This window comes from Tauraco erythrolophus, chromosome 3 (genome assembly GCF_009769465.1).
Source record: "Tauraco erythrolophus isolate bTauEry1 chromosome 3, bTauEry1.pri, whole genome shotgun sequence".
NCBI lineage: Eukaryota > Metazoa > Chordata > Aves > Musophagiformes > Musophagidae > Tauraco > Tauraco erythrolophus.
Genome location: NC_141467.1, coordinates 1327717 through 1470786, shown reverse-complemented (window position 1 = coordinate 1470786; position 143070 = coordinate 1327717). Strand labels below are relative to the sequence as shown.

Below are 143070 nucleotides of genomic sequence, written 5' to 3'. Positions count from 1 at the left end.
AACTCCTTTTTCCTTTTTGTCATTTCAGAAGTAGACCTTAGCCTGCCCAAGAAAGATTTTGCAGCAGATCAGAAGCTCAGTGAAACTAACTCTAAGACAGATGTGTCAGCAGCAATTTAATTCAAGTTAATTAGGAAATCGGAAAACAAAACGGTCTCAGCTGATCTAGTTAAACTTGTGTATTAAGCTTTTGAGAGCAAATGAATCTAGGAGAGGATAATATTCCAACTTTGTTACTGAGAAACAAGTGGCTTTTAGATAATGTGCAGCCAACTAATGAATAGTTGTGCTTATCAGAGAATTTAATTTGGCTCTAGTGATATCGTTCCAACTAAATAGATAATTTGCTTTACATATGAGCTTGATATTGCAAAACACCATAGCTACTACTGCACAAATGTGTTACCAGGAAACACAGGGTTTGTAATTACCCATCTTAATTATGCCTCTACAATCAAAATGAATGCATAACTTAGAAGAATGAATTAAAACCCTGCAGTTTATCTCTTTGCTTATTAATAATACAATGTAAGCACCTTTTAAACATCTTTATGTTCTATCTTTAATATATCTCTTTATATAATGTTATCTTAACATTAACCTAAATCTTAACAGCATCTAGAAACAGGAGGACTAACTGCCTCCTCCTCCCTTAGTCATGGCAGAGGACAGTTTTGCTATTGTCTTGTGTGCCATCAGACCTCACACGGAACAAGATCAGCTATATGAAGATGCTAAAAAAGGAGCTCCAAAACAGTTAATTCACTCAGCAAGAGACGATTTCTCTCCCTGCTCAACCATCTTACACTACCTCAGCATGTCCTGCAGATTCCAGGGGAGGAAAGCTTTCTGCCCTAATGTCAAGCATGAAGTGCTGCAGGTCTGGTTTGCCCTTATCAGGAAAGCTAAGATGCAGATGGGCCAAGGCTGAAATTTTCCATGTCACCTCAAGGCTTTGGAGACACAGGTGCCATTTATTTTAACCAACTCTCCAAGCCCCTTAAGACAAGGATCTTAAGTCTTAAGGATCTTAGGCCAAGGATCTTCGTACTTGTTAAATAAGATCATTTACATCAAAGAGAAGTATCTCAGCACAGTGTTAGTTTTCTTCCTGAATGCTATTACACCTGAATACACTTTGTTTTCAACATGTGTTCTTTAGCTTTTTCAATTCAAGTCTCACTCACAGCAGAATGAAAGATGTATTCACCCAAGAGACAAGCTCAGCAGCCAATAAACCATTCCACGCAGACAATTCTCACAGAAAATATCAAATATTGAGTTCCTAATGCTTCTCTTGTACCCCTTCCAATGTGACCATCCCTATCACCAAATGCAACACATTTCCACTGGCTTCATGGCTGAAAAACATGTAATAGAGTGCTGTTACTAACAAAAGAAAATAAATAACACTCCTCAGTTTCTAGAGTCAGAATTAGGCCTGAAGGGAAAGATCATCTGTGGTCATTTCACCTCTGAGTTCTCTGCCATAGTTTGTCTGCTCTGCCTGATGGAGTTTTATGTTATGCTAGGTTTTAACTGGCAGTGCTTACCTCTAGTAATGTGAGCCTTTCAGCTTATTTTTTATTGTTTCTGAATTCTTCTTGGGGATGTGGGATACAGAATCCTTTCACTTACATTTTAAATTCTGTATTTCCTCTGTCTACTGTCACTCCTAATTCTTCTGTATCAGTGGCCATAGGGTATACATCTCAATGGCAGAGCTGCACCTCAAACTTCTCCAGATTGGACTGGTTGTACATATACATTTCTCACTTCCAATGCACGTTATTTCAGAGCGCTCGGTGGTTTTGAACCAGGCCAATGCAAGATGGAGAAGTTCATTACTGATCTAATGTTGAGCTGGTGAAGTGGAAAGTGTATTGATAAAAAAGATGCTCTTGGCACAAACTCTACAGAGCGGGCTTCCTTGAATGGCTTAGCACCACAGCAGCAGGACGCACTGAAGTGGGAGGAAATTAGTGGCAAAAAATCTATGAACACCTCCTCCATACTCTGAAAACACCAGTTCAAGTTCACTTGTGGGACATACTAAAGTCTTCCGTGTTATCCTGAGAAACAAACTTTGGGAGTTATGACTCAGACTCCTGGTATATGCTGGAAATTCTTCAATTTAAAGCTAACTTCATAATTGAAGTGTTTTAATAAAGAGAATTGAAACCACAGGAAACGTTACATTGCTGTTGAACAACAGAACTTCACTATGGGTTTTGTGCTGGTGCCTTTTCTAACCAAGAAGATGTACCACAGGTCAGAAAACTGTAAGAGCAGATTTGTTGCAGAACTACTAGTTTGTAGTGTCAAGTGAAAACTGGAGCAAAGATTTTACCAAAAGGCTGATTGAAAAAAAAATAAATACAAAAAAAAAACATGGCAGAAGCAAGTCCCTTTATTTTATAATACTGGTAAATGTAAGTTATTAACCTTGAATTCTATTTATAAATGGTAAAAGAAAAAATATTTACCTAACATATCTAGTTGAAAAATTCTTTTAAGTAGGAGTACTCTGTGGGGATGTTAAGAGGAACTTAATAATTAGGTGATCTCATTAATGCCACACAAAGGTTTGCAAACAAAATCTTTTTATACCACAGTTGAAAGCATCAGCAGATTGCCTCTTGAGACAGCAAAGAACATTGCTGCTTGTCTTCAGAAAGCATAAGCAGCTTCAGTACCTTTTTAAAGCATTCACTAAATGCAACAAGGAGAGCATGACACCTTATTTGGCAGAACAGCTCTAGAGAAGGAGGCCAACTTTCCGGTGTTCTTTGGAATTGTGCCATTTAAACTCATCCTCAGAGGACAGACATATCACCAATAGGGTTAATCACCACTTTTTTTTCCCCCCCCTGATTTAGCAAAATGCCTTGAATGAGCAGAACCATCGAGAATACCATGTTTGTTTGCTATAGCCATTTTCTACAATGCCCATGTGCAGTATGATAGTCAACTGGCCAGAAGCTCAGATACAAGTAGGTACTCTGTCCTATTTAAAGTCAGCTTTTGCAGATTTGCCAGCAAAAGTTCTGCCATCAGATCCACATAAAAACAGTAGTTAGGGCAGAAAACTATCACCAATATCATGCAGCTTTCAATTTCAAGAAGCCTTCTGGTGATCCCCTTGAGCCACTACCCTCTTGCCCACCCTTCAGCTGATTTCTCAACAGGAGTGATTTGTTCAAGTCTTCACACAAATTATTCAAACCATTGAGAAACGGAGGCAATTTCACTGATCACGATAGGAACCTAAAAAGCCTAATTAAATCACGTGTCAACAAGTATGGATTAAGAAAGTTAAATTAGATCAGCCTGATGTGATAAAGACTATATCTGGAGAGCGATTTACTGCCTCTCCATGAAAGCATAAGGTTTTGTAAAGCAGCTTCTCAAATGCAGGAGAGAATAGTCATATGGGGTCTAAATATTTTGTAAGTTACCTATTTAAGGCTTACACCAGGAATCTGGACTACACCGACACAAACAGCTTAAGTCACCTGTTTCTTTCAGAAGTCTCTGCACAACAGCAGAAAAAAAAAGTCTGCCAGTACTCACAACTCCCACTGAACTGGAGGTGACATTAAAGAGTGTCACAAATCACCATTCACCTCATGTCTTAAAACCCAAACTTCAGTTCATAGAAAGAAGACATTAGAAGCAGCAGGGATGGGGAGTCCAAAAAAAAAAAAACCAACAACCACCCAAACCAAAAAAAAAACACCCTACAAAAAACCAACTTCAACCCCTACAAGATCAATCAAGATCAATAATAAACAAAGGGGCAGTAGTTGAAAGAATCAGATACTTGTTTGTGCTATTAGCTCACTGTTCAAGTTCCTTTCTGAGTTGATATGAAGCTTGAAACATTTAGGCACCTAAAAATCCCATCTTTGATTTGCACACTCATAAAAGTTCAAAGGAAGTGGTGCTCCTAAACAGTCATTATAGCCTCCGGATCTCAAAACTGCCACGCCTGGAAGTCCTGTCTGTCCCCAGTTGTGTTAGTTGCCAAAAAGTAATTTCCAGCAGAAATTTCAAATTACTCAAGAAAACAGTCAGATCCTTTCCTTGAAAATTCCTCTGTTCCAAAGGCAAAATAAAAGGTTGGGGTTAAGTGACTACAGCAGCTCTGTATCACATGAGGACTTTCTCCACATAGTAGAAGGAAAAAAAAAACCACTTCAACTATCCAGGTATATGAGTTATAAAGATTTGTGCTCTACTTTTGAGAGCAGAGGGAAAAACTTCATGCAGTTAATACATTCAGTCTGCATACACAAATTGGTGAAAGCAAATTGGGTAACAGTATATACAAAAAGCACCAGCATTTAATTAGTTTTAAATAAGCTCATTCATGTGCAAAAGCAAGCATGGCAGGTACAAATCAAGCACGTTGCATACATTATTTTTTTTTTTTTTTTAAATCATCTGTATATGGAGTCACATGCACATATACGGACAACATCAGAAGCAGAAAATCCAGCCATAAAAAGGCATATCTCTGAGGAGAAGATTAATTAGACATGTGGGAGTGATAAATAGTAGATCACACATGATTACTAGATGAAGGAAAAAGAGGACTAAAGCCTTCAACTGGAAAAAGACCAGATGGAAGTGAAGACAATTTAAATACTAAAAGAATGAGGAGCAACTACACAGCCATAACCTGTGGCTAAGGAAGGGGAGAAAAAAAAAACACCCACAAAACCCTAGAGGAGTACTTCAGGTACCATTATGGGAAGAAATCAGAACAATTTCTTTATGCCAGAGTTCTCCAAGACAAAACATATCAGCTAAGCTCTCTAAAAGAGGAGCATGCACTGTTAAAGAATGCAATGCAAGTGAACGTTGACATGAGAAGGTGTAGCAAGTTTTGATTTTGTTACAGAATAAGAAAAAGAAAAAGGATAATGGGAAAAAATATATCTAGGAAGAGAATAAAATGAAAGAAAACAGATAGTGAAGAAAAATGACAATATAGCCAATGACATATTAAGTAAAGGAGGAATAAGGAATTATTAATGTGATTAGCTGTAATGCCAAGTCCTAAGATATCTTCAGAGATAAGGCAGGTGATTAAAAGAAGCAGCAACTTAGGGAATCTATAGTACTTGGATAGGTCTATTTGTATATTTACCTGAGCTAAGCAGACAAAGGTGCACTTTCTGCTTTTTGTTGTTTGTTTTGATTTAAATCAGCATCAGATCACAGTTAGTCGCAGAAGATGCTTCTACAGGAAACCTTGCAGAAAAGTCTTCTCCAGTCATGCAAGTTATTGTTCATAAATACACCTTTCCCAGGTCAAGTCCACTCAGATCAAATTAATATTCTGGGTTTTTTGGTGTTTGGTAGTATTTTGTTTGGTTGGTTGTTTTGTTTTTGTGGTTTTTGGTTTGGGTTTGTTTGTTGTTTTTTTTTTTTTTTTAGAGTGGTTCCCCCCCTTCCTCCTCCTATTTTCCTTCCAGAAGCTGCTTCAATTGCCATGGTCTATTGAATGAGAAGGTCGGCAACAGCAATTTACCACAATTCAAGCAATTATTTCTTAATGTGCCTCAAGGAGCTGCTAATATTGATGACGTGTATTCCTGCTCTAAAATAGCAGCACAACTCCTGTGCAAGTTCTCCGCATGCAGCACACTTCTCTCCTTTCCACAACACTCCTTTCCCACTCCTGCTACCACATATTTTCCTGAACCTAACTCCAGGCAGATTTCCTTCAAGTTTCCTTCTGCACTTTAGTTCAGTTATCAAAAAAAAAAAAAAAAAAAAAATCAAATCCTCTGTAGGCTCTGTGCTACACCTAAAGCAAATGCTGCTGCTGGCATTTGACCTTGCAAACCTGGTTAAGTGCCATATAATACCTGTTTCCCCATAACAAACTAACCTTGTGACAGACACAGCTGTGGTTTATAAAAAACAAAGGCGGCTAGAATTGTTCTTTAAGTAAAAAATTTGCACCTCGCTCTTTGTGGCTTTTCTTAACCTCAGTACAAAGTTCATGACTCCGTTTTTCTTCACCTTATCACCTTCCAGTACGAATAGACACATCTATGCTTACTGAAGAAGTGAGAAATTGTGATCTTGCTTTTGGTTCTTAGATTGAGTTCATCTGAGTTCAGCTTTTACTCCACACAGAACAGTCAAATATTCAATATTTTCCACCCTGACAGTGAACTGACAACTAACCTACATCTCCACCCGTGGGTGAAAGTTTTAAAGATGTTTTTATTCTCCATTGTGGGACCTTAAAATGATTAAAGAAGGTATAAAATGTTGTGTGCTACATCCTGTGGACATGCTGTCCATACTTTTGAATACATGAAAAACGGAAAATCTCAGTCTGAAACTGGAAGGTGTGCACTGGTAATGGACACGATGGAATTTAAAAAGACTGATGGAGAGAGTGGAGCAACAATACAAATCCAGAAAACAAAGGGAAGGTGAAAAGAGTCCTAATTTGTGACAGTTATTGTTATAGTGTTCCATTGAATAGTAGGATACAAAGCCATGAAAGGATCTAAAACGATGGAAGGTGAAAAAGGACAGGAATTTCACTTGTAACTTGGGACTTTCTTTCAGTTTCATTGGAGCAAAAGAGAGATGAGCTTCTCAAATCAGAGAAGCAGTAGAACTCCAGGACAAACCAACTCCAGATTTTTTTAAAAAAAAGTTTATCAGTACCCCAATACAACTAAGATATTCTAATATTTTTAACAAGAAATAATTTAATAGGAGATGGGACCAACTGGCTATTTTCATCACTCTGGGATTATAAGAAACTTTATTGATTATAAAAATACCATTTCAGGAAGTAGAGAGAATTGGCTGAAAAAGCTGTCACTATCGCAGCATCCAGGATGCAGATCAGTTACATCTCTGAGAAACCAAGGGAACATTTGAATCTGCTACATTGGAGATCCCCTGTGTTAAATATCTCAAGGAAATTGTGCCTTTGATAAACAGTCATTGCAAGAAGGTCCTTTTCTCCACCTCTCTGCTAAAACACTTTTACATTGCTCTCTGCAGAACAATCTGCTTTATCTCAAGCTTTGCCATGCTTGTTTTGTAGTAGCTGAACTAAAAACAAAACCACCAAACAGTACTGCAGTGAAACAGAACTCAGGTTGACTGTCAATCGTTTTTAAGAGATAGCTACATGTAAATAATTTCACTATTTACAGTAATTTATTATTTATTATGGTGCTGTACAGTCACTTGATCCACACGGAATACAATATAGAAGTGAGAATAGTAATAATTAGTATTTAATGGTAATTTTCATTATTTCAATATACTTTCAATGGTGTTTTGTAAAGTAGATTTTTCCACCGTGGTAAAACAATTTCTGTGGAAGCGTATGTGTACGCAGAACAGTTAGAGGCAACGAAGGATTTGCTGTCTGCACACAGTGTAACATATTTGGTTAAAACTTTGAAGTACCATTACGGTAAGCAAAACGTGTTAGGATGCAGAGATTAAAATGCATTTTCAATTGATTCACATTTCCAATTAAATTTATGGGCAGCAAAGACATAATGATATTACCCACAAAATTGCACCAGATATGATAATAGCACCCGACCGCATCTGTGCTGTAAAAAGTACAACAATAGTGCACTATCACCCGTTCTAATTACCTCCTATCCTTTAGAGAGTGGCAGGTGGCCAATGAAATGTGGATATAAAACCAGAAAATAATCAGATGAAGGGAGATGAAGCTGTTATTGGCTTTTAGTTATGTAAATGAAGAATTTCACTCAACAAGTTATTTAGTCATCCTGATGAGTGGAAACAGTCATTTGGAAGACTAATTATACAGCACTTACTATGATTAGAACACCCAGTTGTACTTTATACTCTTTGTGACAGACACATCTTGAATTACATTAAGCAAGTGGTGAGAACGAATTTTATTTATTCCTTTTACAGGAAATCTCCAAAGAAAACCTAATACAGACGAAAGCAATTGGCACAGGGGTGAACCTGCAGGAAATGCTCTCTCCTCTAAATTGGTTCTCTTTTGCTCTGCCTTTCAGACCTGTTTTGAGTCAATATCTCACACAGAGATGTACTCAACTACTAGAAACAGTCTTTCAGAGGAAGCACAAACGGAGGTCCTGATCACTTGTGGTCTCTTGAGATGGCACGGTACGTTTGAAAGGATAGCAGTGTTTGCACATATCCTATCAGGATTCCTTAGCTGCTAGGCTAAGCAAACAGCAGCCCTATTTCCTCCACAAATGTTTGACCAAAGCGTAAAATAAACTGACTTGTACTGTGCTGTGACCATATAGCATTTACTTCATACAGTCATGGTTATTTCCTACCACAAACACCCACCAAAAGGGCGATTTCCACTTGGGTTTTGCCAAAGGGGGAAAGCCTCCATTATGCTAATTTCTAAAAGGCTATTTTACTTAACTACCTGAGTCACTCGAACAAGAATAATAGCATTTCATTACTTAATAGATTGCTATGTCATGAACTCTGACTTATACAGGTGTGTAATCTGCAAGTGATCCATACAAGAATAATTTCCTAAGATATTTTGCATGACAAAACCCCCAAAGTATTATGCTAGCTCATATTCATTCCAAAGTGGAAGGAATTAAACTTCTGACATAACTGCCTCTAACACTGAGCAGTGTGGGAGATGGGAGATAGGTGACTGCAGATAAGGCAAACAAGGGAACACGCAGAGGGTTTTGTTCCTCAAGGACGTAACAGAGTCTATTAAAGTTCACTGTGCAAGTTTCCATTGATTTTGCAAACAGAGTGCTAAAATACTGTCGGTTATACCATTTAAAAAAAAATAACTAAAACAATTTATTGCTATTCATTGCCTTGGCTACTGCAAGTACAACTATCCCCCCCCCCCCCCCCCCCCCCCCCCCCACCCCCAGTCCAACTGACAAACACAAACCTCAAAATGGAAACATTACGTTTCATCTTTAGAGTTCTATACCATCATATTATGTGTTTGTGCAATAAATACAATGATATTTTTTGATATAGAGAGAGCACAAGACAGAGTGAGCAGACACGTGAGCATGCTTCCCAGCCAACCCTCACTTATATATTGAGCAGGATGTAGCACGGTATGGAATATCCCACTGGCTAACTTGGGTCAGTTGCTCTGGCTATGTTCCCTCCCAGTTTCTTTTGCATCTGCACACCAGCAAGGCATGGGAAGCTGAAGAGTCCTTCATTTCTTTGCAACAATTCAAACCATCAGTGTATTATCAACATTCTTCTCATACCAAATCACATACTAAATCCAAAACACAGCACTGTTCTAGCCACTAAGAAGAAAATTAACTCTATCTCAGCCAAAACCAGGGCAAGAACGGAGAAAACCTGCTTCAGAGCCACAACACTGTTGATGTTCCCCTCATTGAGGAAACACTCCAACCTTCTCGCTCTGAGTTGGGACTACGCTGGACACAGGGTGCTACAGAGGCAGTGGGGTGGCCTTAATCCTGTGGCTGCAGAAACTGTTACAGGATGAATCTATGCCTGATATCCAACGCCTCCTTTTCTCCAAAGCAAAAACCAAAGAGCACAACCCTCTGTGAGTCCTTGTTGCTGAGGTGATGTTCATCAGACACAGGTTTTGGGCCCAGAAGATGAGCCTTGAGTGGAGATTTGGGGCCTTGAGACGTGAGATATCCCAAAATTTTGCACCCACGGTTGGTTATGACAGGCCCCTGACTTTGCCATCCTCTTATGAAAATTCAGGAGCCCCCTGCATTTAGGAGAAGGGCTGTTGTCCTGTGCAGCCCCATGTCTCATGACTGCTACCACTCAGGCCACCTCTTGGCCACAGTCTGCCTTGCATCCCACTACCCTGTCACCATTACTGCTTGAGGGCCAGTGATGTGATCTGCAATCCTGGTTTATGGAGCATGATGACCGCACCCTCAGCCCATTAGCCACAGCATTCAGAAAAGGGAGAAGGGATGCATGAAAGAATTGAGATAGAAAAGCCTAAGAGAGCTCTACTACCATAGCAAGGCTGCATGTGCAGCTAGCATGGTAGCAGGGACCAAGTTAGAGTACAGAGTGGAAACTGAGTGGGTAATTTTTGACTCAGTTAGTCGCCATGCAGAAGACCACTGTCAGAGTCCCAGTGGAATAGCTTTAGAAAGTATAACAGCCCTTGCAGGCAGCAGACCAGCATATGTATCATCTCTCCTCTAAGTCCAGTGCCCTAATGCCACAAGAAGCCTTACACACATCCTTCCTTTCCCCCATGAGAACATTTAAAGAAAAACATTGCACCTACCAGGATGGCAGTGTAGAACATTTTCACAGGAAGCTCCCAGTGTTGGTTGGGAAACAGAACAGAGCAGAGGATTGTCTCTGGATGTATCTGCATAGGGGTCTTTTGCCACGTCCCAGCATGGAGACCTTAGAAAGACATCAGCACATGAAGGCTCCTCTAAACTGTCCGATAGAGTGGCCCTAGGATCCAGGATGTCCAAGCATTTGATGGGCTCGGTGGTACATTTCCATCTAAAGACCTATTGTAGGTCTCCGTAACAGGACACACCTACTGGGTCTCGTACAAAGAACAAGCTGTCACAGGTCTCCAGAAGCACAATCTTCACCTCGTTGAGCTCCTAAGCCCAGAAACACAATCTTCATCTCCTTGAATTCCTAGCATTGTTCTTCAGTCTTCTTGCACCCAGTGGCAGCCACAAGATCAACAGCCTTCCAAGTTCCCCACCAAGTCCTCTGCCGCTGGAGAAGCTTTTTGTTCAAAATCCTTTTGCAAGTATCAGCAGGAGATAGGGCTGAAGACAGGACTACAACAAAAATCCAAGGTCCATCCAGGAAGCAAAGAGAGACACACCTATGCTGTAGCTCAGAACAGAGCTACTGGCCCCTGGCTGAGCTGAAATAGGGGTCCTAGGCTCAGGTGCAGAGGTGAGTGGAGGTCCCAGGTGAGGACACTCAGGGCCAATTAGTACCCTCAGGGCCCTGACAAACAGAGGCTTAGCTTCAAAACCATATTTTTGCTTTTAAAAAACCTACTAATATAAATACAGTGACTGGATATCAGGAAAGAGAGCTAAGTATAACGGAAGGGTAAACCAGTGCAGCCACAGTCTGCCTTGCATCACTTGCAAAACTTCTAGCCTTAATCTATCACTTCAATGTGGAACTGACCAAAAAAAAAAAAAAAAAAAAAAAAAGAGATGTGAATAACTCACAAATCCTCTACAGATCATGTAATTTAACAATAATCCCATCAGACGCAACAAGCACGACGCTTATCTATTGAATTCCCATTCTGTCTCCAAGCAGTAACTTTAGGGGGAACAGGCTACAACTGAATCTCAGAGATTTTCCAGCTCAACAGCACAACACGTTCATTGAAATTGCATCCCCGAACTTACACGTTGTTCCTCACAGCAGCAACCAGGCCACCTGCTTGCTAAGACTCCTTCTTTGTCTCCTTAAACGACAGCAGAAAACAGTTCTGAAGCTGCCTAAAAAAAATCATGCCCTTTTCAAATCAAATACACAAAGGACACAAACAAACTGACATATTATTTTTGCTATTCGTTTCTTCCTTGGCAATTTAATTTTTTTTATGTAACAAAGAAGAAAACTGGAAGCCAATGTAAGTAACTAATTGATTTTTCAAATCAGAAGTAATTCTTTAAATTATTAGAACTGAGTCAAGCTAAAAGCTTTTGTTTCTGAACTCCCAAAATCTGTGGGAAAGGCTACATTCAGACCCTATATTTGGAGGAGGTCTCTAGGTCTTTGGTAGGACAGAGAAAACAATCTAATATTATCACATCTAAACATAGTTATGTTTAGATTTAAATCAAGACTAAAATGTTGCAGTCCAGCTTATAGTCTGTGATCACTCAGGAAGATTTGACTGGGATCTACAAAATCTGAGAGATGCCTTTGAGAGCCACAGGATAACATATTGCTTCTCTGAAGTATCACCTATTTGAAACACTATTCCTGCTCAGGTTAGTAAAATGGGGGTTTTGCTGACACCAAAAGGGAGAAATAGGAAAGGTCCCATGTGTCCCTGTGCAAGCAGAGCACAGCAAAATGATTTGTGACCTGCTCCTTATTTATATATTTGAATCTGTGTGCACAGTTTTTATGTGATTGGTAGGGAAGAAAAGGGAAGAAAAAAGAAAGAATAAGCGTTCAGTAGGTCAACTATTGATGTAAGAGTCTGAGCAAGCAACTGCCAAATTCACTATGGTAATTTATCTGCATGGGTCAATGGCTATTGACTGCCTGAAAATAAAGGTCGATCACAGTGATAGATTTCAATGCCATAGCTATGAACATATATTAATAAACGTAGCACAGAAGTGATTTTTGACTCTGTTGGAAACGACAGCTAATCAATATCCTTGTGTCCTTGCCCAGGCTGAACTTTGTACTTGGATTATGCTAATTAAAGACTAAATAAAGTGCTGATGTTTTCATATAATTAAGAGACGGAGGAAAATAATAAGTGGTAAGTGGCTTTTGTTGGTTATTTCATGATGAAACGAGCAAACAAAACACCTAAGCCATTTGAGAAAAGCAACATTTGGTTTTTACAAGCATCCTCTCCTGCCCCAGATATATTATTTCTACTGTATGTTTGCCACAAGAACAAATTCAGAACTTCACGCTGCAAACAAACACGGACAAGTGGTTTGGACAACTTTTTGTACAAGAGCCCAGAAGGTCTGGGCTGTTGTTTTTCCCAGAGAGGTGGTCAAGCCATAAAGGGCTACTTTTCCCTGGTGTTTCGTCCACACTGAGCATCGTTTTCTCAGCTGTTTGAAGCTCCCCTTGGGATAGAAGTAAAAGCCAGATTCCTGGCAGCCCAACACTATCTGAACGCTGCAACTCCCCTTCCCTGTGTTTGCATCCCCTCCCTCCCTGCCTGACACTTGGAAAAAATAATAATAAAATAAAAAATAAAAATAGCCACTTGATTTGGTAGGAGTAAGATGCAGATGGAGCTGCTCCCCTCTCCCCGCGTGCTCTTGAAAATGCCAGGAGGCTGGGAATAGGACCATGAACCTGAGGCAGGGCCCAGCAGCCTGTCCTTAAACAACCATAAACTGTGCTGGATGCACCCTGAGATGCCAGCTGCAGAGGAGTGAGGCTAAATATGCACCTCATCATGTGCAACCTGTCCTGTGCAACGATTGAGCTTCAATCCCTCGGCGCAACGACTGGCACGACAAGAATTCTGTTACGCTGCTCGACTGCTCGGGCTGGTCCTCGCATGAAATGCTACACTATTCAGGTATTTCATGAAATACCTGGCATTAATATTACAGCCACACCATGAAGGCAATCGTTGAGTGAAATGACTCAAATTTTCATTCGTTTGGAGAATAGATGCGTTGTAAAAATAAGGGTTCATTTTCTGAAATCATACGTAGAGCTCTATGGGTCCGAGGGTGAGTATAAAAGACTGCACAGCGCTATAAATACGCACAGCAGAAATAGTTTTACTTCTCTTTTTGAGTTAGCAATCCCAAATAATCAGGAACTAGGTATTTTAGATATTATCTACCTATTATTTTCCGTATTTTTCTGTTATAATAAAAACATTTACCAATTCTCAAACTGCTTAGGTGCTTAGGTTTATATCAGATCAGTAACATAGTTCTTTTCTTTTCTAAATATTTAAAATTACCTTGCATGCAGAATTAGTTTGATTATCTATAAATATCTAAACTGCAGATCCTTAGGTGATCACAGATGACCCTGGTTTTCCAAGTTTTACACTGGCATTATGTCCCCCTAGGTTTTATCTACTTATTCTTTCCCTGTAGGAAAGTTGGCATCTTTTTCTGAGACACAGAACAATACCTATAATAAAGAAAATAGATGTGTAAAAAGTACTGTCAGAGACATGTAAATAATAGTGACTGTGAAACAAATCCAAACCAAACCTGTTAACTATTTCTCTTTCATTCTTTTCTGCTCCTCACATCTCTCTATTTTAACGTCTTTAACTTCTTTTTTTTCCCCCCTATGAACTGAACTGCAGCACCAAGTTAATTGGCCTCCTAGTGACCCTATCAGTAAATGAGTTTTAATTTAGTCTTAATGACTTTCTTAATGATTTATTCAGGACACCTCTTTCCTTCCAAAATGGATTGAATTTTACTAAATCATAAACCTGGATACTGTCACTTAAGTTGAACGTAATAGGTCAAAATGCTTTTCTGCTTTAATTTGTCTGTGTTAAATTTAACTGAATTTGACCTTTAAGCTCAGTTTAAAAGTAAAAATTCAGATTTTCTAAACATTTTTTGATTTTATTGGAACTAGAGATAAAATTTCAACTGAGTTTATTAATAGTTTACTTTGTTTCTGAAAGGAGCATAGTTGTTCAAAATCTTTTCCCTGCACAAGCAGTAATTTTAATCCTTACCACTCTGTAACTATTTCCCCTAAAGCAGGAAGATGACTGAGGTTTTGCATACAGCTACATTGCATATGAGCCATAAAACCTTAGATTCTTTGCATTAAACTGAAAGGTTAGATCTCAATCTGTGCTTAGAGACTTAAAGAAATTCTCAACTATTTCTCTTTACAGTTACCTGGATTAAAAATTCAAAGTTTATTTAGGTGCTCTTTAATATTTGTTGTTTCTTACTCCTGTCAAGTGCCTGTACATATTTCGAGGTACATATTAAAGCCTGAGTACAACATAGCATTATCTATACATATGCAAAGTACCTCGTACTTCATCATTTCCATATTTCCAGCAAGTAGACTGGCAGCATTCACAATAGCTAAAGTGTAGAAGTGTAATCGATTTCTCAGTTCTCTGACCAGTTTTCCCACCCACTTACTCCAGAAAAGGAGACTTCTTATCAGCTAAACCACTTGCCTCTCCCACCTTCCCATCCATCTGCTGAATGGGAAGAGAGTTCTGATCAACAGAACCATTTAATTTCACTGTAAATAAAGATTTTTAGGTATCTTAATCATCTTTTCCTCTCCGTTCCCTCCTCTGCCTCTTCACATACATTTCCCAAATTTCCTTTTGAAGTGTCAAACTAAAAGTTGAGACGTTTCAAGTATTTTCCTCTTTAAATAGCCCAAACTACCTTTGAGCTGTAACACCAATCTATGGGTGGCATGGGCTTCCTAGCAATCCCTGTAAGTTGGTACATATATTTTGTTTAAATAAATATAACTACAGCCTTGAATGTTGCCCAGTCATTACACAGTATAAAATCAGATTAAAGGAAAATTCTACTGACTTATCCTTGTGGCATGCTTTCTACCAGATAGTACTTAAGTGTCCCAGTGGTATTAAGAAGATCAGCTGCAGTGTAAAGACTGTCTATTGATCTGCCAGTCACTTAGATCAGGCACCTGACTGCAGAGCACTCTGGAGCCCTCCTGGCCCACATACCTGGCCCTTTTTCCTGGGAGAGAGGCATTTTGGATATCACTCAGCTCTCATGCAGCTATGGGATCAGATGTCAGCTGGGGCACAGAGCCAGGGTCTCACGTACCTCAGTCCATAAGAAAGTTGCCTTTGTGTGCTCTTTGTAAATCAAATATTAAAAGTTGCAGAGATTTATGCAAAGTGTTAATCCAAAAGTACTTTCCTCTTTAAAATGACTTGACATTTTTAAAGGCTGATTAAGTAGAATTATATCCTAGATTATTTTACTCTTCTCAATATCTGGAGCCCAGCTTTCTCTTCAGATGTACATGGTTCCTTAACTGATTATATGACTTGAAATGTGAATATAGGCAGGGTGTTTCTACCTGCATCTCCTTCGTAGTGACTCCAAACCAAACAATTATATTAACTCTCATAGCTAAATTCACCACGACAGTAATGCAAGATGTTTCAAGTGGTATATGCAGACTGTCTGGAGACTGCAATTATATATTTACTATTTCTTTATCATTAAAACCTTCCAACTGTTTCATGCTGAGTACTTTTTTTTTTCACAAGGCACAATGGAGCTCCACTGCCACTGGTTTTGTTAGGTAGGCTGAGCATGAATTCATGCTGGAAGTTATTCAAGTTAACATCCCTCAACACTGCAGTTTTCATAATCTCTTAATTAATTTCCACAATAACAGGTGGATTAAAATATACTGGGAGTTGTTACAAACTACCCCTTGAAATTTCCCTCAAGATGAAGTGGCATACATTGAGAGCTGTAATTTCAGTGCAGAGATGCTGTCTCAGACATCAGGGGGAAAACAGTGATGCTTGTAGCACAGTCCTAGCAGCATTTTGCTGCAAGGGAGCTTCAGGATTGAGATGGGGGTTGAATGGGTTGTTTTGATGGTGGAAACCTGCTTTATGCTTGTCAGACAGAGCTCTTCACCCTGCTCTAATTGAATTTTTGCATTGTTTCCTTTTAATTTCTTTTCAGACTTTCTGAGTGGTCTTGCCAAGGCAATTCCCACAGCCTGGGACATGAGCTCAGCCTCTCCCAGGGGTCCAGTTCCTCAGGCTGGGCAGCCAGAAGCATATCACTTCCCACGTGTCTTTGGCCAGAGGAGACAGCTTGCATCATGTTTCAAGCTAACTTTTTTTTTTTTTCCCCCTTAATGCCATCTTCCTAACTATGTTATGTTTACTGATTTAATTTTGTGCTCACCAGAGTATATATGAGTGCTGAAATTAATGATTTAATGCCATCCAGGTATTAATTCATCCAACTGGTGTGTTACTTTAATGTCTCCTAAATTGTTAGAAGCATTAACACCAGTATTGGTGTTTAGCTTCCCCCACAGACGAGGAAGGAACAGGGCAGCCACCTCCTGAGTCACTGTATATAAGTTAAAGGGAAAAAAATGTATTTCAAGGCTTTAGAATGAGACAGTTTTGTTTTAGCAAAGACTGTGTTGTTCTTCCCCAGAACAGCAGCCATGGCAGGCTGTCCAGTGCAGAAAGTCACAAGGTTGTTTCCTCATTCCCCTCTTCGAAGGCAAACCTGCCCCGTGAGAGTTCAAGGAGCAAGATTTTTATTGAGCCTTAGATTGGGCAAGATAGGGAAGTGCCTCAGTCTCCTCCTTTAATCCTGGATACCTCCACTGGGCACAGCAAGACCATATTACCTCCAAAGACGTTCTCTGAGAAGATAAAATATGAATCTAAAGAGAGGATATAACAATCAGCTGGATATTCTTAACTCCATGCGAGAAGTTCACAGTGACTTTTCCTAGAAATTGTTTGCTTGATCCCTTCTGGCAGCAACTCAACTGCCCCATGTTTGTTAAATCACAACGGTTGTTAAAATGCACTTCTCTTGCCAGCTGCTGGCTGTATCTGAGGCCAGGAACTTCCACATTTATCGAGTTCTGATGTGTCTCTACAAAGCAGACACATGCTGTAGGTGGAAAGATTATCACCCATCAGCCTGCAACCAACCAAACCAAACCTGGCATGTTAGTCCAGGTGGGTTGTGATTCTTTCTTGGTACAAAGGTGTTCAGCAGAGTAGGGTACTCTGAGGGTGCCACACGTTCCCACCCAGAGAGGTGCCAGAAGGCACCTTTTTAAGGCTCTATTGGCATCAAAAATACAGGGGAATCTTAAACTGACTCATGGTGTTAATTAAGTAGAGCTGGTCAGATATTTGCTGCCAAAACATTGTTAATAGAGTTGACAGAATTGGTGATGGGAAAAGGTGACTTTTAATGAGCCTCTAGATTATAGAGGGATTAAAAAAACAAAAACAAAAACAAAAAAACAGCTAATATCTCCGAGTATCTCAGTTTCAAAAGGAAATATTTCATTTTTCTGTGACTTCTTGTCTAGACATTTCAGCACATTAATACTGGAAGAAAAATGCAATGGAAAAATATTTCAAAATCAGAACATTTTGATTGATTCAACTTTTTTTTTATTATTATTATTAGCAGTTTAAAAACATTTTCAACTTCTTAAAAGACCCTTCTGGAAGGAAAAAAGCTCCTTAGCCACCAGCAAGCTACATTATAAGGCACATGAATATTTCATGTGAAATAAAACCACATGAAGGATGCCAAAAATCTGGGAAGAACAAAGATTCTCCTTAGCCTCTCTGTTGTGTCACAGTATTGTTTTGATGGTGGAGGTTTTTTGAACTCTGCCTTTTTGTACTCATATTTGCTCAAGTGTTTGATCTTTCTTCTTTCCCCTCTTTCACCACCCCTGTTCTCTTCAGCCTTTTCCCACTAGCATTGCCACTGTATGAACAAGGTTGACCCTCTCAAGGGCTCATGTGGCAGTGAGCTCAGTAGGATAGATGGAAATGTGGCCTCACCTTCCTGATGGAGGGCCAAGTGGCAGGAACAAGGAGGCAGGAGCATTAAAACATCTTTTGAAGGAGACATGGGGCGGTAGACAACGGAGCAAAGCTGGTACAAAACCCCTACCAGGTCCAGATTCTGCTCTTAGTGACTTCAAAGGTGTAGAGAAGAACTCAACAGCAAGGCCACGCTGTTGAATTCTCATAAGCATACCAGAGGTCAAGGAGATCTTTCTGGACAAGATACCAATCGATGCTTATTTCCTTAAGATAAGGAAAACAGAGAGAAGAGGAAATGAGGGAAAAGCATGGGGCATTTCCCATGCCAAGTACAGATGCAGAAAGTTTCAGTCATTTTTTACCAGCACTTCATAGAGCACAAGACAATGTCATAAATTTCACCACCTGTTCTCAAACTGTCCTCATAGGTACATTGGTGGAAACAATAGGTACATCACCCGTGTGAACCTCATGAAGTTCAACAAGGCCAAGTGCAAGGTCCTGCACATGGGTCAGGGCAATCCCGAGCACAAGCACAGGCTGAGCAGAGAATGGATTGAGAGCAGCCCTGAGGAAAAGGATTTGGGAGTGCTGGTGGATGAGAAGCTCACCATGAGCCGGCACCGTGCTCTGGCAGCCCAGAAAGCCAACCGTGTCCTGGGCTGCATCCAGAGCAGCGTGGCCAGCAGGTTGAGGGAGGGGATTCTGCCCCTCTGCGCTGCTCTGGTGAGACCCCACCTGGAATACTGCGTTCAGCTCTGGAGTCCCCAGCACAAGAAGGACATGGAGCTGCAGGAGCAGGTCCAGAGGAGGCCACAACAATGATCCAAGGGCTGGAGCACCTCTACTATGAAGACAGGCTGAGAGAGAGTTGGGGCTGTTCAGCCTGGAGAAGCCTCTGGAGAGACCTTCCAGCACCTTCCAGTACCCAAAGGGACTACAAGAAAGCTGGAGGAGGACTTTTGACAAGGGCATGTAGTGACAGGACAAGGGGCAATGGCTTTAAACTGAAAGAGGGTAAATTTATATTAGATCTAAGGAAGAAATTCTTCACTGTTAGGGTGGTAAGGTACTGCAACAGGTTGCCCAGAGAAGTTGTGGATATCTCGTCCCTGGAATTGTTCCAGGCCAGGTTGGATGAGGCTTTGAGCAAACTGATGTTGTGGAAGATGTTCCTGCCTATGGCAGGGAGGTTGGAACTAGATGATCTTTAAGATCCATCACCAACCCAAAATGCTCTGTGTTTCTATGAAACCAGGCCTGTGGTCTGAGATCATAAAGTCCAAAACAAAATCTTAGGAGCTCCAGTTTTACTTCTTGATGACTTTCACTTTCTCTTTCTGTTCATCAATCCTTCTTTTCCTGCTGCTGAAAAAGACACAGAAAAGAAATTTATATCTTCTCAAGCCTTAAGGTCTTCACCACTGAGGGATGGTTGGAGACAGACCCACCAAACACCCTTAGCATGCAGGATTGGCAACGTGCAACTCTTGCTTCATGTACATCATCACATCATGTACGTTCCTGTACAGCACCAGTACACAACGACACTGCAAAGGAGGGAATCAACACCAGCTCCTGTTGATGTGAGGTCTCCTGAGACTACGTTCAATGCACTCGTGTCTCCCCTACATCCCAGCTCTTGGAGGATTAGATGTAAACTTTCTCTTCCTCTGCTACAAGCTTACAGAAGTTGTTCCTTTTCTCCCTGCTTTCCCAGGTTGCTTGCAGACATCCTTCACAGAGCAAAGTGCAAGAAAACAGCTAAGGTTTAAAAACTTCAACAAGGAGAAAGGAAAATTTGGTGCCATACAGAAAGTAATGCTCACATTTCACTTTTGAACCCCAATTTTCCCCAAGAAAGCCAGCATGGCGTTATGTACCTGCGGGGAGAAGCTGGAGGGTCCAGGACGCACAGAGAGGAGGGTATGCAAAGGCAGCGCCCCAGCACGCTTCCCACAACCCCATAGTTAGTCAGCGGGACGTTTCCAGCTTTAAAATTGCTGGGTTTTCGTCCACCTGCAGCCGGATGAAGTTGGTTGTTCTCGTGATGTTGCTGTGCCACCGTGTGGGAGCCTGCGGGACGTGCAGGAGCGCCCTGAAACCAGCAGCCAGCACCCTGCTCCATAAAAAAAAGGGCCAGGATTGCCATTCTCTACTAGCCTGTAGGGAACCACCTCTCCTGACACACGCTCGAAGAAGCCTAATCTCTTCAGTTTTGTTTGCCGATGGATTAGAGTAAAAAAAAAAAAAAATGCACTGTCAAACTCCCAAAACTCCTGAATTCGAGGATGCACAAAGTTTGTGGCAGCTGCAATCTGAAGGTGTGTGTTTGTCACAGGCACTCACATCTTCTTCAAACACAGTTGATAACAGCAGCGAGGAGAGTGTTTTTCCAATGAAATACACATAATTTTAAATGGTGAAGGAGGAACTATCAGCAGACACTGCACAAATGCATTCATTGAAAGCTGCTGGGAAACTGTGTTTTGATGCAGAAAGTTGTAGGCGATCCTAGGACCATGAGCATACATTTTTAAACCATTCAAGGGCTAGATGTGGTAAGAGTTACAGAAATAAAATGCAGACACTAGGAAAAACAGATTATTTTGTACGGACTGAAATATTCATGCAAAAAAAGAAAAGAGCATCTTGGCACCAAGTATGCTGCGAACCCTTAAGCAATGCTAACACATAATATAAAAAGAGAGAGTTTCTCACGCATACCATTCCAAAAATACTTCATTGTCATGTGTGTGTTTAAGCTATCAGCAAGGTTTCTGCACCTATCACATACTCAGTAGTGGAGCTCGTTGGAAAACAAGTGGGTGTAGAGGGGTGAGGTGGGTGTGTTAGTATTAACATCCTTTGCTTCTGCTCCTTTCTCTTTTTTCTTCTCTAGCTTATTCAAAATGCAGATCGTTTTTATGTCTTAGAACAAAGCAAACAAGATCTGAAGCCCTTCATAAAGCTTGATGTCATTACCTAAAATATAGGGGAAAAACAAACACTTGTGTTAAATACTGCTCCTAATTCTTCATATTCATATATGTATATATGCACATATAAAAATATGTACATATATAAATGAAAATATACTTATATATACTGCTCCTTACACTCCTGAGAAAGGGAAACTATATTCTAAGATCTTTTTAGCTCTCTATGGAAATAACTGTCTTTGTAATATTTACTAATAGGACTGCAGTGGCTTCCTAGGAAGGCCAAGGGTTAAAGACTATTGATGGTGTTGTCTGATGTAGATGAAGTCTTCAATTCCCAACCTGGTCCTGCAGAAGATGAGGGAGGGTGGAATGAGGGACAGAGTTACTGTCCTGAAGTTTTCCAGCAAAACATTTTGACACAGTTGTATCCAGACCTAGGGCGAATGAGGTCCTGGGAAGTTTAATCTGATTATCATTGAAATAATGGTCTTACTCTCCCTGGATGAGTCGTGTATATTTTACAGAAGTTGAGAGGTGCACGAATCTCTCTACTTTGTAGCCGTCATTATGTCTTACTTAACTTGGATGACATTTAAATAACACTGTTAACCTTCTTCTAAGTCTGACTTCTTGTGCAATAGCCCATCTTTATCTGGCTAACCTTTATGTCCTGACTCGGCTTTTTCTGTGTAGCATTTGAGGATATCTGATTAGGTGCATGCAGACATAAAGACCATAATTAAAGATGAATCTAGAAAACTGACATGAAACTTTGCTCTTTTTCCCACTCCATAGGGAAAAAAAAGTCAGCTGTGAGGGTTAATGGCCTAACTGAACTCTTGAAAGACTGGGATCCTCCTGTACATCCTCCAGTATGAACTCAGGTAGTCCAAGTCAGTGAGTGCCATGGGAAGTTGCCACAGTTCCTGCAGCAACTCTATATTATCAAACCCTAGAGGCATAAGGAGCTCTGGTGCCTGGCACACACACACTGAGCTAGAGGCCAGGAGGATCCAGGTTTTACTCCTTGATCAGTCAAAGACTGATGCAGGTTTTGCATCCAACTCTTTTTACTGCCTATTTGGTCTGTAAGCCACACTGGGCAAACACAACCCCCCAGCCTGGGTTTGCACCAAGCTGGGTAAGTGAAGTCAGGCTCAGTGTGGTGCCTCAAAGCACTCAGAAGTGAGTTGTCTACAGCATGACAGACATCCATCACCTCTTTTGTCCCTGCTGTCTACAACAGAGGCCAAAAGGGACCTTAGATCCATAGGAACGTTTGCTGCTGTGGCCCAAGCTCCAGCTCCATGCAAAGTGTCGCTGCTGCTTTGTCCCTGCTGAGATTAGGGCTGGGTCTGCCCATGATATTCAGCATACAAGCCTCTGCCTCTTGGCCACACATCTTCCAGCCCCTGCTCTGTCATGCTGGCACTAGTAGGAGCTGCGAGTGCTCAGTCTCAGCTTGCATCGCTAAAACAAAAGCAAAAAAAGCCAGAGATCGTCTCTGTGTTAGGCATGCTGCTCCCCACATCCAAGGGCAGAGCATGAGCACCACACTGGGCATATCCCCAACCCCCTTCAGACCCCAAACACACCCTGTGGCCCCCCCAGCCAGTTTCTACTGGAGCATTGTGAGGAGATGGACGAGCGGGCAACGTCTTGGCAAACTCGGAAACATGCGGCATGTCTCAGCATCTGCTGGTGGTTAGCCTCAGTTTTATTCCACCACATTTTTCTGGGCATGGGCACTGATGGTTCTTCGATTCCCTTGTGCACCAGTGGGACTGGGGACACAGAACAGGGAAGGATTCCTCATCCCTTCTGCGTTGTCCCGCAAAGCAGATGAAGACACGATGCAACATAGCACATGTGATCTCTCAAACATGAGGTTTCTGGAAGAAATGAGGGCTGTCACAAACACCGTTTTAATGCCTTGGAGGAGGCAGGACTCTGGCAGAAGTAGCAGTTGCTAAATAAGGGCAGTAAAATGACATCTGCACATACAGAAATAGACTTGGGAGCTCAGAGCACTGCGTCTTTTCAAGATAATTCTAGCGAGAACAAAATAAAGTGGAAGAGGTTTAATGCTAGGGAATCCAATCACATTGCTTTTCTATTATTATTTAAACAACACATCTACTAAAAGAGGCTCGATAAAAGTTAAACAAGCTCACTAACAACTTAATTTTCATTCGGTAATCCAAAGTCTTTCTGAAAATGTATGAGAAACAAGAGAAAAGCTCTCTGCCTCCACTAATGTTTTGAGTCAGAGTTATAACTTTCTTCCAGAATTGTCTTGTTTCAACCTCCAAGAGCAGTATTGTAACATCTTAGACTGCTGTGTAGAGTGGTCTAATGACTGTCATGGTTAGATCAACAGTGTGAAAGCACTCAACTCTGCTGCTGATGAATAGCCAGCAAAATTAAACCACTCTCTGGAAATTGTTCCTTAAATACTTCTGCCATACCAGTGAGAATTGTATTCCTAGACTAAAGTTCCAAGTAATGCTCACCATCTATTTCTTCAAGGCTGTTTTTCGCTTTTTCTTATTTTTTGCGTGTGCTTTTTTTTGACTAGTGACAATAGGTGGAATTTTCAGAATTACTTCAGCAACTAGGATTCCTACACTTCATTGCCAGAAAAGCCCCCAAGCTTCCAACACCTCCAAAAGTGGAAGTACCCAAAGCTATCCCTTACTTTTGAAATCTGAGCTGAACTCTAGTTTTATGACCACTTTTGGTGTTTGAGCACAAAACTGTCTCTATTCATCTCAGTCATGGCATACACTCTGTAATTAGCTTAAACCCATTTTTTTTTTTTTAGATCGAAATGTGTATTTCAAGTCAGATATTCAGAATTTTATTGCTGGAATAATTTAACTGAGGAGAAAAATCTTACTGTTAATTTACGATATTACTGAAAATGCAGGCTTTGAGGAAAAAAAAAAAAGCAACAAACATTCTGGATTTAATGCGCTGAATTACCGAAAAGCTGAATTAGCTTGCTGAAAAGTAGCATTGTAACATTTTATATGAATGGCCAAAAAGAAGAATTATGTCAAGACTCCTAGTGGGTAGACAAAACCTTTTTAACAGCAAGTACAATTCCTTTGAAGAAGCCCTTCCTTAGCCCTACCCTGCTGAGACTGATGAGCCCAGTTACAGGCAGAGAGAAGGAGGAATCCACTTTTTGTTTTACAATTGGCATTTAGGAGCAAATGAAAACTAGTTGGATGCTAATTCAAGTAATAACATAATAGTTTGCCAGCTTTTCTCACATCTTAATGATACACAGTAATAAAATCCACTATGATGGTGACAGAGTTCATTGGGAAGTGTTCTGAATGGCTAATTTTGCCTTGTGTGTTCCAGGGTACTAAACACCCGTGACTAAAATTGTTCGGAAGAGTCTCAGACTGAGAGTATGGGTAAGGCTTAACAGCATTAAAAAGCTTTTCAAGGACAGAATACAAATGAGCACTGAAATCAGAAAGAAAAGAATCAGTTAAAAAAAAAAAAAGGAAAGGAAAGGTGGCTAGAAGCAGGAAAAATCCTCTGATTATTTCAATCCGCTGCAAATCGGGAAAGTGAAAGCTAGCAGTCAGCCTGATGTGCAGTGCCCAGCCAAAGGGCAAAAACATTGACTAACAAAACAGGTTTTAAATAAGAAATGTATTTTTTTTAAAACCAGAAATCAAGCATCTAGAAGACATTTCTAGGATTTACAAATATTCTTAGCATGTTTTCTTTCCACATACTTTTTTTTTTTTTGTTATAAATAAGCAAACTCATATACATTTCAGATCTCCCTTCATACCAGCACTGTTGGCCAGCAGTTCAGAGATCTTTGCAGATTACATGGAAGCAAATGCTGAGCACACCCATGTCCATGGCCTCTGGACAAGACAGCTGTGTAACTATCAAAATAATGTCTCTGCTTAAAGTCTGCTTTCTTCTCATCCATGGCCCGACTTACCTGTATTGCTTTGGTTTTGCATCCCCATTTCTCATGTCACTTTTTACTGTAGTTGTTTCAACTGCTAGCTGCTCTGGCCAATTGCTTCTTCAATTCCTGTTGGTTTTACTGGATGCTGCTATGACCAAGAGAAAAAATAGTCATTAGCAACGCCTCCCTGAAGGAGACGTCCCTCCAAGGAAGTCCAGTTGCTTTCTGCCTTGGTGCTAGCTCTTTATCTGGCTAAATGTAAGTGTTTTGCAGATCTGAGTTGGTCAGTTGTTCTAATGAGCTAGATTTCCTCTCAGAAATTTTAACAGTCAGCAAAATTTCTCGGGTTTGGAGAAAGACCTGTGCTATGCAGAGCTATCCCAGGAGTGGTAAGAGCCCAACACTTACAGCACATAAGCAAGAGCATGGATACACTGGAGCAACAGGTGAGGTTCAAGCCCCCTAAAGCTACTGCTCCAAGAGTTGTCTCCCCTATCCTGATCATGCAGCTCCATCATCGGCTACTGGGTTTTGAGGTGGCTCCCACTACATCTCATGTGTTGCTGTGCTTTGCACAGTAAAACATCCTTCAATATGGCAACCTCCTCCTGGACCATGAGGGTGCCTGACAGGGGATCCCCTTGTCAAAGCTGTAAGTGAAATGAGAAGATCTTTCTTCACTGAGGCACCTTACTGGGCAGCCTGGCTCAGCCTCCCCTGAGGGCAAAGAGAGGGGTGCTGGGGTTTGACTGAAACACCAACTCATGCCTTAGATGGGAAAGAAAGAACAGAAACTGGAGGCAGAGCGAGGTGGAAACAGTGGTGCTGAGGGGCAGATGCAAAGCGCTGAAAGAGAAGGGAAGCTGGTAGCATCCTGTCAAAGATGAAGCTGGGTCAAGACAAAAGTGACATTTAAAGCCCCTACAATTCTCTATGCAAGCTGTATTTAAAATTGCCTGTAAAGTGTCTCTCTTTCCCTTTTACTGTTCACTACTGCAGTTTGAACAACTTCAGTGTGAGAAAGAGGCATAGCCTGGCAAGCTTCAGAGCAGGACCAGAACCATCCACATCAGCACAGAATCATAGGATGGTTTGGGTTGGAAAGGACCTTGAAGATCATCTAGTGCCAACCCCCCTGCCATTGTCAGGGACACCCTCCACTACACCAGGTTGCCCAAAGCCTCATCCAACCTGGCCTTGAACACTTCCAGGGATGGGGCATCCACAGCTTCTCTGCACAACATGTTCCAGTGCCTCAGCACCCTCAATGTAAAAAAATTTCTGCCTTAGATCTCATAGAAATCTCCCCTCTTTCAGTTTAAAGCCATTGCCCCTTGTTCTACCCCTACATGCCCTTGCAAAAAGTCCTTCCACAGCTTTCAAGGTCCCTCTCGAGTTTGTGACATCCTTAAAAAGGCAGGTGGACGCTGACATTGAAAGCAAGATACTAAACAAGGTTTTCACTGGTACCTAAGGATGACAGATGAGAGTCTGCTAGAAAGACTTTGCTTAATATTACATCTTGATACAACTTTCACAAATCATTACACGTATTTTCAAAAGAGTCAGCAGTTTTAAGAGAACCCCCCTGATCTTTCATCACTGTCACTAACTCACATCGTACAAACAGTATTTTCCTTTGCATTCTAAATGCATGTGATAACCAGCAAGTGGTCCTGTAGAAATTGAAATGACTCCTTGAAAGACTCTTCCTCTCTTCAACAACAAATGTCATTTTGCTGGGAAATCTATCCCAGCTAAGAAAATCATGGACTTAACAGTGCATAAAAAAAACCCTTTACTTGGAAACCAGTTTAAAAATTATTTACTGTTTGCAGGCCTGTAAAAGATGTGATAAGTTTTTTTTCCAGGCCCTGGGTGATCCGTCTCCTTGATCTTTCAGGCATCTCTTATTAAGAATCTAAATTAAATTAGTTGTTAAAACACAAGGGTTGTTTTCTGTGCCTATTTCAGTAAACAGAATTTGCTCTCTGGCAGTTAAAACACAATTAGCTAGGTTAGTTAAAAGAAGGTAGGGGTAGTACCAGGAGTTGTACCAATGACAGGAAGAAGATCAGGAAAAAAAAAAGAAGCACCTAAGGGGTGAGAACCATTTCATGCTGGTATCATGTCCCAAAGGATGTTGTTGAAACTGTACTGATGGAATAAATTAAAATGAGCCTGGAAAGCTTATTTGAAGAGTATAGTTACAAGAGTGCTTAGGGGATGAAGTAGGTCATTCCAGGTCACAATTCTGTTAGCATTAATTTATGTCATTTGCTTCTACTGGTTTTTGCTTAGAACAAATTTTGTAATTTAAACTAACAGTGTTTGCATGCTGCATATCATGCATGTACCACTACTTGAGAAGATGGTGAGTAACAGTCCAAAAAGAAACAATGACAGCCCTAGTAATTTTAATATTTACAAGGAGACTTGATGAAGAAATCCAACAGCCATATCATTCTACAGTAAGAAGAGCTGTACTCCAGTATCTTCCTGCCAAATGTCATGGGAAGTGACAATGTTTTGCCCCCGTTCAGTGGGGCAATATTGGAAATACATGGACTGCCTTACAGGGCTGCTGCTACCTTCTCAGATGAGCCTGCAGTGGTGAAATGTGAACTTGAGGAGAAATATTTAGATATATATTGCAAGAGAATGGACTATTAAATTTAGCAACACTTTCCTTGTTGTTATTTCCCTATCTGCATCTACTACTGCTCGTCGTCATAATGCATTTTGCCCACTTGAAAATAGAGAGGAAAAACAGAAAGCACCCCATCCTCCCCTAAAAACATCCAATATTTTGCTTTCAGTCTTGGATCAGTAAACTCAAACTATTTCAATGTTTTCTGTTAAGTCATATGTCCAAGATTTCTAACAATTCTCAGGCCTTCACTGGTTTGCCTCCAGGTTGCCCACATCCTTCTTGAAAGGAAATATCCAAAAGTGGACATGAAACTCAACATGAAACTCTGAGGTATTTCTAATACTACATAAAGAGAAAGGCAATTTCTCTAATCCCTGTGCAGTGAGTCCCTCCCTGCCCCTTAGCTGATTTAAACTGACATGCCTTTGCTCATGATTCATCTACGTAGTAGATGCACTCTGTGATTCATCTACATAGTAGATTGAGCAGGGACCAACTGGAAAAAAAGGCATCATTTCCATAATCATGGAGGGAAGTCTTAAGCCTTCACCTTCTAACACTGGAACATAGACATACAAGACAAGTTACAAGACTCTGCCAGTACTACAGACATAAATTGCAGATGAGAGCAAAAGGCAGACTGAGTATATCACAAAACATAACAGAACTGAGGTGAAGGATTCAACCTAAGAGATGCAACAACATTTCCAACAAAGATGTGATGCAGCGCAGCAGAAAGCAACCAAGAGGGCTCTAAAACAGACGGGCAAACACAGCTTCAAAACTTCAGCTTGACTACGAGGAAGAAAGCTGCAATTCAAGGTCTCTCAAGCTATGGCTTTCTATTCTATTCATCTTGCTGATGAAAGAGGGAATGCTATTTTTACAGCACTCAGTCCCTGCTACTGGACCAAACAATCAAACAAGCAAGTAAATATTAACCCCAAAGAGAAGGTAGGATTCACATGAATTAAAGTTTGTTTTCATGATTTGGAGGGTGTCTGAAAATACCCCTGAGCTGAGGAAACATCATACAAGGAATTTCAGGCTTTGTGAAGTAGTGAAAAAAAATTCATTTATAAGCTGAGTGCTGTGAAAACCTCTGGACGACTTCTAGTGTGTACTAATGGTGACAGGTTATTTCCAGCCTTAGAATGATTAATACCATATTCAGTTAATACGAAGTAGGTAACTTCTGCTGCATTTGGGTACGTGGTAAGTTAAGAGATTAATTACTGCAAATCTTTGCGAAGTCTTTCAATGTCTTCAAGGAGGAAATCAACATCTGGTTGCCTGGTAGCTGGGTTAGAGAAAATAATTCTGAAAACAATTGGCTTTCTCACCTTTTAACTGATAGCTAACCACTGTCATTCTTCTTTTATCATCTATACTTTAATCTTGGGAGCAATCTGCATATAAAATGGGAATCAAAGTGGTCAATAGCCTTTCTGAAAACAGAAGAAGAAAAAAAAAAAGAGCAAAGCTTCTTTCTCCCTCTGCTCTAACCTGGCTTTGCAATATAAGATGGCATGCTGTTCAACCTAGATCAAACTGTCTCACAGAGGTGTGTCACACTGAAGAAAGAATTTGTCAGGAGGAGAAAAACAATACATTATTTTGACTGCATAGTTTCAAGTGTCATATGGCCTTTACTGAAGCCAGAAAGAATACTACTGTCTGAAGAAATGGTGGGGGAGGCAGTAAATTCAAAACAAGGGAAGACAGTAAGCCCCTGGATGTGAAATCAGTTGATAAAGGATTAATGCAAGTGTTTCATTCTGAGGATGATCTGATGAGTATTTCATGTGACTAATGCTTTCCGTAGTTATACGTGAATATTACAGCACTACGACTAGTCAGATCACTGTTTCTTTCCTTATCAAACAGTTCCAAACTCCAAGAAGTTTTCATAATGGCTAAAAAAACACAGGAGGCACTACAGACATAGGGATGCTATCCTACCCCACTGCAGTAAGGGATCACCTACTCCAGTACAACGCTTCCTCTCCCACTTGTCTGCCTGGTCTTGCAGTCCTCTGCTGATGCCATGAATGCAAAAGCTCTGTACTCTGTTGGCAGGAGCCTCAAAGCCTAGTGTTCCTTGTTGAATATCAACACATTTAGAGAAATGGTCATAGCAATAATAGACATTCACTGTATATTCATATATTTATTTTTAGTATTATTATCATTAAATTGTTTCTATTTCAACCCATGAATCTCCTTCCTTTTTCCCCTTTAATTCTCTTCCTCACTCCCAGGGGGTGGGGGAGGTTGAGTGAGTGGCTGTGTGGAGTTTAGTTACTCACCAGGCTAAACCATAACAGAAAGTAATAGAAGATTTTGCAAGTCCACGAGTTCAAAAATGTATTGGAAAATGCATTATGCTTTCCTCCTATCTCTAGCAGAACTTATCTCTGTAATTAATAATTAAGAACATTATTCTTTACTATCCCATCTCTACCCATTTCTTAAATTCTTATTCCATTTCAAGGTGAACTGGAAAAAAGAGTGCACTTTCAAAAAAAAGAAAAAACCCAAAAATATAATCACACTTTATCTGCAGGACTGCTTCTATTTGTATGTAAAATAATCTTATACATCCTTCACACAACATAACCCAAGTATTGTCCATCAGAAAACTTCCATTACTCTTAATCAGAAGATATCCAAAGAGATCATGAGTTCTTAAGTGCTTTTGCAAATGTAGATCCTATTCCTGCTGTGGCAGTAATGTAGTGGAAGAATGTTTTCTGAGCTTTCCTGGCTCTCCTCCCAAACACATGTGCAGGTGTTTCAGCAATATGAAAAACAATTGAGCAATAAAAGTTAAAAAACCCCATTTCAGAACAACATGAAATGAAATATTTAAGCATTGAGTACCACAATAATTTTAAGTTACTTTTTAAAACAGCATAGCTGGGAGCCTACACAGAGTCAACATAGTTCATTTAAAAATATATCAAAGCGAAGCATTTCCAATTTTCCTCCATTTGGAGAAAACTGGCTGAAACAGCAGGCCAGAATTTGACATAAATTAACAGACAGTTCTCATTCTCTTCAAAAACAGATTTTTCAGCTGTTTTATTATTTCCTGGGGGGAGGTGGGGGAGTATATCCTGCTCTGTCTTTTACAATCACTATCCATGACAATTTTATGAGTTAATGCTGCCAGATTTCAGATAGCATTGTTGGATTTAACTCCATATTAACAAAAAAAAAAAAAAAAGAAGGAAAACAACAACCTCTCCTTTGATTTTCCACATTTCAGCCTCCAGATCAGCTGGAATCATCTTCCCAGTGTCAAATATTGAAAGAAAAAAAAACACAAACCACAAGGAGAATAATGTCTTTTATTCTTCTGATTAGTCTTTAAATATACAGGAAATCAGGTATCAGATTCTACTTCTAAGACTATTCATAGCATTTGATGTTTGTTATTATTTACCATGCTATTATCTGCAAATTTTAGAGCCATAATGTCATGTCATCATCAAAACTGTGGATAAAATAAAAAAAGTACTAGAGGAAGAAGTGATTCCCACGTTCATAAAAACGTACCAAAGACCACCATCTCCTGGAGGCAAATGAGAAATGAGATTGGGGAATGCATCTGGGAGAGTTCAATATTTCTTACTCCCTTTTTTCCTCAGGCATAACAGCCACTTTTTACTTAAACTGAACAGAAAAAGACCTAAATAGAGATCTGCAAAAAGCAGCTTGTAAAACTGAACCTTGTTTTTATCAACAGTGAATTTTGTTCAAGACAGTCAGAGTTCATTTTATAAAATGAGATTCCTGCTGGGAAAGAGAAGTAAAAGGCACTGTGCATCAGAGGAAGTTAAGCACAGCAAAACATTCTTCATAGGCATGGAATGTCTTATCTTTTATCACACTTGACTGAAATTACCTTATCTGTCCCAATTCCAAGAGCCACTGCTGCTTTTTTACACAAATAATGGCTCTTAAATATAAAGAACAAAAAGTTTCAGGGAGCTTTAAAACATGTTAGTGTGTACATGAAATATAAATGGTGTATATACAGATATATGTATATTTACACGTGGTATATGTTCCTCTAAATGCTCTATGTCCTAAAGAAATACATTGTGTGACTCAGTTACATTAAAATGTCAGCATTAAAGAGGAGCCCTGTTAAATCTCACCAGCTTCAGTTGGTTTGTGCCTTCAGCAGGAGCAGCAGCACATCCTTCAGAAGCAGCTGTCTGTCCTCTGTAATGCATTCCATCGTGCTACCATGCCATACAGGAAGCAAACAGCTTTTCCCCATTTCAGAATGCGTTCTGATAGCAAGGTCACGTGTGTGTATTTATAGATATTTAATCATAGATAATTAACTTCAGCATGGTACTCAGCAATTCACTAAACAATTTCACTCAGTAACAAGAGAGAAGCAATTTTGGAATGTTGCTTGCAATTTATGACGGCATTATTATTGAGTAAGACTATCATATAACCATGCAATATCATTAACCATTTAAATTATAGTAGCAACACAACATTTCTATGATGAATACTTACTGCGTGGCGTCATGAATACGTACTAAGTGGTTGGTTACTTGAGCATTGGTTAGTGCAGCCAATCCTAAAGCTGTAGGTGAAAGCACTGAGGTATAGAACTGCTTAGAATTTCTCAAATCAAACATTAGAGTGTTTGCATAATATAAAGGAATAAACTTATCTGAACTATTCTCCATCACTTTTGTTTGGGTGATAATATTCTCGACTTTAAAGGGGAAAACTGAAACCATGAAAAACTTTGCTAACGGTTTTATGGGAGGGATGGGGAGCACTGCCCTCGGAATGACATCCCCAAGCCACAGCTGAGGCAGCAGCATCAGAGTGACACCCACCATCTCCCCACACTAGGGCTACGAGGTCACACCATCCCTCTCCAAACACCTGCAGGGAGGCAGCCAGTCCCCAGAGAGGGCTGTCACGGTCCATTTGGATCTCTCAGATTTACAGATTTAAACTTTTTTACAGTTTACAGTTTTACTTATTTACAGTTACTCCGATTTAAACTTTATTTCATGAACTAATTAAGTAATACTTAAAGGGGACCTACAGGAAAGCTGGAGAGGGACTTTTTACCAGGGCGTGTAGTGATAGGACAAGGGGCAATGGCTTTAAACTGGAAGAGGGGAGATTTAGATTGGATATAAGGAAGAAATTTTTCACTCTGAGGGTGGTGAGGCACTGGAACAGGTTGCCCAGAGAAGCTGTGGTTGCCCCATCCCTGGAAGTGTTCAAGGCCAGGTTGGATGGGGCTTTGGGCAACCTGGTGTAGTGGAGGGTGTCCCTGCCCATGGCAGGGGGGTTGGAACTAGATGATCCTTGAGGTCCCTTCCAGCCCAAACCATTCTGTGATTCTATGAATGCAACAAACAGGAGCTCAATCTGCTTTTGCCCAGACTAATCTATCACGTGAATTCACTTATTCACCATTCAGGTACTACGGTTTCCTAACTTCTAACCCATAACTCAATTCGTGCACCTATGAGAGAATGAAAAAAAAAAAGTTATCTAACTGACAGTGAGAGTGCTCATCCTTCCTCCTCCTTCACAGTGTGGCCATACCCTGGATGACACTGGGAAGCACGAAAGCCTCAGCAATCCAGCTGCTGTGGGATCCCCTTCAAAAGCTCTCTGGGTAAGCTGATGTTTCCTACCTTCCAGCTTGGAGGCTCGGTCTGTACCATTTCCATAAGTTAGCAGATCCTGACAAAACTGCCAGACAAAGAGCTGTGTTAGCCAGCACCTGAGCAGGAGCTGAGCGAACAGTCACCAGCGTGCAACCACAGCACCGAGTGGCACATCCATCCCACCAGCATTGCCACTGCAGTGTCCCAGGAGGCTCCCCGGGGCAGGAGAAGGCAGCACAGCCTGGCAGCCAGCTGGCCAGGAGGCACTCTGGTCCTACCAGGCAGGTTCTCACTCTGGGAGAAGTGGTGCTTGGTTTTGCTGATGCTGTTGAGACCCTGCTGTTAGCATTTACACACCCGGAGGGTGCTGCTTGCTGTCTTTGGCAAGTCATAGAATCATAGAATGGTTAGGGCTGGAAGGGACCTTCAAAGGTCATCTAGTCCAACCCCCCTGCAAGGAACAGGGATATCTCCAACTAGATCAGGTTGCTCAGGGCCTCGTCCAACCTGGCCTTAAACGTCTCCAGGGATGGAGCATCCTCCACCTCTCTGGTGAAGGTCAGGCCCAAACAGCTCTTTACAAGCCCATGCATCTTGGCACACAATCCACCCTGCTTCCTTGGCTGGGGGTCAAACCCCAGAAAGCTTCTCAGTGCCCATCACAGCTCTTTAGAAGTTGCTTGCAGCAGCGAGACACAACGAGCAGCCAGTGGCTCAGCCAATGTGGCTGTGGGGCACAGCAACATCACCCAGATGTCCTCTGGGTGCATTGCCAACACTTTGTGCCACTCAGCTACGAGAGGGAGCAGCCTGGACACGAGCTCACACACCTTTGCACAGGTGAGCTGCGATGTCCATACTCCTCTGTAACAAAGGTTTGAGTGTTTCTCTTGCTAAACGATCAGAACAAAGTCTTTTCTTTTAAATAAAGATTTTTTTTAAAGTTCAGGATCAAAATAACCTAGATTTTCCCTGAAAAGCAGCTTTCTATGGGAAAAGCCATGCCACTCTACTGTGGATGAAACAGACTGTATGGACTAAGACTCAGGGATCTCTTGGGCCAGCCAGCATTGTAGCAGTACTTAAGAGCCTCCAAAAAATTCCCAAATTAAAGCACAAGGTTTGTTTAACCGGAGTCCTAGCTACCTCCCTATCAGCAATTACACTGCTCTCTGCAGTTTCCCTTACATTATCAAATCATGGACTGACAAAGGTACTGTTGGGATCTAGATGTAGCTTGAGTGACAGGGGCACCAGGAGAGGCTGCTTTAAAACAACATTCACTGGAGCAGGTCTTCCTGATCTACCCCATTCTAGGACTGGGTTTATTTTCCAAACACAAGCTGATGAAGTGGAACTGAAACCTCCTATTCTGCATTAACCAGTCTGCAAGTTGGCAACACTCCCTTTCCCATGGTTTTAATGCAGTAAGAAAGAGGTCTTCCATCCATGCAAAAATACATGAAGTGAATGTCTTCAGATACTTATTCAATTATTTATTTCATCTTCATTTTATCTGTTAGCATCAACTGCCACCTACACACAAATGTGCCCACAGATGCATTTTTTTTTTTGCACGATTTAGCAGTTTTCCTCCCAGAGTTGGCTTGGAAGGAAACTGTTTAAGAAAGTTCAAAAATATGACTGTAGAAAAAAGGAAACCTACATGCTCCCTGTTGCATGTGCAGTGAAAAAGTATGCTGTCCAGCAGAAATTGTCCACGCATTTTCACACCCATGCATTCTACACACGCATGTTTTGTAGATTTTTCTTTTTTGAATTTCCTCCCTCTGCTAGCTCCACCTAATTTCTACTAATTTAAGCAGGAAATAGGTATAAAAACCGTAAGATGAAATGTTTGCCTTTAATGACTGTCTAAAATTAAAACCGTTAAAATTTACTAAATATTAAATACTGGCCTTTTCTTTCATTAACTTTGCTCTCAGTTATTTCTTCTAATATAAATTTTATATTACAGTAAAGCCAAGTCTTTCCAAATGTCCATTTATTTTTTAGTTAATGTTTCCTTGAAAAAGGCACATGAAAAGCCAACTACTCTTCATCAAGAAATACTGCATTGAAATTATGAATATCAATTTTAAATTTAAACATGGCTAACATGAATGTAAAACAACTGTGGAAAAGGATCTAGAGGTATTGTTAAGCATCAGACTTTTGATGCCCAGATTATAAAATGCTTGACTTCTAGATTAGCAAATAAAAATTTATAGGGTAAATGATTATATAGATTACCAGCAGCTGAAATTGCATGTCATGGAGAGTGCAACTAGCTCTCTCGGAATTTGCAATATAATTTTGGATCTTACTGTTTCTGTTGGAATGTGACAAAACTTCAAAGACCAGATCCCTCCAAAACATTTATTCCACTTTCTTCTATAAAGTTATTTTACTGCATTTGCATTTTTTCTCTCTCACTGCCAGTACATTTACCATCCTAGAGATGTGACAGGACAGTCAGGAGCCCCCCTGGTCCTACACTGGTGTGGTGGGTGCTACGCAGCCCGTTCAAAATGCCAAGCAGAAAGATGCCTTGAATTCTCCTGAGCACAAGAATTCTGCCAAGTTGCGAGGCTGGCCTCTCTAACACAGATAAAGAACACAGAAAACAGGCACAAAAGAAGCATATACTATCCTCCCAACACTTTTTTAGAGCTGGGATGAAACCTCTCCTTCGTTCACCTCCCACATACGGCCCGTTCTCCACAGCGTAGGAGCTCCCGCGATGTTTATGACCGGGATAACGCGGCGGTGGTGTACCTGCATGTGTGGAAAAATAAATGCAAAATAACAGCAAGAAACTTTCTCCCCTCTGAATTAATTTGTGTAAAAGGAGCTTGGAGAGTTAAGAGGGAAGCACTTAGCTCAAAACACTCATCAGATTAGACAGCATTCTTGAGGCACAAGCAAACATCCCATTTAATATGTTGGAGGGAAGCTGGGAGAAGGACAGAAAAGTTTTTGAAGTGCTTGCTAACTTTCAATTTCCTCAAAAAATACAAGACAAGGACTGCAATAAAGCCTGTCACGACAATTCTGGAAGTTGTAAAAGCCACGTTTAGCTTTTAAACAACTCCTTTGAGCACTCCATGTTGTCAGCAAGGATAATTGAAAGACAAAGCTTTTACAGTTTCTGAAATACTTGTCCCTGTTCCCTCTTTACACAGATCAAGGACAGCAAGAGGGTAATTACTCACTGCTTGGAAATATACAGCCCACAAAAAGCTTGAAGATGAGTAGACATACCCTTTTTCTGTCCTTACCCTCCTACTAAATGTACTAGAACTAGTGTACTGAAGAGGGCTTTGAAAGACATTAGCTTTTCACCTTTGTCAAACATTTATTTTGCAAAAGTTATTTTTTTTCCCTTGATCCTCCTTTTTAGATTAACTACCTGCCATGCTCGGTAAGAATTTAGATTAACAACCTGCCCTGCTTGACCACAGGAGGGTTATTCTTGCTTAGGTACCTTCTCTGGCTCTGCAAAAGTTATTGTAATGGCATTTACATGGTCTTTTCACCAGACACCAAGGAGTGGACTCCTTCATGCCTGCAGTGGTTCATGTTTCTGCCTCACCAGATCTTCCACCCTCCCTCCCTCCCTCAGACAAGGTCAAGTAGTGCCCCCACCACAAACTGGCTGCTTTGCCTCATAACCCCATCCCCATGCATCTCCAGCTGGGAAGTCTGGTCTCACCTACCCTGCAACACCCACAGCATCTGTCTGCTTCTCTTGTTACACCACTGCCCCAGCACCCTCTGTAAAAGGCCATGCCAGATGCTGGGAACAAATCAGATGAGCTGGAGGGTATGGTGGCAGTATGTGGTGGGCTGACCTTGGCTGGATGAGAGGCTCCCACCAAGCCAAACCACTGGTGTGTTACCAGCACCTTGCCAGCTACCAGTAGAAAGCACTGTAAGGGCTGCTATGGGGAAAATTAACTCCATCTCAGCCAGATCCAACACACAGTGGTGAGAAACTGATAAGATAAAGTGTACTGGAATTAACCCATGGAGTTAAACAATTTAAAAATTAAGTAAGGGGAGAAGAGAGGAAAAAGCTTCTCAAAATACGGATGTGTTGCAGCAATTCAACCTTTTGCTCTTGCTTTCCCTATGACCCAGGTGATCAGAGCTTCTAAATTCTTTACTTCCTCACTTAAAAGTATTTGGGTTATCCCAGCATTTTCTAGTACTTCAACCTAAAATCTGTCCACATTTTTTTTCCCCCTAAAAAATTTCAACCCTACAGCCATCCAAATGTGCAGATCACTTTTCATTGGCTGGATTGTAACTTTCTGTTGTGCAGTTACTCAATATAATGCTTCCCCTCTTCAAAGTAACACTAGTGAACGAGTACTAAGTATGTATTTGGGAGCACACCTAGAGAGGATAAATCAATATGGTTTTCTGGGTCTATCCCAAACACAACCTGATTTAACTTTTCTTATATACCACTTCAGAGACCCCTTTCCTTGTAGATCTGTACCAACAAACAGTTCCCAGAGGCTTCTCTCCAAGAAAAAGAAAAAAAAAATCAAAACAAACCCTAATAACAACATCAGAAAAACACAGATAGGCAGAAAACAGCCTTAGAGGCAGAATCTTTTCTACTGAAATTTAAAACACCATGGAGTAGTTATCCCAACTCTGAGATGGAAAACGATACAGCACCACCTTGTGAGCTTCCCCTTAAAACACTCGAACAGAATGTAGAGATACAGCTGAAAGCAAACTGACCAGACTTAGAGCATGGCTAGGAAAATGAACAAGGGGTCTGAAAGCTTGGATTCAAAATGCATAGGGTGTACAAAATCAGCTTAAAAAAAATAAATCAGATGACATTCAAAAAGAATGCAGGAATTAACAACGACCAGAAAAATCCCCTCTATGTATATTGAGTAGGCAAACAAATACTGCGAGTGTTACCCAAGTCCTCCACCATATGGCCTGCCAACAGTTCCTCTAAATAATAGCTGCATCTTCAAAACTGCTGTATTTCTGACCTCGCTGGGAATGGAGCAACCCTGCAGCAGTGGAGACATGGACATTATTGATGTCCAGCTCTGAATGAAGTGGCAAAACCTTTCTGACAGCTTCTGCTACTTCAGTCCAAAAAAAAAAAATCCCAGAAACATCCCTTTTGGAGACTGACAAACAAATAAAGTGTAAAATCACTGTATTCCTCACACATACACAGAGAGCCATCATCAAAACACAGTTTAAATAGAGAATTTTTGTACGTTGAAATAATTAAATTGGGATAAGCCCTGACGTGCCTGCAAATACACAAGTTCCTTAAAACGATGCAGTTTACACTCTTCTCTTTCAATCAAGTTACGCCAACACAAGCCCATATAACAGTGAAATATCAAGGCTGGAAAGTAGAACTTTAAGCCCAGTACCTTATTTAGTTATGTCCACAAAGATGAAAATACAGGTAACTCATTTCCGTAGAGCTGGATCACTTCATAAAACTGGTGGTCCCAGAATACTGCTTTACAGAAGACCCTTCAACAAAAATCTCCACTTGTGGTAAGGGTATCGTTGGAGAAGAAAACACTGGCAACAGCTACAACTGCTCTTCTGCCTAACCAAAGTCAGTGGGTCAAAAAAATTAGTTGAAAACTTCCATGCCTTCTCTGCCTTTTTTATGGCCATGAGGTTTTCTCTTTACCCTCCCCATGAAAAACACAAAGTGAAACACTAACTTTACTAAGAGGGAGTAACAATGAAGTTTGTTTCCTCATTTTCTCTTAATGGTAAATTTTGCAGGTTCTTATTCAGAGCAGCTTACAGTAAAGTCAAAATAAAGTGTCCTCTGGTTTGAAAAAAAAAAAAATCAAAAAAACTTGTAATAAGTAATTTATTTAAACATGAAGATTTAAATTTTATAATCAAATCAAACTGAGACAGCAAGCATGCCTTTGCTCCTCTCTCAGAAAACAAGTTTGCTATTTTTCCTCCTTTCTCACTATACTTTCTTTCATTGTTTCAATTTGATTTTGCACTGTTACTTAAAAAAAAAATAATTACAAACTATATGCCAGAGAAGGTTTTAGCAGTGTTTTGTACAAGGGTAAAGCACTTTAAAATTTTTTATTTCTGTAGAAACACTATGTCTCATAGTCTAGAACTACATTTGCCTTTTGCCCATGTGCCCCCCGTGTCCGAATTTCACAAACTACTGCACACAGTTAATTTCTCAAGTAATTGTCCTCCAGCATCCTGCTTTCATTTCAGCAAAACCCACCCTTGTATCTCCTTAGACCCCTTGTCCAAGTGCCCATCCCACTTCCCACCTTCTGTAAACTACTGACTTTTCCACCAAACGTTATACCAAATCCTTTACTGAAGCCAGCATGAATTATATTGCCTCAATTCCTTTGCCTGGATTATTATTTTTCCGAAACAAAGGAGGATAACAGGCTCCCAGTGGCAAACTGATTCTCCTTTTCATTCTATTCTCTCTTTAATTACTCTTACGTTTAAAATTTGCTCTTAATAGTTACCTGACATCAGTGCGGGATGCACTTAGGTGCGCTTAAAATCATGGGATGCAGAGGGTGCTGTTGCACTGAGCATCTAACTGATCTTCGCTCAGCTCTGAAAATCAGGCATTGTATCTTTTTACAGGGTTCCATAAACGGAACACAGAATATTTACTGTAATTTGCTAAAAAACCAAATACTATTAAAAAAATTGTAAGTCATTCTCAGTCTTGTAAAAGTGAAGATGAGCCTATGGCAGCTTCATGGTCTTAATAGCAATCCAGTTTCTCTTTTATAAGCCCACAAGTGAAATAATCTTGATATCAGATTTAAGTTTGATAACTGCTTGATATCAGCTTTAAGTTTTAAGCATCATAGGAATTATAAGATCAACTCTTGTTCTAACAGTCTAGCATGGAGACTTTGTTGGTCTCATTTTTATTTTTTTTAACCAGGAAGCATAAAGAACAAAGTTTGGCATTTTCCATTTCTCTTGCAGTAGTCAATATTATTAACACTGCTCTCAAGGGAGGGAAAGGCAGCAGGGAAAAGCAATCAGGTTCATAGATGGATGGCAAAGGGAAGAAACACTGAAAATATTCTCTAATATGTATTTTGCCCCAATGTTCAAGAGAGTCTAATTTTAGCTTGAGCCTTTGCATAAGCAAGTTACCACTTACATGCTGTTTTGCTCAGCTTTCTGATAGACTTCATCTGTACCAGTATCCCAGTGAAGAGGTGCAAAGGGAGCAAACTGATTTCTGTAGAGGCATTCCTCTATTCCTACTTGTTGTGGGTGAAAGATGGCTTAAAAAGCAGAAGAAATACGTTCTCTAAGTCCAAGCACCTGTGCAATTTTCAGAAGCCTCAGCTCTTAGAAGCTTTTTTCTGGGCAAGGAGGAGAAGGGGGAAGAATAGGTTCCTCTTTCTTCTCCCCCTCCCTGCCCAAATAGTATGGTTGTGAAGAAGCATTTGAAATACATAGCTGATATATCTTAAAGGCTAAAACTAGGTAGTGAGTCAAAAACTCCTTTCAAAATATTCCCTTCCCTCCTCCCCCTCCTAATTACTCTTGGCTTGGCTTTAAGACAAGTCAGTTAGGAACTGACTCTCTGGAATGCTCTCTGAACATTAGACTGACCAGACTGAAAATCCAACCCTCATGCTATTAATTCATTTACTTTTTTTAAGATCAAAAGATTCTGTCGCATATACAAGCTTTTTAAAAAAAAAAAAATAAAAAGGTATTCACATCCCCTGAGTGATAAAAAGTTATGCTGCCTTTATCTGCCATTTTACAGATTTTATCTTATTCTATTTTGATATTAAAGACTTGAAGACTCATACATGAGCTCAAAAGAGAAAAGTAAAGACTCTTACTATAGTGCACACAGCTCTTCTGTTAGGAGCCCCTAGTGCAGCAATAAGAGTGGAGAACATTCTGGCTAGATGAATTATCACACAAGTGTGTCATGTTTTGTTGCTTCCTTGGTAGAAATTTTTGCCATGAAGACATGATAGCATTTTGGGTTGTTGGTTGATTGCTTTGGGGTTTTTTTAAGAAATGATAGATAAACACTAGATGAAAAAGAGAACAAAAACATTTCTTAAGTGGCAGTTTTGTATTTTCTTCTGTACTGGTGTAAATATAAAGGAATAAAAAGTCATAGTTTTCTGAGAAAAAGCTGAGGTTTCTGATGTTTCCTAAAATCCTATATCAGTTTACTTCCCTGCTTCCAATTTTCCTCAAGGCTATGGGACATCATCTCCTTTCTTCTACAGAGAATCAAAGCTGTATTGACACATTGAAGCTTGCTCTTTATAACTTCTGGTCAGCTAGTCTTAGCAGCACTAGATCACCCGTTTTTGATGACCCATCAGATGCAGCTGCCTTCAATTTGCAAGAGCAGATCTACTGAGAAGAAAGAGAGAGCCACAAGAAGCATAAGGAGCCTCATGGTGCAATCAGTCTGTCTCCCCACATTTGGATCAGGGCAGCACCTAATGCTGGTTTTTCAGTCTAGCACTGAAATAGGGATGCATGGCATGGTCTCAACTACCACCCAGCACCCCTCTTGCCATGGCCCAACAATTTATAAACAGATTAAATCTGTTAAATGTGTAAATAGGCTGTCATTGTCACGCACCTGCAGAGCCAGCTGTGATCACCTGAGCTGCTGGGAGTTCTGCAGGCTACCTGCCTTGCATCCCATTCCCAGGTCGTGCTTGCTTCTGCCAGCAAGATTCAGAGCAAACAACCAACTAAACCCCACAAAGATTTTTGAGGAGAGCACAGGCAACGTTCACTAGATCACATATTCTTTGGTGGCTTTAGATACCTCAGTATCTGACTTCTTGTTGTAAAAGTCCCTGACTGTGATTTCCTTTCTATTTGACTTAAAGCAGCTTTGTCTGTGCCCTAAATCAGTGCTGGTGACTTTTCCTGCAATAAGCTTGATGAGATATAATCGTCATTTATTCCAAAGCGTTCTCCTTTCCTTGCAATTACTTTCCAGGGTTCTCTCAGTGAGTATCTGCCATTTGCGTTCTTTTCTTTGCCCAGCATGAATGGAACAGGTTGCCCAGAGAGGTGGAGGATGCTCCATCCCTGGAGACGTTCAAGGCCAGGTTGGATGAGGCCCTGAGCAACCTGATCTAGTTGGAGATATCCCTGTTCCTTGCAGGGGGGTTGGACTAGATGACCTTTGAAGGTCCCTTCCAGCCCTAACCATTCTATGATTCTATGATTCTATGCCTCGTACTGCCCTTACACTTCCCATTCGGATGCTCCTCCTCGCTGGCCCCACGAGCCACAGGCAGTTTCGTGCACATCAACCTCCCTGCAATAAGCTCAGTCCCTTCTGCTTTGTCCCTGCCATACTCCCCCGTGCAGCGAGGAAGGCAGACCCGTAGAAAAGATGAAGCACGAGAATTTAAGGTGAAGAAAGAAAGAATCTGCCTCCCGCAACGAGTCTTAGATCCCCCCTGCTCCATGCCAGTTCCTTTTGCAAGGATGCTGTGTTGTTCCGAGGTAAAAGTACCCCGTAAAAACTAACTTAAACGTCTTTTCTTAACGGGACTTCACTGACTTGCTTCCCATGGCAGCTCTCCAAGCGCAGCTGAAACCAGTTGCAGTTTTCTGCTGCAACTGCAGAGAGCAGACGAGACCAGACAGACCAGAGGATCTTCAGATTTCTTCTTTCAGACTGTCTTCCCCCATTTCTCAGCCAAAAGTCTTGATCCAAGCATGTTACTCAAAACAGCAACAGATAGCACTTTCTGTTATGAAAGTACTTTACATAATTTGGCTACTCTTAGTCCTTCAAAAACTTGTTTCTTGAACGACATGGGAGAATAAATAGTTTATTTCAAAGCCAAATCAAGGCTTTGAATTGACTAATGACTAATTAGACTAAAATGACTAATTTCAAGCTAGTGCCTCCAGGTATTAAATATTTCCTGTGTCATGTAGGTAGGTTAGATTATCCAATTACCCATAAACATTGCTTTGGTCTCCATGGTTACTCAGGTGACTCTGGCACTTTTCTTCCACACCACTGGTTGCCAGGGATACAAGTTGGTATAAAATACAGCAGCTACAAGCCAAGATTGCAAGGGTACAATCCTTCTGCATGCTGCAGTTACATGGAATTAATCCTGCTTGACACAGCATTTGAATCCTGAAGGCACTATCAATGGAGTTCTTTGAGGTAACCAAGTCAATAATTTTGTTGTACAAAGAGAGGAACCTCACCAGAGCTATCAAATGTAAAATGTCTATGTCACAACTACATCCCCTGAAATAAGGCACTGGAGATGGAAATATCCTTATCCTAACTATATTATTCTCAAATAGAATTCCAACTCAGACCAATGGAAACTGAATCAGAGCAGAATGCTTTCTATATTTAAGGCAAATATTACCTTAGGAACAGGGAAAACCCCTGTGCTGTAGGAGAGCTACTTGTTAAAAAGGATCACAAATATTTGCAAAAGTCTGCTGCACTGTGTAAACTGAGGAAGTGAGACAAAACTGCCTATAAACACAAAAAGGCACAGAATAGGAAGTGCACTTACCTAGATTAACATTTTTCTGCTGACAAAATTGCAAAAAGGTTTATGCAGACATTCATGTATCTACGTATCTGAACCGTGGGGAGAATACAGAGCTGAAACAATTGAACTGTGCTCAGAAACTGAACTCTTCAAGATGTACATCAGATTGCACGTGAAAAATAGATGCTGTTTGTAATTTTGCAGTTCATACATATATTAAAAAATAAAATCCTGTATTTTTATTAGAACACAGTTTTCTGAGCTTTTCATTTTTTTCAAATTGAAAAAATAGAATACCTACACTTCTCAGACATGTGACTCCATAAAAACAAACAACTTGTTGAAAATTAATCACTTACTATGTAAAAACTCAAAAATTGTTTGTGTGCTACAGCACATTATATCATCCTAGTAGCTATAATATTTACTCCTAAAAAGACAAAGCAAAATATAATTTTAAAAAACCTTCTGAATATTGTTGTTGTCTGAAATAACAGAGCACATTTCTCGGCTGTAATATGACTCTGAATAAATAGTATCTTTCCTCCCATGAAAGAGAAAGTTTTCTTTTTTTAATGGATGTGCATTTTCTGCCTTACATTCTAGAAATTCTGAGTATCAAGTATCTAAAATAAAATCTTGAATTGGTTTTGTTCTTTCTTGTGATTTTTTCAAACTGTTCTTGTCAACGGACATCTCTTTATTTCCTTTTATAAACTGCAATATTTAAAACAAATTATACAGAGACTTTTTTTTTAATTCAAACTGGAAACTTATAGTCATTTCTTCATATTATTAACAACATATTATTGACAGTAACTTTTTTAAGCTTTAGAGCTCTGTATCTTCCTGCAGATGGATGGTATGGAGACTAAGAGCTAACACAGGTTGAAAAGGAACTTGGGTACCTAGGGACTGGAAATACACAGGTACAGAAATACCCCAATCAGCTCACAAACGCTGAGCCAAATATAGCTAGATGCTGGGCAGATGTTGGTGAGGCACTGGCACAGGTTGCCCAGAGAAGCTGTGGCTGCCCCATCCCTGGAAGTGTTCAAGGCCAGGTTGGATGGGGCTTTGGGCAACCTGGTGTAGTGGAGGGTGTCCCTGCCCATGGCAGGGGGGTTGGAACTAGATGATCTTTGAGGTCCCTTCCAACCCAAACCATTCTGTGATTCTGTGATTCTATGTCATGTGTATTTTTCGCTAACCATTTACTTTTGGCAATGATACAGGACAGGGTACTGCCCTAGATGAACCTTTGGTTCAACTCCGCTTATGTAAGAAATATTTGACACGTAATTTCAACAAGCAGCTCTCCAACATAAAAGAGAGTAAGGAGTGTTACATGAAAGACTCTGCTCAGGGCAAAGTTCCACTATGAGATACAAAACCACTCGAAACTCAGCCTGGCTAATGGCAAACAGCTTGGATTTTCTGCTCCAAGCCCTCCATCACTCCCTATAACTATAAGCAATACAGTGATATGGTTATAAAAATGGACCACGATGACACCGTTTCTCTTCTGAAACAGAAACAGATCAAGCTTTTTACCTATTTAAGATGGGAGATGGGTATTTTCAGAAAAGCTCAATATAATATAACAAAGGTTAAGTGTTGGTAACCAAAGTAGCATATCTCCCAGACCTCTTCCTTTTCAAATGTCACATGGAAAACTTCAGAGCAGCTGGTTTAGCACACCAGGTGAGAGGGGCAAGGACAGCAGGGTGCCTGGGAGGCCAGCCCCCTGGGATGGGAGGAACTTCTCTGCATGCCGAAGTGTCCTGGTTTTGGCTGGGACAGAGTTAGCTCTTCTTTTTAGCAGCTAGAAGAGCTCCATGTTTTGATTTTACTCCGAGGCTCACTCTGAGAAGAATGCTGATAGCAAGTTGATGTTTGTGGTTGGAAGTGAAACTCCAAGGACTTTTCAGTGTGCCGGAGTGCAGAGGCACGGTGGGATAAGGGGGGAGCATAGCTGGGACAAGGGGGCCATGATTTCCATTGTGATTTGTGGTGGAACTTAAGATTGAGGCCAAACTGGCCAATTAGTATTCCATATCATGCAGCGTCATGCCCAGTATAAAAGTGAGGGTCAGCCGGACAGAAGGGCTTTTGCGCTTTGGCTCTTTCACCGCTTTTGCTCTATTGCCTTTTTTTTCCTCTCTCCCCCAGTACTCCCACTCTCAGAGTACTCTCTCTCTGCCCCTCTCTATTTCGGGGCCTTGTGTCCATCCGGGATTGCAGCTTCGGGACGAGACGGGCTTCGCATATGAGGGGGTGGTGAGCATCTACCCTGTGTATTAAATCATCTGTATTTAATTGTTCTCATCTCAACCCACAGGTGTCCTGTTTATCCTTTAATTCTCTCCCTCATCCCTGGGGCTGGGGGAGGGTGAGTGGGCGACTGTGTAGGGTTTGGTTGCCGGAGCTGCCTAACCCACGACACAAAGTCATGCCATGCCTCAGGCCAGGGCTTCCCCATCACTGCACCGCTGCTCAGAAAGACCGTTTGGCAGTGATGCGGGGTGCGTATCAAAGGCAGACACCAAAACGCCTCCGGATGTCTGGCGGCGAGTTGGTTGTCCTGGGTGACGGCATCTTCTCAAGGCTTTTGCCCGATCAGCGATGGGAAGGGAGCTGGAGGTCACCGGATCAACATTCACCCAGAAGAAGGCGGCGGCCTTTTGAAGTTTTAATGCTTTTCAGCTGGCGTTACAGCAGGCGGAGCCTATCCCTGAGTCCCTGGGAAGGCAAACCCCACCTCTATGCCATCCTGCGGAAGGTTACGCGGCTCTGCCGCAGCGGCACCGCGCCGCGCCGGGGGGCGGCGGCGGGCGGGGCGGAAACGGGACTGGAACCGGAGCCGCCCGCCGCCTCCCACCGCCGCCTCCCACCTGGGAATTACCACCGCCCCGTGCACCGTAACGCCGCTCCGAGCTGCCAGCGCGTTTCCTGCCCGCTTCGCCCGGCGTCTCTCCCGCGCCTCGCTGCCGGTAAGGAGCCCCCGCGCTCCTCTCGGGATGGAGTCGGGCCATCCCCGCGCCGCTTCCCACCGCTCCCCTTCCTCCCGCGGGGTCGCTGCCGCTGCCCGTCGGTGCGGCTCCCACCCGCCGCGGCGGGGAGGCCGGCGGGGCCGTGTCGGGCCGCGGCAGGAAGCGGCCTGGGGCTCTCGCCCGCCCGGTCCCTCCGCCGCCGCGGTCCGGGCGCGGCCCCGCAGGCGGGGAAGCGCAGCGCGGAGCCGCGCCGCAGGCGAGCGCGTTCCCGGTGCGGAGGGCCCCGGGAAAGGAGTGCTCGGCACCGTTGGGAGCGTCGTGGCGAGATGCTGGTGGGACTGGGACAGCGGTGACCCCCCCCCCTCCCTGCGGGGAGTTCCCCCTCCTTCCCCCGTCGGTGTGCGGGAAGACGTGGGGTGTGCGGGAGAAGCAGCGGCGAGCTGCCTTAGGGGAACGTGTGCGTGTTTGGATATTTAATGTGCAGACAGACTTACTGTATACATATGTAAAATATGTATTTTTATGCATTTTTACATTTGAAGGATCAAATAGTTGCTTTTTTTCCTAAGTGTGCATGTGCGTTTAGCAATATCTGATATATATCTGATCAGATATGTGTCTGAGCTCATATATAGCTTTATAATATCAATAAAATATCTTAATATCTGATCAGATGTATATCTGAGCTCATATATAGCTTAATAATATCAATAAAATATCTCAGTATCTGATCAGATGTATATCTGAGCTCATATATAGCTTTATAATATCATTAAAATATCTCAATATCTGATCAGATGTATATCTGAGCTCATATATAGCTTTATAATTAAAATATCTCAATATCTGAGCATGTATATAGCCTTATCTCGTTGCCTGTGTGCGTGTGTACATATATGTATGTGTATGTTTGGATATTTATATATCCAAAGAATGTAAGAATATTACTCTTGCCAAGCTGCTGTCCAGTCTTCTGTCAAAGTGTGTGTTTGCTACAGCCCGAACATGTATTTGTGTGTGGCTGGTGAGCATAGTGTTGATTCAAAGAAAGTGAACAGCCAACGAGACTATTCAGCAGGTATTCTTTATTGCAGCACTGGGGATTGTTCCTCCATGAGTGCTCCGCCAGAGTCGCAAAATCGTAGAGGTTATATGTTGCACAATTATACGTATTCATGAAATTTTTGAGAACTGACTTACTTAACCATGAGATTTCCTGGACATCATTAATATGTATAAATGTCCATTTTGCATGCGCAGTTGTCTGCCTTGGTGGTCTTTCATAGTCTTCCTCAGTTGTCTGTTCGTTGACCGTTTTTCTTCCTTCTGTGCAGTGAGAAGTTTTCTACATACTTTGGACGGCAAGTTTGAAAGAATGCTTGTTAGCAGCTTCGTTATCTACACTTCCTTGATTATCTTCCTTTAACATAACCAGTGTTGCCTCAGTAGTCGGAACTATGTGCAAAAGGGTTAAAAGACTGTCACCTGCCAAGAGATTGAAAAATAACGTGGTCTGGAGTTAGTCAGCTAAGGGTATTTACAACGTCATTTGTGTCCTTAGGTAGGTATTACCTTCTTCCATTCCTTACTAAAGCAAAGCACAGTCTTTATCAGGAAAGCAGATTCTCCCTATTTTGACATCTTGCAAATACGTGGTTTTACAAGAGGCCCAGCATTAAGCAAGCTCAGCAGTTTAGCATACATACTGTTTTAGTAGTTTACATGAAAGGCATGCTAACACTTTGTTTCAGTGTTAAGGTTTATGATTTGAAATGCTTTGCCAGATTGCATTCTGGGCAGTAGAGCAGAGCTTAATTAGAAGCAAATACTGTGTGTGATTTTTAGAACACTGCAGTTTTGGGTGCTTATCTATGTTTCGATTGCTTTACAAAACCAGAAGACAGTTCATCATTCTCCAACCCTCTTCTGAAGCTTATCACAGATAACCTATGAACTAATCAGATAGTTGAGGCAACAAAGTAAAGCACAAACTGTTTTGCACTCTGTTGCTCCCTGTCTGTGTGGTAGGAGCTCTCTCATACTGATTGCATGCCAAGATAGTGGCGTTGATATAGTTTCTGTTTAAAGTCAGAGCAAATTCAGGGTCTGGGTAAGTGCAGACACAGAGTATTTGTGGATTTTGAGGTACAGGAGTGCAAGCATGCAGATCTTTCTGGGCATTTCTGCATCTCCAGAGGACAAGATTTCCAGGTAGGTAATTTGTTCTGTATCTTCAGCTTGCCTGATGTACTATGTCATCCATCGCAAAGTCAGAAAGTAATAATGAAGCCTGTATTTAACCTGTCTATTGACTTTTACTGTGACATTCTAATTAATGCTTGCATCTGACCTTTTTTTTCCTGTGTCTGTTGCAGTGCTTCATGGCCACAGCAGGGTATTAGAGGAAACAGACATTAAGATATGTAATTTCTGCACAGCTGGTTGGAAAAGCTGTTGTCACTGCCTTCCTGGTGCAGCATGGCGTTTGGACTGGGTGCTCTCTGCCTGTTGCTATGGGCAGTCACAGGTAGGAGTTTACTTCTTGTGTACCTGAGTCGCAGAACAAGTGAAGCCAGTGCTCCTGGAGCGTGTGTGTGTGCAGGTGGGAATGAGATATGAATAAGGCACGAGCTGGGAAATCTTGTCACTCCTCAGTGCAAATAGTTGGTGTAAGGTGCAGCTTCACAGCTGGCAGTGCATCCAAGGGAGGCAGGCAGTGGTGAGCAGCTGTTTGGAGCCAGGTTCAATGGGGCTCTCGCCCAGATCCCTGGGGATCTCGCAGCTTGAAGCTTTTTGTTGAGGAGAACATAGAGCTGAGGGCTTTTTTTGCTGTAGTAAACGATAAGTATGTCTTTTGCAAGTAAATAAAATGCTCTCCTGTGAGGTACTGAGTACCTACTACAACATCCATGCCAGTATCTTCAGAAAAAAACACAGCAGCTTCAATAGAAGACAATAACGTGCAATAAATACTGAATTTTGGCTGTAGAGAATGTCACATTTTTATGCTTTCTATAATGCTGTTAACTGTTAGCAAGCTAGAATATCCTCCATGTGCATATAGAAAGTCTTGTTCTTTAGTTGCAGTTTTTCTACTGTCTCTTTGTCTGGGAACAAGACCATTACACTCAGACTGCTGGCTGTATTCCAAACCTCTCCCTGTATCTCAGGTACCAGCACACAGTGTTTAAGGGCTAGTACATTGTAGTATCACTTACTTTAGTATTTATTTATTTCTGTCTCAATAATTTGCAGTATTTTGCATCCAACTAATATTAACTGTACCTCAACTGGAAGGTACTTGATGATTTCCAGGAAACATTTGCTGAAATACATCAGTAGATGCTCACCTTTAAGTCAAAAAGCCTTCTTTTTCGTGCAAGCTTTGAGGTGAATTGGCTCAGGCTCAGAAGTTTGCTAGATGTTAATTTTGCCATTTTTTTCTGCACAGAAGCTTGTGCTTTCAAAGGCTACTTGTTGTTTAAAAAAAAGCTTTCTTACCACTTCTTTTAACTTAAGATAACAAGAAGGCTGACTTAATATAAGAAAGGCTTGACATTGCATTGTTGAGAGAATAGAGAAATGGTCTCATTAGTGGATATCTTTGGAAGAATATTGAAGAATATGCTCTGCTTTGTCAAAAGGCTACTGTCTCCTGTTTAGATTCCATTTATGGTTTTTATTTTGTGCGTGGTGGCTTTTGGCTACTAGTGTTTGACTGCTTTTCATGAATGTGGTGGGTTGATATTGTCTGGCTGGCAGGTGCCCAGCAAGTCGCTCCATCACTTCCCCTTCTTGACAAGACAGGGGAGAAAAATGTGATTAAAAGCTCACGGATCAAGACGGGGAGATGGCATACCAATTACAGTCAAGAGCAAACCAGACTTGATATAGGGAAGTTAATTTAATTTATTGTCAATTCATCAGAGTAGGATAATTAGAAGTAAGAACAAATCTAAAAACACCTTTCCCCCACTTCTCTCCAGGCTCAACTTCACTCCTGACTCCTTCCACCCAGCTACTCAGGGGGATGGGGAATGAAGGTTGCTATCAGTTCATAATGCTTCATCTCTACTGCCCCTTCCTCAGGCTCTTCCCCTGCTCCAGCGTGGGTCCCTCCCACAGGATGCAGTCTTTCACTAACTTGTCCAGTGTGAGCCCTTCCCATGGACTGAAGTTCTTCATGAACTGCTGTAGCATGGGTCCTTTCCCTAGGGGTGCAGTCCTTCAGGAATAGACTGCTTCAGTGTGGATCCTTCAGAGTCACAGGTCCTTCCAGAGAACATGTTTCTGTGTGGGCTCCTCTCCTCAGGGCTGTGGTTCCTACTGGGAGGCTGCTCCAATGCGGGTTCTCTGTGGGGTCACAGCTTCCTTCAGGGCTCATCCACCTGCTCTGGTGTGGGGCCTTTCATGGGTTGCAGGGTGGATTTCTGCTCCACTGTGGACCTCCATGGACTGCAGGAGGACAACCTGCTTTGTTATGGTCTTCACCGCAGGCTGCAGGGGAATCTCTGCTTCAATGCCTGGAGCACCTCTTCCCCTTTGTTTACTGATCTTGGTGTATGCAGGGTTGTTTCTCTCACATATTCTGACTCCTCTCTCCTGGCTGCTGCTATTCTGCAGTGTTTTTTACCCCTTCTTAAATGTATTATCACAGAGGTTCTACCAGCTGTGGGTTCCTCTTGGAACTGGCTCTGTCTGACATGGGGGCAGCTTCTTACAGGAAGCCACCCCTGCAGTCTGTTTCCCCCTCACCCCCTGACTACCAAAACCTTGCTGCACAAACCAAATGCAATGAAAAACAAAGCTTGAACAGTAGGCAGATCACCTAAAGGATACAGATTATCTACCACTGACTAATGTTTGTGCCTCTCAGGAGGCTTGAACTGGATATGGCAATAGATGGTGTGCCATGTATACCACGTACCATGTCTTTGTCACTCAGCATCTCATGCAATCCGGATGATGGACTTCCCAAACCTGTGGATGCAGCTCCTAATTTCTCCACATAGATATTCCTTATAACACCAGTCTCATTTCACTGGCTTATATCCATTCGTTGATGAAAGCGGCGTATATTTTTATGCGAACTCATCCAAAATTATTTTTTTTTCCTATGAGAGAGAGAAGACATTGCTTTCCACCACAGGAACAACAGTTTGCTTTGCAACTAGGAATCCAACACCTTGGAATCAATTCAGTCTAGCGCTCATCTTGAGCAGGTGTATTCTAATCTGCTATTGAAATGCAATATATAATAGCATTATATTCTGCAAATATAATATCATTCTCCTGGCTGACTCTGTTTTCTTGTATTACGTGTTCGTATTGGCTTGCCTTGTTCTGAGGTTAACCACTCCAAAAATGCAAAGATGAGTTGGTTGGTAATTGCAGTCACAGGTGTTGTGCATGCACCTTGATTCCATTTTTCCTGTCTGTCAGCTTGACAGATTGGAGCTGGAATCCGTTAGGCAAGCTGCCTTTTTCTCCACCTGTTGTGAATGATGATGTTTCTGCTGCCAGAACTCAACAGACAGCTTTGTTCATGGTGTCCAAGACAGGCAGAGTCAACGTTGTCTTCCAGTACTGTGTTAGCTCCAGAGTGGTGATATCTTGTTTTCGTTGGTTGAGTTAGCAAGTCTGATCGAAAATCATTTTAAGAAAAATGTCCTGGTCTTACTTATCTGATCATGCTTCAAAAAACAGTTTTTTTCAAGTTGCATTTGAGAGAGAGGAATTCTGAAGAGCAGTTATAACCAGGAAAAAAAAAAACACCTAGAAAAGATGTTAAAAATTGACTGAGATATATACTATGTTGATTCATGCTTGATTTAAACACTTCACACTCAGTCTGTGGTGTGCTATGAAAATAATTCTGATGTCATACTAAAAGACTACAGTTTCCCTGCAAAGAGAGGAAAGATGCTCCTGGAGTAAGCTCTGGGGGTTTCACGTGAACTAATGGCTAAAGCAGCAAAAGTTTGAGAATTTGATCCAGCTTTTATATTAAGCCCAGTTAGTTAATTACATTAGTGTGAGGGACTCTTCCTGAAGTTCAAGTGAGATGGCAAATGTTTCTCCTATGTAGATTTTTGCTGCCTTCTCCCTCAAATGAAACAGTGACATGTTACAACGTCTTATTTGAGCTTTGTTTTAAAACAAGTTTTGCACACTGTGCTGGTAGCGGAGGTACCTCAACAATTTTTTTTCATGTTCCCTGTTTTGGTTTTTAAATATTGGCAACTCACTTTAATCTCTTTATGTATTTGTAGCAAGGGAGTAGGAGATACTTTGCGAAAAATATTGAGATCCTCCAAAGTACAAATACTGCTGCAAAGGAACATGCTGGAAAAAAAGTGATGATGACATTAGTGAAAGGAAATCAGTTTGTTTACACAGAGGACCACTCGTCTTTATCTTGCCTCCTGTGATAAGCCAGTTTTGGTCACAGTAAACTATATTATGACTTGGTTGTAGTGTTGTGCCTTATGTTGGTGGTGTTGTTTCAGGTTCCAGTGGTGAGCCGTGCCGGGAAGGAGCCACGTACTCGGGTGCAGTAATATCTCCCAACTTAGAAACTACGAAAATTACACGAGTTCCTCATGCTCTGTCAGTGCCTGACTGCATCGCAGCATGCTGTGACCTCTCTGGTTGTGACTTGGCCTGGGTGTTTGAACAACGCTGTTACATCGTGAACTGCCAACACATAGAGAATTGTGAACCTAAAAAAATTGAAACTGTGAGGTCCTATCTTACTTTTGTGCTGAGGCCTTCCCAGAGGCCAGCCTTGTTGCTAGGATTTGGACAAGTGATCCCAAGCATGGTGGGACTCCAGAATGAGCCGTCTGAGGAAGCAAGTAGTCTGAAGAAGCTGTCTCTGCTTGGAAAAGAACCCAGCCTTGAGGAGATACCGGAATATATTGATGATTATAAAGAGTTGGAGCAGGACCCCTTTCAGGTGAGCATCAAACACGAGCAGAAGGAGAGCACGGATTATACTGACTGGGGCCTGATGGTGGCAGGTGAAGATGGCTTCAACTCTTCAGTGGGTGATGGTGGAAATAACCAGGAAAACTTTGGTGAAAAGAAAGGGGAGGCTGAGAAGGTGGAAAGCCTTCTGAATAAAAACAACTCTGAATTGAGCTTTGTCATTGAAGACTCCATCGAGAGGTTGTCATCCCTCCCGGAGGTTACACCGTTCCCTGGGAAGACATCTGAAAGCAAAGCAGCTACTCAACCTCTTGCACAACCTGATGTTGCTTTCCAAGAAGAGGTATGTATGCCCCTCAGGAAGCAGGCAGAGTCTGGTGAGTCCACTTTGCAATTGTTTTGGTTTTTAAGTCAAATTAGGCTGCTGCTTTGTGATGTAACCCTAACACTCAAATGACTTGCAGTCCAATTACTGTGTAGAAAAGGCTGAAGGGGAGAGGATTGTCTTCACAGGCAGAAGAATCACTAACAGACTCTTCTGTTCGATAAGGAGCTCAGCTGATAAAATTTACAGTGATGTTCTGTCATGCACTAGAGTTGCAGTTAGTTCTAACGAAGGGCAGTAGCTGGGCTGTTCTTACAAAGTTAAAATTAAGGAAACCCAACCACCACTCTACCAAGCTCATCTCCCATTTTTCCTTTCTTCTGGTAGGGGAAGCTAACAAGCATCTTTTAGTTACTGCCTGTGCTGCATGCTGGAAATGGAAAGAACCTATGTATAACTGTGCATCATCATGCTTTTGCACTTTGGGCGTGCAGTAAGACTTGAAGCTTGTGTTTTGCTGGCAGATGGAAGCCACAGTAGCACTGTGCCAAGCTTTAGCCGATTGTCAGGGTCTCTGGCAACCGAACTGCCGATGCCCTTCGTCTTAGAGAAGTTGTACATCCTTGAGTTCACCTAAAGTGTGTGGCAAACAGCTGAGTGAATTTGTTCCCCGTCTTGCAGTGATCGTGTGAATGCAGCTTTATGAAGTTTGAGATGTCACATCCTGCAGTGGCAACTATCTATGGCCAAGCCTACTTTGTAAACCTCTACTCTGATTTTGCCACCTCAGCTGGAATAGAAAGATTTAGCTTTCTCTTTGTTCACTGCCTGTGTAGATGGGAGCTGATTTTTCTCACTGGAACATGGAGAAGGTGTTCCAGTGTGGTGTTTACGTTGTGCTAGTGCAGCTGTTGAAATTCCTGTGGAAAGGCTGAGGAATTAGCTTGCTTCTTTCAGTGCAGAAGGGATGAAGCTCCAAAGCTGGGTCAGTCTTTAGGCCCAGCTAGTAGTGATGTTGAGGAGCTGATAAGACAACTGTAGTGAGAAAGTGATGTCAGTGCTCCTTTAGCAGAGCTGTAGAGGGTTGATGGGACAGCACTGAAGGCTGTTCATGAAGTGTATTGTGACATGACTCTAAAGGCGCTCTCTTAATGTAGAGAAAGGTTAAAAATCTGGAGAAAGTTTTGAGAAACTACCAAAGCCTCCTTTTGTCACAGCTGAAGTTTGGACAGAGGTGCATGATGACCTTTTTCTGCTAAAACAGTACATAGACAAAGAGTATCTTTCAAACAATCTTAGCATGTCTTGCTGGCAAGTAACAAATCATCTACATATTTTACAGGTGTAGAACCTCTAGGTAATGTTTTTCAAGTAATCTTTGAGCAAATGAGAGAATATTGTCGGAGACCTATTGAACTCCGGGGGCAAGCAGGTCCACATTAGTTGTTGGCCTTCCCACATAAGTGCAAACAGGTGCTGGCTATCTTCTGCCATAGGAATCCCACAATTTGACCCTTATGGTTCAGTTTATTAGTCTGAAACCCCTATATACCCCGAGATCCATCTGAGTCTCCTTTGTCTGGTTGTTGCTGTTTGGTGATGTTCATCTGATATTTCCCAGACTGGGTCTCACTCTTTCCTAGTGTCCTTGCTCCCCACAGTAATTTGAACAGTCATTTCAATTACCTTAAAATAGTTGCCTACATCAGAGGTGGTTTGGTCCACAAACGCTCTTGCCATACCACTGCTGCTGCTTCTCCCACCTCAGGGGAAGTTCTTCCAATCAGAATATCATCTATATATTGGTACAGCTTCACATCTTGGGGAAGGACTCTCTGTAAAAGTTCAAGTGTCTTCAGAGCCATAAATTTACCTTGTGTCATCGTTGTCATCTTGAAGCACAGCACTTGCTTGTTCACGCTGGTAATCTTAACTCTTTGCTGTCCAGATCGCATGCCCCACTTCTCAGCATCTTGTTACTGTTGAAATTTGTGCTTCCATGTGGATTAAAAACTTCACCAATTGTCCTTGAGGATCAACTGGAATTAAATGTATGTGCCATTATCACTTATCCACTAACAAGCCTCTGTTTTCTGGATAGGCAGGTCCAATTGCATTCTGGAGACTACTTGGTTTTTGCCTTCATGTGCTGCAATTTCTCCCTAACGGAGAGGAAGGGGTTTGTCTCCCTTTCTGGGGACTGGTGCCGGAGGAGTTAAAATACACACCTTCCTTTCACTGTTATCTTATTTCTGGAATGCTTCAATCAGACTCAAAATAAGCCTGTAAGCTGACCTTGAATCCAACCTCTGGGAATGCCTGGGGCCGATGCATTCCTCCAGAATTGCCAGTTGCCATGAGCCTGCTTTTCTGGGAAGTTGGGACTGGGATTCACTCCATGCCTGTGTAAATAATTGGTGATACTGAGTGTCATCCTGCCAATTTGTCAGTTTGTCCTGGATGTGCTTTCCTCGCACGAGAGAAGTGGCAATATATATTATTTATATAAGAGAATGAGTTAACAGGATTCCATGGCAGGCTACACCTGATTATTTACTGCATAGAAAAGGACAGGATCAGAAAAAACTGTCTGAGAGACCCTCCCGTTGGGTCACGAGGTTCAGACTGGACCCCCTTGCTTTCTAAAGTCCTGCTCAGAGAGGAGTCTAGGTGCAGCTGGATCCAGTCCTAGTCCCAGGCTTGGTCAGTGGTGTGTGTCTGAAGGATTATATGTGTGCAATCAATTCTTTATATTACTCAGCTAAGATCTCAAAGTTTCAGTGCTCTTATTCCCTGTTCACTTACTGAGTATCTGGCTTGGATTATACCCAGTGCACATGTTAGAAAATCTCTCAGTATTTTCTCTTGACCTCAGCAATACAGAGGGAGGAGTATAGGGAGGTGCAGAGACCGACTCTCTTAAATTACAACTGCTGCAGCTAAAGTCCCTCCTCGAGGTTTCCGTACTCCTCTTTGACCATCCTCTTTCTGGGGGTTATGTGCCATATTATCCCAAACATACCAATAATCCATTTTCTCTGGAAATCTTATATTCTAGGTGGTGATGTGAAAAGTTCAGTTGCCCTTTGTCAGAAGTCCCTTGCAGTGACCAACACCTGGAGGGTTTGTCTCCTTTTGTCAGAAACGGCCAGTCTTCCTGACATAATGTAACTGCACACTTTTTAGATAATTCTGCTGCACCATAAATTTTTTTATTAATTTTGTCATACCTTGGTCAAGGGTATCCCCTTTTCTGTGCCAAGTTTATCTTCCAACATCATTAGTGGTAAGGAAATAAAAAGACATGAACAAGTTCTGATCTGAGCAGAGGTAGTAAGAGGCAATGATTGTATTGTGTTTGTGTGTGTACAACATGAAGGCGATACTCATCACGCAAGCTTCCTGTCATTGGCTTTTAAAGGTTTATGACTATATTTAGACCTGTCCTACTGTTCTTCATTATTTTGAGAACTGATAGCTTTGGTTGTATTCTAGGTTGCCTCATTTTGATGACCATAGCCCACCCTGTTTAGCATCTGAACCTTGGAAAATGATTAGCATTTCTTACAAAGCCTCATGGCAAAAAAAAAAACCCAAAAAACCCCCAAACCACAGAATACACAAAAAAACCCAACATCCCTCCCCAGTCCTCCTTCCATAGATATTCTGTGTACGAATAAAACCTCCTAGTAACATAAATCAGAAGGTTTGCTCTATGTACTATTTAAAAACCAGCATACCTCTTAATCTAGAAGTGTGAAAAATGGCTCACTTACAATAACGTTCCCTATAATTCATTTTTTCAGGCTGCTACACCTTTCCTTTCTTCAGACAAACTGGATTTCTCCCCAGGTGTGTCAGAGAAAACCCAGACTCTCCCAGTGGTCCCAGAGAATGTCACCGAAGGTGGGATCACGCTGCTTCCCAGAGCAAATACTGTGCCATCTGAGCCCATGCAGCAGTTGGTACCACCTGCTACTGCTGCCAAAGCAGGTAAGGTTTCAGCAGAGCCAGAGATCTGAGGGGTACCTGCAGTTTGGACAGCAGGCAGGGATGGCTTTACTGCTGTCAGACTTCCAACCTGTTGTTAGTTATGAGCTCGCTCTTTATCCAAATGTAACATCATCCCACTTTGAGCATATAGACCTGCAGTAACACTGCCAGCTCCAGACTCCTCAGCCAGTTACTTCTGAGGCAAAACTGACCAAGTCTGTCATTAATGGGAAATTACAACTTAAGCAAACATAACAAAGTAAAAAGCAGAAAGATTAAGAGCCTTTTTAAAATGGGGTCATTTTTATACTTGGTGAGAAGTACCTGAGACTTTCTTGAGTTCCAGCATAGTCTCTTCTAGTCATACTGTTATTTTTGTGTGACTCTTCAGAACATTGCTCCATCTCAGAAACTCTTCGTAGGGTTCCCACCATCTATAGTTGTCAGATATCATGCAGCAACATAAATAGGACCTGAGGAGGCTCAGCCCTTAGTAGGGAAGAAGCCTAGCCCTTGGTAGGGGAGAACATGACCTCCTCATCCTGAGGAAAAAAGTTTTACTCTGATCTCAAAGCTATGAGGAAGCTTATCAGACTTCCAGCTGCAGAGCACAAGTTTTTGTTTTGAAAAGGATGTATTTAACCACTATGTCCTCTGTAGTCGTGTTAAATTCTGTGTATATGTTAGAGCATCTCCTTTCTCCTGATGAGTTTCCTGCCTCCCTGTGCACCCTGAGAAGGGTCAGAAGGGCCACAAGAAGCAGAGAAGAGTGGTGCTCTGCACTTCTGATATACTGAGGGATATGGAGAGCTAAGCCCTTTGGTAGAGCAAGTCTGGTTTGGGATGTTCTTTGCACCCTCTGCCAAACTGCAGCCTGCCAGCTGGGATAGCGGTAGGAGCTAGCAGAAGTGCTACAAGAGATCCCTCTCCAAGGCAATGGATCATCATCACCATTGAGTGTTGACTAGGCAGCTGCTCCTCTTCCTCTGCAGGAGGAGGCTGAAGAGGATTCAAAAAGGAGCTTGGTAGAAGCTGAAGGGAGGGTTGTGATGAATCTCTTTGTGCAAGGGCTACCTCAAGTTTGTGTGTGCTGAGCCCTGCTGGCTGGGAAGTCTCAGACAATCCTTCCTTCTCTCCTTTGATCATCACCCTCGTCTTAATGTTTTATCCTCATCTCATGTGGAGGTCAAAGGATTTTTAAAAGTACAAACCTCTGCTCGACTGGTGTCTAGGTGAAGTCCCGTGAGCAGCTATGGAGCCTTGGGTGTGTTTGAGTAGCAGTGACAAAGTGTGCTGTCAGTGTGGCCGTGACACTTACCTGTTGGCTGCCACTGCTGACTGGCCCCTTGCTCATCCATTCAGTTTGTGAATTGGACATTTAGACACTAGTGAGTTGCCTTTGGACAACCTTTGTTCTGTGGGCTCAAGCCTTGAAGACCTTTTAAATCTTTGAAATATAGGTCTATAGGAACCTTTCCTGAAGGTTTAGTACCTTTAGTACGTTTCTGCTGGGACTGGATTTGTGGACTTTGGCATTTTTGGAAGAGGAAAGGGTTTGCACAGATGAGAACTAGGAGAGTGTTCCTGGGTGGCAAATAGATTGAATGTGCAGGACAGTGAAAGGACACCTTTGCCCTGCTATACAAGTGGCATTTTTGAAAGGGACGCCAAGCTGGACATAGAGGCATGCCTCACAAGTGCCACAGAAACACAGCAGCAGTGCCTCTTGGTGAAAGAAGGCGTGATAAATTAGAGTTCTAGTATGGGCTACGTTGCTTTGTTTAATGAGATTTATTCTGGTGCAAACAGCTTTTTGTCTTCTGTAATCGGATATTTTCGAATTCTTGCTTTTCTCTAAAACAGAGGAAACGATGCTTCATATTTGCAGAATAAGAAAAATTTTCGTTTGGTAAAAGGTGAAGGAGCCGTAGTGATAATTACAACAGGTTGTTACTTGATTATGTATTGAGGAATTTTTCATTTCTTTTTTTTTACTTATCCTGTCTATTCACTGTAGAGTGTTTGTCAAATTTTACGTAGTCCATTATAAATACAATGTTTACAAATAATATTGGAAGATACTAAATTTATACTCATATCCCATACATAACGTACTCATTCTATCTTAGATACAGTAAAAGAACTTATCGTGTCTGCTGGAGATAACATACAAGTGATGCTGCCCAGAAATCAGGTTGAACTGAATGCCTTTGTTGTCCCACCACCGCCGACAGGTGAGTTGAATGGCCTTGGCATGCAAGGAGATGCACCCACTACCAACCTGTACATGCAGACAAGTCCTGAGTTATGTGAGCAGCTGCTCCTCAGGATTAAACCATTTTTCTCATCTCCTACAAGTACCTTTTTCACGTCTCCAACTGCAGAGAGGATTTCCTGCTTTGGATTTTGGAGATATTTTTTTTAAAGTGGCTTTTATTTTCAGAACCTGAACTCATTAGTGAGATAGTTCAATAGAAAGCCTGTAGTTCCTACCAAAAGATCATAGAATGGTTTGGGTTGGAAGGGACATTAGAGATCATCCAGTTCCAACCCCCCTGCCATGGGCAGGGACACCCTCCACTACACCAGGTTGCTCAAAGCCTCATCCAACCTGGCCTTGAACACTTCCAGGGATGGGGCGGCCACAGCTTCTCTGGGCAACCTGTGCCAGTGCCTCACCACCCTCTGAGTGAAGAATTTCTTCCTTAATGATGTGGCCCCAGTTGTAGCATCTTGTTGTAAAGCAGAGGAGGGGGAGAAGTAGGTTCTGAACACCAAATTTATATTAAAACTACCAGCTTCCAAGCTGCAGCAGCAAATAAAAATTTCACAGGTAGCTATGTGAAATGCATTCCCTTCACGTGAAGCTGTTCTTTTGTGAAGTCAGTTGTTTGTGAAATCCGTTACATCCATGCTGCTTTGCCAAGTTACCACACACTGTGGAAGTTTAACATGTATTCGTAGTGCTTCATTTTGCAGTTTTAGTCGTGATTTCCTACTGTAGCATTTTATCTGATGGATGGTGAACTTGATTTCTTTGCTTCCTGGGCTTATCTTGAAGGCAAAGCTGATACTCTTATGCTGTGTTATTACTCTTAGAAACAGCCTACACCTATGAGTGGAGCTTGATCAGTCACCCTGCTGACTATGGAGGTGAAATGGAGCGTGGGCACAGCCAGACCTTGATGCTCTCTCATGTAAGTGAGCTGTGAGCTCCGGCCCGTTGTGTTGGTGTGGTCCTTGCACAGCAGCCTGACCTGTGGGGAAGAGCACCAGTGGGTGTCACAGTCATCTTCACTTGCATGTGTCACCAAATCCTTGCCAGATTGGGACTGTCTTTTTAGAGTGCTCTAACAATTTTCTAATATGGAGTAAAAATTCCCAAATGTTTGCTTTGTAGTCTCTGCTTCTGGGCAGTGACTAGTGGCCTTTTACGTATGTGTCTGTAAAAGGAGCTCTAGGTTTCAGATATCCAGATTTTCCCTGTTTCTAATATGATTGGCGGATTTATGCATGCTGCTTTTGTGTAATTTGACATGTAACTCGATTTGTTCTGTGTTTGTCTCAGTTATCAGTGGGATTTTATGCCTTCAAAGTGACGGTTTCTGGTGAAAATGCCTTTGGGGAAGGTTTCGTAAATGTCACGGTCAAACCAGGTAAATCAGTTGGCTAAAATAATGAAATTAATTTCTTCAAGACGAGTTGTTGTACAACATGTTTATCTAATAAGCTGTCTTTTACTGTCTGTCAGGGATATCTGGTAGTCCAGCCACACAGAGATGTTTGATACCTTGGTGTCTATAAAGCATTCCAAGGAAGTAGAGTTAAGGATCTTACGGTGTTTGAGTGCTCCCTGGTCTTGTGCCCTCCTTAGGCAAGGCCTGAGAGAGCATCATGCCACCTTCTGTGGTCCCCTTCTCCGGTACAGCCAGGAACAGCAATTAGGAGCTGAACTGGCTCTAGCTGCAAGTTACAGTGCACGGGTCTGATCCCAATTAGACCAGTTAGAAATCACTGCAGTGGAGGACTGCTGCATCAGTGCACTGCTCTTCTGTAACCTTTTCTGTCCCCTGTCCAAAGGACAGCAGATGCTGCAAAGCTGTCAGTTGTAGATCTAGATCATTGGAGACTATTGATCTGTAGAGTTGATGGATGAGTTTTGCCTGGGCTTTCCCTACTTTCACCTCCCTACCTGCTGTCTTTCTCACAGCAGCCAGAGTTAACCAGCCACCTGTTGCCATTGCTTCACCTGAAGTACAAGAAGTTTCTTTGCCTACAACTTCTACCTTCATCGATGGCAGTCGTACGTACTGGAGCATCCTGTGCTCATATCTTGTGGTTTTAATATACAGCTGCGACGTTATAGTTTGTCAATTACGAGTGAAATTCCTTCTTCTCACTCCATTCAGGAGTTCCCGGAGTCATGATTTCTTTCAGGGGTTTGAGTCTCGTTATAAATTATTTTAATTAACAAATAAAAATGATAAAATCCAGCTTTCCACGTGGGGATTGAGATGCAGTGTATTGGAGGGTGCTGCATCCAAACAGCACTTGCTTTTACGTCATCTTCCTGTCCTGCTGAGGCCTCTGGGGCTGTGGTAGAGGAGCTGTCATGTAGGGTCTGATGAGATGTCATAATTATGGTCATGATTACTGAGACCAGGCAAGTTGGAATGTGCAGATTGATTTTTTTATTTGTGTGTGCATGAAGAATTTTTTGTTTGTTTAGATAAACCGTACCAAATGTAATTTGAAACCTGCAGTGTAGCAGCTATGGTGCACGAACCCTGACTGAATCTGCTTGAAAAGATGATTGTGGAAAACCAGTTAGGGATCAGTGCATGGAAGACTGTAGTGTTTTTTCCAGCAATTGCTACGAGAAACTGATATGTTTTTCTTTAATGAATGTAGAAAGTGTAGATGATATGAAGATAGTGAGTTACCACTGGGAGGAAATTAAAGGTCCTTTGCGAGAGCAGAAGGCATCTGCTGACACACCTGTCTTGTACTTGTCTAACCTTGTTCCTGGAAACTACACTTTCAGGTACCTGCATGGATACTTTCCTTTGGGATTTTGACTGTTTCTGTGATGTCAGCTAAATGTTTGTGTCTCTTGGTGCTCACATGTACCTCTTCAAACAAAACACTTTGTTTTTCTTCTGCATGGTGTTACTCTTCATTTTCCACAGTGGAGCGACACAAGGAGCACTCTTATTAGAAAGTGCTTGCAGTGATTTTGTCATACTGGTGTAGTGATACCTTGTTTTGCATAACTTCGTATTGTCAAGTATCAGAAATTAAATACCTCCCCCTCTCTGCCATAATAACTATGACAACATTTTTTTTTTAGTATTTTTTTCCAGCTTAAAAGTTGGCAAGTGTCCTGAGATGAGTCTCTGCAGTCAGACTGTGAAAGTCATCCCTGAAGGGTCATAACAGCCCAAACTATATTGGGACGCTGATCCTCACAAGGCACTGTTGTGTGCTGATTTTAAGTCATTCTGTTCTTCCTAAAAGCCTTTACCTTGCTACTGTTTTCCTCCATCTATGTGCTGCTGAAGCTAAATTTTGTCCAGACAATGCAAGCAATGTTTGTGGTTCTGGCTGCTTTAATTAAAATGAGAGTTAATTTGCTGAACTTCTTTACTTAAAGTGTAGCCTGCACAGAGGCAGACTGGGCCAGTGGGTAGCAGCCCACCAGTCAATGTCATGTATCAATGTAGCATCAGCACAATGCTGAAGCCAGCGTACATTAAACATGGTGCTTTGCAGAAGCCTCACCAAAAATTGCATGGTTTCAACTTTCATTCTGTCTTCTTTACTGGAGTTGTTGCGTACTGTACAGTGGCAGAAATGAGCATAGGATTTTTTTTTCTGAATCAAAAAGGGCAGAGCTTGCTTACAAGCAATGTTCCAAGTGTGTTCCAAACTCTAGGGAATTAAGAAATCACTTCCTATATCTGTGCACCTTTAGGGGAGCCTGAGGTACGTGAGCAATAGAGCAGCATGTTCGAGCTTACAGGAAATGAGCAAAATCCCAAGCTCCTGCTACGTGTGGATATGCACCCACTGCAAATGTATCTGTTACCTAATGACAGAATTAATGAGCTTAAGAGTTAATTATTTCAGAGTTTTGTTCCCTCTCAGGGAAGGCTTCAAGAGTGGTTCCCTTCCCTGTGTTCAGCTGTGTGCAGTTTCACTAGAGGTGAAACAGAGATGTAGTCGGGTACCCCGCTGTCGAAGGACAGTCTTCCATCACTCTCAGGTGTCTGCAGCAGTCTCGTTTTAAGATGAGTTGTCATGGTGTTTCTGAAAGGCAGTAGTGATTTCTTTTTTTTAAACCCTGTACTTTGGTTTTGTGACTTGACATCTTCAAAAACCTGAGCTGATATTAAGCGCCATTAAAATTATTTAATAGTGTGCCACAAAGAAATAAGAAATTAGGAACTGCTGCTGTGCTGCAAGCAGAGCTTCTGAACATGCAGGGCAGTTCTGGATGTAGGTGTTAACAGGGGCTGTTCCGCTGTGACTGATGAAGGAAATCCCTGGTTTTTACTGAGTAAATTTTGTAAAGAATTTAGCGAAATCTGTTTGAAATTGATGGAGTTGCCATTGAATGCAGGGAAAGGGTTTCATCTGGGATCCAGAATAGCTAGGCTTTTTTTTTTGTCCTTAAAGGGTGAAAGCTGTGTTGGAAAACAGTCCTGTGAGTTTCTTTCCTACCTTAGTTGAGGACTGTGTGTTTCTGAAGCAGAAGTTCATATAATCTGATCAGTGGCTCTGTTTTGGGTGGTGTTTTTGCTCTCTTCAGGTGCCAGACAAAGCTAACCTTTGAACTTCGGAATTGGCAGAAGCCCAGGATTAGCAGATTTCCAATACTGGTTTTCCCGTTGCAGACTCACAGTGATTGATTCAGATGGAGCAGCCAACTCCACCGTCGCGTCTCTGACGGTCACCAAGGCGGTGGATTACCCGCCCGTCGCCAACGCGGGACCGAATCAGGCAGTCACCTTGCCCCAGAACTCCATCACGCTCAACGGAAACCAGAGCAGCGACGACCATGCCATCGTCAGCTACGAGTGGTCGCTCAGTCCCAAAAGCAAAGGCAAGGTTGTAGCAATGCAGGTATGCCCATTTCTCCTTGGCTAGGACTGGAAAGCTCTTTTGCCTTTGTTTCTGACATGGGCAGAGACATACCTGAGTAACTACTCAGCACTGGAGTTTCTAGAGTGCTGTTACTCTTTTTCTTTCTCTCTTTTTTTTTGGTTCTTCTGTGATGTGTTCTTCTCATCATTTTTTTCATTCATTGTGGTCGTTTCTGATTCCTGCTGTTGTTTATTCCTTGTTGGATTGAAAAGACTTCAAGTTCACAGTGTCTGTCCGTGGAGCCTAGAGCCTGCTCCACAGGTTTCCATCTTTTGAGAGGCTAGAAAACTGATTTTGGGAGAATGTGGAGGTACTCAGTGTGGCCAGCAGGTCGAGGGAGGGGATTCTACCCCTCTACTCTGCTCTCGTGAGACCCCACCTGGAACACTGTGTTCAGCTCTGGAGTCCCCAACACAAGAAGGACATGGAGCTGCTGGAGCAGGTCCAGAGGAGGCCACGAAGATGATCCAAGGGCTGGAGCACCTCTGCTATGGAGACAGGCTGGGAGAGTTAGGGCTCTTCAGCATGGAGAAGAGAAGGCTCCAGGGTGATCTTATTGCAGCCTTCCAGTACTTAAAGGGAGCCTACAGGAAAGCTGAAGAGGGACTTTTTACAAGGGTGTGTAGTGATAGGACAAGGGGCAATGGCTTTTTAAACTGAAAGAGGGCAGATTTAGATTAGATATAAGGAAGAAATTTTTTACACTGAGGCTGGTGAGGCACTGGCACAGGTTGCCCAGAGAAGCTGTGGCTGCCCCATCCCTGGAAGTGTTCAAGGCCAGGTTGGATGAGGCTTTGGGCAACCTGGTGTAGTGGAAGGTGTCCCTGCTCATGGCAGGAGGGTTGGAACTGGATGATCTTTGAGGTCCCTTCCAACCCAAACCATCCTATGATTCTATGATTTTCTCCTGGAGAAAGTAGGACACAAACAGAAACTTAATTTTCTGAGTGAAAGACGATAAGACTTTTGGCAGTGTTATGCAGCTGTGCTCTATGGTGGGTTTTTTATGCTCACTAAAACACAGGTGTCCCATGAAGGCTGACTTGAATTTATTATCTTATTTTCATGGCTGTGTTGTGTTTTTTAATCTGAGAAAAGTTAATAAAAAATTTTCAGTGGACGTGCACTCAGTAATCTGGAGGTTCTTGTAGCTCTGTAGGCAGTTGAGTTAATTAATGTGATGAAGCCAGCTGAACCTCAGAACCCATTTTTTTATGACATGATTTCTACTGTGCTGCAGAAATGTTACTTTAGACCTTCAGAGGTAGAAAGAGGTCACTTTGTAGGTCTGTTTAGGAAAGGAGTAATATTGATGCAAGCATCTACTGTGGAGGCAATTATGAAAATGTGGAAAGGCTTGTAGCATGATGGCTTATTTCTGTTCTTTTACCAAGATAAACACTAAAAGCATCCGTGCAACCTGAACTTGTAGCTTTTAAGAACAGTTCAGTTTTAAAGCAGTCTTCCTGAGTCCCCATCCCTGGATGTGTTTAGGAAAAGGATGGATGAACTACTTAGGGATATGGTTTAATGGGAGATTAGGGACAGTTGGACTGGATGATCTCTGAGGTCTTTTCCAACCTAGAAATCTATGAAAGAAGGGAATGGCTGCTTGAGATACCTGATGGATTCATTGGGTATTTAATGTGGAGGTCCAAAAACGTTTTACAGTTTCTTTTCAAGAGCCTGCTAATCTTTTTCATGTCTAAAGCTGAGGATGCTGATCTCAGGTGCGTTGTTACATGGTATCCATGGTCAGAGTGCAATTTAACAAGTACCTCTGGTTAGTTAATCATTTATCAAATCCCTTAGTTCTCATTCTCATCTTTATCTAAAAAAGATAACCTAATTGTACTGTGATTTGTTGTTCCTGATAAGAGAGATGCCACAAATGTTCATTTTATTAGCAAAAGGACCTATAGCTGGGCCCAGTCATTTTATGAACTTTATATAGAGATCAGGTAATACTGCTAGAAGAGTATATTAAAAAAGACAACTCTGTCCTGAATATGCTTTTTCCATAAATCTATTTGTCTGGGATCAAGTCAAGCTTGCTTTTGCTTTTAGCCATTTTTATAAATACCATATTGAAGAATGTCATGATACTTGTTTTTAAAATATCTCTGGAAATGAAATAAGCTAAGTAACTTCCATCAGTGTTTAATTTCCTAGGTGAGAAAGTTTAATGTCCTGTGTGTTTCACAGTTATTGTTACTCAGAAATAATGCTGCAGTTATACCAGCATAAGAAAGTAAGGTTTATTGTCTGTAGATATTGCTCTGAGTCGGCAGGGACAGTTGCAATAGTGAATGCATTACATATGTCTCTATCAAATTTTAAGTCTCCTCTTTGTCCACAAAGTGCTTGAACTGCTTGCTCAAACACTGTGCTTGTTATGAATTAAACCAAATTTTATTTTTTTCTTAACACTTGCTCTGAAAGACCTTTGATAACCCAAGAGCGTTTCTGGTTTCTCTCATGCTCTCTGTGTTTGTAAATGCTGCGCAGGGAGTACGGACGCCGTACCTGCAGTTATCTGCAATGCAGGAGGGAGATTATACATTTCAGCTGACTGTCACGGACTCGGTGAGGCAGCAGTCCACAGCTGAGGTCACTCTCATCGTACAGCCGGGTGAGTCGGGCACATGGGGGTCCCTCGGAGCGGGCCAGCCTGCTGCCTTAGCTCTGTCCCCAAATACCTCATCTCCCTGCATTGCACTGTGGAGGTGGCAGTCTGAATGCTTGGTGTCCCTGGAGCAAGGACTTCCATTTGCTGTCAAAGCAAACAGAAAAACCAAGTGTAGGTTCATAGGAAGCCCAGGTGGTGATCCCGAGGGCTAATGCGAGCCTGGTTGCATAAGGCAGGCTGCACACGGATGTGCTTGAGTGAGTGTCCTTGGAAAAGCTACCGTGTAGCTCCGAGTTTAATACCTTACAAAGTCTGGTTTGCAAAGATGTTCAGAGTGTCAGGCAGTGCCTTGCTCAGTTTTCTTCTTTCGCAGTTCTCCTTCAAGCGTCCCCATGTGATCTGAATACTTGGTAGAATTGAATTGAATCGCACTTTGTTGGGAAAGGTGTCAAGCTAAGAACTTTCAAAAGCTGAATTTTTCACCCATTTGTTTAGATCTAGGGGCTGAGTGATGGATGGGCCCAAATGGTCCAGGCCTCATGAGATGGGGCTTTTTTATGCCTTTTTTTTTTGTGGTGTGTTTGCCTATTGCATGCAAAGTGGCCTTTTCTGCCCATCTGAAGGTCTCACATTCCACCACGGGACAATGTTATATCTTCCTGTTATTGCTTGTTACACACCTTTTTGTAGATGACCCCTTCTGGGAAAGCTTTACAGTTGGCATTTACTGCAGAATTCAAGAATGTGAATTAGAAGTACAGCATGTGGTGGTGCTTTTTAGACTTGTTATAGTGTGAAACTAGGAAGATGCTATTGTCTAAGTCGGGTCTAAGCAGAAATAAATATCCAGGAAAATGACAGCATTGCCAGATTTACCATGCCACAAAAGAAAAGGTTGAAAACAGAATAATAGGCTACATGTTTCTGCACTAAATCCTCGAAGACTCTAAATTGGCATTAACTTAGTGGTGTAATGCTGACCTTGAGCAGCAGAAAACCTGGGCCAGTATCTTCTTTGAGGGCAGGGAATCATATTTGTGTGGGTGGTTTTGAAAGGGATGCAGCAGTGGAACTGGGAGAATACCTCACCACTCATCATAAAACTTTTCATGCAATGCATTGAGCATGCTGCAGAATTCTTAGAGGGTGACTGTGCCTTCAGATATGACTGAAAAAGGGAAGTAGTTGCTGTGGGATTTGCCTTGTTGCAGAGCTGGTCTCTCCCACCTGGTATTTTCTGCTGACTTGTGCACTTTATACTTGTGATTTGTATCTTTGAGCCAATATATCATAGAATGGTTTCATTAGAGATCATCCAGTTCCAACCCCCCTGCCATGGGCAGGGACACCCTCCACTACACCAGGTTGCCCAAAGCATCATCCAGCCTGGCCTTGAACATGTGGATGGGGCATCCACATCTTCTCTGGGCAACCTGTTCCAGTGCCTCACCACCCTCAATGTAAAAAATTTCATCCCTATATCTAATCTAAATCTTCCCTTTTTCAGTTTAAAGCCAAATTGTAATTTGTAATATAACATTCTGGGGAAGTCTCCTCTCTGATTGGTAGTCCTTGCCAGTGACTACCCTAACAAATGTTGTACACTAAATATTTTTACAGAAAATAACAGTCCTCCAGTAGCAGTGGCTGGCCCTGACAAAGAATTGACTTTCCCAGTAGAAGGTACTACGCTGGATGGAAGCAAAAGCCATGATGACCAAGGCATTGTCTTCTATCATTGGGAAGATATCAGGTATCTAGAGATTGTACTAACCTCCCGTAAAACAGAGAACAAAGTGAAAGTGATTGGGTGCCAGAGCCTCTTACGCAGTGAAGTTTAGTGATGCACTATTTGAGCTGCTTTGAGGCTCTTCCTGCTCAGGTGGTAATAAGGTAAGAGACAGGAATTTTAAGTTCAACTTGGAAAACTTAGGCAATCTCTGCCTGTACTTTTGCAATGTGTCATTTTGAGGCCAACTGTTATAAAGTTAAGAGAAAATGACAGGAATTTCTATGTCTTCTGTTAAAAAGCGAGTAACAGGCTTGGGTACCATCCTGTAATGTACAAAGTTTTCCCATTACTGCCCAGAACTAGACTGTCTTAGTCACTTGTTTGTTGAATAATAAAGAAAATTGCCAATCTCTTTAGCCTGAGCTTTCAGTAGTAGGTGACTAAAGCGCTCTTGAATGATGATTGAAAATGCCTTACAAAAAGTTTGTGATGGTATGTTGATATGCAAAGCTAATTGATCCTTGATGAAAGGACGAGGTATTAGCTCGTGAAGCTGTCATATCTGTGGTACAGGAAGAGGTTTGGCACCATGTGTATGTTGGGAGAAGCTCTTAGAGCAGTAATGTTTGCCTGCTCCCATGGAATGGTACAGTGAGGAGGCTGAACTTCTGCGGTGCGTTTTCTGCCCTGCTAATAACTGGGGGTGTGATGCTTGGGTGCTTTGAAGGTCTTGAAAAAAAAAAAAATGGATTTATGAATTCTCTGAATTAAACTCATATCTTAGTTCTTTAACCATCAGTGTTTATAGTGGTGGTAGAACTACAATATACATGAAAGGAAATAGCATGATGCTGCTGGAAGAACAATTTGGCTGGCTGTGCAGGATTATTTTTCTGAGATGTTTTCTTTCAGTGGACCAAGCTCTGTACAGATGGAAAATGGCAACAAAGCGATAGCAACTGTGACTGGTCTTCAGGTTGGTACCTATCGCTTCAGGCTGACCGTAAAAGACCAACAGGGCTTAAGCAGTGCATCTGTGCTGTCTGTTACTGTGAAGGAAGGTAAGCCTAGCTGCTGTTTCTTAGGATGTGGTAGGCAACTTGCCAGTTAATTCCATCACTGACAGAATGTAAAGGCGATTGGAACAGAAAAGGAGAATGTATTTGTTGTCATATTTCAAGGGTATTCAAGAAGAATTGCTGTTATTTTCTAATAAAGTGGTCTTGTGAGTGACTGGTAGAAGTAACTTCACTTACTGTAAGCTTTTTAAAAGTTAAGTACATGCATAATGAGTTGTAATAAAAATGCTCCAAAATACTTTTTTTTGACCGTGATGTGTCTGCTTCATTAAGAGGATATGTTTTGATTTTATTCTCAAAGTTGAGCTTTGAGCAGAAAAGCAATTCTACTGTGAGATTTAAGTAACATCCAAGAAATGAGGTCTCAGAGTATACCATTTTCCACTTGAAAACTTAAAATTAAGACTTGTATTTATTTTGTTTTTTTGATACAGAGAAACAGTTGCTGTGGCTTTTTTTTGCCAATATGCATGCTGTAGAAGAAGCTTTAGGATAATAATACCTATTGTGCAAGATAAAAGGTACTGCCAGGTACTCCTGACAGATTTCATAGCTTTGACTTACATTGCATCCTCAGATTTGCAGATGGTGATAATCCAGTTATCTTTTGCCTCATTTTGTTCCTCAGGGAGTGATTTTAGCAATCTCCATGGGCCTATGGCTCCTTTTAGAGAAGATGATGTGATACGTTTCAAATCTTGTTTGGGTCCAGAGTTTGGTTTTCTGTTGCCTATTTTGTTTTTTGAGGGGAGAGATGCACTCTGGCTCTGCAAGCATGGTACCTATCCCGTTTATGAAATGATAGCAGAGTTGCATCAGAATTTTAGCAGCTGACTTTCTTGAAAACAGTGCAGCCTTGTTTCTTTTTCACTTGGTATCGTTGCAGAACGAATGCATCTTGGAGAAGAAGCTGGACTCAGTTTTACCCATATGCACCATTGGTTGAACTGTTCCAGAGTTTGCTAGGTGTTTAGTCAGAAACACATGGCAACAGCTCTGCCCAGATGTCTTGTGATCTCATTCGTGCTGTGAAGTGTAGCCTCAGTGTGTGCTGATTAGTCACAGGTTCAATATTAAAAATATTCAGTGGTCCAATAGCCAAGTTTAATCAGCTGGTTTATTTGGAAGAGCCAAGAAGATTGCTTGTGTTGCAGAGAACTCTGTGCTGTTCTAAAGAATACAGTTGCAGTCAGTGCCCTAGGGATCTGCCCCAAATTGGAGTATTTATGTCCAACCTAATATTTAGACCAGCAAGGGAGGTATTTCACTTAGCCTCACAGCTTCATGGAACTCTGTCTTCTCAGTTGTGCTCCAAACAAAAGTCAGTGATGTCTGGTCTCTGGAAAGTGAATGTGTGTTCCTGTTTCCTTGGTATTTCTTGACCATACTGCCAATGCATGCTTTAATTTCACTGCTAGTGGTAAGCAAAAAACACTTGGGAACTGGATTTAGTCTAAGTTTCCTGAATACACTTTGCCTAAATACATGTGTTGTGAAGATGTAAGACTTCACACAAGCCTTCTGTTAGGTAATAAGCAATTCTCAAGACGAGAAGAGCCCAGCATGGTGATCTTAGGCTGGTCTGTGTTTTCCAAGTAGGCAGAAAATCTTTTTACTTGACTGAGAAGATCTGACATGTAAATAGTTGTGAGACTGTAAATAGAATACCCCAGAATGATTTTTGAAAAAGATCTTTCTGGATGATACCTCTTACTGGTATTCTTCTCATGGTGCAGCTCTGGTTTTGTCAGATTGTCATAATTCTGGAGCCAGATCCTGTATACCTACTCAGCCTTTCCCTGTACCTTTGAAAGAAGATTCTGTTGTTACTGTGGTAAAGAATTGCAGCGTGGATGTATTGGTGATGTCATGTCACATTGTGCACGTTTTGAAAGGACATCCTTCTCCTCCACTATTTTTATGGCTAGAAAACAACAGTCCACCCCGGGCGGATGCTGGTGGGAAGCATGTTTTAGTGCTTCCAAATAACTCCATTACCTTGGATGGCTCAAGGTCTGCTGATGACCAGGGGATTGTGTCGTATTTGTGGATTCGAGATGGTCAAAGCCCAGCAGCTGGGGTAAGTTTCCTGAAGGTTCCAACAGGTCAGATTCGTGTCTCGTTGTGCATGTAGCATCACTGCAGAAGGACAGGCAGGTATGGCTCCTAAGATGCTATGAGGCATGGTGTCTGTTTCTGGTTTGTCTCGGCTGCTTTGGTCCCAGGGACTTATGATATTTTCAGTACAGCTGTAGAATATGGTAGTTAAGAGGACTGCAGCAGCGTGGACCTAGTTGGGAAAGACTCAAGACAGAAGAATGAAGTCGTGGCACTTAAAGAGCAATCGGTGATAGTACCAAGTTAATGTGTTTGAGGGAAAAATAATCTGAAATCCATCTATTCCAAAGGAGGAAGGCTCTGAGAGAGCAAGAAGTGCTGATAAAAACGAAGGAATCATGTCTGGTACCAGATGAGGTGAAACTTGCAGTTTAAGATAAAAATGGTGTTTAGCACCAGATGTAGCAATACCGTGCCTGGCACGCTCCAGGGAATAGCCTGGGTCATTAGGGCAGCGGAGTCTGCTCTCCAAGTGGGGACAGGCAGCAGGAGTACCTCTGGATAAACTTCAGTTTATCTGTTAGCTACTCATACTGTGACATCTTTTGCCTATCCACACCAAGTGTTGCGGACAGCTTTTCCCAGTCAGGAAGATAGTGGCAAACCAGCAAGAACTGGGAGAGGAGAAACAGCAGGATGATAACAAAGCTTCTAGAAGCACGTGAGGATAGAAGTACTGAAGAGGTTTAGCTTAAATATAGCTGGCAGGCATGACAGTTGGAAACATATGAACTCCAAGGAAAGGAAATAATTTGGAATGTAAGAAAGCAGAACTAAAGGATACTGGAGTAAAATTGAGTGAGGATAATGTAACTGTCTCAGATTTTCAAGCAGGTGAGTGCTTGAGAATGTCAGCTGTTCCATCTCATTGAAATGAAAATATCCATACTGCGCAGACGTCTCCATTAATCCATGAACTCCCACTTCCAAAGTTGCATTTCACTGTGCTGTGAAACTGTGATAGGTCCCATTTGTCCCAAAAGCCAAAGCAGGAGCTCACAGTCGTATCAGATACCCGACTTGATGGTCACACCTGCAACTTTGTCTGAGGTTACAATCATCACGGTACCGTTTTTTGCAGGATGTGATCCATGGCTCAGACCACGAGGCGGTGCTGCAGCTAACCAATCTGGTGGAAGGAACCTACACTTTTCACTTGAAGGTGACGGATGCCAAAGGAGACTCCGATCTCGATTCAGCAACGATTGAAGTGCAGCCTGGTATGCCAATTAAAAGGTCATCAATATGTCCTGAATACCTCATCTTTGTTCTCCTTTTCACTTATGTATTTCAGCGTTGCCAAGATTCTCTGGAGTTAAAACACAAGACAAAAGGTGTCTCTCTTCCTGCCTTCTGATTTTTCTCAGTAGGCCTGAGTGTGTTAGAAGAAGACATGTCAGGGCTCTTAGCTACCAGTTACACCATTGCCTCCCTGGAAGCATAAATAAATAAAACCCATACTTCCTAGTTAATATTTTTGTTAGCTTTTTGTTGCTTTTCATTCTTTGTAGGTTTTTGTTTCTCTTTTTCTGGTTGTTAGTCAGTTTGGCCAATGGAAAGAGATGGGAGCTGAGCATTAAGTTTAGGTACAAATGCTGCACTCATGTGTTTGATGGTTGAAACCATATTTTTGTGCTTGTTTTCCTTCTTTCATCCTGGAGGATAAAAACAAACCTCAAAGAATTTCAGGGGTTTTAAAATTGTCTTTTTGTGGCTTGATACTACTCGTATGTAGGCTTGTTTTCAAATGCAGGAGAAATGGCTATGTGATGGAAGCATAAGTTGAGATTTCAGAAAGTGAGTTTGAAATCATAGGTCTGTCCAAGTTTTCTTGTTTGTCTGGTTCCTGGACAAGGATTTTATTTCTGTTCCTCGCTTTATTGTTGAATGTAGTCACAGTTGGCTCAGGATTCTCATGGGATATCTGTGAAGCCTATTTTGTTTGCAAGGCACTCTAGAAGTTCAAGTATTACTTCACAGAACCCTCAGTTTGTGAAGGTAGATAGATTTGATATTTCTCAAATTGACCATTCTTATTTAGACTCACACAGTTTTGCATGCTACCATATGAGTCCATCTTTGCCTCCCTTTGCCTGGGTGGTAGCCAGTAGTAGATAACTAGCAGGGAAGTTAAGCAACAGGTGAGTCTAACTCTTACCTCTGACCTTAAGATGACAGCATTTAGGAGAACAGAAGCTGCTGTTCTGCACAGAAATGTGTTAATGCTGAACCGATGTACGCCCTGAAGTGCTTGCTTTCAGCTGGTAAGCTGGGTTGCTGTCTTAGATCCACCAGGTTTGTTTCAGAGGGAATGAAAATGTAGGCAAAGTACTTTTCTAAGAACACAAAAGTGTTGGGTTGTAAGGGATATGGGTCTTAAGCAAGAAAATATAGTATTAATAAATACTTTTGAGTACTGCATGTTATCTTCAGTTGGTACTGAAATATTTGCCAGGCTCTGAAAGAATACCCTGTTCTTCTGTCAGATCCTAAAAGGAGTGGTCTGGTGGAACTGATTCTGCAAGTTGGAGTGGGCCAGCTGAGTGAACAGCAGAAGGACACCCTGGTGAGACAGCTGGCTGTCTTGCTGAATGTTTTGGATTCGGATATCAAAGTTCAGAAGATACAAGCGCACTCAGATATAAGGTACAAAGATATCCTACCGTGCCAGGAAGATACGTGATTTTCATTGACTCACCATTCATAATTAGTTGCAAAACAATAATTTCTAAGATGACAAAAAAATGCTATAGCTCTCAACAGTATATACTTTAAAAAGGTGAATTTCTTCTGCTGTGGTAGGAAATCGATGAAGTAACCTCTCTGGAGGCTCAGAACTCTGAAGTGTTTTGTTTTTAAAAAAATAATTAAAAATTCTCTGCATAGTTTTTTTAAAATTTATTTTATTCCTTTAAAGAAAGTGTGTGCCTATATTTCAGTGTCTTTGTTCCATACAGTGCTATTATTTTTCCCAAATGCTGGCTTGAATGAGACAGGCAGACTTTCTCACAGTGAAGCAAGTATTGTATTTCAAAGTAAAGTTTCAGCTGTATCTGATCAAACCTGTTTTTTTTCCCTTATTCTTCTACTTCCTCTTTAAAGTTTTGATATTCTAAGTATTTTAAAAATGCTTTCCCAAGTAACTAGTGACGAAAATTCATTTTTTGCAGAGAAAACTACACAGCAGACACTCCTAAGTGTGGTATTTTACTCTGAAGTAAAAATACCCCCTCTGCTTGCTCGAGATGGTTGGGTGTACCCAGAGAAAACATCTCAGCATGATTGGTAGAACCTGTTGACATGAGTTATCTTTAAATTACTTCTTGTTAACTGCTTGGTAATTTAAAACCCATTTTAGTGTCTGTTTAGCCCTCTGGGAACCTCTTAAATTTTTAAAAGCAAACAGTTTGGAAAATCTAGCATTTATAGTTACGATGCTTTTAATCACAGCTTCCAATTACTGCTTTTCAGATAAAGGTGTTCCCTGAAGGGGAATGGGATGAGATCAGCACCACTCAAATTTAAAGAAAAAAAAAGAAAAAAAAAGTGGAGGGTGGAGATGGGGAAGGAGGGCTGCCACGTGAAGTCCGCTGACTCCCTTGCTTCTGAGCTTTTCTTCTCTTAAATTCAGTTTTCTTAAGTTACTCAAAGTGCTTCGGAGTGCCTTGTGGCAGGTTCTCGATGAGAGGGGGGGAAAGTAAATGTATACATAACTTCTTTTAAAGTGAGAGTCAGGAAGATCCAGGAGGTAATTACATTTCCTGTTGTCCTTGCCTTTCTTCTGTGAAACTGGGAAGCCAGAGAACTGCTGGTGCTCCTGGCTCAGGATGAAGTCCATGGCATTTGGATGGAGTTGACTGATCCGTGGACAGAGCTCACCGATCTTTATCGGTGGTGGCATTTGCTCTCCAGAAACAAACAAAAGCCCAGGCTGTGAAGTGAAATGCCTGACAAAAGCCATCTTTGGCAGCAGTCATCACCTTGGTCGTGTTCTTTCTGCAGCACCGCGGTTGTATTCTACGTGCAGAACGGGCAGCCTGCCGAGGTGATCAAGGCATCAGATGTCTCACGAGCTCTGCATGTGCAGCTTTTGAAAGAGAAGGCTGACTTTCTGCTTTTCAAAGTCCTGCGGGTCGACACAGCTGGTATGTTTTGGGTTGTGCTAGCTCAGCTTGGAACTTTGTGGGCGTTTGGGTACCACAGCACCCTGGATCTGTCTGGTGTCTGGGCTTCGGTGTAGCTCTCTGAAAGATGACGTTGACGACAGCATTTAAAATGCTGGTTTGTTTGTAGTAGACTGGTACCAGTTACTTGTGTTCTTTTACAAGTTGTCATCTATAGCAGTAGGCAAAAGCACATCTTAATCTGATCTGCATCAGGAGGGCCTAGGGAATGAGGGTAAGGATACCCAACTCATACCATATTTTGTTGGAAAACGGGCAAAAACTCGATACAGCCATAATAAAGAATGTTTCATGTCCCTGGTTCCTTCAAGGCTTTTAGTGTTCAGTAATAGGCTTGTGATGTAATTTGGTTTTATGTCTGTATCAGGCAAAATGCTCAGGTGACTGCTATGTTATAGAATCATAGAATGGTTGGAGTTGGAAGGGACCTCAAAGATCATCTCGTTCCAACCCCTGGTCTTCTAGGGTTTGCAATGTAGACAGGCCACTGGGGTGTCTTACAATGGACTTCTTTTCCCAAAAAAGATGCTTGAACTTCTAAGCCTATTTTAAACTTCACTAGTAGTTTGAACCCTTTATGATACTCAGATGTTACAGATGTGACTTCTCCATCGTTTAAAATCAGGATGGAATGATCCAAATGCAAACAGAGTGAGCGAGCTCTGGCAATAAAATAGTCATTGATTCTGTAGTAAATTTTGTCTTTATTTTCCTGTTGAAAAGCATTGATGTTCTGTTGTAAATGTACCTGGATTACTGAAATGCCTAGGTATCACTTGAAAATACGTGTAACGTTTTTCTTGACATAGCAAATCTGCTACTCTGAGTTTTAAGGGGAATAACTTTTTATTTTAGTCTGATATGACACGTTGATCTAGCAATAGCTACTACTGTAAGCATATGAGGCATGTAAATGTTCTGGCCTCAGATGCTGTAATTTGGTTTTGAAATACTGAAATACGCTTGAGTTTATTGATGTGATGCTCATCTTCTAGTGCCTGAGAATGCTGATATTCCTCAGTTCTCAGGTATTTAGAAGTTCTTGCAAACAGGTCATAAAGGAGAGGTTTGAATTCCACAACTTGTCCTTATTTCTGGTTAGAATAAACCATTCTTGACTTGCATACAATTTCAGTGCTGTCTGCTGAGCTGTAAATCTATTTCACGGATAGATTAAAGGAAAGGGAGATTTAAAAAAATATCAGAACGTTATGAACTGGGTGCTTTGGCACCAGTCTGCTCTCACAGAAAGAGGATGTGTGACAAGTTGTCCATTTCCACACCTGACCCTGCGTTTGGTTTTGTTCTTAGCCTGTCTCTTGAAATGCTCTGGCCATGGGCACTGTGACCCCATAACAAAGCGCTGCGTTTGCTACCAGCTGTGGATGGAAAACTTGATTCACCGTTATCTGAACAACGGAGAGAGTAATTGTGGTGAGTTGGGGTGTTATGGGATGTATTTCGAGAACAGCTTGTCTTTTGAGGCTGTTGATTATTTGCTGTCAAAATGGGGAGTACAGAGGAGGTAAATGCTGAGGGAAGGCTGAACTCTCTTTATTTTCCAGCCCAGCGATATCTTTCTATAGAAATATATTTGAATAATGTCTTGAAATTATAACATCTTGACAGTAGTAGCCTATACTTAAAATATTTTAAAAGTTTGTATTTTTAAAATTATCACTATTTGAGGAAAAAAGCTTTAAAACTTTGTCATGGGAGAGGGATCTTGCAACAGTTGGAAGTGGTGTTGGACAGTGTGGGTGTTGCAAAGCTTTTAACTAGTTATTCATCTGATTGCTGCAAAGCTGAAAAAGAGGCAACAACTTAGATTCTCTGAGTGGGCAGGTGATGCTCCTGTGCCAACAGGACAATTTGACATAAGGAAATATCGTGGTTTAGCCCAGCTGATAGCTAAGCAGCCATGCCACTGCTCGCTGTTGGGATGGGAGGGGGAAATCAGGAGAAATGAGTAAAACTCGTGGGCTGGGATAAGGATGGTTTAATAGGACAGTACAAAAAAAAGAGTAATAACACCAATAATACTAATAAAAGAACAATACCAAACAAGTGGTACAATTGTTCACACCTAGCTGCGTCCTCTCCCAGTTTCCTTTGAGAAATTAACTCTATCCTAGCCAAACCCAGGACAGGAAAGAAAACACCAGTGCTCTGGACTAAGCAATATAGTCACCTTTAAAACTTCAGCTTTTTAGCGTGATTAATTTCACTGTTTCTTTCAGTTTGCTGCTGCATGTGGGGAATGCAGTTTAGTTTCACCAGCTTAATCATGTCTATATTCTGTGGCACACCTGACATATCAGCTAAGCCTCTCTTTCAAATGTTTAATAGTTTTAATTTAATTAGTCTTTGACTTGAGTTAAAGCTCAGCTCTCAGAACTCTGCAGGCTTGGAGACATTTGCAGGGCAGTGCATTAGTCTGCAAGTGAATCTGTAGGAATTTCTAAGGAGCTTGCTACAAACCATTAAATAACCATGGGCCATGTGTCTGATGGAGAAGAAAGACTAATGGACCAACCAAAACAGGACAGTAGGTTTTAAGCCTGAGGCAGGGACCTGCTTCAGCTGTGCCCTAATGCTGTCGTGTTCCATGGTGTAATAATAACATGGAAACAGTGAGTGTGTGCATGTTGGAGTTCACATTATTGCATATCTTCTCATGCTTTTTCCAAGTGTAAGCATGCAGGTAGAAGGAGCTATCTCTAATCAACTGCTCTTTTAAAGCACAACTGAAATGCCAGACCCAGAGGATACCTGTGTTTATTTCAGTTAGAGAATGAGGACTGAGGTGGTACCCATGCTGTTGCGGTTCAGCCCAGCTGTGGCAGCTCAGCTACCACGGCTGCTCACTCCCTCCTCCCCTTTGGTGGGGTAGGGAGGGGAAAATCAGGAGAAAAGGCCAAAACTGGTGGGTTGGGGTAAAGACAATTTAATAGGACAGTACAAGAAAAATGAGAAGGGATAATAACTACAGTAATGCTACTACAAGAACAACACAAAACGAGGGCTACAGCTGCTCACCACTCAGAACTGTCCACCCAGAAGCTGGCTCCCCCAGTCTGTACTCTGAGCATGACATCCCATGGTATGGAATAGCCCCTGGCCAGGCTGGGGCAGCTGCCTGTGCTGTGCCCCCTCCCAGCTTCCTGTGGAAAAAGTTAACTCTATCCCAGCCAAACCCAGGACACATGCCCTCTTGACTTTCAGTTCCCATGTAGACTTCGGGTAAGTTGAGATGGTAAAAAGGTATTGGAATGGAAAAAAATTTTCAAATGTGCACTTTCAATGTGGAAGCTTAAGAATTTTTAAGGATTCTTCTGAGAATATGAAGGTGCTAAGTTTTTCTAAGTTCCTGTTGCCACTCCTCATTCCTCAGGATTGGTTATTTTAATAGAGTGGTGTTAGAAATTATCCTGTTCGTATTACTTAACAAAGCACTGTTGTGTTTCTTTTTTCAGAGTGGAATATACTCTATGTGTGTGTATCTGTTTTTATTTTGATTGTGCTCATGGTAGGGCTTGCCTGGCTCTGCATCTGCTGCTGCAAAAGGTGCGTGATTTGTGCTTCTTTTTGATGGGGTGTGTGCAAAAACTGAACACAACTGCCACTTTTTAGCCTGGTCCTTAGCACTAAACCTCTGAACTCATGTCAGATACGTGAGGAGCTTCCTGTAGCTATTTCTGTACAGACACACTTTTGTTGGAAAAGGTAGTGTCCATTTGTGGCTCTGTGATCTTCTACATTTTGAAACAGAAAGCCAATATTGGAGTATCCTTCATATTAAGAGATAATTTACGTTAAAATGCAGATCTTTATGGTCTCCCACTGAGTCCTCCACGTACTCCATGCTAAGAAAAAAGAGGCATGCCCTGAAGGTCACTGACATAGGAGTGTTCTAGGCCATGGGAAGGGAGCTGCTCCCAACCTGATGTCTCCCTTGGACAGGAAGGGTGGACATGTGGGCTGCATGTGGCTGGCAGGCAAGGAGTACTCTAACCATCTCAGATTTGCAAACTTCTCACTTCCTCTTTCCTTAAACTATTTTATCTACTGTATGTTGTTTCCCTCTCTGCCCTTTCCCCCTCCCAGTCTTTCCTAGTGAGCTGATAACGAATTTCTCTTTCAAGTGACAAGTCCCTGCAAGTTCTGTCACTAGAGGAAGCATTTTTGCTGCCGCTCAAAAAGCCCAGCAAGTAGATAACTTGTTCAGGTGTTAGCAAAAATGAAATATCGTCAGAATCTTTCTGGATTTTCAACTTCTAAGGTGTCTGTGCAGTATGTAAAGGATGCAGTTTGAAACACGGGGGAGTTGATGCTGGGTTTTATGATGGAAGGAACAGTGCTGTGAGTAAAATAATTTTAAGTAGAAGTGTGTCCCACTTCACCCCACAGGCTTCTGTGAATTTGATGAGAAAGGGATTGTTTGTGGGGTTCAGCTGCTTCTGTCCTTTGTCCTCGTGTGGCAGAGTGAGGGCTGGTTGATACAGACACATGTAAAAAAGAGGAGGGAAGTGCTGCACAGGACAGAAAAGCAAGAGATGCCCTTATCCTTGTGGAAACTTGTGGCTGGCTGGTGCTGGAATGTAGGCTCAGCAGAAGGTGGCTTCTCCACTGGGAGCTGTGCAGCCTGGGTGGGAGTGCTTCTCCAAACACTGTCAGAGTCAATGCTCGCCTTGACAAAGGGCACATCCCACCCACTCACACAGCTCCCAAGTCAGGAGAAAGAGGGCCAGAAAAACGCCTGAGGTGTGACAGCATGTTCTAGGAGGTGCCCCCTTGGTTTCATGCGCGAATGCCCTTATGTCTACCCTGAAATTCTGTGTTTGTTCCCTCTCAATCCAATACAAAAAACAGTTCTGTGTTGGTTCCTCTAGCTCCAGGACTTTCCCTTCTGTATCAATGAGCAGATGAGTAACTCCTGCAAATAGCTGAAACTTATCGTAGAGATGATGATGTTTGCAGCACTGGGGAGGTCGATGCTGGGGAGGGAGGTGGGGATTTGCCTGCAGACCCATAGGGCTTTGTCCCTGCATGCATGGGGGAGCCAATCTCCATTTTTTGCCTGGTCTTCTCTGGAAGCATAACCAGACAAGCACCACTTAAATTCTTTCAGTTTAAAAAAAAAAATAAATTGAGGACTTACCAATTCATACATTAATTTTATTTGGAAACAAATAAATGTCTACCTTGTGCCTAGCTACTATGTTGAAATTGAACAAACTGAACCCCTGTGGCCTAGGAAAGCAAGTCAGTCTTTCTTGCTTTCTTCATTTTTGTCTGTCAGAGAGAAAATAAATTATATCCTCTGGTTTACATTGTACAGCTGCTTTGTATGGGTATAAACTGGAACAGCTCTTTTCAAGTGGAGATGAGAAAGTATTATGAGGTTGTGCATTGGGGTATGTAGCTTTGTGTATGAAAAAAGAGAGGGAGTGGATTTGTATGTGTCCATGAGAACTAAATGTCTTTTGGCAACTTTCCTTTTAGCAGGAAGAGGACAAAGATAAGAAAGAAAACAAAATATACCATCCTAGATAACATAGATGAGCAGGAGAGGATGGAGCTACGACCCAAATACGGTAAGGGCTGCCTGTTTCAGGTGGGAACTCATCCACCAAGCTTACAGTCGATGTGTTTAAATGGACACCTGCAGACAGGCAGAGCCCAGAATCTGGCCTGCGAGTTTGGGAATGACAGAGGCAAGCATGGACAGGGAAATGGTGGGGGGAGAATCACTTCATTTCTTTCATGAGGCCTTGGGCTCAGCCATTGCTCTGAGCTTCTTCGTTAATTTTAATTTAGAACATCTAATTGTCCCACAGACTTTCCCTCTGTAACCTCTCCTCCACTGCACACAATTCAGTTTGGAGCTGTTTTTGTTGCTGTGCAGCAGTTCCCTCCTGGCCCTTAAGTGCCCTGTTAAACATCAGTAGACTTCAGCTGCTGCCTTCTGTTCACATATATTGTCATTTAGCTGAGTTTGTTTTTAGCAAAGGAAATATTGGAATCTAGGGGAAATAAAATCATCCTGAGAAATCACTGTCCTAGAATCATAGAATGGTTTGGGTTGGAAATGACCTCAAAGATCATCCAGTTCCAACCCCCCTGCCATGGGCAGGGACACCCTCCACTACACCAGGTTGCCCAAAGCCTCATCCAACCTGGCCTTGAACACTTCCAGGGATGGGGCAGCCACAGCTTCTCTGGGCAACCTGTGCCAGTACCTCACTGCCCTCAGAGGGAAGAATTTCTTCCTTATATCTAATCTAAATCTCCCCTCTTCCAGTTTAAAGCCATTGCGCCTTGTTCTATCCCTACACAACCTTGTAGAAAGCCCCTCTCCAGCTTTCCTGTAGGCCCTTCATGTACTGGAAAGCTGCAATACAATCACCCCGGAGGAGAGGACGGTTAGTTGGTACTAAAAAGTGAAACCTTTCTAATGAGCTTGTTTTGCTTTTTTATTGTCAGGTATAAAACACAGAAGTACAGAACACAACTCCAGTCTGATGGTCTCTGAATCAGAGTTTGAGAGCGATCAGGACACTATCTTTAGCAGAGAAAAGATTGAAAGAGAGAATCCTAAACCCCTCATGAATGGATCTATCAGAAATGGAGTTTCCTTCAGCTACAGCTCCAAAGACAGATAACTGAATGAGGGTAAAAGCACAGAACGTGCTGGTCCAACACAGCTGAAACATGTGGGCCCACCTCTGTTTTTCCAGCACCGAAAGCTTCCTAAAATACCAGCTCATTGCAGTTGAAAGGGTAAATTTCTAGTGGGGAGGGAAGGAGGAAGGATTAGATGGTCAACTGACTCCTCTTGTCACTGTTACAGGATCAAGGAAAAGCACATCTTATTTCTTGGGTGTTCCATGCTGAATGTTTGGCTGAACTGCAGAAGTCCTTCTGTCCTCTGTGCTGCCACGAAACTGGCCAGGGCTGTTGTGCCACTAACCAGTAACCGAGATGCGTACAGGTCCATGTCCTGTGCTCTGATCTCTCTTGGAGAAGCAGTGTGGTTGTGATGCTGACTGCAACAGACAAAGCCGATATAGATATATTCCCTAGCAACTATGGAGAGCAGTATGGGACCACAGGCTCCATCTTCATTTTCAGTTTAAGTTGGGAATGCAAAGAGAGTGCATTTTTTAGGGCATTGTATTTATCTCTGTGCTTTGTGAATTCCTTGTCTAGGGTAGTGCTCATTAGATGGAATCGTCTTTGCTTTCAAAGGAAGTTTACAATCTAGCAGTTGCATTTAATCAGCTGCAATGTGATCCATCTGTGTCCTGTAGGATGCAATGTTCCATGTATTTACATGGAAAGGATGGTGCCTGCAGCGAAGTCCAGCCTTGGGTTGCTTCTGTAATGATGAAGGTGCTTTGGCTGTCTGGAGTTGGCTATATCCAGCTGGGAAATAGCAGCAGAAAGGCAGGAAGGGCTCAGTGCACTGTGCTTTCAGCAGCATTTTGAGCATCCCAAACAAAGTTTTGCTTAGAGAGCACTTGTAAGGAGCTCTGGACCTTTTAAGACTGAACCCTCAGCTGAGACAAGTTTACATCCGTCAGCCTCAGTGCTCAGTTGAAGAACATGCCAGGCATTTGTGCAGTGAAGTGCTTGTGGCAGAGTATCCTGTGTGGAGCAGGAGATTCAACACCTACCTTGATTGTCCTGGGAACTGGTACTGAGGAAGCTTTTAACTTGAACACTAGATTGTTTTACTTTTTCCTCTGTGGCTATACAGTGACTAGATATGTTGGCCTAAAGAGATCCCTTTAGGTTTTTGGGAAGGGTAGGTGTGCTGGAGTTGTGGTGTACTTGTTTGCAATCTGGATAATTTCTTTATGGCATGCTTGTTAGGCTTTAAAGCCATGCCCCCAGTACCGTTCTTGAAATCCCAAACTGAAGAGCTGGCTCTTACACAGAAGTCTCACTTGTAGGGACATCTGTGTCAGTGGTACTGTCTGGCCACGTCAGCCTTTCCTGGGGGTCCTTGACTGACATGCTGGAGTCTTGGGCTGACCTGGAAGAATGATGTTCTGAGGGTGAAAACATTCCTCTGGGAGCATTTTGGACAGGGTTGGTTTTTTTAACTTTTTTTTTACATCTGATGGTGGAGAATCCATTAACAGAAGGGTGGAGCAGTGTAGAGATCAAGGGGAGCAGATCAGAAAGGACAGGGAAGGGGACATAGCCCACCTCCATCATGGGGAGTAATTTGGTAGAGAATTTTGGGGCTTTCTCCATCCTTTCATAGAAGTGCAGCACAACAGAATAGTTAGATTGAACACTGTGGCTTCTGTGCTTCTCTTGTTAATGGAGCTGGGCAAGAGTCAGAACTCTCTAAGTTGGAAGGAATCAGTAGTCAAAAGTTACAGCAACGTGGCGTGCTCATACCTGGTTTCACACCTTTGATACTCAAATGCAGCCAGCAACAGTCCCTTGAGGCTACTGATGCTGCCCTGATTGTGTTTTATCCTGTGCCTAGCCCTCCATTTCTCTGGAGTCCTGAGTGTGGCTGCAGGAGTCGTGGTGGGAGATGCTGTGAAGAGTTAACAAGGGCTAACACAAGTGTTTTCCATGTTTTTCCCATTCCCACCATCAAGATGCAGTATAAATGGTATGATTTCCTTTCTTCAGAAGCCCAGTTCTAACTCTACGTATGGGGCTTTTAGGCTATTTATTAAAACAAATCTAATTTATCTCACCCTCCCCCTTCTAGAGTGTGTGTATATATTTGTTTTTAATGACTTGATCAATAAAAGCAAGGTCAGCTTTTGATGTCTTTTAATTTCTGCTCCAGATGAGTTAACATAATAACACAGTGTTCACTTAAAAGTATTCCTGAAGTAAGTTAAGGCCCACTTAAAATATTGATTTTGTTGTTGTTGTTTTAAATCAAAATGCTGGGCTTAATCCATTCTGCACAAATTCCCAAAATCTTCTAGCAGGAAATATGCTCTTGGAAACATGTATTTTACAAAATGCAAAAACTTGCATAACCAGCAACAACTTGGTATCAGCCACACTGCCATTAATGCTTCTGCTAAATAGTGTGTCCAATGTGCCTTTATCTAAAAACTAGCCTTTTAGGATGTGTCAGTGCCATCAGCAATATCCTCCAGTTTTGTGAAGTCAGTCACTTGTGTGTTTTGGTGTTATTTTACATTTTTAAAGCTGGTGCTGAAGCCTGGGAGGTTGCTCTTTCAAGGAAAATTAAAATTCTGACTTTTTTTAAAAAAAAAATGAAGATGGGTTCTCTAGTAGAACAACTCCAGGAGTCATAAACCTGCTTTCCTCAATGCTGCAGAATTCCTAGGGCTGTTCCCCCTCGCACACACACGCTGTGGCCTCGGATCTTTGGATCATTGGCAAGTTCATGGGCCATGAAGGCACATGCCTGGGATTATTTAGGTTGAAAGAGACTTGAAGATGTGCGATGGCACTCAGGATGATCTGCTCCATAACCTTCTGTAGCACTGAGGTCAGGCTGATAGATCTGTAGTTTCCTGGATCCTCTTTCCAGCCCTTCCTGTAGATGGGCATCACGTTTGCCAACCTCCAGTCAACTGGGACCTCCTGGTTAGCCAGGACTGCTGATAAACGATGGAAAGTGGCTTGGTGAGCACTTCCACCAGCTCCCTCAGTGCCCGTGGGTGGATCCCACCCAGCCCCATAGACTTGTGTGTGTCTAAGTGGGTGTAGCAGGTTGCCAGCCATTTCCTCTTGGATTATAGGGGTTTCATTCTGCTCCCCATCCCTGTCTTCCAGCTCAGAGGGCTGGGTACTCAAAGAACAATTGGTCTTACTATAAAAAATGAGGCAAAGAAGGCATTAAGTACCTCACCTTTTTCCTCATCCTTTGTCACTATTTCCCCCCCCACATCCAGTAAAGGATGGACTGGTTTGATTCTTCCACCCCCCTTGGAAGAACTCATTCCTCTTACATAAGATCCAGTTTGCTTTTAGCATGAAACTTGCACCAAAGTTGAAAATAATAGTTTCTGGCTTGGTGAATTTGTGATACCACATGTTAGCATCACTTGGCCACACGTTTTGTCAGGAATTTAGGAGAGACTATAGCAAGCCTTGTATCTTGATCCAGTATAATTTTTATTTCTGAAACTGTTGCTTTCCTGCAGAATGTCAGGTCATACCTGGAATGAAAGAGTTGGAAAACTAGCTGTTAAGGTGCAAACACAAAGTTTGATGCTAGCTTTCTACAAATGGGTTTGAAGCAGGTTCTCAGTCCTCATGGGTTACTTCCACACCATTTTCCTTCATATACAGAAAGAGTGCTGGCAGCTTCTTAGTGAAATAGGGCTGGGAATATTCCAACAGTCTGGTCTGTGCTTGAAAAGCAGGGGAGAGTAGCTACAGCTTGTCATGTATGGCTTGGAGTCCACTGAAAATAAAGAATAAATTCTGTTTGGCACTTTTAAGATACTGCCTCTCTTTGAAGGCAAATGTTGTATTGGTACTTAGATCATAGCCTTGGTATATAAGTGCTGGATTTTCATTTGCATCTTGGTTTGACATTCATACGTGCTGATGCATGCACAAGCAGAGATTGTCCGGTTATGCAAAAGGACTGCCTTTGTTTGCATTTTAAGTAAGGAATATATTTTGGAAAAAAACTTCCTTACCATTACTTCCTGAGGCATTCAGCAGGATGTAGACACAGCACAAAACTGCCGTGCTGCCAACAGGTCGTTGGCTTGTGTTTTTCATTTGCTGCTGCTGCAGTACCAAGTGAAATTTCCCTTGGGAAATCTGCCGAGATGCAGATGGAAATTCTCTGTCCTATGGTTCAACATGTCATATTAGGAAATTGCAGAGAAATTCAAGAAAAATGTGAATGGTCTAATTGCAGAGGATTTTTTTATATGGCATGGGGAAAATAAGTTATTGTTTCATGTGTAAGACTACATTTTTGACTGCATCCTTTTAGGTAAACAGAGTCTGAGCGGTCTCCCTCTGTCAGAGGCATCAGATACAGGTACTGTTCATGTTTTGTGCCACTAGATGTGTTTGCTTATGACTTTTTCTTTTCTTTTGTGGTCTCTTGTGGGCAAACAGAAGTGTGCACACATGCAAGGAACTTCACTGTCTGGGAACTTAACAGAGAGACACAGGGAGCACATTTGTGTTCTCTGTGCCGAGTTTAAACTTTCCTTGAACAGTTCTGGTATTCTTGAAATAATTGAGATCTTAAACAAATTTCCTATTCCTGTTTTAAGCCTCAAGTGAAAGTAGTTTTGCCCCTCAATATGCTGATAATGTAGTCAGCTGGAGCTTTGGGATGGTGGTAATAAAATGACAGCTACTTTAGTCTTCAGAGCCATTTATGAGGTTTGAGAGAGGTAAACATTCCTCCAGAAGAAGGGAAATGGGACAGAGGTGAATTAACATTCCTTAACATCACCTATTGTTTGTCTTTGAGCCCTAACTGTAATACTAATCCCATACTTTGGCAGCAAAAGAGAACCCATTTGACATACCTTTTGTGTCTTGAACTCCCCAAGGCAAGGGAGGGGACTTTGAAGCACAGAAATAAAATTTTAAAAAGGAGGGAGAAAAGGCACATCATTTTTTCTTTCGCACAAGCTACGAATCCAATGCAGATGAGCCACACGTGTAGTTTGTCTCTATGAAAGCACTTCTCCATGTGGGTGGACGGGTGAGCTGTTGCAGAATTTATTTTAGGAACCTGTTTCTAGAAAATGTTATTTATTGCAAATGGTAATGTATTGTAACTGGAACCATTTCTGAGCTGAAATTATTACATTTATGTAACTACTAATAAAGTTTTGTCTTTGCTTCTAGGAAGTTATCAGGTGCTCTGTTGGACTCCACACTCAGGTCAGCTAATACACCATAGCTTACATCTGTATCAAACATAAAAGTAATTCAAAAGTAATTGGGGTAACCAAAATCTTACACCTCATGAACATGCAGATGCAAAAAAGTGTCTTTTTCCAGTGGTAAAGCTGGCAGAACAAAAAATTCTGTATAAATCTGAGAGATTGAAAATGTGGTGGCTGTCAGTTTGTCAATTCAACATTGAGGAACATAATAAACCACAAAATCCAGTGCTTTCACAGGAGTCATTTATTAACTGAAAACATCTTCCATCACAGGTTTAATATCCAGAAATTGCTAAACTATCACAAACATAATCAACATAACTGAGGTGTTAAAATTCAAGTATATCTTTTGTTGAAGAATCACAGCTTTTGCTCTAAAGACAAGTTCAAGATTACTCTGTGCTTAGCTGATGTAGACCTTACTGACACAAGGAATCCAACCACAGTCCAATCTAGACAAAGGTATTTTTAAAATTCATTATATACCTTATCTTTAATTATGGTTTGTGCTTGTTATCAGGCAGAGTAAAAGGTATTATTTGCTAGGAAAAAAGTAAACAATAATTTTAACAGACAGAAAAGACATCAAGATTTTTAAATGCACCCATGCATCAGGTCAGTAACTTTGCAATGAATGGAGCAGCAGGTTAAGAAGTACACCCCCATTCAAGACTGCACTGTCACACAGCAGTAAATGAGATAACTTTAATTTTGCCCTTATACTGCAGTTCAGAGAGATGTATTTGAAGTCTGTGTAATGTCAGTAGTAGATACTCTACCTGTGTACAATAACTACAAGCGTGCCTGCCTCACTGCATTGTGGTACCCAGGCATCAAGTGATGACCTCCTTCTACCTAGTTACTCTTTCCAGTAAGAAATAAACACCAGCTGGCAGCCAAGGCTGGCTAACAGCTTCCTCTTCCACAATACTGTATTCCCCAAATTCAGGCAGCCCGTGTGCTCTATGGTGTAAGCTTAGAAGTTGGCTGTAAGAAAGTTTCTTTCAGCTAGTGTAGAAATAGGTCATCTGTTTTTTATTCTTGGCAACAGGCATGTATGCTGCAACTGATAACAGCAGTAAGTCATCACTATCTTAAATGTGCATTTTTGGTGCACTGGAAACTACTGGAAGGGCAGTAAACACCCTTTAGCTGCCCTTCAGTTGGCATGATGCACACATACTGACAGATACTGTGCTCCAGACCCGCCTGGTCTCAAGTGTTACACAAATATAACCATAAAAAATATTTAGAAATAGTAAGTAGCAATGAATGCTACCTTATGTGCGCTTTAAAAAAATGCTGTGAAACTCAGTTCCAGCTTGGTTCCCCCTCCCCACCTCCAAGTCTTGTGTTACCTCGTACCTCTTTGCCTGTTTGGATAAAATATCTTTAAAATATCACATTTCATAGGGTACATTCTACCCTACATAGGGTCTGTAGGAAGATCTCTGTTGCCTTCCTTCATTTATTTTTAATAATTAATGGGTAAAGCCCCACCAAATAAAGTTAACCAACACAGGAAACAAAATTTATTCTCCTTAGCCTCTTCAGTGCTGATTTATTTGCCAAACTGACATGGCACATTTTTTGAAGTGCTTCTTTTGACTACCATTAAAATAATGTTTAAACAGCACTGTTTATTTCATATTAAGGAATCTTTACATGATCTTTTGAAGATGACAATTAAAATAGTGAGGTGATGCGTAGAAGTCTCACCTCTGATCGCTGTTTAAATCTTTATTAGGTCACAGGTTAGCCAAGTTTGAAAGTTTTTAAACCCTCCTCCCTAACGGACATTCACCTGTGCAACCACAAATCCGGTTCCAAGCCCAAAGCCCAGAGGAACAGAACCATCCATCTGCTCCTGTTCTTTGGAGGTGGAGAGTAATGTTCCTTTAGACACTGAGCAACATTTACATTAGTGACTGTACTTCTACCCAAGGTGAGTCACATTCTTTTCACGGAAGGGAGTGTATCTATATCATCATGCCACCACTTGTGCTTCCTTAACACAGCCCTTACAGTGTCTCCTTACAATTCTGCAAGTTATTCCTGCAAGTAAGCATCCTGTCTTCTTCCTGCTCCTCACTAAGCCAGCAGCTCCCTGTCCTGCAGGACTGCTGGGGCTCACAAACATCAAGCAAGGGCAATATTTGATCCCAGGTGTGGAAGCTGTCAGGCACAAATTACAGCTCTTTGCTCAGAAGCCCAAAGCAGGTGGCAGCTTAGCAGCCAGAATTAACGTGGCACTGAAAAAGTTGACTTTCCCTGCATGGATGCCTGGCTGCAGCTAAAAGCAGTTCCTCACCTTTCATAAGCACCAGATTCTCCCACAATTAAAAAACAAAAGGCACACCTGCTTCTCAAAGAAGGTCACATAACCACATCAGAAAATGTTATTTACACAAAACTTTAAAGGGAGACTGCCATCCTCAAAGCCTCCCACATCCACACTGAAACAGCAGAGGCAGTAGGAAATGGTGATCCAGTTTGCCCTTGCCATAGGTTACCAGCTATTTTCATTATGCACAAGTTTCCAGGTCCTCTCAGTTACACAGGTGTAATCCCAGAATAATAAGTGTGCGTTCTTCCCTACTCCTTACTAAAAATGATGGACACTGTGATCACATTGCTGAAAAACTGAATGTATAAAGAAAGAACATATGGCAGCACAGAATATTGTAAATATCTACCCATACAGAACAGGGTTGCTTAGTTTTAAAGAAGGTAGAAGTTGCATTCATATGTATTTCTGGTTCAAGAAGCTTATTACCACTCTCTTCCAAGCTGGTGGGAATGTGCTTTTTGAAGATTTTTATAAGCCTCCAAAGCAGACGTATTTTATTTCTAAGTACTCATCAATGCCATATTTTGAACCTTCTCGCCCTAAGCCAGACTGTTTTACCCCACCAAAAGGACTCTCCACTGCGGAGACGATGCCTTCGTTAACACCAACCATGCCAACTTCCAGCTGCTCGGCAACTCTCCAGATCTGAGCTGGATCTTGGGAGTAGAAATACCCTGCCGTGTAGACACAGATAGAGGACTGATGATTAAAATCGGGAAGAACAATTGCAGAAGACTGTGAAAAAGAGACTTACTGACATCACGTCTGCCGTTGCATTAAAAAACATCGCCCCATATCACTAAAGCTCATAAAAGCACATAAATCCATTGAGCTGACAGAGAGGCATACCTGCTAAACCCACATCGGCTGCGTTTGCTATAGCAACAGCTTCTGCTTCGCTCTCAAATCTGTCAACAGAAAGAGGAAAAAATAAAAAATACAGGTTAGGCCTGCAGTTCATCTGCCATCTTGCTCACTTGCTGACAAGAAGCAGCCTTATCAAAAATAAAAATGTCAAAATGCCTTTTTTTTTTTTTTCAAAAAATGTATTTTGAATATCTAACTTAATTTTCACTTTGAAGCACCAGAGGAATTTCTACCGCTTCTCTTTATTTAAACTGCAGTTAAGTAGCTCAGATTGTCTTGTCCTCCCTAGATACTGGTAGCTAAAACATTGCTGATGACACCTACTTTGTGGTGGTGTGGACACGCTGGAGGGAAGGGATGCCATCCAGAGGGACCTGGACAGGCTGGAGAGGTGGGCTGTGAGAATCCCATGAAGTTCAACAAGGCCAAGTGCAAGGTCCTGCACGTGGGTCGGGGCAATCCCAAGCACAGATACAGACTGGGCAGAGAATGGATGGAGAGCAGCCCTGAGGAGAAGGACTTGGGGGTGCTGGTGGATGAGAAGCTCAACATGAGCAGGCACCGTGCGCTGGCAGCCCAGAAAGCCAACTGTGTCCTGGGCTGCATCCAGAGCAGCGTGGGCAGCAGGGCGAGGGAGGGGATTCTGCCCCTCTGCTCTGCTCTCCTGAGACCCCACCTGGAATACTGTGTTCAGCTCTGGGGTCCCCAACACAAGGAGGACATGGAGCTGCTGGAGTGGGTCCAGAGCAGGTCCATGAAGGTGATCCAAGGGCTGGAGCACCTCTGCTATGGAGACAGGCTGAGAGAGTTGGGGCTGTTCAGCCTGGAGAAGAGAAGGTTCCGGGGTGATCTTATAGCAGCCTTCCAGTACCTAAAGGGGCTACAGGAAAGCTGAGGAGGTACTGTTTTCAAGAGTGTGCAGTGACAGGACATGGGGCAATGGCTTTAAACTGAAAAAGGGGAAATTTAGATTAGATATAAGGAAGAAATTCTTTCCTCTGAGGGTGGCGAGGCACTGGACCAGGTTGCCCAGAGAAGTTGTGGCTGCCCCATCCCTGGAAGTGTTCAAGGCCAGGCTGGATGAGGCTTTGAGCAACCTGGTGTAGTGGAGGGTGTCCCTGCCCATGGCAGGGGGGTTGGAATTAGATGGTCACTTTCAACTCAAACCCTTCTATGATTCTTCACAGGTTAGTCCATCCACCAATTTCCCCAACTATGCAAGCACTCTCAACTATGAGAGAGAATCATATGTTCTTCCATCACATCCAATTGCTCTGGGTCAAGGCAGGGAAGGTTTTAGGGAGAAAACAGAGCTCTAAGTCATCCTTCATCAGAAAAACTTAGGACTAGCACATCACATGACAAACTGCCATGTCACTACTACTCTCCTACTTCATACCACTAATCATGAAGCTGATGAGGGTTTTACAGCAATCTACCCTTGCCTAAGTGCTGATGCAATTTAAATGAAAATAATTTTCAAAAAGTTGCAGAGATGCTACGATCAGGTCGAGAGAGAGGAACCACATATCCAAAGTAAGTTTTCACATGTGTACCCCAATCTTATTACAAGACTTGCGTGATTGTACAAAAACATCTTTTGGCAAACTGTCATTCAAATCCTATGTATTCAAAATAATATTTCATTGTTTTGTTTGAATTGCTATTTTTCATCTGGAAAATGAACAATCTTACCTGATAACTGGTGCTAAAGGGCCAAATGTCTCCTCTTGGGTGCAAAGCATTTTTGTTGTAACATTACTAAGTAATGTTGGCTCAAAGAAATTCTTCCCCAAGCTGTGTCGTTTCCCTCCAGTCACAACAGATGCTCCTTGAGAAACTGCATCATTAATGTGTCTCTCTACCTGAGGCATGCAAACCAAAAATCTCAAAGTTAGCATTTAGGAATGTACAATAGTAAATGTTTCACTGAAGAAATAATACTCTCCAGTAATAAACAGAAGGTTTTGAAGAGAGGTTTATACTTTGCAGAAGGCCATTTGCGGTATGACTTAAAATTTCTCTTAAATTTTTCTTTTTCTCAGTCTGAGATAATTTCTGAGAGATAAATTGTGAGTACAGCCCCAGCCTCACGGATATTAAAAATTCTGCTTTTCTGTTGAAATGAAAGGATTACATCAAACATGGTATCTGTCATGATGCACTATGGAAACAGAACTACACGACTTGTCATTTAAAGACAAACAGACAACCTTCAGGATGGTACTGGCAAAAACATTTTCCACCTGCTATGTCTAAAATTCATCCAAAGACAAGACAGTAGTAAGAAAATTAATGTAGCAGTCTCCACCCAGAATACTGTCCTTTGGAATTGCAGAAAGGCAGCTGACTACATCCAGTGCTTGCCTATTTGTATATATAGATGGATATGATACACACACACACATACACTTTTGAGATGAACAAAGGGAAGGCATGAAGGAAAGAAATCAAAGTACTGTATCTGTTGTCTCCCAAATAACTCTGAATATCTTCATATTCTATTATTTTATAAACATGAAGAATCTGGCAGCATTCAAGTATAATGGGATTCGAACCAAGCTTGCATATAACTGAGTCGTGGTATCTTAGAAAGTATGAACAACATAATTTAACAATCTTTAACCTTAGGAAGGGTGAAATATTATAGAAAATGTGACTCATTGTGATTTAAAAAAAAAAAAAAAATAATTCCTAGAGTCACAAGTCATCCAAAACAGGAGACCCAAACCATGTATGTAAGGTTTCAAGTGATTACAACATGCAGAGCTGCAGTGTTTTTAACTTCCATGTATTATTCTCCTTAGCTTTTGCCAAACACAGGCACTGTTCTTCAAAATCAGCTGTCATTCACAGTGCTTCAGAACTGCAGGATCACCATACAACTCTCACAGTGTATCCAATTTCAGTAAATGTTCTCAGGAACAGCGAGGAATTAACCAGCAGGAATCAGTTTCTCCTAAAGGAACAATCTTTTTCCTACAATCGAAATAGGGGAATGATGCCTTAACTGGCCACATCTGTTTGTCTATATGTATATATGGACTTGGAGGACAGAACACACTTCCAGCCACACTGCAAATACATCCTAACAAAACAAGTGTGAAAAAAGTGAAATATACATCTAAAGTTACCTTATGGATCATAAAAAGGAAATAAAGATATCAAAAATTCGATCTTTCATTTATACCTTCTCCACTGCTTTTTCATTAATTAGTGGCCCTTGGGTTGTTTTTGCATCAAATCCACTTCCAACATGTAGTTCTCTCTCTATAGCTTTAGCAAACTTTTCCACAAATTCGTCATGGATTCCCTTTTGCACCAGGAAACGGTTTGTGCAAACACAGGTCTGAAAACAAACAAGAAAAGGAAAAACAAACAGTAGTTAATATTGTATTTATCAGTGACTGGCCTTCATGCCACAGTACCAGGCTACTACAGACATCTGTCCTCGGCCTCTTCTACAGCATCCTGAAGCGTTATCTCCTTTTGCCACTTCTTTCATCACCTCACTCACTTTAGAAATACAACCTCAACAAGTAGGGGTGTGAAACATGCTATACTGCTAAATTCACGTCGCTTACACTGGGAAAAGGTTTTGTGAGTTCTGTGGACTCTCATACATGGATCAATCAAGGTCCAGAAGCTGCAAGAAATACTTTCAAATTACAGATTGCAAAATGCTGGACTGAGCAGTAGAACTTCGAATCACACTTGATGGTGTGGGGTCTTTTTTTCTGACTCCTTCGTTGAGTTTGAGTTTGCCTTCTTCCTGGAATTTGTTTGTAAGTGCTTTCAGTGGGCTATTTATTCCCTGCCCATGGCAGGGGGGTTGGAACTAGATGATCTTTGAGGTCCTTTCCAACCCTAACCATTCTATGATTCTATGATTCTATGATTTATTTGTGCTACTCCTGTGCTCTAACTGCTACTATTTTGATTGCTATAGTCTCTCAAAAGTAACAGCTACTTTATCCTTCTGTGCAGCAGCAAAGGTGCCTTTTATGTTAGCTCTTGTCCAGTCTGTGTCTGATCACTCAGTGGTCCTTGTCTACATTCCAGTCCATTTTGTTTCCTCTCTTTCTTCCCAAGACTAGTCTTACGTTTTCTTCTTGTGTTACTCAAGCAATGTTTTCCCAACCAAATGACCTCCCAATCCCACCAAAAACTTGCTGCTTCTCCAAAGCTGGAGTTGCATCAACTTCATGTTCATAGAATCATAGATTGATATGACTCTATTCATACATGGAGAGGTAATACTCGTAAGGCTGGAACAGTCTCCACCCAGCGCTGCTCAGCAGACTGTTCTCAAAAGTGATGCTCTTAAAAGTTTTTTGACTCTTAAGTAAAATACATTTGAAGCAATGTATGCTTGAAGTCTGTCTATCACGTTTTTTAAGCTACTCATTGTGGGAAAATCTAGCCGTGTGTGTCTTAATGGATTTCAATCCCTTTAACTCCTGCTGGGTGCTTTCAGAACACAAAAAAAGACTTGAATTTATTACAGAAGGAAACATCTGTTGAGAGACTTGAGGTCACCATTTTTAAGAAATGGCTAGGCACATGTTATTCCTGAAAACTGAGGCAGGATGGTGTCTTTTCACAGCTCTAGTTCTCCAATGAACTTCATGCTAACAAAACATAAGACAAAATGTCTTATCACTTCTCATGCTCTTGCGAGGGGTCCTAGTGAACATCTTCCTTCTCAGTGATCCTGACTGCCATGTATATTGTTAAATACATGGGACTTCACAGTGTTGTTATTTAGACTTGCTGGTAACTGACTTGAGTGCCCAGAACCATGTGTGACTCCAGTATCTTTCTCTTCACAATGTTTTATGCTTTCCTTTTACACAGAATAGCGTATATACAGCTTAAACTAGATGTACAGCTCTTCACTTTCCAGAAACAAGGACAAAAAGGTTACTCTTACCTGTCCTGAGTTTCTATACTTGGAAGCAAGGGCTCCTGCAACAGCACGGTCCACATTGGCACTGTCAAACACTATAAAAGGAGCGTGTCCTCCAAGCTCCATGGAAACTCGCTTCACAGTGCCAGCTGCATGTTTCAGCAATATCTGTGGGCAACAGAGATGGTGAACTGTGGAACCACAGATGGAAGGCAGGGAAAAACTAACTCTGGCAGGGAATTATATCTTCTCTATAATGCTAGACAATCTGTTTTCTCCTATAACAAAACCAAAAGATTAATTTCCTTCATTAAGATCTTTAGAGATTAAATTCTGGCCAAGAAATAATGAAAAGAAGGATTTTCATCAACTTCAGGTCAGGTGAGGCTTTTATACACTAACATTGTCACTCTTGTTTCCTTGTTCTTTTCTTTTTAGGTAATATCTTGACTACTCTTGCAAAATTTCTCCAAGATCTGACAGAAGTTGGGATTAAGATTTGCCTTGATACCAGACGACTTCTTCATTCTGCATACAGCCATCCCACAGAACTCTATCATCTAGCCACACTCTGCAGTTTGCTGATTTCATGAGAGATGGTGACAAGATTGCTTATTGACTAAGGTTGACAGGAGAGATTCAAGGGCCTCCCTCACTTCTCTAATACTTTCTCTCAACTGCAGAAGCCATTCCTGAATAGTACCTTTGAAACTCCATGTCAGTGTTCTTACTGGTATGCTGTCACCCTACAACATGAAACAAGAGCATCCTGCACAGAACTGTTCACATTATAATTTAATAAAGGGCAGTTATCCAGAAGTTACACACACACATCCTTCTATGAAGTAAATACTAAAGTAAATAGGCAGTATCTCAAGTACACAATTATTTGGATGATCTGTGTACAGGAGCCAGAAAAGACGACGGCTCTGTATAAAGACACACACTTTCCCCCTACCTTTCCAGTATAACCACAGTAATAATCTTCAAGGATATTCTGTGCACTCATGTACCTTTCCTACCGCTGTAGAGCCAGTAAAAGATATTTTGGATACCAATGGATCAGTGCACAGAACTTCCCCTACAGCTGGTGCCTGTTGTCTGGAACAAGGAACAACATTATACACTCCCGCTGGAATTCCGGCCTGGTTTGCAAGCTGCAACAAAACAAAAACATAATGTGCATTATCAGTGCATTTTGTACAAGGAATAGTCACTAAACATTTGTTTATTGTTTTGAAGAAGCCAGTCTGTAAGTCAATGGAAGCTGAACGTGCACAAGACAACTAGTAACAGATGCCACAGTGTCAAGAGAGCAGCTTTGCTCCAGTTTAAGTTGTCTGGCATTCAAAGTAACCAAAGGAAAGATGGAAAGATGTTTTGTGTAGCTAAATGGCCAGGTCTTTGAGGATTTGGACCATATTAGAGGCAACTTTAAAAGATTCCTACTGAACTAAAACCTCTGGATCACATCAGCCAGTTTGCCCTTTCTTCATGCACGAAGCTGGCCACTTGAAGATACCTATGGTATCTTTGAAGCTCATCTGACTCCTCGTTCACAGCTTCAGTTCACTGCTAAGGTAAAGCCTAGCACAAAAGCTCACCTCCCCAAGAGCCAGTGCTGATAACGGGGTGTCCTCTGCAGGTTTCACCACCACTGTACACCCAGCTGCCAGAGCTGCACCAACCTTCCGGGTAATCATAGCACTGGGGAAATTCCACTGGGATAAGAGAAAAAAAAGTACAATCAAAACTGAGAAAATGTGGTCTCCTGCTTTTCCAGAAAGCTGACATTTTCCGTAATTACGTGATAACTGAAACAGACTTGCATGATGTGCTTTGTCCTAAGTGAACATCACAAAGAAGCACTGCCAATCCAGGAAGAAGTGAGTACGAGGTAGAAATGAAACTTTCTGAGGGCTGGAGGAACCACAGGGCCACGGGCCCGTGCTGTGGGCTGAGCTGAAAACCTTCCCATGGTTTGAAAAATTCACCTATGCTTACTGGGGTTATAACGGCTGCCACTCCTACTGGCTGCTTCAGCACCAGGATTCTCCTGTCTTTTGCAGATGCTGGAATGACATCCCCATAAACGCGGCGAGCTTCCTCTGCAAACCACTCCAGAAACGAGGCGGAATACAGGATTTCACCCTGTGCTTCTTTCAGAGGCTTCCCCTTTAATTAAATCAGATTGAAGATACACTGTAAGCAGCACACTGAAGCAATAAAAACATTCGAGTAATTTGGGAGTTTCTGTTCTTTTCAGAGTACTTTATAACGCCCTATCACGTACATGGCAATCTCCAAAAAGGATTATATGACTGCAGCAGCAATAATTACGCATCTTCAATACACCATCATTTTGTATGCTGTGCCTGGATCCATACCTGCCCTAGACAAGGAGCTGGAACAGCAAACGTAGCCTGTGTCTATTTACAACCTGCAGTTAGCTGCTACTACCAGGAGATGCAAATTCTGGCAAAACATTTGCTTTGGGGAGTACTGCTTTGGACTACCTCCAGGTCTGATCCTGTAGACTGAACAACCATTCGCAGCTGGGACACCACAGGGGAGCTGCTGAAATATCTTCCAGCAGGGTTCTATCCAAAAGGGCACCACAGTTTTGCTGCTGAAATATCTTCCAGCAGGGTTCTATCCAAAATGACACCAGTCTGTGAGCTCCCAGGCTGCTCCATGATGCAAACCAAATCACACTGAGTGAATCCAACTAGGAGACTTGCTTCAATAGTACGGCAATTTTTTCTAAGTCAATGAAACTGGTAAAACACAAACGTTTCTGCCACGAAGACCACGGTTTAGGTTAACATATGGTTTTGCACACCACAAAGCACAATGTGGGCCTGATTTCCACTGGATTGTTAGGTACTACTGTCATCAAAATAACCCATCATACGTATGTCAGAAAGAGAAATGTTGGAAACATTATCCATTGACCTCACACAGCGATGTGAACGCACAACGTGTGCGCTAGGCTCAACTTTTTTAAGTAATAAAATAAAGATACGGTGGTGAAAAGCATAGAGGGTGTTTTGACGGCTGTCAGCTTTGTTTTATTTTATTCCAACGTTAGCATCCCTGCATTACGTTTCTAAAAAGGCGGGATGAGCACGGGGCAGTACCCGTGTCCGCTCACCCGGCACGCCCTACTCACGTTCTCGGCCGTTACGATCCTCGCCAGCTCCTCCTGGTTCTCCAGCATCAGCTCGTACCACCGGCGGAGACGCGCGCTCCTCTCCTGGGAAGACAGAAGGCTGCTGGCCCCACAGCGCCCGGGACAAGCCTCTCCGGCGGGGAAGCCACATCCCGTTACGACTCCCGGGATGGACCCGCAGCCCGCACCGCACCGGACCCCTCCAGGAGTCGCGCACCGCCACCCGCAGCCGCGCACGGCAGCCGCGCATCCCCCTCCGCCGCCGCGCACGCCTCTCCGCCGCCGCGCACGCCTCTCCGCCGCCGCGCACGCCTCTCCGCCGCCGCGCACCGCCCCTCCGCCGCCGCGCACCGCCCCTCCGCCGCCGCGCACCGCCTTCCGCCGCCGCGCACCGCCTTCCGCAACCGCGCACCGCCCTCCGCCGCCGCGCACGCCCCTCCGCCGCCGCGCACCGCCCCTCCGCCGCCGCGCACCGCCCCTCCGCCGCCGCGCACCGCCTTCCGCCGCCGCGCACCGCCTTCCGCAACCGCGCACCGCCCTCCGCCGCCGCGCACGCCCCTCCGCCGCCGCGCACCTTGGCGGGGAGGCGGCCCCAGGCGGCGCCGGCCCCGTGCGCGGCGCGCACCGCCGCCCGCGCCTCTGCCGCGCCGCAGTCGGCCACTCGGCCCAACTCGGCGCCGCTGGCCGGGTCCTGCACGGGGAACGTGGTGGCCGCCTCCACCCAGCGGCCGCCCACCAGCGCGCCCCGGCGCGTCAGGGCGGCGGGCAGCGCGGAGCTACCGCGCCGCTCCGCCGCCAGGCCCGCGGGAGGCAGGAGGCGGCGGCGGCGGGCGGCGGCGGCGGCGGCGGCGCGGCGCAGCGGGACGCTCGCCATGGCTGTTCGCCGGTGACGAGCGGCGGGGCCTGCAGCGAGCCCGCCCCGGAAGAGCTGCTGCGGAGGGGCCGGGCCGCGGGCGGGCGCTGGCTGCGGGGCGGTGCTCGGGGTGTTCTGCTTCCCAAAGCCGCGCTTCGCTCCCGCACCGACGCGTTCCGCGGGGAGCGGGAGGAGATGCGTGCCCGAAGGCTTCGCTCCAGGAGCACCGACCCTGGGGGGGCTACGGTGGCGCCGGGCTAGTGGCCCCCCAGCTCCGGCTACTGCGGCCCGGGGCGGCTGCGGTCACGGTGACGGCCGCTGCCCGGTGCCAGCTGTGCGCGGGGGCCGAGCCAGCGTGGCGCGGAGGGTGGCCGGGAGCCGCTGCGGTCGGGCGGGAGTTGGGAGCGATGCGGTCGTCATCTCCCGGGTATCAGTCGGGATGGTGAGACCCAAACGTGCGTGCGGCTCGCCAAAGCTTAACGGATTCGTACTGCCCACAAGTCAGGAGCTGGTGTGTTTCTGTTTTCCAGCAATTAAGGAGTTAATTTTTGCGAAGGAATGGCGTGAAAGATTTGGTAGGCTGCTTGCACGTATCTCGCAACGTCTGAGAACAGGATGGCCATCCTTGGAAGGGATTATCCAGAGTGATGAGCAGAGAAACTGCGGAGTTGGCTGTTCTTGAAAGGGGAGCATCCCAGAAAATGTATAAACTTTGTTACCGTGTTTTGGATTGTCCGCACGTGCAGTAGTAACTGGGAGAATGGTAATTCTGGCAGGGGGAGACCGCAACCACCAGCTCACGGACCACCTCCCCTGAACACCCCCCAGACTCAAAAGAAAGGGGTGGAGGCAATGCGCAGGGCATGTGAACTAATTGACGTGCTAGGAGAGGGAAAATTAACCCTTTGTCTGAGGGAATTAACACAGAATACGTAAATACGCTAATACGTACTGTGTGAGCGCGCTCTGGTGTGTGCTGTCTCTGGGCAGGCACCCATCTTCGTGCAAAAATGTAGTAAACACCTCGGCTCTGTGCCTACGCTGGAGTTTTGCACACTAAGGAAAGGAATCCCGGATTTGGGACAACGTTTCTACTAATACTGCTTTGGCACCTGGCTTTAATTTTTTGTGAAACGTGACGTAGCTGTTGTAAGGCGAGTGCACCATGAGCTGTGGGAGGATGCTCTTCTCTGCCCTGCTTTGGTGCGTTACCAGAATTCTCACTGCTGCTGTGCAGAGATGGCAGTTACACTGCCCAAACCCCAGAGATAGATGTTACAGAATTCCAGAGGGGAGAACACCTGGAGGTTATTTATTTTTGTATAAATTAGTTGATTTGAGGTAAGGAAAAGCACTCGTGTACTTGCTGTGTCAGCAGTATGTCTGAAAGGAGAGGCGAGCTGCAACCTACATTTCAAAGGTCACAGCGCTGCGGCTCCAGGCTTCCGAAAAATCACAGTTTGAGCCAGCAGCATGGCTGGTTTGAAGATTTGGTCTGGTTTGCTGGTTATACTAAGCCATTTCTGTCAAAGATGTGTCCCAAGTGGAATTTCAACACATGTCGAAATAGGTAAGGCGTGTTCAGAATGAATTTTTGTGTCTTTTGAGTTGTTTGGGAAGAGAAGTAAATTCAGATTCAGATGGAAAGCAAAGGGAGGAAACAGTGTTAAAGTAAGGAGCGTTTTACATAATTTTAAAAATGGGAGTAACACGTAGGATAGATGAGTGGTTTGCTTTTGGAGCTTGAAACTTTACTGGTTTTATAAGCAAAACATGTGAATCGATTTGGTCTCCTGTTTTTCCATCTTCTAAAACACAGGCATTATGTAACTGGAATGTTTGTGCCTGTGAGTTTATGCAGCCAGGGTTTGGTTTGGAGAAGGAGGAGGAATGCTTTATGCAATTCATAGGATCGTTCTGTTTAAACTAGAGAATAACACAGATCATTTGTGGTAGCTCTGTTTTCAAGTCACTGTGTGTTAATGTTGTCATACCTGCATAAAATCGATAAAATGCTGTGATATGTTTGTATCTATGACTGACATAATGAAAATTTTGTGTCTTTTTCTGGTAGGTTGCTCTCTGTAGCCTGAACAGTCTAGATTTGTAGAGAGTGAAGGAGAGAACTGAGTGAACATCAAAGTGGGAAATATTTCTGGTTTGGTTTTCTTATTTGCATGTGTTATTTTAAAATCTGGTTTCTGCTGTAGTTCTTCCAAGAACACTCACGAGTATTGTGAGGCTATTCTGAAACGTTTACCCATAACGAATTGACAGTTTTAATTGTTTGTTCTTCTGTTTCTGATTCCAAATCCATTGCTCTAACAGATAGTAAAACATATGATGTTGTCTCTGTTGAGGTAATCTTCTCAGACTTTAAGTACTGAATAGATGCAGCTTTGAACAAGTCAAAGGCTGGCATTATTCATGGCATTCATTTGAGATTATGTTCCCTTACTGAGTGTTGTGCCCTTGGTCAGCATCCTGCAACCGTTTGCTTTTCATAGAATGGTTTGGGTTGGAAGGGACCTCAAAGATCATCCAGTTCCAACCCCCCTGCCATGGGCAGGGACACCCTCCACTACACCAGGTTGCTCAAAGCCTCATCCAACCTGGCCTTGAACACTTCCAGGGATGGGGCAGCCACAGCTTCTCTGGGCAACTTCTCTGGGAAACCTGAGAGCTCACCACCCTCAGGATGAAGAATTTGTTCCTTAGATCTAACGATATGTCAAGAAACCCACAGTAATCACTAGAAGTCACACTGCCTGAGGTTAGACAATCTTTGCAGTCTTGGGGCTCCAATTACTGAGTATGAGCTTCTGAACACTCGATATAACAGATTTGGCAGAATAGAGTGTATTTGCCAGAAATCTAAAAAGAGAAACAAGAGCTTTCACGTCAGTCCCAAAGCAGCAATCTTTTTCTAATCAAGGAACAATATTGCAGAAACCCTGTATTTGTATAATTTGAAGATCTTGGTTGTTTCAGGAGTAGTGTGTACACTGAACTATTGGGTCATAGTTTACAACGAATTTTGTCCATTTGTCTGAAAATGACATTAAACTGGGTTTCAGCTCTGCTGTTGCTAAACCCAAGGCTTTTAGCAATGTGCAAATAAGAGGCCATGATGATAAGATACTGAAAGTTATTGCCAAATCCAAATGCTGAGTATTCCAGGAAAAAAAAACCAAGAAACTGTAGAAAGGAGCTCCTCCTACTCAAAACCAGCACCATCCTGGACAGGTTTCTGAAAGTACTTTTAAATCTGTGAAAAGCTCTGCCTGTTGATGATGTTTGGTGAGCTCAGCTGTGTCCTCCATGCTGTGGTCTTGTTGCTGGAGGCAGATCGGAGTGGGGAGGCTCTTCCCCCCTCCAGGGCTCCCAGCAGACCCACAGGTCTCTGTGGATCCATCACGAAATTTGTCATGAAGGTGAACTTCTAGGACCTACATGAGTAATGAGCGAAGTCAGGGAGGGACAGGAGACAGGAAAAGCAAACTGCCAAACCGAGAGTCTGCCACACTGGAAATAGGGATGTGTTGAAATGGCTGAGCCTTGAAATGATAGACTTTCTTTTTTAATTATTATTTTTAAGTTATTCCTGTTTTGGTGCAAGATTGGTCCTTAAGGTATCTTAAAATATTTGTATAAGGGTGGTTTAGATCAGTGGGTAAAATTCAAAGTGCAAGCTCTTTCAAACCCACGCAGTTATGGCTAGATTTTATTCCAGAATGAGAATGGGGCTTTTTTGTGATGTCATTTATTTGGTAAGAATCAAATTAAATACAGTATATTCTGGGTTATCTTGATCAGTCTCAGTTTGTAAATAGCTTTAAGCGAGGAGTAAAGCTTTGTGTGGGAAGGCAAGATGACACAATGCATACGTGCGGTTTCAACTGAATAATTTTAGAGGCAATGTTGGGTGTTTTTAGGATAGTGTTAATAGATTACCTCTGGGATCTAGCATTAATTAGAAGGAGACTTCGTTAAAGAAAAGCGATGCCAGTTTGTTTCATTCTCTTGTTATGCTTGCCCAATAAATATTTTGGCAGCAAGAATGTCTGCCTATTCAGTGAACAAATAGTATTATTTACCTTGCCGACTTTCGATTTTTGTTGCTTTTCATACATGTTAAAAATTATTCAAACTGTTAAACATCCATGTTGATTCCTGAGATGTCGTTTTCGATCTGAAGGGCAGCAGGGAAACTGAAGTATAGTTCACATGAGTCCTTTACAGACAGATGTTGTAATCCATCCTTTCTCCGTGCTGGGTGTGATGTGGGTCAGCTCACTGGTGTAGCTCCGTTCTGGACACGGGGAGTTCCTTTTCTTTGCCATTAAGCACTTTCAGCTTCGTTGTTCAGTTTGGGAGCTGGGGACTGCAACAGAGAGGCTGGTGAGACCTCGGTGTCCAGATGTGCAGCAGAAACAGCCTTTCCTTATCAGCTCCCTAGGTGGGAAACCAGACTCTATCAATAATTCAATATGTTGTTTTTCAGCACATAGAGGTCTGGAATTTTTCATTAAGCGTGAAGGGAATGTTGATTACAGACAGGTAGGAAATACATCATTGCTTAATTGTGTACGCCTTTCTTCTGAGTGTTTTTCTGTCTATCTTCTCGCCTTTCTTTCTTTATTATTGATCTTTATTATTGATTTTCTTTATTGATCTGATCTAAGTGGTCCTGCTCTGGCAGGGGGATTGGACTAGATGATCCTTTGAGATCCCTTCCAATCCCTGACATTCTGTGATAACATTCTGTGTGATTATTTATTCTCAGTAATATGTGTGTACCTATTGTGCCCAGACTATATTTTTACTTTGTTTTGTTGAAAATCATTTAAGTCCTTCTGAATACTATTGCAAATATGTAGTGATTAGAATAATGTGTATATACTGGGTGTGGTTTCTTGCATTTTTTCCCCATCATCTTAAGTCCTGCCCTCTGTGGGTAGTTGTATTAGAAGAATCAGTAGAGGAGTTTTGGAAAGGAGATTTAATAAACATAAGGGTAGCAAAATGACAGCAAGGTTCTGCTAGGTGCAAATAGCTTTTTCTTTCATTGGCTGTATCCAGCAGAGCACGTGAACAGTTTTCGTAAACACGTGAACCAAACACTTATGTGTTTTGTGTTTAAAACTTTTTTAATATCCTTTTGCACAATGTAAAGAAGACCATTTAATACTCTTTGATCTTTTCTCAAAGTAGGAGATCACTCAAGGGAAGTACTCACATTGTCCACTGTGGACAGCTATGCTGTGATGCAGAGGGTGGAGGATAGCAGACCAGGCTTTGTGTCTAGTCCAAGAGGAGGAAGGCACCTCCAGAAGGTGCCTTCACCAGTACCTAAGTTAGATCACATGAATATTTTCCTAAATGGCCTTTCAACTTCAGTGTGTACTGATTAGCTTAATTTTGCTTACAGGTGTTTTGATGAGGGGTGGTGCAGGGCAGGATGATGGGCGATGGTGACAACACTGAAATAATGTATTTTACCAAGATAATAGTCGTATCTTGCTGGATATTTAAATTTGATCTTCAGTATTGGTAGGGAACTGTGGTTTTGTGCTGTGCAATTGCATTCTGATTCCTTTTTTCCCCATCCTTTTCCCAGTTATTACTAAACCATCAGGATGCATTTCAGGCTGGGAGCATTTATCCTGATGCCTTTTATCCTTCAATCTGCAAAAGCGGTAAGAAAAGCTTTACCAGTCCAATATTGTAACAACTGTATTTTTATGTGAAAATCGTACAGAATTTAGTAGAGTTGAAAATAGTTACGTTGTAAGAAATGAAGTATGACCAAGAATACCTTCCTGCAAAAACATTCACCATTTTTTGTTAGTATTTTGAGCTTTTTTGTAGAACTAGATAAGAAAATAATACATTTGAAAACGATTTAAGAAAGTAACTTTTGGGTAAATGTAACTATTTAATGGGCAATTTGATGGAAGGATGCTGTTTGACTAAATTAGGTCAGATGACTGAGTACTGTCTTGGGGAGAAATTGAGAGAACAAAATGATCTTTTCTCTAAGTCTTAGGGAAAGCCTAGAGCTAATTTCTGTATTAGGAAGTATTAGTTTCTATCAGATCAGTCACAAAGGTGACAGGAGAATATTAAAAGCTTGCAAAACTGAAATAGTGTAGGACTTGCAGAGGATGGGGAAAGTGTACCATCCCAGTTTAAAGCCTTTCTTTTCCAGACTGCTGTCTTTTGCCTTTTCCTGTTGGAAATTAATGTCAGTCTTAGTTTTGTTGCTTACAGATCTAGAGACTGCACTACAAAATTGGCACCCTGTTGCAGTGGCTGTAAAGTGTATGTCTTGACATGCAGCTGGTCCCCTGATTTTTCAGCTCTGCGAGGTCAGCTCTTGTTCATAATCAACTTCTCCAGCAACACTGGAGCTATAAAACAGCCAGCTAGGTCTTGCTCCAGGATATTTGCTACTAAAGTAGTAAATCTGGATAGTGAGCAATTAGCAAATGGGTCAAAGACAGCTTGTCCTCCAACACCAAGCTATTAGGATGTTTAGGCAGGTGCCAGAGACAAGGCAGTGATGTGTGTGAGGATATCTGGCCAGTTGATGGTTGAGACCATGCTGGAAGTCTAAACTGTGGCAGGTGGTTTATTTTAGTGGGTCATGCAAATTCAGATCCATTAAATTCAAAGTGTTCTTAGGATCTTTGATTCACCTCATCTTTTACATGTTTTTCAGGTCAGTGCCAGTGCCTCCACTTATCTCAGTATTTTGTTTTTCCTGCCTCAAACTGCAAAATCCTTGTTTGTATTTCCAAGGACACTTTCCCCATCTTTTCTCATCACCTGTTCTACTTAGAGTCTTAAATCACACAGTGGCAGCTAGAATTCTCCTTGGTTCTGAGTCATGGGTTTTGATTTATATCCTGACACACAGGTTGTCCCATCCAGGTTGCCTAACGGGGGATCTTTTCTTTTTATTTTTTTTTTCTTTTTTTCTTTTTTTTCTTTTTTTTATTCCCCCCCCAAAAAAAAACAAATACTGATCTAATGTTACTGCAATAGGAATATTCCATGATGTGTCTGAAGACACTCACTGGTCACCATTTCTTAGTACAAGTATTCACTACATCAGAAGGAATTATCCTCAGCCTTGGGAAGAGGTAAGAAAATTTCTTTAACTTTTGACTTTGCTTTCTACTGTTTTCTTCACCTTTGCTTGTTGCAATTTCATCCTTTGGAAAGGATAGAAAAAATACACGTTTTTAATTTAAAGTCTCCACTGATATAGGAAAATTTGAAATCCTGTTTTCGTCTTTAGCAGACAACAAAGTTGTGGTTTCCATATCGGTTATACCCAATGCAGTCTGGTGCTTATGATGTATTTCATAGGTTCAAACTTTCCAGTGTGATTGGTGGGTTTGCATTATCATCAGACCTGGATGTTTGCCACTCAAAAACCAGGTGTCTTTTAGAATTCTTACTTGTGAAATCTTGGACTTAGTCCTGATTTGCTCTTTTTTATGGTATATGAGCTACATAGGAGGAGATGAAGAACAAGTTGTCAAATTGAGGATTATGATAAAGGTCATATTGTTGTCTTTTCCTTACTGGAGGATTTGCCATTCTCTCTCTGCTCAGGAGAGTCATACAGGTGGAGCAGCATTTGAGACCATGCACTCTTTAAAATCAAAACAAAAAATAAAAATAAAAAATAAAATAAAATCAAGCCTGCCTTTTGACTGGCCATTGCTGATACAGATCTTGTGAACTGTTAAGCCTTGGAAAGTATAAATTTGTCCAAAACTATGATTCAATTATAGATTTTTAAAAGACTTCTGGAACTTACAGTGATTCAATGCAGAGAAGTCTTTTCTGGAGAAATGGAATCACTGTTGCTGATAAGTTTACTCCAAATAACTTTTCTGTAAGATGAGTATTTTCATACCTGGGTTTAATCAGGTGCTGAACAGCACTTGCATAGGAATGTCTTTCTCTCCTCTGTGTGTCTGCACAACATCCATGGTGGCAGAGAGAGTTCCTTCCATGGAGGTGGAAGTATTTGTCCTCAGTCCAGAAAAACACTTTAGTACACACCTAGCTTGAAGTACACAAGTTGTCGTGACATCAACCATGTAATTCTATGGCCTTGGACTGTATGAAGTGCTTAAAGCTTTTCAAGTCACAAAAGTAACTCCAGCATCAAGGAAAGAGTGACCAAGACTTTGTCACGCTAACTCCTTCGATTGCAAGAGTTTCTCACCTATGACCTTATACAATGCACTAATGTAAAATGCTCACCTCTTCCTAAAGACAGGAGTAAAATTACTGATGTTACTACAAGTGGATTGTTGTTGTGTAGGCTACAGAGAAGCTGGTGGCTTTCCTGTTTGGAATTGCCTCACATATGGTGGCAGATGTTAGCTGGCACAGCCTGGGTGTCGACCAAGGATTTCTAAAGGCCATGGGAGAAGTAAGCCTGTGTTATTATATTTATTGGTATAACTGGATTTATTGGAATTGATTGCTTAGCTTTGGACTCTGGTGGGGAGGGAAGAGAGAAGCTGGAGCCCTTTTTCAGGAAGATTTTCAGGGAGGCGTAGTGTCACAACCTCCATAAGAACGAAGTTGGTCAGATTTGGGACCTGTCAACTTCAGGGCTGCTTGGACAATTTGTTCCTGTTCATCTGTTTGTAAGGAAGGATGAGTAAAATAAAGAGACGGTTCTCATGTTTTTCTCTTTCTCCAGATTGATTTTAATGGTTCGTACTCAGAAGCTCACAACGTCGGTGATTTTGGTAATGTTTCTGTTTGCTGATCATGGATCCTTCTGTTGGAATAACCAGTCCCCTTCAAAACCACAGTGGGTGATTCTCCCCTTACCCTGTGCCATGCAGGAGTTAAGAATGAGTTATATGGCACTATATTCTCACTCTGCCCCTGTAGCTTGCCAAGCCCTGCCATCCCTGTCCTCGTGCCCTGTGTTTCGGGGGATGTCATAGGGCATATGGACACTTGTATAAAGCCAAAACACAGGCTGAAGGATGCTGAAGTTTAAATGGAGTCACTACTGTGATTTTAAATTTTTATATTATTCTTGTTCTCTGGAAGTATAAAATATGCAGCATACTTTCAGGTGAACTGTTCATATATTCTAAATATACAGCTGGAGAATCTACCATGTAAACACAGACAGCTTAGCCATCCCTAGATTCATCCACGCTGTTATCAATGATGGATACTTAACTGGTTTGGTTTGGTGGGCTTTGTGGGTTTTTTTTCGTTCTTCCATCTGCAGGAGGAGATGTACTGAGTCAGTTTGAGCTGGACTTCAGTTATCTGGCATCAAATTGGTGAGATAATGAGGTTACCTTCTTTAATAATTATTTCAGCTTACTCTGTGTACTCACTGTATTTTAGCAAATGCTATCCTGCTTCATCTTGCTTTTGAAAGAAACCCTTGCAGCTATTGGAAAATTGGAGTTTGACATTCCTTGTATGCATATTTACTGTTCTCTGACATGAAAAACTGGAAGGACAGAAGAAAAAAGAGTTTTACATATAGGAACACAGCAAGAGAGATTAAATTCTTTATCTCTGAAAGGAAGTATAGGTAATTAGATATAAAATAATCAGTAAAAAAGGTTTACTGATATGTCCTAGAAATTAGTTAAGTAACTCAAATCTCACTTAGATTTCAAAGTTTTGGACGTTGAGGATGCTTACGGTTATAGATGCTGTGGAATTCAGACAGGTTTTAAAAGCATTAAAAAAAAGCAGTAGTTTCAGATATACACTTTTTTTTTCTCAGTTTTTAACTGAAATAAAAAACTCACATGCCTTTTTTTCTGCTGATTAAGTAGGTCATTTGAGTTGTTTTGTTTAAGTAGGGTGTAGTTCATGTAGGTGTAGAAGGCACAGTTCATTAAGAAAACTCTGGCACAGCTGTGGGAAATGTCTGTTTGGCCAGGAGTAGATTTGGCACAGAGGAGAGCTGGAGGACATCCTCCAAGATTATGTGATCACCAAGCCAGGGAACCAGTGTGGGATGTGTGGGAACTCTACCAGCAGTCGTCATAGGGGAATGGTTCTACAGGTTTCTGAGTTCAAACCTAAACAGGAAGAGAATGTTGTGCAGAGTAAGTGCCCCAGCAATCCTGTTCTTTCTGGCGTTTGTAAATCTTCTTGACTTTCTATAGTCTTTTGAAATTTAGAATATTTTAAAGCCAGCTATTTTTATTGCAAAAACTGTGATGTTTTATCAGGCGATGTGGAAAAACTCTCGTTATAATACTTTCATCTTGTTTTTAGGTATGTACCTGTCAAAGACCTAGCAGCTATCTACAAGGAGTTTTATGGAAGAGAGATCATAACTGAAAGCACAATTACTGACTGTACTTACCTGCTCTTCCTCGAGCTGTAAGTTGAATAGCTTTGTTGCAGTTTTCATAAGTGAAACATATATAGGAAAATTATGATAATCCTATTTGAAATGCTAGCTCAGAAACTTATGCATGGAGGGCAGCAACATAAAACCCCTACTAGACTCCAAAATCACAAAACGTCTGAATTTTTTAATGGCTAGGATACAAATTTGGACGGCTTAATAACTTAAATTCATTATTACACCACAGATTGAGCATTTTAGCTATTTAACAAGTTTATGCATTTAACATATTTATGCCCATTCGTGTGAGAACAGCTGTGTCTTCAAGAACTGTTGCATTGTGGCATGTTAGCAAAATAATTTTCATGTACTCGAGGAGTAGTGTACATACCTGAGTAGATGACTTACCTACACTTTACGTAGATCCTTTCAAGTCTGAGAATAATTCAAAAGAGACTTCTGGTATCTGGCAACATCTGCTTTTGAATTTATCATACAGAAGCCTTGAAATGAACTGTTTAAAGAATTAAATATTATTAAATGAAGCAAATTTATTTCTGAAGATTTTTTTTTTCCCAGGCATGGAGAAAGGCTCGCTGTTGCCAAGGTTGGTCTTCTGTTTTCTTTATGAACGTGAACATATAGCATGAAGACAATGCAATCCATCTTGCTAAATATGTTACTTGTCTCTTAGCTTTTTCCAACATATGCTAGCAAATCTCCATTTCTGGTGGAGAAGTTCCACGAGTATTTCCTCGGAGGGGTGGATGACATGGCGTTCTGGACAAACAATATTTTTGAGCTGACAAGCCATATGCTAGAGAATGGAACCAGGTATAGCTGTGTTCTCTGCAATATGAAACACAGTGGTCGAGTTCTGACACCCATTTAATCATTCTTCTGAAGGCAAGTTCTTTCCTAGAAGAGGTGCTCACTTGGACAAAGGGATTTCTGTGGCTGTCTCTTATACAGAGATTTCACGAGCCTTGAGTCTGTTTGTTACATGTTGACACTCCTTTCCCCAGGCAAGGCTCTGGAATCTTGACAGGGAAAATTTGGGGCATTTTTTTAAGACATACTCAAGGGTTGCAAAGCTGTGCCCTCAGGTTCTACCTGCCCTGGCAGTCTGAGCTGGAGTTGTGACTGCACCTTCTGACTGGTGCCATCAGCCAGTAAAGACGTCTCTTCCTTGGGGTACTGCCTTCAGACACGTGAGGCAAATAGGTTTAGAAAGAGTAAGAGTGCATATTCTAGTGTTGGAAGCTCAGATTTGTACTCAGAATATTGTATTTTTATAGAAGTTCTAGCCTTGTTACTCTGTTACAAGTGTAGCCTTGCTGTAAATAACTTTCTAAGACCAGTAGTGGCAATTAATCCTTCCATTTATATGGAAAATATCACTGCAGCTGTTTTGGGAAATGATGTTTGAAACACAATATGGCATAATCTGTTGTGTTCTTTGTTCCAGAATGGCACTTTCGTTAAAAAGTGCTTTAGATTATTAGAATTAGCAGGACATGTTATAGTAAGTGTCCTTCAAGACTTGTATAAAGACATGTGAGATTCACATAGAACCTAATCAAGGTTATTAAAATAAATATCAAAGAGGTTTCTCAGGATTATAACGATGTTCTGATTTTGAATAAGCAGGGTTTCTTGAGAAAACTGATGACTTCTAACAGAGGAATCAGTGAGGATAAAAGTTGTATTTTTAGTTTCACCATTGGGAAAACCTTTAAAATGCATTCTGCGTATTTCTTTAGTGGCTGCTTCCTGCCTGAAAACCCTCTGTTTATAAACTGCACAAGGGAGAACAAAGACAGCGATGTGTAAGTACAGCTCTGGAGGTTCAAAGGTTTACTAATGCAAGGAGAGTCCTCCACTAATGTGGACAGTGAGCTATTGAAAATCAGAGATCTTTTGGTTTATGTTTTTGTGTGTGAATTTGAAATTCTCTTGACATGAATAAATAAGCTTCATATAGGAGAACTGTGCAGAATGTACAAGACTTTTACCTTCCAGCCTAAGGACAAGAATACTTACCTAGCACTTGAAGTGTTAAGTCTTCACAATTTAGTTGATTGTTACTCTTTGCTCTGCTACTCATGAAACTGCTGATTCCTATGTACCCTTGATACAAACCATCCTCCCTCCTCACAAGCTGTTCCTCACAAGCAGTCCTCTCCTTATCTGTTCTCTCTTTGGTCTTTTTTTGAGTATATGATAGAACAATAAACAATGCCTGAAGTAGAGCCAATATTGTTTTATCAAGGACGTATATTCTTCTTGGTTAATGGATGGTGGACCTGGCTGAGGAGCAAGTACACAATTGTGTCCTGAGTTGAACCAGTACCTTGTAAGGAATAAATGAGGAAGGGGATGTTCCCCAAAAGAGCCTCATAAGACCACCAGGGACCACGAGAAGAACTGGTGCAAATGCAGTAAGTTCTGATCCAAAGCCAAGAAGAATGACCTAGCGTAGTGAGGTGATCCATTAGGTAGGCTGGATCTCATGTAATATATTTCTTGTATAATATTTCTTCTATAATATTGCAATTTCTCTCCTGGTCGGTATGATCTGTGGAAAGTCCACCGAGCACCCAGGCCTGAATAAATACAATACCTCTCCTGAGCATGTGGAATTAGTTCATTGCACGCTAGGCATCAACACCCTTCCCATAGCTAAATTACCTCCTGATTTATGTACAGAAATATGGAACTCAGCTGCTTGGAGCACAAGTGTATGTATTTCTCTAGCAAACATCTCAAGAGAAACCAGCTTCATTGGTATCTCTTGAGAACTCCCTTTATATATGTGAGAAATGGCCAGCTGATTGCATGCAGTATGATTGCTTCTCCTAGCTTTGTCAGATACTCAGGTCATTAATTCCATCATATTATTGCTGCCTTCTTTATTTTTGCAGAAACAAACAAACAAAAAATGAACATCGCAAGAATACAACTTCTTTGCTGACAAAAACGCTTGAAAAGGATGTAAATTATACAGAGAGAGGAGTCCACTTCAACATACAGTCTTGGGCAACAGTAAGTGAGAAGTGACAGGCGTGTCAGGGAAAACTCAGCTCTACATAAAATTATTTTCATTTCTATCTGAGATGCTGCGTGATGGAGCAGGGTCTCTGGATGTTAACAGTAGCCTGTGAGATTCCAGCAGCTGTTGTTAATCTATGTATTTATGTGTACATCATAAATATTCACTTTTTACACTTTGCTCATTGTCTAGTGAAATTAGAACACATCTTGCCGTGCCAAAAATGACAAAATGTACCTTTACTACTTAAAATTTAATATTTACGTTTTACAGAATCACATGATTGATTGTTGGAGTTGAGAATTCCCAGCAGTGGTCAATTAGCAGTGCTCCATTGAGAGCGTACAGATTTTTGTCTCTTTTTAAAATGGTGCTTGTGACCTGAGTCAGAGTCCACTTAGGCCAAAGTGGTGATTTCCACTGTTGGTGACTTGGTTTTGAGGTGCTCCATAATGTTGTAGAGTTTCAGCCTGTGTTTTAACCATTCTTGTGTCTCTCTATTATTTTTATTTCAGAATTCCCTCCACTTGATAAACCGTGCTTTTACAACCAATGTCTGGAAAGCGTTAGCAGCTGCACAGCAAAAATCTTCTAAGTACATCTCCAAGCCAACGGTTTCATATTTTCTCACTTCACCCTATGCCAGACTTGGATGGTTGGTAATTTTTTTCTTCTCACCTCCCTTTTAGTTTCTGAAAGTTTTGAATACCCAAAATTTCATCACCCAGTTTCATTGTGTGATCAAGCTCAGAATGGAAGGAACCAAAACTGGAACCAACATCAGCTCTAGTTCTGAACAGTATAGGGACATTGTTATGCTTTTTTGGTTATTGGTTGTTGTTTGGGCAGAATTTATTGTCTATCCTGAATTGATCACTGATGGTGCCTAGTGAGTGTTCTTGGAAACACTACAACACTAGTAGGGAGTTCAAAGATAATTCAGGACACAGAAAGAGGCATATTCTCTCTCTTTCCAGAGAGATTCTAGCTTTACCTGCAATAGGAAGGATTAAAAAAAAAAAATTGCTTTGCTGCTCATCTTGCTTTATTTCTTCTGACTCAAAAACTGAAGATGTAATTCTTGAATTTACTTCACATCAGCCAAATGAACAGTAGTTTGTTCTCTCCGTGTTCAGTCTCTAAACTCCAACATGAGACCTGTGATCCCTTTGCTTGTCCAGTGTTAAGTCCATTGACTAAATCAGAGGTTCAGTTAAAAAGATACTTAATTTCATGTTTTGTATTCTATGTCATATGCAAGCAGCCTGTTTTTCGTGCTCCTTGCTCTGATTGCTCGCAGGTGCCTTGTGCCAGTAAGTAAGAAGCAGTTCCTACCAATCTCAGCTGCATTAATGGAAGCTGAATCTTCAAGGCTTTGTTTTTTATTTAATTCAAGAAAACAAAAATCAATTATATAATAGGAAAAAACGCTGTGTAAATTTTTTCAAAACTAGATGGGGAAGGACAGGTCTTGGTTTGCCTGAAAGAAGGAAAAGTATTCATTTTCTGCTAATGTCGTAGTCTGGAAGCTCATGCTATGATTTTGTTGACTCCCTTGCTGTAAAGGGCAATGATCTCAGCTGACCTAAACCAGGACAGATACGAAGATCTGGTGGTTGGAGCACCAGGGTACAGCACGTTGGGCCATGTTCAGATAGGACGGGTGTATGTGGTCTATGGCAACCAGGCAGGTTTGCCGCCAGAGGACATGGATCTAGATGGGAAAGCTGACCAGATACTACAGGGTCATCAGGTGAGGGGTCAAGTCAGATATTTGCCACTTAATTTTATTTTTTTTTTTTTGTGCCTGAAAATGTGGTAAATTTTGACTGAGCAACAGTATCATTAATATGTATGAGGATTATTCGTGAAATGCCCCTCCTGGTAAGAGGATGTCATATGCTCGTGAAGAAAAATGACTGTTACTGGAGTCTCAAGAACAATTAAAGCAATGGTGGTCTGTAAGTTCCCTTCTATTACTGTGCCAGAGAAGTGGGTATTAGAGCATGATTTGCCCTTGAATAAAACTGAGGTAGTTTCTCTCTGTAAGTTGTAGTATAGCTCATTTGGGTCCATGCATTTAAGAAAATACTGTGATTTTCCCTTCCTTTTAAATTTGGAATCATTAATTCAATATAAGTTTCAATTCTTTTGAAGCTCCATTTTTTCATTAATTCATAACTTCTCACAAAACCATTGTTATGTAAAAAAAAGGGAAAACTACAACTTGACATGCCGGTGACTGGCTTGGAAGTGAGAAGCAGGATCGAGTGATCTTTGTGAGTAATAAAGATGATCCTCGGTAGAAAAGATCTTTACTCACAAAGAAGAGAATAGAGAGAGATGAGAGACATTTCCTTTTAATCTGATTATAAACTGTGAAGTAACAGCTGCTGTCTTCTTACAGAGCTTTGTAGTGGTTCATAGCCATAATGCTGTTACCAGGAAAGGTCATAAGCTTGACATCATCGGTACCCCAGGCTCAGGAGAGCAAACAGCAAAGCAGCACCATATCGTGCTCAGTTATCTTAAATTTCAACACCTCCACATCCTCAAATAGACCAGTTGACTCCGAGGTGGTGTATTAGTATGACAATTTTTACTTGGGAGAACAGTGACCCTAAGAAAACCTTAAGAATCACTGGGATAGATTTTTGTCATCTCTGTTGCCAGCCCTTCCCTGTGCTGTGATTGCAAATGTGCATTAGTTTTTGATGTTGTTTTTTTTTTCTTGAAAATGTCTATTTTCATGAGAGCAATCCCTCTTCTTTTAGTCTTCAGGAAGGTTTGGTTCTTCCCTGGCAGTCCTGGACTTCAATGAGGATGGAGTGCCAGATCTGGCAATTGGAGCACCTTCTGTGGGATCTCAGTTTCTTACTTACAAAGTAAGCCACACTCATGGGTTTTCCCTCCAAATAGAACACTTTATTGATATATATTTTTTTGAACAGTGAAATGAGAATTTCTGTTGCTCCTCAAGGCGACATTGTAATTTATAACCTTTGTGGGTACTTTAACTTGAGCAGTGACAGCTCTCTGTATTTCTCTTTCAAGTGCCTTTTTGCACATTAGAAATCCAAATCAGATTGCAACTTTGCAGCACTGATGTGGTGGAAATGTAAGGAGCCCTTCATGACTTTTTATTTAGGAACAGAGTGTCCGGAATGGACCACGTGGCTTAGTGAGCCTTGTCCTCTGCTGTTACAGGCCAACAGATGATATCTAAAATGTGATGTGAACACAGACACACTTGCTAAAATAATCAAGTTACAGAGGCTTAATGACTTGCAGCCTACCAGATAAGCCCATGTGTTTTCAGCCCAAGTGAACAAAATGTTTTGCTTTAAACTACATCCATTAAGCTTAAAACTCTCCAGAATTTCAGATACCAACTTAGCTGCCTAAATAGGAATTTAAATGCTTTTATGTAGACCCACTAGCTTGGAAAATTGCATACACCTGTTGTGCCTGGCACTGTGTGCATTAAATAATAATTAACAAAATTTGAGCCACCTGAATGTGTGTATACTGTCCTTGCTCCTTACTCACAGTATGATGAAAATGTACTTCTCTAGTTTCTTGCCTGATTACAGCAGTACCCATTACAGCATGGGTATTCTTAGGTTTGGGGTGGAAAAGACAGTATTATGAGAAAGCTCTGATAGGAGAAATGCAGTTGTGTTAATAGCCCTTGCAGAACTGTTTCAGTCCCTGTGCTTTGTCTTGGATTTCATACTTGTTGCTGACATGCAGAGGCTCTCATGCTGTATTTGCTTTTCCTGCTGTGTAGGGTGCTGTGTATGTGTATTTTGGCACTGAAGGAAGAGGCTTGGCATCTCAACCAAATGTTACCATAACTTGCCAGGTACGTTAATCAGGCTAACACAGGGCTACACAAGCAGGAGGTGAGATAAAGGGCAAAGGGGCTTGTGGGCTTAAAAAAAAGAATGTTAAAATCGAACTTATAATTGAGGGAGAGGGGCTTTTGACAAGGGCATGTAGTGATAGGACAAGGGGCAATGGATTTAAACTGAAAGAGGGCAGATTTAGATTAGATATAAGGAAGAAATTTTTCACTCAGAGGGTGGTGAGGCACTGGAACAGGTTGCCTAGAGAAGTTGTGGCTGTCCCATCCTTGGAAGTGTTCAAGGCCAGGTTGGATGAGGCTTTGGGCAACCTGGTGTAGTGGAGGGTGTCCCTGCCCATGGCAGGGGGGTTGGAACTAGATGATCTTTGAGGTCCCTTGCAACCCAAACCATTCTATGATAATTGCAAGGGAATTTAGACTGATGGGGATAATGCAAGCAGGTGCTTGCCTGGGTTGGTTGTATGTGGGAAAGACATTTGTACTCCAGTGCAGAGGAGGCAGCAGGGTGACCAGAAAGACGCATAGCCTCCAAAAAAACCCCAAAGAAAACAAAATTGAAGTCAGGGAATGCGAGGGTAATTTGATCAGAAGCAGAAAAAGTTAGCTCTTTAGAAGTAAATTGCTCTATTTAGTTACAGAATTGGTGGTTTCAGTTCCATTTCACACTTACACTGTTTATTGCAGTATTCCTACTGTAATCTTGGTTGGTCCCTCCTGGCAGCTGACGTTGATGGGGACAGAAATGCTGATCTGGTTGTGGGCTCTCCATATGCACCTGGTGATGGGCAGCAGAGAGGATTTGTGGTTGCATTTTACTCTTATTTCAACAGGAGTGACCAAGGTACTATTTATGGAGTAAATTAATCCTCCCATATTTTATGTGACGGTTCAGTTGTCCCTAATTAATTCAGGTTTGAAGGGATCTCAGAAGGTGATCTCTGGGCAGCTGTTCCACTTCTTGGCTGCCCTCATAGGGGAAAAAAATGTCTTTTTACAGGCAGTATGAACCTGTCTTGTTTCAGCTTATGCTCATTGTCTGCTGCCCTCCCACCTCCATGCAGAATGAAGTCAGAGGCACAGAAGGCATTAAGTACCCTGGTACCCTGAGAAGAGCCTGGCTCTATCTCCTCGTTAACCTCCTCCTGGGTAGTGGCAGGCTGCTGTTGAGCCTACTCAAAACCTTCTCTTCTCCAGGCTGAATAAATCCTGGTCCTTTAGTCTCTGCCCACAGTGCAGGTGCTCCACCCAGTTATTCAGAACCTCGTCAGAATCATGTAATTGAGATTTCCAATAACACTTAATTTTTGTAGAACCCACAAGGAAAATGGGTTTCAAAACACTGCTGACTGACATATTTGCAAACCCAAAACACAGAATGACTTATTTAAATTAAAGGCAGAATTATTTGAAGCTCCCTCGCCACAACCCTTGAAGAATTACGAGTTCTGATAAACAGTTCCAGTGTTGTCCTGTCCCTAAGGAGGAGTCACTAGTTTAGGGCTGACTTGACTGAGAGCTTTGTAGGCTACTGCAAGGATTTAGGAGGAGGCTGGTGAATAAAGGCTGTCACCAGCCAGTACAGGTGCAGGCTGAGCAAGCGAAGATCGTGATAACTGGTGCCATACCATGGATGCTGCTTTGCTTGTAGAAGCTCATCATAGGATGAATCAGTGCAGGATTGTTAACAGATTTTTCTATGCCAAGGTACACCAAGATTTAATTCGTATTTTTCTGGTCTGTCAGGACTTCTGTCAGTAGAAGATGCCAACTGGATGGTGAAAGGGGAAGAAAACTATGCTTGGTTTGGATTTTCACTTGACAGCTGCCAGCTGGAGAACGTCACGTTGCTGCTGATTGGTAGCCCTACGTGGAAGAGTTGTGCTGGGTGTGTTGTATGTCACAGCTTGTTCTCTTCTCCATTCTGCCCTACTTTACAATGGTTAAGATTTGTAGAATTCCAGCTTTTCAGGAAGTTTCCTCTTTGTCCTGTTTAGAATATTTTTTATTAAATTCCTATTTTTATGCTTTCATCTGTCCTCATGGAGGAGGGGACTGTCTTTAGACCCTTTATAGAGAGGGTCTTTGTTATTTAGAGACACTTAAGAATTTGTTGGGTCTTCTTTGGGAGGCAGAGAGGGGGCACAAAAGTGCTAACAGGTAGGCATGCCTAAAATAATCCTAAAGATAGCACTTTGAGATAGTGTTTTTAAAAGCAAACCAAACACAAAAATGTCTTAGGTGGTAAAGAAGTGGATAGACAGACCAGGTCTGTGCTCTAAATGTCTTATAACTAGTTAGAATAAGCACGGGAATTACTCAAATACATTTCTAGAATTTAGCAGCCACTGTTATTCCAAAGGAAAAGGGGAAAATATTTTAAGAGGAGCGATCCTAGCTGAATATGTTGTTACATACAAATGTATTTTGCATTGTAATTCAAGCTGCAATCCCTTCTCATCGGATGTCAGACAGAGTGTTGGGAAGGTGTATGGGTATAACCCACCGAGCACAAAGCACTGGTTTGCTGTAACTGGAGACAAGGTAGGGCTCCTCCTACAGTATGGGACCTTATGAATAATTTCAAATAAAGTGACATTCTGTAGGTGACACAGGTCTTTTAAAAATCTAACAGGCGATGGGCAGAATGGGTTTGTCCCTGGCTAGTGGTGTGATGTCTGTGGCTGGGATCACAAGGACGGTTTTGGTGGTGGGTGCACCTACTGCAGGTATGTCCTTCTGAAAATTAGAAACCATTTCTGCTTTGGGACATTTGTTTCTATATGGCCAGAGGATAGATACAAAATTAAAAGTTAGAAAAGGGACCTTATAATTGCCATGTAATTAAAAAAAAAAAATAAAAAATCACTGTAATCACCTACAAGTACCTTACCTGTAGAGTCCTGTGTACTATGCCTCAACATTGATGGGGTGTTTTTCTTCCTTAAAATTAATTTAGCAGCGTTATTACCTTGCATTATTTATGTAGCAGTGACTTCCTAGTAGACTGCCTATTTCTTGGAATTAACTCAGTATTTTGTCCTTACTCTGGCAGTAGGTAGGAAGGAATTAGGAAAGTCAAAATGTAGAACTCTGTCTTTAACTTGAATGCATTTTTGCCTGGCTACGAGATTGTTTCTATGCTAATTAGTGTTAATGCTATATAACATTTGATCTTATTATATTATTTTTGTCCGTGTTACATAATGCCAGTATTATCTGCTGTCCATGTATTGCAAGTACTAAACCTAAGTTCCTGTGTCTGATGCTCAACTTCTGTTACTTTTTTTTTTTCCAGATAGCCTGTCTAGGGTTGCATTTATATCCTCAGTGCTGCACCAGGCTGGCCTGGCTCTGCTGTACGATCTGACAGACAGCACCAAGCCTGCTTTGCTCAGCACGTTCAGTGGGGACAGGAGGTTTTCTCGCTTTGGGGGAGATGTATACTTAAGTGACCTGGATAACGATGGACTAGGTAAAGATTGATGAATCCAGATCAGAGGTGGAATGTTTTACTTTTGCCAACGGGAAGACTGGTCACCTACAGATTCAAACTGAAAGAGGGGATTTAGATTGGATATAAGAAAAAAATTCTTCACTCTGAGGGTGGTGAGGCACTGGAACAGGTTGCCCAGAGAAGTTGTAGATGCCCCATCCCTGGCAGTGTTCAAGGCCAGGTTGGATGAGGCTTTGAGCAACCTGGTGTAGTGGAGGATTTCCCTGCCCATGGCAGGGGGTTGGAACTAGATGATCTTTGATGTCCCTTCCAACCTAAACTGTTCTATGATTCTATATGAGTGCTAAATACAGTCTACTTCCTCAATTGACTTGCACAAGTATTGCATTGTGCCTGGTGGGGAGGCATCTCTAAAATCCCACGCAACTTAGAAACTGAAACATTTTATCTGTCATCATCAATAGGAGTTGTGGCATCTAGACGAATGTCAATGCCAGCTCTTCGTGTTTTGGTTGAGCATTATTTCACCTCTGATGTGTTGTGTCGTGCCTGTAACATCTGCAGATGAAATGATTGTGACATCCCCACTGCGAACTGACGCTGTTGCCTCCGTGCTGTTCGGTGGGGCCGCTGGCCGCGTTTACATCTACAACGGAAAGCAGGCATCTCCAGGGAATGTGACGGGCCACTGCAAGTCATGGATATCTCCCTGTCCTGAGGACTGGGTAAGAAAACATAAAAGGGAAATCAGGACATGAGGTCATAATGACAGCTAATTCGTGACGTCCAGTGCAAATATCCAGTGCATTCTCATAGAATCATAGAATGGTTACGGCTGGAAGGGACCTTCAAAGGTCATCTAGTCCAACCCCCCTGCAAGGAACAGGGATATCTCCAACTAGATCAGGTTGCTCAGGGCCTCGTCCAACTTCTGACTTTGTTTCAGAAAGCAGGTGGTTACTTATGTTTCTGAATCTGTGTGATTTGGCTCCTCCTGTTTGCTCCTGAATTGTTTTGTTGTTTAGGAGCTGGGATAATTGCACTGGTCTTCTACTCTCCTAGTGCGGTGTTCTCCACTTTTTCTCCTTTTTTTTCTTCTCCAGGCACAGTATGTCCTGATTTCTCCTGAAGTAAGTAACCAGAAAACAAATGACTGTGAGAAACAAAAAAGTCCCACTTCTAAAAATCACAACAGCATTATAACAAGCAATGATATTTTACAGGAACTATCAAGATTTGGGAGTTCTGTTATCACTGTGAAATCTGAAAGAAAGGTGAGAAAAATTACTGTAGTCGGTTGCTTTGTAACATCTTTCTATCTCACTGGCATATAGTAGCCAACATCTCACGTACATCTCGTACTCATTTGCAGAAGTGCCTTCCATAGTTAATTTTCATTTAAGTCACTCTCTGAACTGGTAATTAGAACTATTTTATAGGTGGATGAGCTGTGGAGTTGTCAAAATTTTGGCACCTGAATTGAAAGAGATGGCTTTAAAATGGCCCGAAACCTAAACTGCTTAGGAACCTGCTGAAAGGTCACGTAGTGACCACTGTTCACGTGTCAAGTATTTCCAAGCAGAGAGTGGCCCAGAAGTGTTTGTGTACCTGTTTCTCTGTTTCCCTCAGATGCCTTTTATTTTTACCAGAAGTCAATCCCTGTGCTTGTATGATGCACTGAGGAATCATTTTCCCAGCTGGAGAGTTACTTAGTGCTCCTTCAGCTGAGGGGAGCCCCATGTTCTGCTTACTCTGACGTAGCCTGTGTGAGAACTGAGGCTCAGTATTAGGCTGAGGAGGTGTGCGACTGGTCTTCAGCAAATCGTGTTTCATAGAATCACAGAATGGTTTGGGTTGGAATGGACCTTAAAGATCATCCAGTTCCAACCCCCCTGCCATGGGCAGGGACACCCTCCACTACACCAGGTTGTCCAAAGCCTCATCCAACCTGGCCTTGAACACTTCCAGGGATGGGGCAGGGTGTTTGAGTTCTTGCTGTCTAAACATGCCCTGGAGCAACACCTGGAAATGTAAATACTCCTGAACTGGGTTAGGGAGCGTAATCCAACACCTAAACCAAAGGCATTGCTGATGGCTTCTGCATCAGTGCAAGGGAGGCCTTTCTCCAAGAAGTTGTGTTCCTTTGCTACGGCACCAATCCAGTCCACACTCCAGCTTCATCTGATTGATCTTACCCCTAAGGAAGAGTTTACATCAGCAAGAGATTTATTTGACTGGTTCCAGCTTTTTCCAGTTCCCCAAATGTCTATTTGCCGAATCATTTTGCTAATGAACCGCGTTTCTGACGGGATGATGGGTTGTCTCGTTTCTCCTCATCGCGTTTCTCTCTGACACAAACTCTGGTTTCTGTTAGGGAAGCTCAAGGCAATCGTGCACCTGCAGTTGTGTTTTGCTGACGTCCGCTCTGTGTCTCCGCAGAAGGACGTTGTGGTGGCAGCAGAGAGAAGTTCAGCGAAAGCTCGACTCGGCGGAAGGATTTTTGTCTACTCGCTCTAGAAGGTCACGGTAGCCTTTAAGACCAGGGCACAGCTGGCTTTTAGTGAAGCATCTCCGTAGTATCTGAGATACTTTCCTTAGCCCATACAAACCAACAGACCACACGACAGCAAACTTTTCACAGACAGATGTCCCAGATGGCAGATAGAGTCCTAGACAGTATTGAGGGAGGGATGGTCACTGTTTTCAGGGGAAGGGGAATACAGGCCTTCGTGGTGGCTTGACTTACAAACCAATCAAACCTAAAGTCATGTAAAAGCACAAATTAATTGTTGTGAGCAGCAGCGGTGCTTAACCTAGAACAAGCAAGCTCATCTGAAAACCTTTTAGAGGCTGAACTGAGCAGGCAGCTAGATTTTAGTAGTAATATTTGGCTGTATAAGGAGTGTTCAGTGGTCACCTTTACTGGTCAGATTTGAGTATTTTCTTGACAAAACCAGGAAAGGATAGCACATAATTTACAATTCGTTGTATACTGTGATACAGACAGGGATTCTAAGATATCAAATGCTGCTGTCAAAATAATAAGGATGGAGAAGGGGCGGCTCTAAGCCAGAAAGAAAAGTGACAATCAAAAGGACTGCCTGTCTCTAGCAGGTCTTGAGCTGTGCAGTGTGCAGAACAGCTGGGATCTCCTGGGGAGAAAGGCACCACTAAGACTGATCAAGTTTTAGGAAATGCTTTTGTATTCGCACTCGTGGCTGAGACTGCTCCGACGCCCTTTCTTTGTGTTTCCATGTAAAATTCCATGCCTATGGTAACGAAGAATTGTTAACAGTATTGTCTTCAACTAATTGACACTAATTTTGTATGATGCAGGTTTAACAGTGTGCATCCATTCTCTATTAAACAAACTTGAGCAGCAAGATGTGATGCTGTTATTACCGACACATACATATAGGTATTTTACTCTCTTGTCTCCTTTACAAACATAAAGCATTATTTTTAATAACACAAGTCAATGGCATAGCACAGAATTCTAAAGGTCGTACTCCAAGATGACACACCTCAACTTACCTTCTTAGGAATTCTCTCTCTCAGAGATTGTTGTTTTAAAAAAAAAAAAAACAGCCAAAACCAGCAAGGTGAACATTAACTTGACGTATAATGCGTTCTGATATCTATTTTGGGGACTTTACTTGCCCAAATAGCAGAATATTTAAAATATTTAAAGTCTGAACTTTATGAAAGAAGTACCGGATAGAAGTGGGAGCACAGTACTTCACTGTGAACTCTGGTGTGAGGTAAAACAAGCACCGTATTTCTAAGGGCAGAATAAAAAGTGTTTTCCTTTTTAAATGAAAATTGATGAAACCAGTATGTTCTGTAGCAATTCCATTCTGAACATACAGCTTTCACTGGCTTTTTTTCCTATGTATGATCTCAGAGTAATTTTATCACACCTGAATGCATTTTGATTGCTTGAATTGTAAGAAAACCCTTAAACATTTGTTTATGTCTGTAGAGAGAGAGGCAGTCTTGTAAAAGATGTCTGTCTTCTCTCAGTGGTTTTATTGTGCTTCAAGTCAGTTATGTACAGAAAAAGGAGCCAGTAGAGATCACAGGAGCCTCTCTGCACAAAAGACAGAGCTTGGAACAGCTGCACCAGCACATTCCGGTCCTGTCCTAATGCAACTACAACTTGGTTGAAAACGTCATCTGTATCCCTTCATCCACTGGGCTGTCCTGGGGTTTATCAGACAAGGTATGTAAGCCATTGATTTTTTCCCCTGGATTCCTCAGTTTAGAGGTTTTTATATCTCCATCTGCTAAGCAAAAAAGCTGCAAAAAATTCAGCTGAAAAACTCAAAAAAAAAACCATTACAAACTCCAATTTTCTTACCTTCTCCTGCCTTTTATATCTGAAGTCACACACAGAGCAAGAACAACTGTTTGAAAATAATTACGTACAACCGATTTTAACCAAACTAGGATCACAGGCCTGCACAATTCTGATTTCTGTACCTTTTTATTTCCATTTCTGACTTGTTAGTCCTGAGTAAAAAGTTCACAGCTACAGTTACTGGCTTTCCAACCCCAGCCAGTGCAGTGATTTATCTAGTGGCACCTAAGGAGCTACATAATGTATGTTACAGAGAGGTTAAAAAACCCCTAACAAAAACTAGACAGTTTGTGACCTGATTTAGAAGGATTTCATGGTCCCTCTACAGACTAAGAGAAACCAGTGGAGAACTCGGAGATAAGTCTTAAAAAGGACACCAGGCTTCCACACTTGTTACTAACCTGGCAAGTTACTGTGGTGCAGGCTAGTTCATGCTTTGCCTTGTCTTCTTGGAGAGAGAAAAGAGGGAAAGCAGAGCCCAGCTTAAGAGAAACCAGCAACTGGTCTGCTGATTTTCACCAGAATTGGGATCAGTCCTTATGACAACATGAGGAGTTGTTGAACTGCAGCTGTATCAAGGTGTGTTGAAATAGTGGCAGATGGCAAGAACAAGTGGGCATTATCAACAGGCTCACTTTTCTTCTTACTAAAATTGCCTGTGGTTTGGGCCGAAATTAATTGGTAAGAAATACCCAAAAAGTAGCTACATTTCAAAGCCTGTTATTGCTCACTTAAAGTATGAGAAACAACAGTCTCTGGTTACTGCCAATTTAGAGATAATCCTTCAGAAGAGATGCTGGTATGCTTTTTTCTTTGCAAAATCCGTTCCTGCAATTAAAGGGGACCTTAAAAAAAAGCAATTAAAGGACGTTTTGGGGTGGATTTTTCTTTGATATTTGAAGTCAGATTTCTAAATCTGCAGCCCAGAACCAGAATGATTGATGAATGCTGGCTGCTGTCATACTTTAAGCTGAAAATACTGTTCTCTTTAAGAAAGGCCATTATGTGAAGAAGTTATTTGACAGAAATACTTGAAATGAAAATGCCCCAAAAGTAAGTGCATGTACAGAAAACTAATAGAACATATGTGGGTTGGAGATGAGACTACTGTGGAAAGCACTTTTTTCCCCTTGTGTTTCTCTCCTTTTGTGCCTAAGCACTAAAATCTCACTATAGGTTTCTGGCACAAAATATATATTAAATTAGCAAGTTTAGAAATTCTTGCAGTTTTAAGTAACAAAGTGTCTGAAGTCCACCCTGCAACAGTAAAAGTCTCTTCATTCCTGCTGTTCCTATTCGTTTGTTAATGTGCTTCTGCTCAGCCCAAATGTTTCTGCTTTAAGGTTGTTCTTTATCTCCACTCTTCCAGCTGCTGGTTGGGATTTTTTCAGAACTGCAGGAACCTAGGCAGATAGAAAAGAGCGTGTGATTACTTAAGAAGCTGCTCTACCCTCAGTAAGTTTGCAGATGACACAAAGTTGGGCAGGAGTGATCTCCTTGAGGGTAGGAAGGCCCTACAGAGGGTTCTGGACAGGCTGGATCGATGGGCTGAGACCATGTTCTCAGCCCATTGATCTCGAATACTGTGTTGAGTTTTGGGCCCCTCACTACAAGACAGACCTTGAGGTGCTGGAGCATGTCCAGAGAAGGGCTGGTGAAGGGTCTAGAGCATAAGTGTTACAAGGAGCAGCTGAGGGAACTGGGCTTGTCTAGCCTGGAGAAAAGGAGGCTGAGGGGAAACTTTATTTCCAACCTAAATAATTCTATGGTTCTATACACAGCAGAAAGAAATAAAACTTCACAGAGGTCTGAAGAGTGATTTTTATCCTCCTATTTTCAGAACACTATCTCTGGTTTCTCCCTCCCTAGTCTCTTTCAGCACATTCCACCTAGCCAGAGTCAGTATGTGCTGGAGTTGGGTTTTGGCAACACTTGAAAATAATTCGGTTAGTTGTAGACATAGTTAACAATCCACAAGGACCTACTTCCATCTGCCTCTTAGTGCCAAGGGAGGAGAGGGAAGAAAGGGAGTTTATCTGGGGCTCCCTTCCTTTCTTTCTTTCATCACTTGTAGCAACTTAACTCTTGAATCCACTGATACTTCTCTGCTATAAATATTAGAGCGCAGAACAGAAGTTGGCAATAGAGTCTCCTATGCTTTGGCAGGAAAGAGTAGTGAACAGAGAAAATAACCCATACAACATCTTGCTAGTCTGTAGACAGTCTCCTGGGAAGTTTCCTACAGCTTGGTGCAACAGAGCTCTAGGATGCCATCAGGATCAAGGGCAAAGTTGGCTGGTGTGCATGCGAGGAGCTAGTACAAACTTCAAATTGGGAGTCAGGACATCACACCAACGGCATCGTTCTGCAGAGGGATGTTGCAGCTAGTACCTGTCCTCCTCGTCCTTCTCTCTTTACTTTCTCTTCTATGGGGCAGGGACTACAGATCCAGAGTTAGCATGTGGGTGGGAGGAGGCGGGCAGCATCCCTGATGTCCTTCACTACGAAAAGATTGCTACAGCAGCTGAGAAGGCAAATTAAGGCTGCTTTCACTATTAGCTTCGGCTTCTCTTGGGCTGCCAGGTGAAAGTTAACAGAGCATGTCTCAAGGAACAGCCTGCAGCTTCACTTTTGGCAACAGAGAGCAGTATCTTATTGCTCAAGTGTATCTTTACCAGTGCCAGTCTTCCGACCTCATCCAATCCAGCTAAGGAGAACCTTCTCCTTTGTCAAGCCAAGGAGCGGACACCGAGCTGAATTCCCCCATGATCTGTGGCCAACCCCTCTACAACAGCTTATCTCCTGCTTTAGAAATGGGCCATGCATGCAGAGCTGGAGCTGAGCCCTAGCCAGCCATACGTACATGAGGAGGTAGTGGAGGTTCCAGGTGCCGCCCGAGGAAGGAAAGCAAGCGCCGCCATATCAGACCACTTCCCAGAAACATAATCCCAGTCACCAGCCAAAATATTCTGGGGTCCTACCGACAGAACATCTCCATTAGTCATGCAACTCTGTCCTCAGAAAGATTATCCAAAGATAATCCCTCATTCCCTACCAGTGTTCTCCTCCTTTATGGGAGGGAAGTGGTGAACTCTGTACCATCAACAGCTACGCCCTACTTTGGAAAAAGGGCTGTTTCATAGCAAAACTTTTTACTTAGGAATCACCCTACTGTATTCTGTTACTGCCCCATGCAGTTTTCCTTCCTTCATCAGAAAGTTTGGAAATTCAACCTTTCTATTTAATGCATATGGAAAGGAATAAGTCTTTTTTTTTTTTTTTCTTTTAAAGATAGAATGTGCAATTGTAAATTTGTACCCATAGTCTGTACCCTCACCAGTCTGGGTGTAACTATGCAACTTACAGTAGAGTATTTCCTCTGGTGTGTTGGAAATACCCCAGCTGCTTGCCAGATACCCTTGTATCTGGAAGACAAAGCCGGGCTCTTCAGAAGAACAGATAATCATTAAAGAAACATGATACAGTCAGTCCTGATTCAGCCCCAACTTTGCCTTCCCATTTCTTTTCTGTGGATGTCAGACATACAAAGAAGCCTGCAATACTGTGCAGTCACCCATAAAGGAATTCACTTACAAAAAAGTGACTGCCCTAACACAGGAATCACTGGACTAAATGATGTTAATTCACACACTAATATAAATCTGGAGTTTTCCCTGTGGAAAGAACGGAGTTGTACTGAATACAAAATGCAGTGTAAAAGCAGGGCCCATGTTTCACATCATCGACAAAAGCAGCACTCATTCCTTACCTCTTCAAGAGATGACTCCAAGTTCATACCAAATGCAACTCCTATGAGCCCAAAGAGAGAGAGAGAGAAAGTCCCCATGGTCAGCTGCAAGTTCAGTCTCATCATCACATTACGGTGGCTAAAGAAGGGAGAAACATCTGTAAGGGGAACTCAAAAATTTATTTGCTGCCTAAATTCTCAAATTTCATACAGCATGCACTAAAACCAAGTAGTGAAACAGAGGAAGTCATGCTGGAATTAGGCAATCCGGTGACAAAAGTCATGAAACAACAGTGGCAAGAGGTTATCGTTTTGAAATAGCTGCATCAGGATACCTCTAAGGCAGCAGGTTCTGCTTAATCATCAGCAGACTTTCCGGCATCACTCTCTTCTTAGAGGTATATACACAGAGTAAGAGTAAATTTGAAAGGAAATTTGTGTTCTGTCACCACTAACTGGCTGGAATTTGTCTGTATTCCAAGAAAAAAAATTTACTATTACCTTGCAAATGAATACACTTACAAAGAAGGAGAGTCAGTAAACGCTGCAGACTATAGACTTGAGACTCTTTTGGAGAATTCCATATTCAAGTCCTCCCCAAAAGGATTTTTGTGGTTTCCTGATGCAGCATCCACCAATTGCTTCTACAGGTAACTCCTCAGTAAAGAGGAGACGGAATATTAAACACTGACTCAGAGACAGTGGCAGCGCTTGCAAATGCAAGCTGATTATTTTTCAGTAAGAAAGCTGACTAGTAGTGAAAACTCTAACATACAGAGACAAAATACTCACTCCCAAGTTTTTTATTCTTGTATTGCTCCAGAGAGTGATAATGCAACTTGAACTGAACACTTGACCAGCCTAGCCAGACTCTCTATTTCAGTAACGGTTTCAGTTTTACTAAATTAAGAGCAAACTTTCCTGAGTAAAATATTATTTTGCCTCTTAAATTTGCAGAAATTTCCTCTAGTGAACAGCTCCCCAGAAGGATTCTGGAGAAGCCTGGTTTCTCCTGCTAGTGAAAACTGATGCCTAGCTACAGAGGTTTTTACATATACTAATTAGGGTGTCTCGTTTGGCTTTAGCCATACGAAAAGTACAATGCTGCCTCTTGTGCTAGAATTCCATTCAAACCCTCATGAGGAGGGAATTCCCCAAATTTCCTTGTAGGCAGTGATTTGAGAAAGACTAGGCAGCACTTAATTCTGCTCAGCTCTTGGCAGTCCAACAGATCGGGTAGCTAACCTGTCCAGGTTGATAAAGATTATGCTTTCGGAGTCGTCAATCAGTACTCTGAGCTCACGAGCTTCATTTGCAAGATCTTCTGCTTGTCTGTAATAGTTCTCCAGCAGCAGCTCCATTTCCTCCGCATGGTCAATCCCAGATGTACTCTCCTCACTGCGAGCAACAATTTACACTTTTCTAGTTAGTTACATGATGTATAAAGTGTATTATTTATGTTTTAAGACATGGAACACAAGAGTCGTGGGGAACAGCCAACAAGAGTGCTGATGTTAGATCTCAAAATTCAATTTTTTTAAGGGAAGAACTTCCATCAATACCAACAGCTTAAAATAAAAGGCATATTTTTTTATCTATCAGCTGATCAGCATAGGCAGTCAATTACTCTGAGTAGAGCAGTTAGTATTTGATGTGCTCAAGGCATGCACAACACCACAAATCTTACTTTTTTGATATTAAAAAGATATAGTTAAATAAATTTTATATTACTTATAAATCTTGCATTACTACAAATGTTTATATTCAATTATTTATTATTATAAAGTGTTGACAATTTTGAAAGGAGATGCTGAATTTCTTGGTGCCCTCAAGTGGTGGAAGCTGGTAACAGCGCAGTCAAAAAATCCCAAGAATAAAACTTAACCAAAAGTCAACACACAAACAACTACATGGTGAAGGATATGGTTTAGATGAATATTAAAATAGTCTAGTTGTAAATGTTTCAACTATACACAGAAACTACTCCAAAACGTTTTGGGAGCATGAAGCAGTCAGAATTGAGCATCAAATGGAAGATGCTGCTCTCCTAAGTGAAGGCTGAGACTTCCATACTTGGTGGGCCGACTGTGGACTCTGGACCAGGCATGTTTCTGGCAGTGTACTGGATTGTTCACTGTGCAGAGGAAAGCTGAAGCACTCAAGATCCCCAAGAGCTTGGAAACTAGCAGCAACACCAGCAAGACTCTTCATCATTTTTTCTTTTGTGATATGATCTCATTTCTCTACAGAGACTAAAGTTTTTGAAGAATCTCCTCCTGACATTGCTGACTTTTAAAGGAATCTCTCTGAAGTGTTTCTCCAAGAAAATTAGTGGTATGTTTTAAGAATCAACCCACGGAGGCTCTCTGGGGACCTTGTAAGAGAGCCCCTAGTGTCTCTTATGGGGCAAAAACTTGGAGTTAGCCAGGCTGATTTTGAAGGCCTTCAGACCCTGAGGGTTTTAATGCCTGCAGATGAGAGGAGCTGTGGACTTGAAAGCCTTAGAACATTATCTGCTGTATTACAGATTCAGCTGAAGGTCCTAGTTCATGAGTATCTGCACATCAGCTCCTCTGTGGATATACAACGGGAAACAAAAGGCGTAAGGACTTGAAAATTCAACTGTCATCTGATTTGTTTTCATTAATGAGCCTCCATCTGTCTCATGTGCCTTTGACAGTCTGCCATCCCTTCACGCAAAGAGCAAGTGTCTGCCTCATCTTGTCTCTCTGGGCTCAGCTCATCATTCCTGCTGCTGTCTGATGGCACCTATACACCTACCTGGGTTCCTCCACACCTCAGACTCCTTGAGTTCATCAAACATCACCTGCACCCATCCTGGGGCCAAAAGAGCTGCTGACGTTGTCCTAGCCTGCTTGCAAACGTGCTGTCACGACTAGAGTTTCCCAGCGTGTGCCTTGCTACATCCGCAGCATCGCTCCTTACCCAACCTCCTCCTACACCTCTCCCACCTGTCTGCAGGGCAGTGTGCCACAGAAGGGATGACTTTGGGTTTCCCCAGACATGAGTGTGTAAGGTGACCTCGGTATCTTTCCTAGATGTCCCCTACACCTTGTTTACCATGAGGTGAGAAGTCCAAAGGAAGGCTGTGAGCAAAACCAGGATGAAGATCAGCTGCTGGCTCAGGAGCAGCCTGGAATTCAGAGCCCTCCCAATACTGCTCCAGCAGATGCACTAGAAATGCAAACCATGTCTCACTTCTGGAATACTGAGTTTCTACTGCACATTTAGACTAAACTCTGCAGGGCAAGAAACTATGTCCTGATTTGAAACGCACAATACTGTGTGAACAGTACTAAAATCCACATGCAATGTGGTTAGGCAAAAGTACTATTTAGAAACTTCACAAAGGACCTGAAAAGTAGGGGGTTTTATCTGCTTAAACATAAAATACATCAGTATGCCCCAGATGTAAATACAATTCAGCCCCAAACATATTGAGATCTGATATATGTTATCTTTTTGCTTTTTAGTTTTTGCTAAAGCAACCATTGCTGCTGCTGCTGTGTGCTGTCTAAAGACAAATTCACCAGAATTTGAGACACTGCAACAGGACTATTTCTGCATGTTTTTCCCAAAATGCTGCTCTTTGGCTCCACAGAAAAGGCTCCAGGGCCTCCTTCCTTCAGGTTCTGCTGGTGAGCAAAAAGCTAGAAGCCAGAAGTTCAGAACGCTTTTAACGAAGTATGGTGTCTAACCTATTCCAGACAAGCTTTAAAACCTGCCTCTTTGTTTTTCTGGTGAAACTGAAGAAAATTCTCCCAGAAAGTGTTAATATGTATTGAAAAATAACATTTGCTTTTCCTCCTCCTGCCATCCTGCTCCCATCCCGTCACATACTAGATGAGCTGGCCTGCTACACCAAGAACTATTTGAAACTGCATAACATGACTAGTGCAAATACAATGATTTCTGAAGCAGCAAATATTAGGACTTAAAATTCTAAAGTGTTTTCTTTCTGCTTTTTGACAGGCAACACTCAGTTTAGTGTTCAAGTTCTCCTTAAACGAAACACACTTTTAGACGTACGTGGTTTCAAAATATACATACAACACTTGTGGATCAGTCCATTTAGATAGACAGAGCTCTTCTATTAACTCTTCTTCATCTAAGATCTCCAGAATTGTTTCTTTGAAAACTTTAAGATCTGTTTCCAGTTCTGACAAGCTGAAGAAAGAACAGGCAAAAGGTCAAGTAAGCCCCACTGACACCAGTGCACAAAGGTAATCCCTACCAGAGGAAGTGGCTAGGGAAGACTTCCCTGCAGGGTTCTAAGAGCTCCGTCAAAAAATTCTCTACAGGCCACACGCTTAGCAGTGGCAGGGATCTGTCGGGAGACCAGAGGGCTACAGACACACACTGAAAGGGATCCAGATGTGTTTTCTGGATATATTTGTAAGCCAGCAAAAACGAGCACCCTGTGAGCGTGTAGGGAGTACGTATTTGCAGTCATATCAGAGAGGCCAACACCTGAAGGTATCAGTATATTAGTACGAGTAACCTTAAAGCATAGATCCAAAGGCTAATCTTGTTTTACATTGTAGAGAACATTTGCAATATGTTATTTTGTTCTGTCAGGTATTATTTTATTCTGTCGGATGCTATTTAAGAAGCTCGACTGTATTTCTGACAACTCGGAATAGATTTCCCTTTTTCTGCTTTTCCCACATATCATTAGGCATTTCACGTACCAATTTCTACATTTACAAATAAGATGCACAACCCAGCATTACAGTAATCTAGGAAATTCCTATTAGATACAATTTTTCTTGCAGTAATCTAGGAAATTCATATTAGATACCATTTTTCTAACATTTCATTGCATGTAATTTTCTATGGTCACCTTCTAGTCTCTTCACAGCTTACTCTTATTTACCTCTTGCCATTTTGCAGGAGAATGTGTAGTTTACTCCTATCCACAGACAAAAGCTTGGGGTCCACTAGAGCTTCCAGTGTCTCAAGGATCTGAGGCTGCAAAGTGTTAAGTCTCCCCTGCAGTTTGCTGATCTATAACAACATGATCCTTTATAAGAATTAAAGCAATCCTTTTAGAATGACTTGGGCAACCAGCTCCTGTCTCTTAACACAGAATTCCCAGTAACAGGCAGTTAACACAAGCTGCTTTCCCATGCCTGGGAAATACCTGCTATAGGGACACCACTTACAAGGCAAAGCCAGCGCAAAAGAAAGTATTTTACAAAAGTGATTTGCACTGAACTGAAACCCAGTGACAACCACATCAATAAGGCTGATAAAGCTAAAACACCATTTGCCTAGAAATGTCATTTTAGCATTAGCAAGCATAAATTTTTAAGGATAGCTAGAACATATTATCTGACTCCTGCTCAAGACGCCAGAAAACCGCAGTGCTTCTGCATGACTTCTATTTCAGCTCAAGCCTGTCTTTAGAAAGGCAGGTACTTATTTTTTCAACCTGTCCAAACGATAGTGAAGCCATCGCATCCTTACATAAGTTGTTCCAAAAACAAACTTTCCAATTAGCATGTTCTTGGCAAGGGAATGGAAACACACAAACACACACCATAAAAACTAAACCAACAAAAGCCAAAACCAAAAAAAACCGAGCTCCTACAGTAAGTGTGGAATAATACACAAATGTGTTTGTATAAACATTAACACAAGAAGAAAATCATACTGTCCTTTCTATAAAACAACAATTTCCGTAACAATTTCAATAAAAACGATATAGCTCACCCGGTACTGCAGGATTGCTTCTATGGCTCGGAATTCAAAGGGCAGGGAATATGTAACCAGTTGGCCTTCCCCAGCCAGCTGAGATGCTAGTTCATTGAAGAGCCAGTGTTCCAGATTGGAATTACGATAATCTAGTATCAGAAGAAACTCTGGTGTTACGACAGCCTTCAAGAACTGAAAAAGACAGTACATGTAGGAGTCTGAAAAAAAAAAACCTCTCTGCAGATTTCTGTCTTCTCACGACTATGTAATGCATTTGATAATTTAGGCTTCATCTGATAAAGGCACTCTTCAAAAAAAAAAAAAAATCTTTTCAAGCAAGAAACTAACAGAATCTCATGCTAACTGAGAACCAGTGTATGCCCCGTGGTTCACAGTACTGTGCTAGTGGTGCTGTGATTTAGAACAGGCTTCTTGTAAGCCTTTACTCCCACGACAACGTTAGCAACGTTTCCCTTGTGCCCAAGTAGGAAAACGGTCATCGATACGCACTGATGGTACACCCCTACCTCCTTCTGCGAGGTCGAGCTTCCAAGACACATTTACTGCTGGACTGCATGTCCTAGAAAGCTGGTATTAAGAGAACCATGCAAGAAAATGCAAGTGCAAGGATCAGACATGGTTCAAGTTTTACACCTGGCTATAGGTAAAGCTTTACCTCCATCCTCATGATGATCCTGTTGTTCCTAGTCGCAATGCTCATTAGGTGTTGAAATCTTAAATCTCGAGCTTGAAGACCCAATTCCTGGTACAATTCCGTTTTCTTCTTTTCTACCATAAAAATATATTTACATCAGACATTTAGGGGACAAGCATATATGTTCTGAAAGTGCGTTACTAAGTCTGGCAAAAGAAAAAAGCGCTGTGCTGTCTTTAAAACAGTTGTCCTCCCATTGATTCCTCAACGCAATTTATTTTTTATGAAATTTAGAAGACTGTATCTTGAGTGGAAAGAGAAAAAATCTAGATGTAAGTGAAAAAAAAAAAGTTGGCCATGACAATTAATTTCATGTCAGAAACCAAGTGACTCATTTGAGAAACCACATGTAATCCTACAGGAAGGGAAACACAAGGCAGGGAAAGCGGCATGCTGGTCAAAAAAGTAAAATTACCTTCCTGGGAGAGATGGTACACCTTGTTTTCAAAATATTACTTAAAAAGATACAAAAATTGTAACAATAAAGATACTATGAAGACCAACAGAAGGCAGCAAAACAGAGGAAATACTGCAACGTCCCAAATAAACACAGTGAAGTATCCCAAATATAATTTTCCACCCCATGTAGATCTGCAATTGGGCTCTTTTATATTGGACAAGGAAAAAAGACAAACAAAAAACAACCACACAAAACTACAACAGAAACTCACCAAAATATGTAGTATTTCCCTCTTTATCAAGTTTCATCTAAAGGAGTGGAAAAAAAAATGTATTTTTTTCACAGAACTACGATAAAACAAGAAATTAATTTCTAAATTTCTTTGCACTTGCCTAGAAGTCAAATGGAAGATACATTATGAAGTAAAAACAACTTTCTATGCCCTCTCATCACAGTTCATCCAAATTAAGAAAAATTTTGCACCAAGTTGCCATAGATTTCACTGTTTGTATACACACCAAACGAAACCAGTATCATCTGCACAACCATGTTCCTATGTAAACCTTGGGAAGGAGGTGATTTACGGAGGATCAGACGCGTTCAGCCACGAAAGGGCATCCTATATTTTGGATTACAAGTTTTGCTATTTATTTTGGAGTGATCTGAAAGATTTACAGATGAAATTTAAAAAGTAAAGAGTGCCACAGATTGGTCAGTCAGCCTTTGTGCAGGTCAAGTACTACATTCACGTGCTATTCAGCTAGTAACCTGCATCTAAATCCTTGTTGTCTTACCACCCGTCATTCAGATTATTCATTTAACACGTGTATCTCCTAGAAAAAAAACATTTTATTGGAAAAACTTCAATGTCTGGTTTAATTGGAAAGTTTGCTGTTCTGCTCATAAACCACGCAGCTTAATTCCACATTACTGGCTTTAAAAATAATTTTCCGCTAATAGTGGCAATCAAGCAGTTTGCAAACGGCTTTCAAACTTACAGAGAGAGCTTGGCATTCCCCAAATCCTACGTTTGCTTGGAACTGCAGCTCCCAAGACACAGTAACAATATTTCTAAAAGGCACAAGCTTCATAAGAATCCTTCTGACTGCAGCACTTCTAAGGCTTGACCTGCTTTCACAATTAAAGCAGGAGAACTTCCAGCAGGAGCTTTAATTTACAAACACCTTGATGAACGCTGTATGCCATAACTGGTCTTCAAGTCAGAAGACCTTAGAATCACAAAATCATAGAATGGTTTGGGTTGGAAGGGACCTCAAAGATCATCTAGTTCCAACCCCCCTGCCATGGGCAGGGACACCCTCCACTACACCAGGTTGCCCAAAGCCTCATCCAACCTGGCCTGGAACACTTCCAGGGATGGGGCAGCCACAGCTTCTCTAGGCAACCTGTGCCAGTGCCTCACCACCCTCAGAGTGAAAAATTTCTTCCTTAGATCCAACCTAAATCTCCCCTCTTCCAGTTTAAAGCCATTGCCCCTTGTCCTGTCACTACATGCCCTTGTCCAATGACCCTCTCCAGCTTTCCTGTAGGCCCCCTTTAGGTACTGGAAGGCTGCTAGAAGATCACCCCAGAGCCTTCTCTTCTCCAGACTAAACAGCCCCAACTCTCTCAGCCTGTCTCCATAGCAGAGGTGCTGCAGCCCTCAGATAATCTTCGTGGCCTCCTCTGGACCCGCTCCAGCAGCTCCATGTCCTTCTTGTGTTGGGAAGTGAAAGTTAAACCAACAATTTAGAACCAGGGATGTTCTCCGAGAGAATAATCCATGTGTTCTCATGATGCTTTAAAAAGAAACTAAAAAGAAAAAAAGAACACCGCGCTGCCCCCATCGGCGGAAACGCGCGCACATACTCACCACGGCAAACACAGGAGACACGCTCGCCAAGGTGGCTTGGGAGGCTTCTGTTGTGGCATGTTGGCAGAAATTACCTGGAGACAGACGAAATCCTTTCGGCTCCCAGCGCACGCGCTTTGAATCACGCGGCACCGAGCTATACGCCACCCGCGTAACGCACCGGCGCAGAACCCGCGCAAGCCGCGATCACGGGAACGCGACACCCGCGCAGCGAAGCCCCGGCCGGGACCGTCACCGCTCCGAGCGCGGCCACCGCCGCTCCGCTTCCCAGCGCCCGCCCGCGGGTCCCCCCCTCTCCCTCCGCAGGCGCGGAAACCTTCCGTGCCGCACGGGGTGGGGTGGGGGGAGGCACTACCGCCGCCCCGGCCCCGCCGCGCCGCTTACCCGCCCAGCCCAGCCGCGGGGCGCACGGCGGCACCGCCGCCCCCGCAGGCCAGCGCCGGCCCAGCGGCAGCCGTAGGGCACCCGCCGTGCCCGCCCGGCCCCGGGGCGCGCCCCCGCCGCCCCGCGCGGCCCCGCAGGCGCGGCCCAGGGCGCGCGGCAGCAGCCCGGTGCGCAACATGGACGCGCCCGCTCCGCGCAGCGCCCTTCCCAGCGCGCAGCCGCACGGGAAGCGCAGCCCCGGCGGCCGATGGGTGCGCGCCGCGCAGCCGGGGCGGAGCTTGGCCCCGGGTGGCGGGGCCGGTTGGGCCCGGGCGCGTTTCACGGCCCCGGTGCGGGTTGCTGGGGAGCCGGTGATGGGCCTCGGCACTCCGCGGGGCGCGTTGTCTGCGGGTTTGCGCCGCGGAGGGGTCCGCGCAGCGCTCGCGGCCCCGCTCCCACGGCCGGGAGCGCTCCGTAACGCGCGCGGTGTTTGCGGGGGCTGCGATGGGATTTGCCCTACCGCCTTCGGCCGCTTGGAAGATTTAATTTTAAAATGTGGGTTTTTTTCCGAGTGTAAAACCATTCTGCCCCCGGTAGAGGTCTTGCAGCTACATTTCCTTGCCCTGCTTGTGTGTCTGAAGTAGGCTGGTCGGTTGAGATTTAAAAGCTTAATTAGCAACATACCGGCGTCCGCTTTTATTTGTAAACTTTGGTGCGCAAAAGGATGCGGAAAGCCGGAGTATCCTTTCTTTGGCGGGTTCTGGTGAAGCATGTAAATAGGCACGAAGGCAAAGCCTGTGCTGAAAGCTCTGCAGCAGGACGTGCTTCCAAAACGGACTTAGAGCACTCATGGCTGTTTAGTGGGGACGTAAAGGAGTGATTATGCTGCTAATGAAGGTATTTGTACAGCACGGCTGCCCAAACAGGAGCGTACAAATCTAAATGCTGTCCTGAGCACGGGTCTGGGTTTTGAGGACAAAGGGGTCAGGGCCAAAATTTGCTCTCAGCTGGGCTGTAAGTCAATAGAATTTGAGGGAAGTGTCCTGAGGGCAGACTCTGCCTCCTCCTTTTCTACACCGCGTCATCCGTGCGTTTGTGTGTACATACATCAATACTTATAGATGAGCATTTGTTCAAAGTGGATTCACATGCACAGAATCAGCAGGATGGTTTACACACACTTCACACAAAGATAAATGACTTTGCAAGGAAGTAATGCAATAAAAACGTTCCTTAGTAGTTACATACAGCGTGTACGTTGGACTGAAGCCATCAGAGGTTTCAGTCCCAGGGTAAACAAGGCTGAATGCAAATATTGGCCTCCTTTTTGCTTGATAAAAAGCTGAATGTGCTTAAATGCATAGCAGTATTTTAGCTCTAGTTCTGGTTAATCACAGCAGGTGGCAGTAGGTACCAGACTAATTTAATACTCTTGGCTGTCAGAGACATTGAAACAAAATTCAGAAATACCAGACAGCACAGAAAATACCCCAGGAGAGCAGGAAACAAACCTGAACTGTTGCTGGCAACTAATGGCAGCTTATGTTGACTCTGCGTGTTTGGAATGCAAAAGCTAGGGAAGCACCTGAAGAATATCTGCCAGAAATTTACATTTAATGAGCTTGCAGCAAGTCTCACACAGCTGATGTTTCACACTCTTCAGTAAAAAAGGGAGAAGATACTGGGCTGATCTCTTTGTTTCTTTTGTCCATCTGTTATTCTGGCTGCTTACACAACAAAAGTGTTGGAAATAAGATGACATAACTTCACACCAAAAATATATTGATAAGAATTTTTATGTGTACGATATAATGGGCCAGTATACCAGTAAGCATTGGTATTTTATCTCATTATACCTGCATTATCAGTCATCATTGTAATTGTCTGGAAGGGTAGACCATAACTCTCACCTCTGTCTTTAGGGGTGAAAGTAACACATTGGTGTGAACTGGCAGCCAGGAATAAGCCAGGAAGCACAGATAACAATGTCTAATTTGATACTACTGCTGACAAAAGATAACTGGAGGTATAGAGCTGCCATCTGTTTATTGCAGCTCTAAATACCAGTGAGCTGCTTGTTGCTTCTACTGTATGCACAGGTCAGGTAACCTGTCTGTCCTACAGTGCCAACCTTTGGAAGCTGTTTGCTGTATTTAATAAAAAAAAAAAAAAGGGTTCAAGATCATCTGCTGTTTGTTGAAGAAGCTCATTGACGCAAATGGGCATGAATGACAGCTGTTCTCCATTCATCCAAAACGAGAGGCTAGCTCCTGCACAGGTTTGCTTAGCCATGAAGTTGTCGTCCAGAACACAAGGTATTTGAGAGCATGAATTATGTGAGCAACTAGTTCCACTGCCAGCTGAACATCAGTGCAGACATGAGGGACTGGTCCAATTGCAGCTGAGGTACGTGGAAGAGAAAGAGCAGAAACACTAAAGAAAAATGCACTGAAAGAGAAGGAAATCACAGGTATCATCAGAGGAGTCCCTGTAAATCTCTACTGAAGAAAAGCTCAGGGAACTTTTTGGTAAAAGCAGTAGGAAGGCATATAGATGTCTATCTACAGAGAAATTATGTCCCAGTGTATGATTTGTACATTTAATCAATCCCGTTTATATATAAAGATGTGCCTGAACCTATCACCTGTTTCTTCTCCTAAAAGAAATGCTCACAGGAGCCCCACTTTATTCACATTGAGAAAAAGAAAACACACAAACAAACCGCAAACAAAAAAACATTAATCAAAAAACCTTAAGTTTGCTTCCAGACAGTAGGTGAGTGTCTAGTGGATGATGAGTGCAGCTGAATAAGAAAAGAGAGAAAAGGAAAGACCTTATGGAAAACTTAAAATATATAACATTCATATTTAGAATAATTTCTCTTACATGAATGAATCGGGAATACTCCATTGATAAATCTCAAGTGTCTTCATAGAATCACGGAATGGTTTGGGTTGGAAGGGGCCTCAAAGATCATCTTTATGACTATCTTTATGACCTCATGTTTTGCTGTCACTGAGCCTTGTCACGGTCCTGCAACAAGCTGCAAAATCATTCCTGGTCCTGGGATGGCAGAGACCTCAAGGCACGGTGCTGCAGTAAGAGGGACCCTGTTTGAGACCATGCCACTGTACCAGGGCTCTGTTCTCATCACGGCCCCAGCGTGTGCTCGTTACGTGCCATCGTGTCCATCATGTGATCCTGACACACGACCTGGCTTCTGTGGTCTCACACATCAACCTCAAGTAAGATGAGAGGCCTGACATTGCTCTATCATAAAGAGATGGTGTGTCTCTGCGTTTCTCTTAATTGTGTCATTGGGTTTCAGCAGCTTGGTTCATTACTGCTGAGAACATGATAGGAGACAGCTTAGAAACCGAAACAATGGTGAGGGTAGCAGGTCAGGCCATGGAAAGGCAGCAAGTATCAGATTCTCATGGATGAAGGTCCTGCTATCGTGGGCTGACGTGTCGGAGCTTTTCTTAGCTTTCAGGCAGTGGTCGTACTTAGGTAAGATGGAAAACACGCTGACTTCATACCGTGTTGGAAACACTCTGGTTTTGTTCTGCTTTATTCCTCTTACTGAACAAAATGTTTTGTTCTGCAACGTCTGGTGAGATAGTGGGCTCTGTAGCCCACTGTGAGCTCGACGGTCCTGGTTGCTTTTCAGGGGCTGAACTTGGAGGTGTCGCCTTAAGAGTAAGAAAACTGTGAGATTCCACTGCAGCACGAGTGAAAGGATAGAGGGCAGAAATGCAAGCTGCTGAATTTGAGAGATGAAGTCTTTAGAGGCACAGGTAAACGTTAAACTACGGGTGAAATTCTGCATTGCAATGCTTCGAAGGATTCGTAACGTGCTCCCAGTTTTGGACAAAGATTTTGCCCACCGCTTCCAGGCTGCTTTAAGGCTCGCAATGCTCTGGT

General features: G+C 42.2%; 4 protein-coding genes across 7 annotated transcripts; 2 read left to right on the top strand and 2 right to left on the bottom strand.

Annotated features, from left to right (window-relative positions):
• Nucleotides 1-49529: 49529 nt before the first annotated feature.
• KIAA0319 (KIAA0319 ortholog) lies at nt 49530-83852 on the top strand. Of its 3 annotated transcripts, none has more exons than XM_009990333.2 (20): nt 49530-49578; nt 53561-54324; nt 58113-58299; nt 60435-60533; nt 61399-61496; nt 61868-61955; nt 62510-62602; nt 63211-63343; nt 65196-65424; nt 67954-68077; nt 69695-69827; nt 70719-70867; nt 72814-72965; nt 74085-74223; nt 75490-75649; nt 77006-77148; nt 78499-78621; nt 80664-80754; nt 82693-82784; nt 83674-83852. In XM_009990333.2, the coding sequence occupies exons 1-20, from the start codon at nt 49530-49532 to the stop codon at nt 83850-83852; spliced, it is 3225 nt and encodes a 1074-aa protein (XP_009988635.2). The 3 variants fall into 3 exon arrangements, with proteins under 3 accessions (XP_009988635.2, XP_086465082.1, XP_086465081.1); XM_086608956.1 differs by having other exon boundaries at nt 67954-68090; nt 69693-69827; XM_086608955.1 differs by having other exon boundaries at nt 60429-60533.
• A 5458-nt stretch (nt 83853-89310) lies between these two features.
• On the bottom strand, nt 89311-101244 carry ALDH5A1 (aldehyde dehydrogenase 5 family member A1). Its single transcript, XM_086608407.1, has 10 exons — nt 100945-101244; nt 100371-100454; nt 99203-99373; nt 98803-98919; nt 98212-98355; nt 97223-97366; nt 95480-95638; nt 93985-94154; nt 92272-92330; nt 89311-92096 (listed from the first exon to the last, which is right to left on the bottom strand). Exons 1-10 carry the CDS (start codon nt 101242-101244, stop codon nt 91891-91893), a joined length of 1554 nt encoding a protein of 517 aa, XP_086464533.1. The 3' UTR covers nt 89311-91890.
• A 1452-nt stretch (nt 101245-102696) lies between these two features.
• On the top strand, nt 102697-124486 carry GPLD1 (glycosylphosphatidylinositol specific phospholipase D1). Of its 2 annotated transcripts, XM_086608953.1 has the most exons (26): nt 102697-102793; nt 105728-105783; nt 106844-106922; nt 108274-108371; nt 109571-109681; nt 109958-110006; nt 110507-110561; nt 111520-111627; nt 112175-112202; nt 112290-112429; nt 113359-113424; nt 113914-113916; nt 114520-114640; nt 115163-115302; nt 116214-116400; nt 117422-117532; nt 118438-118512; nt 119200-119356; nt 120259-120400; nt 120957-121056; nt 121148-121241; nt 121811-121987; nt 122534-122694; nt 123073-123099; nt 123193-123243; nt 124409-124486. In XM_086608953.1, the coding sequence occupies exons 1-26, from the start codon at nt 102697-102699 to the stop codon at nt 124484-124486; spliced, it is 2511 nt and encodes an 836-aa protein (XP_086465079.1). The 2 variants fall into 2 exon arrangements, with proteins under 2 accessions (XP_086465079.1, XP_086465078.1); XM_086608952.1 differs by lacking the exon at nt 113914-113916 and having other exon boundaries at nt 113359-113417; nt 114510-114640.
• A 2219-nt stretch (nt 124487-126705) lies between these two features.
• Nucleotides 126706-139345, bottom strand: MRS2 (magnesium transporter MRS2). Its single transcript, XM_086608954.1, has 11 exons — nt 139168-139345; nt 138784-138857; nt 137182-137218; nt 136472-136584; nt 135814-135987; nt 134975-135105; nt 134149-134265; nt 131323-131475; nt 130099-130216; nt 129193-129306; nt 126706-127732 (listed from the first exon to the last, which is right to left on the bottom strand). Exons 1-11 carry the CDS (start codon nt 139343-139345, stop codon nt 127622-127624), a joined length of 1320 nt encoding a protein of 439 aa, XP_086465080.1. The 3' UTR covers nt 126706-127621.
• Between the last annotated feature and the right edge of the window lie 3725 nt (nt 139346-143070).

Excerpts from the sequence above, each read along its gene's own strand:
- MRS2 (XM_086608954.1), bottom strand. The coding sequence starts at position 139,345 with ATGTTGCGCACCGGGCTGCTGCCGCGCGCCCTGGGCCGCGCCTGCGGG. Across the intron at positions 135,988-136,471 it reads GGATCATCATGAGGATGGAG|TTCTTGAAGGCTGTCGTAAC; the intron begins GTAAAGCTTTAC and ends TGTCTTTTTCAG. Across the intron at positions 130,217-131,322 it reads ATCTTTATCAACCTGGACAG|CCACCGTAATGTGATGATGA; the intron begins GTTAGCTACCCG and ends TCCCTTCTTTAG.
- KIAA0319 (XM_086608956.1), top strand. The coding sequence starts at position 49,530 with ATGGCGTTTGGACTGGGTGCTCTCTGCCTGTTGCTATGGGCAGTCACA. Across the intron at positions 54,325-58,112 it reads ATGTTGCTTTCCAAGAAGAG|GCTGCTACACCTTTCCTTTC; the intron begins GTATGTATGCCC and ends TCATTTTTTCAG. Across the intron at positions 58,300-60,434 it reads TGCTACTGCTGCCAAAGCAG|TAAAAGAACTTATCGTGTCT; the intron begins GTAAGGTTTCAG and ends TCTTAGATACAG.
- GPLD1 (XM_086608952.1), top strand. The coding sequence starts at position 102,697 with ATGGCTGGTTTGAAGATTTGGTCTGGTTTGCTGGTTATACTAAGCCAT. Across the intron at positions 118,513-119,199 it reads ATGTTACCATAACTTGCCAG|TATTCCTACTGTAATCTTGG; the intron begins GTACGTTAATCA and ends TGTTTATTGCAG. Across the intron at positions 123,244-124,408 it reads CTGTGAAATCTGAAAGAAAG|AAGGACGTTGTGGTGGCAGC; the intron begins GTGAGAAAAATT and ends GTGTCTCCGCAG.
- ALDH5A1 (XM_086608407.1), bottom strand. The coding sequence starts at position 101,244 with ATGGCGAGCGTCCCGCTGCGCCGCGCCGCCGCCGCCGCCGCCGCCCGC. Across the intron at positions 98,356-98,802 it reads CAGCACTGGCTCTTGGGGAG|CTTGCAAACCAGGCCGGAAT; the intron begins GTGAGCTTTTGT and ends GTTTTGTTGCAG. Across the intron at positions 92,331-93,984 it reads CCTTTAGCACCAGTTATCAG|ATTTGAGAGCGAAGCAGAAG; the intron begins GTAAGATTGTTC and ends TTCTGTTGACAG.